General features: G+C 40.4%; 1 protein-coding gene, 1 long non-coding RNA gene and 1 other non-coding gene across 4 annotated transcripts; 2 read left to right on the forward strand and 1 right to left on the reverse strand.

Annotated features, from left to right (window-relative positions):
- Window positions 1–38320: 38320 nt before the first annotated feature.
- Window positions 38321–38483, reverse strand: LOC126356806 (U1 spliceosomal RNA). Its single transcript, XR_007565832.1, has one exon. It is a non-coding gene; the product is annotated as a U1 spliceosomal RNA (small nuclear RNA).
- A 347-nt stretch (window positions 38484–38830) lies between these two features.
- On the forward strand, window positions 38831–110351 carry LOC126354790 (uncharacterized). 2 transcript variants are annotated; one of them, XR_007565383.1, is made up of 4 exons: window positions 38831–38967; window positions 94872–94981; window positions 98709–98803; window positions 110173–110351. It is a non-coding gene; the product is annotated as an uncharacterized LOC126354790 (long non-coding RNA). The 2 variants fall into 2 exon arrangements; XR_007565384.1 differs by lacking the exon at window positions 98709–98803.
- Window positions 110352–126214: 15863 nt separating this feature from the next.
- On the forward strand, window positions 126215–129058 carry LOC126355288 (uncharacterized). The gene is made up of 3 exons (XM_050005577.1): window positions 126215–126607; window positions 126863–127112; window positions 127337–129058. Exons 1-3 carry the CDS (start codon window positions 126215–126217, stop codon window positions 127942–127944), a joined length of 1251 nt encoding a protein of 416 aa, XP_049861534.1. The 3' UTR covers window positions 127945–129058.
- The last annotated feature ends 15121 nt before the right edge of the window (window positions 129059–144179 follow it).

Raw genomic sequence — 144179 nt, forward strand, 5'->3', positions numbered from 1 at the left:
TCCACGTATCAAATGGTTTGTATCCTCATGTTTTACAGAAACTCAAGCCACTGCAGTGGTACAATACCTTAAAGTTCATCAAAACTTCTCTGGCTTTTGAGAGAGGTACCATTTATATATTACTTAACAAAATTTAAACTTTGATATTTCCATTAAAATTCAAAATGTGGGAAATCTAAGGAGATCACTCTGTTTGCCATCAATATTGTCAGAACAGAATTTTTAAATATTACAAGGTATAAAAATGGGTGGTACCTTGAAAATGTTTCTTAATTAGTAACTTCAGCATTATGGAAATATAAGCTAAATAACTGGAATACTCTCTTTCAAATTCTGAAGGTGGCAGGGATAAAATACAGGGAGCAAAAGGCTATTTACAATTTGTACAGAAACCAGATGGCAGGTATAAGAGTCGAGTGACATGAAAGGGAAGCAGTGGTTGGGAAGGGAGTGAGACAGGGTTGTAGTCTCTCCCCGATGTTATTTAATCTGTATATTGAGCAAGCAGTAAAGGAAACAAAAGAAAAATTTGGAGTAGGTATTAAAATTCATGGAAAAGAAGTAAAAACTTTGAGGTTCGCCGATGACATTGTAATTCTGTCAGAGACGGCAAAGGACTTGGAAGAGCAGTTGAACGGAATGGACAGTGTCTTGAAAAGAGCATATAAGATGAACACCAACAAAAGCAAAACGAGGATAATGGAATGTAGTCAAATTAAGTCAGGTGATGCTGAGGAAATTAGAATAGGAAATGAGACACTTAAAGTAGTAAAGGAGGTTTGCTATTTGGGGAGCAGAATAACATGATGGTCGAAGTAGAGAGGATATAAAATGTAGACTGGCAATGGCAAGGAAAGCGTTTCTGAAGAAGAGACATTTGTTAACATCGAATATAGATTTATGTATCAGGAAGTCGTTTCTGAAAGTATTTGTTTGGAGTGTAGCCATGTATGGAAGTGAAACATGGACGATAAATAGTTTGGACAAGAAGAGAATAGAAGCTTTCGAAATGTGGTGCTACAGAAGAATGCTGAAGATTAGATGGGTAGATCACGTAACTAATGAGAAGGTATGGAATAGGAAGAAGTTTGTGGCACAACTTGACTAGAAGAAGGGATTGGTTGGTAGGACATGTTTTGAGGCATCAAGGGATCACAAATTTAGCATTGGAGGGCAGCGTGGAGGGTAAAAATCGTAGAGGGAGACCAAGAGATGAATACACTAAGCAGGTTCAGAAGGTTGTAGGTTGCAGTAGGTACTGGGAGATGAAGCGGCTTGCACAGGATAGAGTAGCATGGAGAGCTGCATCAAACCAGTCTCAGGACTGAAGACAACAACAACAAAGCTAAATAAATCCCTTTCTTGTAATTAGAAACAACTGGTGTACAATACAGACTACATTGTTTATTTTTGCGTGCTATGGAATTATGATATCGTTAGATCCTGAAGTCTTTAGACGTAATTAATTTTTAGTAAAACAAACACAGTGTTCGTTTTTGGTGAGAGTATATCTCTGATGATAAGAACATGAAATCCTTTACCAAATGTAAAAGTTGATGGATTGATACACATTTATGGTGCAATCATTATTCTATATTTGCAATAAGAATATAATGATGGTGGCTGTAGCATGGTAAATGGTTTGGTTTGAACATGCTCTATTCCAGGATGTCCTCCTTGGTGGGATCTACAGATCAAAGTAAATGAGTGAATGAATGTAAGTCGATGCACAGGCTAGACCTGTGGGAGTTCGTTCAGGGGCACTTAGTTTTACATTGGTGAGCAATTGTAGTAGGTGCTCAAAGATTTTATGTGGTAGGTTTGCTTTTTCCTACAATTCATCTATGGTCTCAAACCTATGGTAAATAGAACATGACATTTCATGGACTTGAAATGAAAAACAATGCTGTGTGGAGTCTTAATCTAGTTTTAAAAACTCTCACCTACTGGAGCTAAAACTTTCTTAACCTTGACAAGGTGGAAACACCCCTCCCCCCCCCCCCCCCCTTTTTGGGGGCTCCACCTGTTGGTGAGTACATGCTTTGCTGCTGCGGACCCCCAGCCTGTGCAGTGCTACATCCCTTTCTGTGCTGCATGTATATCCTCCTCCTATTCTTTTCCCCTTTCTTTGGGATTGAGTCATATGCCTTCGTTGCAAAACCAAAGCTCTTGGTAAAAATGTATATGTATTCATCCTGTCCACCCATGTTTCTTTCCCTGCCCATCCTTTTCTTACCTCTCCTCTCCTGTGTGTCCGGCGGGTTAGAATATGCCAGAGGTATTCCTGCCTGTCGTAAGTGTCTAACATGTTTTGGTCTTTGTCATGGTCCCCTGTATGGTTTGACCTCCATTTTTCATGGTGCAGCGTGTCCATCATGCGCTGAGACCTATCGCATCCTACGTCAATGTGGATCTGCACTTCTGCTCATTGTCCAACTGTTGGGCGAGGTCACCCTCCTGGGTGCGTATTTTTCCGTCAACTGTACAGTATCGTTTTTTACACTGACGATGATAATGGACTTGTTTGCTTAATTGCACCTGATATCCAGCACGGTAGCCAGTCCTTTGTGGTGGGGCCACCATGTACCCTGTTGGTTGTAGCCCCCTGACCACAGAGGGATCGCTCTGCTGATGACTGCACTGTTAACTCCCCATGTATGCCCCCAGGGGCATCGGGACTCCCGGCAATGGCCATCCTGCCAGGTGGCTTTTGCTGTGGCTGGGTGGCGCCTTTGAGGAGGGCCCCTGGTCAGAGTGGGTGGCATCAGGGTGGATGACATGTGATGAAGCATAGTACGTCATCTCTTGCTGGTGGTCAAACACCAGCAGTTTCTAAGCAGTCATGAGCCCAATTCAATGTACAGATGTATGAACCCAAATTGTTTCCCTCCCTGGCCACACCATGGGAGGAACGTCAGGCTAAGGATGGGAGCGGCTCTTATTTTCCCTGGTACCTTGTATGTTCGAGAGCTGATGGGGAACCTTTCATGATGATGAAGCCTCAGTTTTTTGTTGAGCATTTAGATAACAAGTTTGGGGAGGTGGAGGGCTTGTCCAAAATGAGATCTGGGTCATTCTTGATCTAAACAGCATCCTCTGCCCAGTCATGGACGTTACTTGCTTGTGACAAGCTGGGAGATGTTTCTGTAACCACCACGCCCCATAAGAGCTTAAATATGATCCAGGGTCATATTTCAAAGGTACCTTCTTTTGCAGTCCGTCAAGGAGCTGCGTGCCAGTTTAGAACGGTGAAGTGTACATTTCATTCAGCATGTCCAATGTGGTCCTAAGGATAATCAGGTTGCCACCAGTGGCCTTATCTTGGCCTTCGATACATTACCCAAGAAGGTAAAGGTGATGGTCTACCGCTGGGATGTAAAACCCTATATCCCTCCTCCAATGTGGTTCTTTAAATATTGGAAGTTCGGTCATAAGTCTTCCCTCTGTACTTTCAGCATCACATGTCGAGAATGCGGATGCCCATCACATCCCTATACTCCATGTGCCCCGCCTCCCATCTGTGTCAACTGTCGAGAGTACCATTTGACTTGCTTTGCAGATTGCAGGATTCTCGAGAAAGAAAGGAACATCATGGAGTATAAAGACCCTGGTCTGACTGACCTACACTGAAGCTAAGAGGAAATTTGAACGCCTACATCCTGTACGGTTGACTTTGTCTTGCGCCACAGCTACAGCATTTCTAGCCCCATCAGCTCCGCCAACCCCAGTCACCTCTGAGCCACAAGACTCTACCTGCCCCCTTGATGGTGGGGGCACTTCCCTCCCTGTTGCTCCTGCATCACCTACTTCAGGAGCAATGCCCCCCCCCACCCCCCCTCCACCCCAACCATTGGGAATGTCCGTCCCCACATCTAAGCCGGAGAAGCGTACAACTTCTTCGGCTGCTTTCGCTAGGAAGGGGTCCTTTGGGTCACTCCCTACCCAGGTTTCTGCTATAGTGGGAAAGATGACACCTGCCAGTGGCTGAAGAGCCCAAAAGCAGCTGGTCGCAGGGCTTCATGCTCATCCTCAGTCGCGGGGACTCAATCAGTGAAGTCCTCCCAGCCAGGGAAACCCAAGAAGCAGCGAGAGAAATCCAACAAAAAGGTCTCAAAGACCAAAGGAATTGCAGTGCCACCCACACTACCGCTACCTCCAAGCTCTGCGTCTGCAGATGAGGTGAAGATTCTGGCATCTGCTGAGGACCTAGATCTTGCCAGACCCTCAGACAAAATGGATATAGACTGCTCAGGCAAAAAGTCGGTGGTAGCAGATGACCCTGAGGTGTAAACTGCCTCGTTGAATATTCCATGCCTTTCCAGTCTCATGATGACGTCATCCTCCAGTGGAATTGCGGCGGTTTTTTCCACCACCTGGCTGAGCTACGGCAACTGTTAAGCTTTACACCTGCTTTCTGAATTGCCCTCCAGGGAACCTAGTTCCTAGCCATGGGGACCCTGTCCTCCATGTCTATAAGGGATACTACAGGAACCATAGCGACTGTAATCAGGTGTCAGGTGGAGTTTGAATTTATGTCTAAAGTCAGTCTGTAGTGACACTGTACCCCTTCAAACCCCTCTTGAAGCTATGGCTGTCAGAATAAGGACAGTGCAGGAAATAACTGTCTGCAATGTATATCTTCCTCCAGATAGTGCAGTTCCTCTGGTTGTTTTAGCTGCACTGATTTATCAACTCACTAAATCTTTCCTACTTTTAGGAGGTTTTAACGCCCATAACCCCATGTGGGGTGGCACCGTGCTTACTGGCCGAGGCAGAGATGTCGAAACTTTACTGTATCAGTTTGACCTCTGTTTCTTAAATACTGGGGCCACCAAACATTTCAGTGTAGCTTGAGGTAGTTACTCAGCCATTGATTTATCAATTTGCAGCCCAGGACTTCTCCCATGTATCCACTGGAGAGCACTTGACAACGTGTGTGTTAGTGACCACTTCCCCATCTTCCTGTCGCTGCTGCGGCGTCGTCAAGCCCACGGACACCTGCCCAGATGAGCTTTAAACGAGGTGGACAAGAAAACATTCACCTCTGCTGTCACCGTTGAATCTCCCACACACGGGAACATCAATGTGATGGTGGAGCAGGTGACTACAACAACCATTTGTGGCAGAAAACATAATCCCTCGCTCTTTATCTCGCTGAAGCAATTAAGGAGCATCGGCGAGCTCTACAACAACATAAGCAGCACCCTTCCTGGAGCACCTCATAGCCTTTGAATGGCTCCGTTCTTGCGTTCGCCAACTTATCAAACGAAGGAATCAGGAGTGTTGGGAGAGATATGTCTTGACCGTTGGATGCCATATGTCACCTTCCGAAGTCTGTGCAAAGATTAAACGTGTTTTTGGGTAACAGGCCCCAACGGGTGTTCCCGGTGTTAACATAAATGACGTGTTATCTACCGATGCAAATGCAATTGCCGAGCACTTTGCTGAGCACTATGCTTGAGCCTCTGCATCAGAGAATTACCCCCCAGCCATTCGCACTCTCAAATGGCAGCTGGAATGGAAAGTCCTCTCGTTTACTATATGTCACAGTGATTCCTATAACGCCCCATTTACAGAGTGGGAGCTGATCAGTGCCCTTGAACATTGCCCTGACAGAGCCTCTGGACCAGATCGGATCCACAGTCAGATGATTAAACATCTCTCATCTGACTACAAGCGACATCTCCTTGTCATCTTCAACCGGATCTGATGCGATGGTGTCTTTCCATCGCAATGGCGGGAGAACACCATAATTTTGGTGCTCAAACCTGGTAAAAACCCACATGATGTGGACAGTTATTGGTCCATCAGCCTCACCAACATTCTTGTATGGTGTGTCGGCCATTGAGTTGGGTCGTGGAGTCACGTGGCCTACTGGCTCCATGTCAGGGCGGCTTCCGCCAGGGTCACTCTACCACTGATAATCTTGTGTCCCTAGAGTGCCATCTGAATAGCCTTATCCAGATGCCAACACCTGGTTGCCATCTTTATTGATTATGAAAAGCGTATGACGTAACCTGGTAACATAATATCCTTGCCACATTATACGAGTGGGGTCTCCGACACCCACTCCCAATTTTTATCCAGAATTTCCTGTCGCTTTGTACTTTCCATGTCCAAGTTGGTGCCTCCCATAGTTCCCCCTATATGGGGCTCCACAGGGCTCTGTATTGAGTGTCTCTCTATTTTTAGTGGCCATTAATGGTGTAGCAGCAGTGCAGCGCCGTCCGTCTCACCTTCTCTGCATGCAGACAACTTCTGCATTTCATACTGCTCCACCAGTACTGCTGTTGTTGAGCGGTGCCTACAGGGAGCCATCCACAAGGCGCAGCCATGGGCTCTAGCCCACAGTTTCCAGTTTCGGCCAGAACCAGAAATTTACTACAGTGAGTGGATCGTCATTAAGGTAGAGACATATCGATTCTTAGGACTGGTTTCAACACCCGATTAACTTGGCTTCCTCACCTTCGTCAGCTTAAGTGGAAGTTCTGACAGCACCTCAATACCCTCGGATGCCTGAGCAACACCAACTGGGGTGCAGATCGCTCTATGCTGCTGCAGCTGTACAGAGCCCTTGTTCAATCCCGCCTTGAATATGGGAGTCTGGTTTATGGTTCGAATCGCCATCAGCATTGTGTTTACTCAACCCAGTGCACCACTGGGGCGTTTTCCTAGCGACAGGAGTTTTATGACAAGTCCGATGACTAGCGTCCTTGTGGAAGCCGGAGTGCCTCCATTGTAGGTTAGGCGTGCACAACTGTTGGCCAGTTACGTAGCACACGTTGGTAGTTCTCCTGTGCATCTGAATCACCATATCCTTTTCCCCCCATGGCAGTTCATCTCCCACATTGGCGGCCCAGGTCAGGGCTTCCAATTGCAGTTTGCGTCCGATGCCTTCTTTCTGAACTTGAGTCCTTGCCTTTACCACCTATACTTGAGGTCCATTGACGTACATCTCCATGGTGTACACCTAAGTCGCAGCTTCGCCTGCACCTTTCACACAGCCCTAAGGACTCAGTTAATCCCGCGGCTCTCCGCTGCCAGTTCCTCTCTATTCTTGACAAGTACCAAGTCCATGAATTGGTTTACACTGACAGTTTGAGAGTTGATGCTCACATCGGCTTCACATATGTCCATGGAGGACATATTGAACTACATTCCTTGTCCGATGGCTGCAGTGTTTTCACTGCCAAGCTGGTGGCTATATCTCGTGCTCTTGAGCACATCCGTTCATGCCCCGGGGAGGCATTTCTTCTGTGTACTGACTCCTTGAGCAGACTACAAGCTCTCAACCAGTGCTACCCTCGTCATCCTTTGATAGTGACATCCAGGAGCTCATCTATGCCCTGAAACAGTCATTCAGTGGTGTTTATCTGGACCCCAGGTTACTTCGGAATCCCATGCAATGAGCTTGTCGACAGGCTGGCCAAAGAGGCTACGCAGAAACCGCTTATAGAGGTCGGCTTCGCTGCAACTGACCTTCGTTCAGTACTAAGCCGCAAGGTTTTGTGGCTTTGGGAGACGAAATGGCATAACCTCAGCACGCACAACAAACTGTGTGCCATTAACGAGACTATGAATGTGTGGCTGTCCTCCGTGCGGGCCTCTCACAGGGACTCTGTGATTCTCAGCTGGCTCCGCATTGGCCACACTTGGGTGACACACGGTTACCTCCTGCACCGTAATGACCCACCTCAGTGTCGGTGCAGTGCCCAGCTGGCAGTGGTCCATATCTTGGTGAGCTGCCCTTCTTTGGCTGCCTTGCGGTAGACTCTTCAGGTACTGTTCTTGTTGCCATTAATTTTAGCTGACAATGCCGCATCAGCTAATTTATTTTTACTTTTATACCTGATGGTGGGTTTTATCATTCTACATTCATGCTCATAAATTAAGGATAATTGCAGAATGTGGTGCCACACAACGTGGCACTATACAGAACTGGCGCTAATAGCATAGGCATGTAGGGAGCACACACGACGCAGATCTGTAAGTCCACGGTATTGGTGATAAGTTGAGAAAACCGTCCCAAAACATGTGCTACAAGACGCGTGTACCCCAACATCAATATGGGATATGATCACCTTACACACATACATAGGCCATGCAATAGGTTGGCATACTCTGGATCAGGTGGTTGAGCAGCTGCTGGGGTATAGCCTCCCATTCTTGCACCAGTGCCTGTCGGAGCTCCTGAAGTGTCGTAGGAGTTTGAAGACACGCAGCGATACGTCGACCGAGAGCATCCCAGATGTGCTTAATGGGGTTTAGATCTGGAGAACAGGCAGGCCACTCATTCACCTGATATCTTCTGTTTCAAGGTACTCCTCCACGATGCAGCTCAGTGGGGCCGTGCATTGTTATCCATCAGGAGGAAGGTGGGACCCACTGCACCCCTGAAAAGGCGGACATACTGGTGCAAAATCATGTCCTGATACACCTGAATCCTTACAGTTCAGTTCCTCTTTCAGAAACATGCAGAGGTGTACGTGCACCAATCATAACCCCACCCCACACCATCAAACCACAACCTCCATACAGGCCCCTTTCAAGGACATTAAGGGTTCAGTATCCGGTTCCTGGTTCACTCCAGATTAAAACCCAGCGAGAATCACTGTTCACACCATACCTGGACTCATCCGTGAACATAACCTGGAACCACTGTCCCAATAACCATGTACTGTGTTCTTGACACCAGGCTTTGCGGGCTCTCCTGTGACCAGTGGTCAGTGGAATGCACCTTGCAGGTCTCCAGGCAAATAAACCATGTCTGTTCAGTCATCTGTAGACTGTGTGTCTGGAGACAACTGTTCCAGTGGCTGCGGTAAGGTCCTGAGAAAGGCTACCTGCAATTCTCTGTGGCCGTGTGCGGGCACTGATGGTGAGATATCAGTCTTCTTGTGGAGTTGTACCCTGTGGTCATTCCGTACTGTAGTGCCTGGACATGTTTCCTGTCTGCTGGAATCATTGCCATAATCATGAGATCATAATTTGTGGCACACGGAGGGCCCGTGCTGCTACCTGCTGTGTTTGACCAGCCTCCAGTCACCCTAGTATTCTACCCCTCATAACGTCATCAATATGTGTTCTTTGAGCCATTTTCAACACACAGTCACCATTATCATGTCTGAAAACGTCTGCACACTTACTTGCTGCACTGTACTGTGACATACACCAACACACATCTGCATATGTGGACTGCTGCCAGCACCACCATGCGACGACTGCAGGTCAGATGCACCGTATGGTCATACCCCGAGGTGATTTAAACCCACAAACCGCCCACCAGAGCATTGTTTCACCATGTATCAGCATCATCCTTAATTTATGAGCATGCGTGTATATAAGTTTTAGCGCATGTCCTTTGTCCCTTTGTGTTCTCCACTCTAATGCTTTTAGGGTGGATGTTTTAATGTGTTGCAGAGTGGCTGGCATTTCTTTCTATTCTCATCTTCGGCCAGCCACAGTCATCTGCTCTCTTGTTTTTACCCCTTCTACCTGTTTCTTGCTTCCCTGTATGGTTTTCTTTTCCTGTTTTTGTCCATAGTAGTGCCGGTTGCCCTTCTGTAATTCTTCTGGGTCTTCCTTTCTTTTGTTATTGTGGTGTACGTCTCCTTTCTTTTCTTCTATCTGTTGCATAATTATTTTACTTCACTGGGAACAAGGGACCAATGACCTTGCAGTTTGATGTCCCCCCCCCCTCCCGCCCCCTCTTTTAAACCAACCAACCTTTTCTTAACCTTCCTCTGCCTTGGCATTTGAGGTCTCTCTCTAACCTATTCTTAACCTCCTCCTTCTGCATTCTTGAAGGCTGGCCCACACATTTTACACGTAAAAGGTGACTGGGTAATGTGTAATTCTCAGCCCTGAATCAACAAGTAGTGCTCGTATGTACCCCCTGGTAAAGGTCAGGCCCAGGGAGGAGTGATTGCCTGAGCTGGTACCTTCTTCTTTGCTGATATGCGTGGAGTACAGGAGATGTGACCTGAGGGGGGAAAGGGGGGGGGGGGGACTAGCAGGAAGGAGCACACCATCCAAGGTGCTGGTAATCATGGGGGTTTTCTCCGCGATGAGTTCCTCATCTCAAAAATCTAATTGGATTAAGATGAAAGAATTGACGCCTCTCCTTGTTGCACCCTGATACCTACTGGTTTCATTTATAGAAGATGGCCACAGTTTCACGACAGTTAATCCATTTGTCATTCAGAAGGGCGTAGATGCCATTGCCAGTCCTGTAAAGTGCCTGCTCTCAGCTGTTAAATGGAACTTGGCTTTTGGAGACAGATAGTTCTTTTCAAGCACAGAAACTTCTTAATACAACACTTGTCCACAGCCGTCCTGTTAAAGTAGAGGCCTACTGCACTGTGAATTCCTGCCATTATGTCATATACACTAGGCTGCTTGATGGCTTGACTGAGGCTGAAATCACAGCCTATCTCACTGACCAGGGAGTGACTGCAGTTCACCGGATCATGAAAAGAGTGAATAAAGAATTAGTCCTAATGTGCACTTTGTTCCTTACATTTGACCTTATGGTACTTCCATCAGAAATTAAGGCTGGCTAAAAAGCTGTTACTGTCAGACCATATATCTTGAATCCCACACAATGCTACAAATGTCAGCACTAAATCCACACCTGTGAGACTTGTACAAATGCATAACTTGTGTCAGGGACACTCATGTGGGTGGGTGTTCACCTCCTTCCACTAACAGTATCAACTGCAAGGGTGATCATGCTGCTTCCTCCTGTGACTGTCCAGTCTACCTCAATGAGAGAGCTGTTCAGGAGATCTGGGTGAAGGAAAAGATTCCTACTCACATTGCTTGGAAAATGTTGGCGAGCCGCAAATGCTGTAAACTACTTGGAAAATGTTGGTTAGCCACAAACCTTGTAAACTACCCTCTGGCTACACCACGACCTACGAAGGACTTTGCTACCCAGACTTGCGACTTCCAGTTTAGTGCCATGGTTGTGAAATTACCCAGCTCCAAGATCACACCCTCATCTTCACCTACTAGGGGTGCACACCATGCCAACAAACCTTTCGCTTGTGTCAGTGAAATCAGTTGTTTCGTGCCTCCAGGAAACAAAATTACACCCCACAATCGCTTTCATCTCCCACACTTCACTTCAGTCTGTTTTGCCCTTCCCCGTAAGGGGGGGACTCTGGTTCATGGGAGAGTCATGTTGCTCATTCGAGGTGATGTCTATAGCCAAACCATTTCCTTACATGCCCAGCTTTAAGCTGTTGCTGCCTGTCTTTCCCTTCCCATTTTCATCTTCTCTCTTTGCAAGCCTACTCACCCTCATATTTTGCCATCAGCAAAGCAGACGTTTTGCAGCTTATTGCTCCTCCATTTTTGCTGTTCAGCAGCTTCAGTGCCCACCATCCTCTTCAGGGTTCTCCATGCCCCTGCAAAAGACACTCTCCCCTAATAGATATTTGCAGCCAGCTCAATCTAATCTGTTTAAACATGGGTGCACCCGCATTTCTTTCTGATTCCGCACACTGCTTTTCCCATTTGGACTTTTTGTTCTGTACAGCTCACATTTTTTTTTCCAATTTCGCACACTCATTTTCCCGCTTGGGCCTTTTGATCTTAACTGCTCAGCTTGCTCGTCATCTTGAGTGATCCGTTCTCTCCAACACACACTCAAGTGACCATTTCCCTTGTATCATTCATTTGCTAATGCGTATCTCATCTGTGTGTCCAACCAGTTGGCAGCTTTCCAAAGCTGATGGGCAGCTTTACACCACATTGGCCACTTTTGTTGAACACCACTTCCCCTGCATTGATGACCAGGTAGAATACACTATCCTTACTGCCACAGAATGTTCCATACCTCCCACCGCTTCCTCACCATGATGTGCCCCATCTCCTGGTGGTCTGAGGCATGCCGTGACGCAATCCTTGCTAGAAAATGAGCTATCAATGTTTTTAAACACCATCCCATGATGGCAAACTGTATCCATTCTGAACAGCTATATTCACAGTGTGGTTGCATTTTTAGTGATAGCCAAAAAGCTTGTTGGCTTTCTTTCCAAAGATCTTTTAACAGGTCTACTCCCCCTTCTGTGTTGTTTTGGGTAATCTCTGTCGGCTTGCAGGAAGTACGGTTCATTTCCTGATTCCTGGTCTGACCACAGCGAACAATGTCATTGTAGACTCTCTTGCTATCTCCTGGGCCATTGTCTTGCAGAAATTCGAGTTCTGCCCATTATCATCCTGCCGCCCTCCCTCTGAAACAGGTGGCAGAGGCAGAGGTGATACCTTTCTCCTCCCAAAATCGTGAACATTACAGTATTGCTTTTACTATGAGGGACTTTAAACATGCACTCTCTTCGTCGCGGTCATCCTCTCTACAACCAGACAGGGTTCACATTCTGATGTTGCAACATCTCTCTCCTGAGGGCCTACACTTTCTCCTCCATATGTATAATTGCATTTGGACAGTGGCACATTTCCCAGACGTTGGTGTGAGGCCACTGTCATTGCTATACCTAAGTTTGTTAAGGACAAACACCTTCCTTCCAGCTATTACCCAATTTCCCTCACCAGTAGCACCGGCAAGATGATGGAATGTATGATTGATTGTCAGTGGTGTGGTGGCTTGAGTCTCTGAATCTCCTGACTAAAGCCCAATGTGGATCCCATAGTCACTGCTCTGCAATTGATCATCTCAATATCTTGTCAACTCATATTATGAACTATTTTTTGTGGAAGCGCTAAACTGTGGCGGTGTTGTTAGATCTGGAGAAGGCATATGACAGCTGCTGGAGGACCTGTGTTCTCCACATTATGTACGAGTGGGGCTTCGGGGTCGCACGATTCTTTTTATCCATGAATTTTCAAAACACCCTGTTTTAGGTACATGTGAGGTCGACCCTGTCAGGCACTTTATTCAAGAGAAGAGGGTGCATCAGGGTTCTGTGCTCAGCATTGTCTCATTTGCCATAGCCATTAACCGTGTTATGGATTGTCTCCCACCAGGCATCTCGGGCCTCTTTTCATTGAGGACTTTTTGATCTGTTGCAGCTCTCAACAAACCTGTTTACTTGAACAGCATCTTCAGCAGTGTCTTGAACACCTTTACTTCTGGAACATGAACACTGGCTTCTGCTTTTCCACTGCCAAAACTGTCTGTATGAGCTTCTGGTGGTGTCAGGAGTTGCTTTCTCCCATCCATCTGTCTCAGCCTATTCCTATTTCTGTTCGTTGACACAACAAAATTCTTGGGAGTCACGTTTGATAGGAAACCCTGTTGGTCTTCCCACATCCCTTACCTGGCACCTTGTACTCACACACTCTGTGTTCTCCATGTTTTATGCCGTACCTCGTGGGGTGCGGATTGGACCATTCTCCCCTGTTTATAACAGTCCCTCGTCCATTTGAAACTGGATTATGTTTGTATACTCATTTGCAATCTGTGTATCTTTCTTTGTCGTAACACCATCGACCATTGTGGGATATGTTTAGCCACTTGTGCCTTCTGTACCAGTCCCATTGAGAGTCTTTATGCTGAGCCTGCCGACTTACCGTAGTCCTACCGGCAGGGTGTTCTCCTCAGTCATTACGTGAGCAGTCTACATTGTATGCCCGGTCACCCATCCTATGTTCCCTTTTTTTAAGATTCCCTTGACCGCAGTGTGGGCTGCTTCCATCTTGTCTGTTGCCTCCCAGAGTTTGCTTTCATTTCATTTGCTGTTGCGATAGCTTTGCTTTATGCTCCACTCAGTTGGTGCAAGCTCTTCACTGCACTGACCTTGTGCCGAAGTATGTGTTCATTTTGGACTCCACTCGCTTCCTACTCCTGGCCTGACATATCACAGTGAATTTCTCGCACTTTGCATGTGCCTTGTGGACAGTGTCTTCGTTTGCACCAACACCAAGACAGTCCGTGGTGTTGAGTGTGCCTTTGTACTTGGCAATAATCCTATTCAGTATTGGCTTCTTTACCAGAGCTTGACTTTTTTGCTGCAGAGCTCTACGCCTTTTGTCAGGTCACCCAGTACATCTGGCGACACAGGCTTTCAATTTGTGTCATCTGCTCATATTCGCTCTGTGATCTTCAGAGCCTTCGCACACTGTACTCAGTCCATCCTTTAGTTCAACAGATCCAAGAATGCCTCCACTGGCTTACTGTGTAGGGAGCCAATGTGGTGTTCCTGTGGATTCCGGGTAACATCTGCCTGGCAGGGAATGAGCTGCTGATGCTAAGGCTCCTCTGCTGCAGCTGTCCTGTCTCGGCCTGCTAGTCATTCTGTTCCCTTGGATGATCTTTGTGTCGCTATCTATCGACATTTAGTATCACATTGGAGTGCTAAAATGTCTTCTCTTCAGGGGAACAAACTCCAGAACATAAACCTCTCTCAGTAGTGTGGTCGACTTTCTCTCGATTTTCATGTTATGAGGGTGTCATTCTAGCCTGGCCGCATATAGGACACTGTCGTTTTAGTCGACTGTGCCCCACTTTGTTCCTACAGCTCTCAACCCTCGATTGTGTGCCACTTACTGATCCGGTGCCCATTTTTTAACTGTTTACGTTTATGTCTATTTTCGCTGTCCGTTTTGTCAGATGTTTTAGCAGCAGATAAGTGTTCTGTCAATAGTGTCTTACTTTTTTATTCGCCACGGTGGCATGACGAAGCAAATTTGACCTCCCCCTACCCCCCTCCCTCCGCCCACCCCTGCTCTAACGTCCGCCATCTCAACAATGTTTTGAAAATTTTCCCTAGGGACATACTTGTCCTTAGCTACGCCTCTTTTAAAGTTGCTTGATTGAGTTTTTGACTTTCTTCATCTCAGGTTTTTATTTAGTAATTGTGTTTTCTTACATTACAATACAGGAGCTTGTGAACTTAGAGGTTTTGCACCCTAAAGCACCGAAAGTACCAATCAACAAAAAAAGGGGCGGAGGGTGTCAACACCACTCAGCAAGCAGAGCCAAAATAACAAAATACTGTAACACAATGCCAAGGCTGCTCAACAGCAAGTCCAACTGAGGACATGGGGATTGTCTAGTTTGGTCCTAGACTGTTAAAAGTGTTGTTCTAGCAGACTATTTTAGAGTGGTTTTAGGAGGTTTACCACATACAGATAAACAAAGACTATTGTTTGTTTATAATTGCACCAACTTCACAGAACACAAAGCTTTCCTTAATATTTATACAACTTTAACTACGGCAGTCAAAATGTAAAGAAAAAAAAACATGAAGAATTGGAAATAACATAATACATCCACCAATAAGATCAGATGTAAATTTTTAAGCATATATTTGATATACAGCATTTAAAAGAAAAACTTACACAAATTTTTTGGGACAAACTCCCCATACCAAAAGAAGAAAAAGAAATGGTTTAATTGTTGATATTCACAAATCACTTCATTGTAATTAATGAAAAAACATTCTTCAAATTCATAAGATCAGAAACTGATGGCAAATTTTCTCCCTTTTGAGAGGAATAAAAACAAACCCATTGAAAAAAAATGGGGCAATTTTGGGCATAGAAGAAAGCTAAGTTCACTGACAAATGCAAGACGGCTTAATGTGGTGCAACTTAATCTCAACAACTAACATAAATTAGAACTGTACAGTATAGTAGAAAGCTGATGAATATCAAAAGCTGAGTGTTCAGTCTACACAAAGAAGCAAGAACTAAAAGGGAAAAACTGTGTCGAAACAGAAAACACTGTGGGTTCAGTTGCACCATAATGTTCGATGGATACCATGAGGAGGGAAGTGAGAAAAGGATAAAGCCTCTGAGTGTGCCCAAAGAGCTCACACTGTTTTGTCTGTTTCTGTTTTATTTGATGAGATAGCATCATTAACTATGCCAAAAAAAGATTCCTACTAAATGCACTTAATAAGAAATGTAATATATCAATATTGGTAGAAAAATTACGTTGTGAAGGGTATCAGGTGAAGTAGGCCATTGAGGACAGAGACCCTTTGTTTGTTGGCACAGGCATAGAAAAGTCAAGATAGGGAGGCAGTGCCTTCATTGTCAGAGAACATACTGATTTGCTGAGCCTGCTGACTGTCTACATAGCTGATAATGGTGCGCCGGAAGGACCTGACACCAATATCTTCCTTATAAAATGTAGAAAAGGGTAACCAAGACACATTCAGTAGTTACCCCCTAACAATTAAAGCAGTCCGAAGAAGCCAAAAAAACATGTTATTTATTCCCGCCTTCAGTTGCTGATAATGTCACTGAAGTAGGAGTGAATCATTGTGCATTTGTACAGGGATGGCAGCTCCAAACATTTGAATGAAATTCATCTGCAACTTTTTCAGACTTGTTGTTGTTGTGGTCTTCAGCCCAGAGACTGATTTGATGCAGCTCTCCATGCTCCTCTATCCTGTGCAAGCTTCATCAACTCTGAGTAACTATTGCAACCTACATCCTTTTGAATCTGTTTAGTGTATTCATGCCTTGGTCTCCCTCTCTGATTTTTACCCTCCACACTGCCCTCCAATACTAAGTTTATGATCCCTTGATGCTACAGAATGTGTCCTGCCAACTGACACCTTCTTCTAGTCAAGTTGTGCCACAATTCCTCTTCTCCTCAATTCTATTCAGTACCTACTCATTAGTTATGTGATCTACCCATCTAATCTTCAGCAGTCTTCTGTAGCACTACATTTTGAAAGCTTCTATTCTCTTCTTGTCTAAACTATTTATCGTCCATGTTTCACTTGCAGACATGGCTACACTTCATACAAATACTTTCAGAAACGACTTCCTGACACTTAAATCTATACTCGATGTTAACAAATTTCTTTTCTTCTGAAACGCTTTCCATACCTTTGGCAGTCTACATTTTATATCTTCTCTATTTTGACCATCATCAGTTATTTTGATACTCAAATAGCAAAACTCATCTACTACTGTAAGTGTGTCATTTTGTAATCTAATTCCCTCAGCATCACCTGATTTAATTAGACTACATTCCATTATCCTAGTTTAGCTTTTGTTGATGTTCATCTTATATCCTCCTTTCAAGACACTGTCCATTCCGTTCAACTGCTATTCCAGGTTCTTTGCCGTCTCTGACAGAATTGTAGGCTTCATGGATTTTAATTCCAATTCCGAATTTTTCTTTACTGCTTGCCCACTATACAGATTGAATAACATCGGAGATAGGCTACAACCCCGTCTCGCCCCCTTCTCAACCACTGCTTCACTTTCATGCCCCTCAGCTCTTATAACTGCCATTTGGTTTCTGTGCTAATTGTAAATAGGCTTTTGCTGCCTGTATATCACCCCTGCCACATTCAGGATTTGAAAGAGAGTTTTCCCGTCAACATTGTCAAAAGCTTTCTCTAAGTCTACAAATGTTAGAAATGTATGTTTGCCTTTGCTTAATCTGCCTTCTAAGATAAGTTGGAGGGTCAGTATTGCCTCACATGTTCCAATATTTGTACGGAAACAAAACTGAACTTTTCTGAGGTCAGCTTCTACCAGTTTTTCCATTTGTCCGTGAAGAATTTGTGTTAGTATTTTGCAGCTGTGACTTATGAAACTGAGAGTTTGGTAATTTTCACACCTGTCAACACTTAGTTTCTTTGGAATTGTAATTGTCATATTCTTCTTGATGTCTGAGGGTATTATGCCTGTCTCATACGTCTTGCTCACCAGATGGTAGAGGTTTGTCAGAGGGTGACTCTCCCAAGTCTAACAGTAATTCTAATGGAATGTTGTCTACTCCCAGGGCCATGTTTCGACTAGGTCTTTCAGTGCTCTGTCACACTCTTCAGGCAGTATTATATCTCCCATTTCATCTTCATCTACATCCTCTTCCATTTCCATAATAATGTCCTCAAGTACATCGCCCTCGTATAGACCTTCTATATACTCCTTCCACCTTTCTGCATTCTCTTCTTCGCTTAGAACTGGTTTTCAACCTGAGCTCTTGATATTCATACAAGTGGTTCTCTTTTCTCCAAAGGTCTCTTTAATTCTCCTGTAGGCAGTATCTATCTTACCCCCTAGTGAGATATGCCTCTACATCCTTACATTTTCCCCCTAGCCATCCCTGCTTAGCCATTTTGCACTTCCTGTCAATCTCATTTTTGAGACATTTGTATTCCTTTTTGCCTGCCTCATTTACTGCATTTTTATGTTTTCTCATTTCATTAATTAAATTCAGTATCTGTTCTGTTACCCAAGGATTAGGTAATATCTTACAATTTAAAATTTGGTTCCTAAATCTCTGTCTTACCATTGTATAATCTATCTAAAACCATCCAGTGTCTCCAGTCCTCATCCCTGTATACAACCTTCTTTCATGATTCTTAAACCAAGTGTTAGCTATGATTTAGTTATGGTCTGTGCAAAATTCTGCCAGCTTTCTCTTTCATTCCTGAATAATTTATTTTATCTCATCATACATTTCATCAATCTCTTAGTCTTCTGCAAAGCTAGTTGACATATAAACTTGTATGAATGTGGTGGGCTTGGGTTTCGTGTCTATCTTTGCTACAATAATGAGTTTACTATGCTGTTTGTATTAGCTTACCCGGGCTCCGACTTTTTATTCATTATTAGACATACTCCTGCATTACCCCTAATTGATTTTGTATTTATAATCCTCTATTCACCTGACCAGAAGTCTTGTCACTAATTCCCACTATACCTAGCTTTAACATGTCCATTTCCCTTTTCAAATTTTCTGAACTACCTGCTCAATTAAGAGATCTGACATTCCATGTTCTCCTGATAGGTCACCGCCCGGAGTTCCGAATGGGGGACTATTTTACCTCCTGAATATATTATCCAAGAGGATGCCATCATCATTTAACCATGTAGTAAAGCTGCATCCCTCAGGAAAAATTACAGCTGTAGTTTCCCCTCGCTTTCAGCTGTTCACAGTACCAGCTTTCAGCTGTTCGCAGTACCAGCACAGCAAGGCCATTTTGGTTAGTGTTACAAGGCCAGATCAGTCAATCATCCAGACTGTTGCCCCTGCAACTACGGGAAAGGCTGCTGCCCCTCTTCAGGAACCACACATTTGTCTGGCCTTTACAACAGATACCCTCCATTGTGGTTGCACCTACAGTACGGCTATCTATATCGTTGAGCCACGCAAGCCTCCCCACCAAAGGCGGGATCAATGATTCATGGAAGGAGGCTTTTCCAGAGAAATTCTTCAAAAAAGTTCACTTTGGTATGTTCGCCTCGTACTGAAGCCACTGCTTGTGAGCAGTCCCACAGGATCAACTTGCAGGTTCAGATCTGGAGGAACAATGGACAGAATCCACTGAAATGGGGGTGAAGGACTACAGAAAATGGTCTGATCCCATTGAAGCCACCAGTGTCCCAGGAACAGCTCAACAAAATTTTTTGCATGTGCAAGAACGATGCCAAGCAGTTTGTTCCTACAGGAAAGCTTCTATAAAATGCTTTGCCACGTGCAACAATTGCACGAGGTTTTCAAGCTGCAACATTCTAACAGAAGACAAGATCTGCTGTGATTTGACACAAATCAACAATTGGGATCGGTATTATTGAGGATGAACTCGATTTAGATCCCTTGCTAGAAGAAGATGAAGAATTGGACAGTGATGTTCGCTCTTCAGGCCAATCTTCCCCCTAAAGTAACAAAACACCAAGAACATAAATTGGAAATGAATGTAATCACAAAACAATAATTGCTTAAAGAATGTTTCCAAAAAAATTATCTCTAAGTATTTTTCAGTTAACAAAGCCTTTAATTTGATAAGATTTTTTAATTTTTAAACTGGTTTATCATCAATTTGGACTGGCATGGTGTTTAATTAATTTTAATATGTAGAGGTAACCAGATAGTTAGGAACCTAATTAAATTGCCCTTAAGTTTGTTTGGACGAATATGGATAATTTGGGGTCCAAAATAATTTGCTTTAAAAAATTAGTCTTATCAGGAATTTTAACACTATGAATACTTTCATGTTTTTATTTGTATCTTTGCAAAAGAGTGAGTGAGTTATAAAATTTGGGAGTTGTTTCGCAGAATTTGGTGCTCTACAATTTTAATCAATGACATTCTTCATTTGGAGTAGCTGTTTTTGAGTTATCAGCATTGGAACATGAGCGTAACTCACTTTCCTGCCAAGCTGATAAAAATTGATGATCAATTGTGGCTAAACTGCTGTACCAATTTTAACTTTTAAGCAGGTCTTCTACGTGAAATTTTATGGTCTTTCATTTTGATATTTTAGAAATTTTCTGTTGGTTGTATCGTTTTTGAGTTATAAGAAACAAACTGAGAAAGGTCTAAAAATTTCATGGTTTTTCAGCACTCAGTAGTTTAACACAAGCCAGAAATCATCAGAAACACTTTGGGGTGCTTAATATTGATTAAAATTCTTTCCAACTTGTACATATTGGCCAGCAATAGTTAGTTTGCCTAAACTAATAGCAGTTCACCAGAGAATTTTCAACTGACTGTGCAGAGCTCACATTATGTGATGTGAGTAGTACAACTAAGTCAGGTAGACACTGATCTCTGGAGAGAACTCTCTTTGCCATAAAGTTCACTAAGCATATCACTTGCTTTGTTTAAATTAAGAATATGTGTGAAACTTCTTGCAGATCAAAACTGTGTGTCAGATCCAGACTCAAACCTGAGCTATCCAAGCATGACTCACAAGCCCTGTGAGGAGAACTGTGAAATTTGGAATGTAGGAGAGAGGTACTAATGGAAGAAAAGCTGTGAGGTTGGATTGTAAATTGCACTTGAATAAATCAGTCAATAGAGCAGTTGCCTGAGAAAGGCAAAGGTCCCACGTTTGAACCACAGTTCTGAACGCACTTTAAATCTGCCAGGAAGTATCAAATCAGCACACACTTCGCTGCAGAATGACAATTCATTCTGGAAAGAAGTTTTGTCACTTACACGTAGAAAGAGATCACTGCAGACAATAAATCAAACTTACTATCTCAGTTTCACAACTTAGGTGGAGCCTATTTCATACTTTGTTAAGATGATAAGGGATTATCAGTTGAATTTAGTAGTATTATTTGGTACCGCACCTTAAAATTGGTGCATTGTCAATCATTTCAGTAATGTTGCCCTGTTCTAAATACAGCAGAAGCAGAAGAATCCCTTCCCATAACCATAGCCTTAGCCATAGTTTTAGCTGATCTTGAGGGAGTCCATTTTTGCCCCTAAGCACCATTACATACCTGGGCACAGTAAGGAGGGCGCAGCCAACCTTTGATGTTATTCATGCTGTACATTGAGTGAGGAGCAGCAAAGGAAACCAAGGAGAAATTTGGAAAAGGAACTTAAGTTCAGGGGAAAGAAATAAAAACTTTGAGGTTTGTTGACAGCATTGTGTTTCTGTAAGATACAGTGAAGGACTTTGAAAAGAAGTTGATTGGAATGGATAGTGTTTTGTAAAGAGTTTATAAAGTGAACAATAAAAGTAAAACAATGATTAATGACTGTCATCAAGTTAAATCGGTCACTGCTGAGGGAATTAGTCTAGGAAATGAGACACTGAAAGTAGTAGATGGGTTCTGCTATTTTGGCAGCAAAATAACTGATGATGGCTGAAGTGGAGAGGCTGTGATGTGCACACTGGCAGTTATAAGAGAAGGCTTTATGAAGGAGAGACACTATCTAACACCAAATATGAACTTAAGTGTTAGAAAGTCTATTTTTATGTTTTTAGAATATGGTGCTGCAGAAGCATGATAAAGATTAGATGGGTATGTCCAGTAACTAATGGTGGGGTACTGGAGATGAAACATAGCAAGGTGGAATAGCTACACTCGCTGTAATACCACTCCTAGCATGAATATAATTTTTCGTGCTCTCTTTTCACGTGTATTACATGTACTGATTTAGGAACCAGATTCTAAATTGTAAGACATTTCCAGGGGCAGATGTGGACTCTGACCACAATATATTGGTTATGAACTGTAGATGAAAACTGAAGAAACTGCAAAAACGTGGAAATTTAAGGAGATGGGACCTGGATAAACTGACTAAACCAGAGGTTGTACAGAGTTTCATGGAGAGCATAAGGGAACAATTGACAGGAATGGGGGAAAGAAATACAGTAGAAGACGAATGGGTAGCTTTGAGGGATGAAATAGTGAAAGAAGCAGAGGATCAAGTAGGTAAAAAGACGAGAACTAGTAGAAATCCTTGAGTGACTGAAGAAAGATTGAATTTAATTGACGAAAGGAGAAAATATAAAAATGCAGTAAATGAAGCAGGCAAAAACGAATACAAACGTCTCAAACATGAGATTGACAAGAAATGCAAAATAGCTAAGCAGGCAAGGCTAGAGGACAAATGTAAGGATGTAGAGGCTTATCTCACTAGAGTTAAGATAGATACAGCCTACAGGAAAATTAAAGAGACCTTTGGAGAAAAGAGAACCACTTGTATGAATATCAAGAGCTCAGATGGAAACCCAGTTATAACCAAAGAAGGGAAAGCAGAAAGGTGGAAGGAGTATATAGAGGGTCTATACAAGGGCGATGTACTTGAGGACAATATTATGGAAATGGAAGAGAATGTAGATGAAGATGAAATGGGAGATACGATACTGTGTGAAGAGTTTGACAGAGCACTGAAAAACCTAAGTCGAAACAAGACCCTGGGAGTAGACAACATTCCATTAGAACTACTGACAGCCTTGGGAGAGCCAGTCCTGATAAATGTCTACCATCAAGTGAGCAAAATGTATGAGACAGGTGAAATACCCTCAGACTTCAAGATGAATATAACAATTCCAATCCCAAAAAAAGCAGGCGTTGACAGATGTGAAAATTACCGAACTATCAGTTTAATAAGTCATGGCTGCAAAATACTAACGCGGATTCTTTACAGATGAATGGAAAAACTGGTAGAAGCTGGCATTGGGGAAGATTTAGTTTGGATTCCATAGAAATACGGGAACACGTGAGGCAATACTGACCCTACGACTTATTTTAGAAGCTAGATTAAGAAAAGGCAAACCTACATTTCTAGCATTTGTAGACTTAGAGAAAGCTTTTGACAATGTTGACTGAAATACTGTCTTCCAAATTCTGAAGGGTCCAGGGGTAAAATACAGGGAGCGAAAGGCTATTTACAATTTGTAAAGAAACCAGATGGCAGTTATAAAAGTCGAGGGGCATGAAAGGGGAGCAGTGGTTGGGAAGGGAGTGAGACAGGGCTGTAGTCTATCCCCGATGTTATTCAATCTATATATTGAGCAAGCAGTAAAGGAAACAAAAGAAAAATTTGGAGTGGGAATTAAAATCCAAGGAGAAGAAATAAAAACTGTAAGGTTCACCGATGACATTGTAATTCTGTCAGAGACAGCAAAGGACTTGGAAGAGCAGTTGAATGGAATGGACAGTGTCTTGAAAGGAGGATATAAGATGAACATCAACAAAAGCAAAACTAGGATAATGGAATGTAGTCTAATTAAATCAGGTGATGCTGAGGGAATTAGATTACAAAATGGCACACTTACAGTAGTAGATGAGTTTTGCTATTTGAGTATCAAAATAACTGATGATGGTCAAAATAGAGAAGATATAAAATGTAGACTGGCAATGGCAAGGAAAGCGTTTCTGAGGAAGAGAAATTTGTTAACATCGAGTATAGATTTAAATGTCAGGAAGTTGTTTCTGAAAGTATATGTATGGAGTGTAGCCATGTATGGAGGTGAAACATGGACAATAACTAGTTTGGACAAGAAGAGAATAGAAGCTTTCAAAATGTGATGCTACAGAAGAATGTTGAAGATTAGATGGGTAGATCACATAACTAATGAGGAGGTATTGAATAAAATTGGGGAGAAGAGGAGTTTGTGGCACAACTTGACAAGAAGAAGGGACAGGTTGGTAGGACATGTTCTGAGGCATCAAAGGATCACAAATTTAGCATTGGAGGGCAGTGTGGAGGGTAAAAATCGTAGAGGGAGACCAAGAGATGAATACACTAAACAGATTCAGAAGGATGTAGGCTGCAGTGCGTACTGGGAGATGAAGAAGCTTGCACAGGATAGAGTAGCATGGAGAGCTGCATCAAACCAGTCTCAGGACTGAAGACCACAACAACAACAACAACATCAACAACAACAACAACAACAACAACAACAACAACAACAACATGTACTGTGAATACATGAACTCTCCAAATTCTTGTTCAAGTTTTATTTTTCAAAACTCTATTACTCAGTGCATAATTAACAGTCTGCTGATAACAGAAATGAAAGTAGTTCATGTTGAAATATTTTGCTTATAGTAATGTTCAATTTTACAATTCACGAAAACCACTTGTACTGACATAATTTGAACCACTATGTAATACTGTTTTAGGATGACATACCTTATGTTAAAGCCCTCATTATGTTTTCTGAAAACTGTGTAATTCAAATATTTTCTTTGTTCAAAATTGTCACTTTCCACTACTTGTATCTTAGAATGTCAAAATTTCAGTGATGTTGTCTCATAATCCTAATTTATATGTTTTCAAAAATTTATGCTTTTCCCCAGAATAACATGGTAGTTTAAGAAAAATTTCAATTGGACAGTTTGTAGAAAAATCTTGGTGAGGTTTGTAAATCCTAGTGCACACCAAACTTTCAGCTTATAAAATAGAGCCATTATTAATTGGACCAATGTAAGGACACACAGCTATTTTTAATCAAAACAACACCTTTTCCTAATGTCTATGCGTATTCTATTTTATTTCTACATTTTAAAAAAGTTTACACCTAAAATGTAATGGCCTCTTTTTTTTACATTTTGTAACATCTGTAATATGAGTGTCTTTTAAATAGGCACCACACAAAAAACTTGCTGTCAGTCAGTGATAAAAATTTGAAGAATGCACATATTATCTCAATCCATATCCAGCAGTCGACAAGTACAAACACTGTGTAACATTTTGTGTCAGTTGCTATTATTTTCAAGTCTGTTGCCATTCTGCATTAAGTATGTGAATTTCTGTGTGAATCTGCATATTTTAAGTGATATCATGCTACATAGTTATGATTATTGCCATTTGTACATATGTTTGCTGTTCTGTTGAATGAAACATAGAACACTAATGTACAGCTGATCATCATCATGAGTGGTAATATTAGTAAACATCTAAAAATGTGAAAATATAACCTGACAGTGTTGTGTGCACTTAAAACCAACTCAATACCTTTTTTCAGTCAATGATTTAATTTTAAAAAGATAAAAATGGCTGAACAACGTAAGTGGCAGGCCAGTAAGCGTACAGTGTGTTAACTGGAAGTTGGCCAGTCAGCTCCCTAGACGTGAGTCAGTAGAAGTTGGCAAGAATCGGAAGCCTTCAGCCAGTAGACATTTGGTTTTGGTTGCAATCAGTGTTAGGTAGTTGGTGGTACTGTGTTACCTAGTCAGCCATTGATGTCCACTGTGTTACATTGTTGTGCTTCACTCTGTCATATTGTTTCCTTCCACCGTGGTGGATAAGCTGAGCGGTCTAGGGCACTGCAGTCATAGACTGTGCGGCTGGTGCCAGCGGAGGTTCGAGTCCTCCCTCGGGCGTGGGTGTGTGTGTCTTTGTCATTAGAATAATTTAGGTTAAGTAGTGTGTAAGCTTAGGGACTGATCACCTTAGCAGTTAAGTCCCATAAGATTTCACACACATTTGAACATTTTTTGTATCCTTCCCTTGTGATAAATGTACATAATTATTGCGTTTAGGACCTCTACTAGACGTGTGTGGGGAGCAGGTCTTGTTTCCTCTGCCCCATTCAAACCCCCCTCTGGCATTATAAGAAAGGTGGCCTTTGAGAGTGATGACTGTTTTGCTGTTGCAGTTTGTGGCTCAACAAATAGCTTACTTTGATAATACAAGTGACAGACTCTGGGCACAGTGGACAGAAGTAATGGCAACAGAAGTCTTTTTCTGAATGCCACCTATTGAATGATTCATGATACAGAATTATGTGGGAAGCAGTAATTACAATCATCAGTCCAGGAGATGGTCAACTGATGAGAAGCTGTGGATGGGGTCATAATCTCTGAAAGATGCCAACAAACAGGAAACCTGTAGTATAAACACACTGATTTGAAGCTTCCCGTATGGGACGGAACATTATTGACAGTAACTGACACGAAGTTAGATAAGTGCGCACACGCACACACACACACACACACACACACACACACACACACACACACACACACACTTCCTGGACAATTCTTTGATGTCTCAGAAATGTGTCCTATCAACTCATTCTTTCTTTTATACAAGTTGTGCCATAAATCTCTTTTTCCCCAATTCAAACCATTATCTCCTCATTTGTTATTCAGTCTAGCCATCTGACCATCAGCATTCTGCTACAGCACCACATTTTGAAAGCTTCTTTTCTCTTGCTGTCTTAACTGCTTATCATCCATTTCCACATCAATACAAGATGAGACTCCTGACAAATATCTTCAAGAAAGACTTCCTTATGCTTAAATTTACATTAGATGACGATAACAAATTTCTTTTTTTCATAATACGCATTTCTTGCTACTACGAGTCTGCATTTTATACCCTTTCTACTTCAGCCATCAGCTATTTTGCTGTCCAAATACTACTTTTACTGTCTCATTTCTTACAATAATTCCCCTGACATTGCCTGATTTAATTCTCTACTTTCCATTACGCTTATTTTACTTTTGTTGTTCTTAGTCTTACAATCTTATTCTCGAAATTAGTAAAGTGCAGTGGCAAGAGAAACAGGACTTTTGGTCATGTCAGTATAGGATTACTAACATAAAATCAGATAAGGGTAATGCAGCAATAGTCCCAATGATGAATAATGAAATAGGCATGTGGGTAAGGTACTTTGAACAGCAAACTGAACGTGTAGCCAAGACAGACACAGATCCATCACTCACCACAGTAGTTCATGTCCATATACCAATTGATAAAGGAAATTATTCAAATAATTAAAGGAAAAATTCTTGAAGTGATTATTCTAGCGTTTTGTTCTGTGCAATAATGAGGTGTTGCTATTCTGTTTAGTTAATGTGGAGATAATCATTTGAATTCAGCACTATTTCCAGAACACTCAGAAACCAAGGGATTTCCAGCACCTGTTTCTCTTTTGTTTGTATCTGCTGTTTGGTGCAGCTTGGTAGTTCATGCCAAGACATCTTGATGTAATTACAATAAATTGACAGTAGTGCCATTCTGTACATTGTGTGTGTGTGTGTTTATTAAAGGTGGCGATGCGTGTTATATTTCAACCACCTATCCTCGTCCCTGTTTCAGTATGCCTCCCACACTTTAAAATTACAACAGCTTATGGGCCCAGTGCATGAGTGTAGTGAACTTGAGTTTAAGGAGATGAAGAATACCAAGCGCCAGAATTGACAAAGAGGATATATCTGACATTCTACAAAAGTCGACAATGAAGGAAGCAATGCAGAATGACGAAAACATCTACGAAGATTGATTGCCTGTGCAGCAATAACTGTTTTGGATGGTCAGTCCACGTTTGTTCATTCTAACACTGGTCGAAAATTGCTATCTAGAGACGATTGGAACTCTTAAACAAGCAAAGGAAGTGAGGGAAAATTTCAAGAAGATACTCTGCAACAATGACCTACTTAACACTATATCCAAGAAGAGAAAGTTGGTAAATATGAAGAAAGGAGACAGTGTGACTACAGATGGCAATGTAATAAAGTAAAGATACTGGCTGCCAGTGGATTAGTGAAGCAAGGCTGTTTCACCTTTGATGACAAAATAGTTGTAGGCTTCATGCTTATTGGGCTGCCTCTGGAGACATAGGAAGGCTTGATTGTAAGTTTAGAAAGGATATAAACAGACTGACCACAGATATTGTCATCAAGAGGTTAGAATTAGAAGAGAAGTACTTGGAACCAGATTGCAAGTCAACCAGAAGGTGCAAAGAAGCCTAAGCATATCCAGCACAAGGTGGAGCTCAGAAAGAACACAAGTTTTTCCGGGGCAATCATCATAAACAAAATCGAGAAGATGGAAAGAACACGTTCAGCAAAAACTCTGTTTCTCCTATGGTGAAGTAGACCACATCACTTAGTATTCCTCACATTCTCTGGAATACAAGCGGGGGCTGCATAGAGCAAGTAAGAATACTCTCGAGAAATCAGCATACAGGACATTTTTAGCACTTTTAAGTGCTAAAAATGATCCAAACAGCAAAACCCATCAAGTGCAAAAATGAAGCAACAGCCAGATGGCCAGAGTTTCTGTGGCACCAAAGACATGGACACTTATAAGCTTTACCCAAATGTGTGTGTGTGTGTGTGTGTGTGTGTGTGTGTGTGTGTGTGTGTGTGTGTGTCATGGACACTTATAAGCTTTACCCAAATATGTGTGTGTGTGTGTGTGTGTGTGTGTGTGTGTGTGAGTGAGAGAGAGAGAGAGAGAGAGAGAGAGAGAGAGAGAGAGAGAGAGAGAGAGAGAGAAATGAAAAGACAGCATTTCAAATCAAACCCAACTAGTCCTGAAATGTTGTAGAACCAGTACATAATGATGTAGGTTAGCTTAGACAGAGCTCTTTGGGTGGAGCACATTATTGTGCTACTTACCTGGATGAACACTCAAGAATTTCAGTAGCGAAAGTGCTGAAGCATAAAGGTGATTTGTTTGAGCCTTTTGTGCAGTTTAAGGGATGTGCAGAGTATGAGACAGGGAGGAAAGTGTAACGTTTCCAGTCAGACAATGGGACTGAGTACATCAGCAGAAAATTTGGAAAGCTGTTCAAGGAAGAGGGTGTATTACATCAAAAAAGTACAGTTCACTCTCCTCCATCCAACGGAAAAGCCGAGTGCCTGAATGAAATGCTTATCTATTGTGAGGTGTCTAGTATTCCAAAGTGATTTCTTTTGGGGGGTAGCTCTGATGTTGGTGTGCTACATTTGAAACAGATACCCAACAAGATCCCTTGGTGGAAAAATCCCACATCACGTCTGAAAGCAGAAATAGCTTGTTAAAGATGATTTGAAAACATTCAAAGTGCTTGGCTGCAGAGTCTGGACAAGCACATGGACTGCTGACAAACTGATGAGCAGAAAAAAAATGTATTTATCTTTTAGTGGAAGCAGGATCAAAAGGATATTGTCTGTGGAGACTTGGACACAGAAAAATCTTTGATGCCAGAGTATCTCCTCCAATGACTATGACAAACAAAGAACTGTGTCTCCAGAGAAAGTAAACACAACGCAAATTAAAACAGCGGATTTTCTGCTGACACCTCACTGCAGTGAGAGTCAAAGTATGGTGCTGATGAACTTGCTGAATCTATCAACAGATGGCAACAACAACACACCACCGTGGAATGCAGAACTAGTATCAGACAATGCAGTTGAGTCAACAGTTATTTGAGGACAGGGAGGGAGGGGGGAGAGGGGGAGGGGCAATTCGGAGTTAGAGGAGGAGGTAGATATGATACAGAAACAGTGAAGACAGTGATGTGTATGAGGAGTGCAATAAATTGTTGGAAAGTGATTTTTCCAGTGCAAATAGCAAAATAGAATTACAATGATTTTCACATCTGGTGAAACTGAAATAGAGTGGTCCATGTCCACGCCTTTTAGCTACCATGTGTCAAGTGAATCCATCTGTACCAACAGTCTCAGGGACAAATGTCGATCAGCCAAGGAGTCCGAGATGTGTAGTCTAAATCACTATTATACATGGCAACTTGTCGACAGATCCGAAGTTGATCATGTTATAGGAAATAAGCATAATAGAGAAGGTGGTGTCACTAAATTTAAAGTAAGGTTAGTGGCTCTGGCTTGTATCCACATATTTGGGATTGTTTATTGGGAAAGGAACACTCTGCTGATGAGATGAAGTAGCTTGAGGATTCTGATAGCAATAAACCAGTAATAAGTGGAAGGAAAATCGAACATATTGATGTAGAAACTGCTTAGCTGAATATCCCCATGAGTGGCATCATTTTTATGGAGCAGCCAAAATTGTTTAGTGTTGGGAATAATGTTTGTTTATTGAATAAGAGTTTGTATGGCCTTCACCATGCAGGTAAGGATTGGAATGAATTTTTTCTGCTGTGAGATGATATAGTTAGGTGTGAAACCATGTGAAAATAATTCTTGTGTATTTTCCTCTGATGATTTGATCATTGGGGTTTATGCTGTCAATGTTGTAAGGAAGGAAGGATTGTAATAACATCGGAGGATGTTTTGACATCCCACATTGAGACATCTTGTTTATTCTAGGACGTGAGATTGAACAGTCTCAAGGGCAGGTGAAATTAAACCAGACTAGCTACATTTGACAGATGCTAAGAGAATTTAAAATGCATGATTGCAGGGACATAGCTGCACTATGTGATAACAATCTTTTGGTGGAGATGAAAAGGAAAAGCCAACTGATCAAAAATTGTACCTAAAGACAGTGTGTTGTTTTCTGTACATTTACTCATGTACTCGACATGATATTGCCTTCATTACAGGGAGGTTGGATCCATTCAATTCTAAACCGTGTATTTCTCATTGGGCCAGAGTTAGAATTGTGTTTTGTTACCTGCAGCAAACTAAAGATTTGCATTTATGTTTCAGAGTTAATTGTCCTGATACTCTGATGCTAGTGCATTCAGTGATGCCGACTGAGAAAATGACCCAGCTGATAGTAAATCTGTAACATGGTACACGATTTTGTTAGTTGGAGCAGCAATCAGCTGGAAGAGTAAAAAAGCAGTCCATTATAGTGGCCTCCACAGTAGAAGCTGAGTACACTCCATGTTTTACATGTGTATGGAGTTGGAATGGTTTGTAGAATTTCTTAAGGGGATGAAGTGTTCTAAATTTGTTGGACTGCCTCTGCAGATTGCTGCTGACAACACAGGTTCAATTGAGATTACCATGAAAAAAGTTGTATCAGAAAGGTCCACACATTTCAGTTTGCATAATTGTGAAGTCTGGGAGACTGTCTTGGATGGTGTGAGTCTAAATGTGTGTCAATTCAGGACACTGTGACATAAATTTTAACTAATGGTCTCAGCGGTATTAAAACTGAGACATTCAGAAACGTTTTAGGATTAAAATAAGTATTAGGTCCTGTCAGACTACCTGCCAGTTAACTTTTGTCTCATTTGTGTTCTCATGTTTAACACTGTAATTTAATAATGTGAGACTATTAAGTTATTCTCTCATGATGTACACGAAGGGGGAGTGTTGCAATTCTGTTTAGTTAATGCGGTGACCATCACTTGAATTCAGTGCCATTTCCAGAGCATTCGGAAACAAAGGGATTTCCAGGTTGTTTCTATTTTCTGCATATGCCATTTGGTGCAGCTTGGTATTATGTGCCAAAACATCTTGGTGTAAAGACGATAGTGCCATTCTGTTCATTGTAGCAATACATTTATCCACAGTGACAACGTGTCTGTTATAATTCGATCATCCATCCTCATTCACGTCTCAGTATGCATCACGCACTTCAGAATTACAACATGAAGCCTTCCAAATACCACTTGAGTTTCTATATAATTATTACAAAAAGAGTTCATCTGCTCAATTACCTGCAACGATAGATAACATGTTCCAACTCATCATTATATCAGTAAAATAAAACAATTCTGAGGGGACTTGGTGTACTGGTAGGGCAAATAGGAGAACCTCAACAACTGAATTATTGATGTCTGAGGTCATATATAAAATATGCAAGTGACAAGACACAATCAATGCCTTCTCCGTGCAGTAGCAATGGAAATACTATCAATGACAATGCTGCCAAAGCAGAGTTACTAAACACAGCCTTCTGAAATTTCTTCACCAAAGAAGTAAAGTAAATATTCCAGAATTCAAATCAAGAACAGCTGCCGACATGAGCAATTTAGAAGTAGATATTCTCAGAGTAGTGAAGCAACTTAAATCACTCAATAAAAGCAAGTCTTCCAGTCCAGATTGCATACCAGTTAGGTTCCTTTCAGTCTATGCAGATGCAGTAGCTCCATACTTAACGATCATATACAACCACACATGTGTTGAAAAGATCCATTCTCAAAGACTGGAGAGTTGCACAGGTCTCACCAACATTCAAGAAAGACAGCAGGAATAGTCCTCTAAATTACAGGCTCATATGATTAATGTTGATATGCAGCAGGATTTTGGAACATATATTGTGTTCAAACATTATGAATTATCTCGACAAGAACAGTCTATTGACACATAGTCAACAAGTGTTTAGAAAAAATTGCTCTTGTGAAACACATCTAGCTCTTTACTCTGCTGCTATTGAAAAGGGATTTCAAATTTATTCTGTATTTCTAGATTTGCAGAAGGCTTTTGATGCTGTAACTCACAAGCGGCTTGTAGTCAAATTGCGTGCTTGTGGAATATTGTCTCAGTTATATGACTGGATTTGTGATTTCCTGTGAGAGAGGCACAAATCGTAATAACTGACAGAAAGTCTTAGAGTAAAATAGAGATGTCTTCTGGGGTTCGCCAAGGTAGTGTTATAGGTCCTCTGCTGTTGCTTATCTATATAAGCAATTTAGAAGACAATCTGAGCAGCCATCTTAGGCTGTTTGCAGATGATGCTGTCATTTATCATGATGTAAAGTCATCAGTAGATAAAAAACAAACAAATTACAAAATGATTTAGAAAAGATGGTGTGAAAATTGACAGTTGACCCTAAGTAATGAAAAGTATGAGGTCATCCATGCAAGTGCTAAAAGGAATCCATTACACTTCAGGTACAGGATAAAACTGTTAAATCTAAAGGCCATAAATTCTATTAAATACCTAGGAATAACAATTATGAACAACTTAAATGGGAAAGAACACTGAGAAAATGTTGTGGAGAAGACGAATAAAATACTCTGTTTTATTGGCAGAACACTTAGAAGATGCAACAGATGTACTGGCTACACTACACTCGTTCATCCTCTTTTGGAGTACTGCTTCATGGTGTGGGATCCTTAACAGATAGGATTAATGGAGTACCTCTAGAAAGTTCAAAGAAGAGCAGCACATTTTGTGTTATTGAGAAATAGGGGAGAGAGAGTGACTGTCATGATACAAGGTTTTGGGTGGATATCATTAAAACAAAGACGTTTCTTGTTGCGGTGGAATCGTCTTGGGAAGCTTCAATCATCAACTTTCTTCTCTGAGTGCAAAATTATTTTGTTGATGCCAGCCTACATAGGGAGAAACAATCATCTTAATAAAATAACGGAAATGAGAGCTCACACAGAAAGATATAGGTGATCATTTTTTCCACGTCTTGTTTGAGATTGGTACAATAAACAATTATTGTGAAGGTGATTTGATGAAGTCTCTGCCAAGCACTTAAGTGTGATTTGTAGAGGATCCTTCTATATGTAGATTTAGATGATGATGCATGCACATATGGTGATGATTTCTAATTACTTTGTAGTGTGGACCCTTCACATCTTCCCTAAATCCAGCCACATTTATTCCACAAACATTAACAAATCATGGGTGCTAAAAAGGGCACATTCAAATTAGTGCCCCCCCCCCGCCCCCCACACACACACACACACACACACACACACACACACACACACACACACACACACACAGAGAGAGAGAGAGAGAGAGAGAGAGAGAGAGAGAGAGAGAGAGAGAGAGAGAGAGAGAGAGAGAGAACTATGTAAATCTCCGATTCTTAAGGGAAGGGGGGGGGGGACTTCAAACACCTGAGTACTTTGAAGTGTTAGTAGCTGCTAAAGTAGCAAAGCAGGACCTGGCACTCCTCCACAAAAGATACCTAACAGCGTAGATTTTTACTTTGAAATAACAGCAGCATAAATGAAGTCCATGGGGGAGGGTGGTGGGGGGATGCCTTTTAATAGGAAGAGATCAGTCACCTAGCTTAAGCACTGAAAGCTTTTTATTGGAAGTTGATGTGGTAGTGCATAAAGTAATGAAGAAATAAATTTTTGTAATAATATTAATATGTTGAAAGACAGAGGCATTATGAATACTACAAAATATCCAGGTATGTATGGTACAGAAGTTTGGATAGTGTCCGAAACGGACCGCCACGCTTAAAAAACATTGATTTTTTAATCGTACTCCGATAACATACAACATACCCCAAAATCAAACCTATACTATCCTAGCTTTCGCACGATACGATATGTAATTGGTTGTCGAGCATAACGTATCCCCTTGCAGGACCACTGATCTAAAGCTCTCTTCATAGAGGGAAGTACACGGCAACAACAGCTAGTTGAAGCACTAATGGCCGTGATAACAGACGATTTTTAACCGCTTTCAATTGTCGAGGACACTGGTTTTCGACGTTTTGCTTCACTGTTGGACCCACAATACTCGATACCAAATCGAAAAAAAGTTGCACCTCATGATTGAGGACGATTACCATAAACAGAAAGAGACTGTAAACTTGGGCGTGGAAGACTCTACTTGCGTTTCCTTAACGACCTACACTCCTGGAAATTGAAATAAGAACACCGTGAATTCATTGTTCCAGGAAGGGGAAACTTTATTGACACATTCCTGGGGTCAGATACATCACATGATCACACTGACAGAACCACAGGCACATAGACACAGGCAACAGAGCATGCACAATGTCGGCACTAGTACAGTGTATATACACCTTTCGCAGCAATGCAGGCTGCTATTCTCCCATGGAGACGATCGTAGAGATGCTGGATGTAGTCCTGTGGAACGGCTTGCCATGCCATTTCCACCTGGCGCCTCAGTTGGACCAGCGTTCGTGCTGGACGTGCAGACCGCGTGAGACGACGCTTCATCCAGTCCCAAACATGCTCAATGAGGGACTGATCCGGAGATCTTGCTGGCCAGGGTAGTTGACTTACACCTTCTAGAGCACGTTGGGTGGCACGGGATACATGCGGACATGCATTGTCTTGTTGGAACAGCAAGTTCCCTTGCCTGTCTAGGAATGGTAGAACGATGGGTTCGATGACGGTTTGGATGTACCGTGCACTATTCAGTGTCCCATCGACGATCACCAGAGGTGTACGGCCAGTGTAGGAGATCGCTCCCCACACCATGATGCCGGGTGTTGGCCCTGTGTGCCTCGGTCATATGCAGTCCTGATTGTGGCGCTCACCTGCACGGCGCCAAACACGCATACGACCATCATTGGCACCAAGGCAGAAGCGACTCTCATCGCTGAAGAAGACACGTCTCCATTCGTCCCTCCATTCACGCCTGTCGCGACACCACTGGAGGCGGGCTGCACGATGTTGGGGCGTGAGCGGAAGACGGCCTAACGGTGTGCGGGACCGTAGCCCAGCTTCATGGAGACGGTTGCGAATGGTCCTCGCCGATACCCCAGGAGCAACAGTGTCCCTCATTTGCTGGGAAGTGGCGGTGCGGTCCCCTACGGCACTGCGTAGGATCCTACGGTCTTGGCGTGCATCCGTGCGTCGCTGCGGTCCGGTCCCAGGTCGACGGGCACGTGCAGCTTCCGCCGACCACTGGCGACAACATCGATGTACTTTGGAGACCTCACGCCCCACGTGTTGAGCAATTCGGCGGTACGTCCACCCGGCCTCCCGCATGCCCACTATTCGCCATCACTCAAAGTCCGTCAACTGCACATACGGTTCAGGTCCATGCTGTCGCGGCATGCTACCGGTGTTAAAGACTGCGATGGCGCTCCGTATGGCACGGCAACCTGGCTGACACTGACGGCGGCGGTGCACAAATGCTGCGCAGCTAGCGCCATTCGACGGCCAACACCGCGGTTCCTGGTGTGTCCGCTGTGCCGTGCGTGTGATCATTGCTTGTACAGCCCTCTCGCAGTGTCCGGAGCAAGTATGGTGTGTCTGCCACACCGGTGTCAGTGTGTTCTTTTTTCCATTTCCAGGAGTGTATATTTGGACCTCACTCAATAGTGAGGCATATATATAGATATGCAACATGTGCCTTGTTTAGCACACACCATCAATTTAGTTACAGTTAGCTCTGCATAATGCGGGAAAAGGCCAGAAAAATTGTTAGCTATTTTCAAACAAGTTGCAATGGTAATGAAAAACTGCATGAGATCGTCTAATGAAAAAACTGTTCATAAATTGATTCAGGAAACCGAAACCCAATGGAACAGCATATTTTATATGCTGCAACGTCTAGTGGAGCAAAAGGAATGCATTGCAGCCTATTTATCATCTTTGTATACAGGTGTAGAGAACCTCACAGCTGACGAGTAGCGAATTTTGAGCTAATGTTTATGTGTACTGGAGCCATTTGAAGTGGTAACAAGTGAAATCTCACCTGAAAACTATACCTCTCTTTCGAAACTAACTCCAATAATCAGACAGCTTATCCTAACCGTATGGCCGGCCTGTGTGACCGAGCGGTTCTAGGCACTTCAGTCTGGAATCTCACGACCGATGCGGTCGTAGGTTCGAATCCTGCCTCGGGCATGGTTGTGTGTGATGTCCTTAGGTTAGTTAGGTTTAAGTAGTTCTAAGTTCTAGGGGATTGATGACCTCAGACGTTAAGTCCCATAGCGCTCAGAGCCATTTGAACCTAACCGTATGCAATGGGAAGTGGGCTACCACAGTGCAAGAGCTACAGCAACATCTGCACTCACTAATAGCCTAATAGCCCGACTAGGATTAATAGAAACAAAGTACATGCCGTTGCCACAGTTCTCGACCTAAGATTCAAAACGTTACCATTTACGAATTCCATTCATTCAAAACATGCTGTTGCAAGCCTAATTGCAGAGCACAAAAACGTGGTAGAGACCGTATGATCTACTCATTCGGCTGCTAACGACACTAGCCACGGGTGCCATTTCGTACAAAATGCCAGTAGTCCATTACGGACATCTTTCGATGAAGAGGTTTCCTATAAAATCTAATGAAAAGCGGTTGTGATAGCATAGACCTGGAGGTACAACGATATTTGGAAGAACCGTACCTACAACGCACGGCTAATCCTTTACACTACTAGAAAAATAAATAAATAAAAACAGTTCCCCAGGTCTAGCTGCCGTGGCAAAAAAATATCATGCAATACCTACAACATCTTTTCCCAGTGAAAGAATATTTTCGAAAACAGGACTAGTTATAAACAAACAAAGAAGCAGACTAAAAGGCCAATTGGTTAATAAAATCATATTTCTAAACAAAAATCGGCGGCAGTGCAGCAATGGGATGTAAAAATCCCTTCTGCTGAACAACTATTGTTTCCTTTCTTTCTTCAGTAAGTAAAGGCAGTTCTGTATATAAAAGGCTATAGCACTTCTCTTTTACGTTTAAGCATGCATGCATACATGGAGAATGTACAAGGTAATTTATTTTGTAAGAATAAAGCTTCTATTTCATGCGAATTCTGTGCTTTGTTTTAAACAGCAATGCTATGATTTTTGTCTTATGAGACATATACTAATACTTCAGTACACATTAATAACAGTAGTACAGTTGATATCAATCATAGAATTTCAAAGTTTTCCGTGCACGTACGCACGACGAGTACGACTGCTGCGGCTCAGTGCTTCGTGTACTGAAGGTTTGCGCATTTTCTTAGAGAGCACAGCACTGTCAACTTCTCGAGCGTATCCGAGACATTTCTCGAGAAATTGCCTTCGCGTCGCGTGTTTCTCGAGCGCGATCACAGCCCATCCCTAGTTCGTTGCAGGTATTTTGATTTTTGTTAAACCACAAACTAATGAGTCAGTGAGGCAATTGATACAACATATCTGTAGCAAACCTTTTTTTTGTAATTATTGAATGATGAAGCAATTCTCTGTGCATTCAGAGAGTTACAACAGCTGTTTCTTAGAAGAAAGCTATCTATCTACATAGAGGACAGATGCTCATTACTAAGCATGCTTCCTCTGAACCACTCCTCTCTGTAGCGACACTTGCTTCATACACATCCTACATTCCCATTTAAAATCAATCAAATTAAAATATGTGCACTATGCTTGAAGGCCTACTATTTGTAAGTCAACATATTGCAAGTTTCAACATTTTGTTCATGTAGGGCCGAGCATAGCATCCATTTTGTTGCATGGAGTGTTGTTTGTTTACAAATCTGTCACAGCATATGTTTCGATGGCTAGTTTTGAACTGATTGGTTAATTCTCAAGTCTGACCGAATGAGGCAGCATTGAAAGTGCCTCATCTTAATGACAACCATCTAAAAGTGACAATGATGGTAGATGAATGTCACAATATACATATGCTCACAATACAAGTTAAGAGTCAAACTCAAGTTGGGAACCACTGTACTAAATGGTCTATGAAATGACTTTGGCAAATTTGAACTCTTGCATATGTTGTTACTCAGTTGATAGAAATAATAATCATCCAGTTAATGATGATAATTTCGCTTTTAGTGCTTAACATTTGCTTGATTGAAGAATCGACCGGGTCTGCGCGAACGCAGTCCCGACTACCAAAAATTATGCACCCGAGTTACCCACATTTGGGGTAATCGCAGGGGTCAGCCCAACCGAAGTGCAATGGAAGAGCCTCGTCCTGGAGGAACCGCCTTCGTGATCACGGTATCCCCTGTGCCAGGTAAGTATGCACTAATTGTTCAAACGTTCAACTTTATGTCACACAGGGTACATAATACGAATCGAGCGCGTATGACTATTCACATTGTGTGTGGCCACTCCTTCAATACATACAGCCAATAAATGTAGAGAATTATTTTTCTTTCCGAAAACGCTATTCCGTTTCATCGGGGATGGGGTAACAACTCTTAAAGGCGCCTTTTGATGAAAGCAAGTGTTCCTTCAACCCGTAGCTGTTCGGTCTAATTGGGCCGACTAGTTCTCTTCAGCGACAGCAGATGGCTTCCGAATGGCGGAAGGGGAGGGGGGAGGTAGGGGAAAGGGGTCAAATGCAGCTAGGCTGATCAGCTGTTATTACACGGGTGGGATTATTGTTTAGAAGTCTTGTGGGAAAGATGTATTTACAGATTCGTTATGCACTCTGTATGTGTTTGTACTTAAGTCAGACAGCTTTTATAGAATTTACGCGTACAAGCTTGACGATACAAGCCAGGTAAGCTGTAGTTCGGCGATTTAAGCCTGCGCGTATCTCAGTGCGGCGAAATTGGGGTACACGAAAAACAGCCTCAGGCAACCAGTGAAAAAACTTGACTGAATTCGGTCACAGGAGAAAAAGCGGAGAAATAGCTCACAGCACAATGTTAATCCGCGAGGAGCTGTAGGTCATACATTTAAGTTGTCCCTAACTATGGACTAATAACTAGGCACGAAAGATACAAAAACATAAAAATCATAAGTCAAAGAATAAGCAAAACAAAAATATGTGAAACGCTGTGCCTCTGATGTCTGTCGCGAAATGTTTGCCGCAGTAACGCAGTGTTTGCAAACTTATGCTATGCATAGGACGCGTACGACGCAACGCTACCTAACGGCAGACGTTCGCTACAAGCTTAAATACGAGTAAATAGTAGATTACTTCGTGGTGAAATCGATACGGTTTTGCAGTAAGCGCGATAGCAGTTGTGTGGTACGTATTTGACAGTCTGTATTTCATACAACAGACACTCAGGATCGGTGGCAGGTTGCGCTCGTTTCGGATGTGGGAACAGGAGTGAATGGGAATTTTTATTTATTTAGCATCATTATAAAATGGTATAGGATCATATATAGATAACGGGACATTAAAAATTACTACTACGTGTTGGCTAATAAAATATTCATGTGTATAACATGAAAACATTCACATAAGTCGTAATATACGAAATTAGAATAATAAATGAATATAATTTATTTTTCAAATGAGCATTGTGAATCACTGCCATGAACGAAATAAGCTGCCCTAATGTGCATGCTGATGATTCAAATATTACGTGACACTATAAAAACTCTACTAATTAGCATTTCTTTGAGTTCCTCTTTGAATATGTGAACTTTTGATAATTCTTTTAATTTCCTTTGTAGGAATTTTAGTGTGATAGAGCAATTTTTTATTAAATTGCTGTTGTATGAATCTCTCTATGAGAATCGTCTCTATTTCTCGCTTTGTAGTTGTGATCTTGACTGTGTAACACAGAATGTTCCTGGTGTACCTTCAGGCAACATATACTTTCATAACTATAAATAAACGGCAGGACCATGATTCCCCTCCCCCTTGAAAAAATTTTTTCCCTGCAATCCATGTGTCATCCCTTTTATTATTCTTATTGCTCTCTTTTGGAACATAAGCCCTCAAAATGTGATGCTGTATCTTAACGAGCTCTGTATGAGTGCAAACTACAAACATAACACTTATCAAAAACTACAGGAATTTTTTAGCATTCTAAAAACAACTTAATTTTTTGTTTAACATTTCTGTACCATTCTCCCACATTAAATTTTCGTCTAGCTATACTCTTAATGATTTAGTGTGGGTAGTTTGCTCTGTCTTACTCTGCCCAAGTTCTACTATTAGGTTGGTTCCTTGTTTGTTAAGTGTCTGAAGTTTATCCAACCTTTTTTTGTCATTTATAATTAATTTGCTGCCCCTAAGCCATATGTTTGATTCTTCATCAACTACTTTAACTCTCTCCTGTATATGAGCTTCATTCATAGCTGTACCAAACAGACTGGTGTCATAGGCAAACTATCCTATATCTGCTGCTGGTATGTGACTTGGCATGTCATTTATAATCATTAAGCACGGCAGTGGTCCCCAGGGGCACCCCATACGTGACTCTTTGATATGCTGCTGAGTAAGCTTTGCCTGAGTATTGTATCTCTACCATTTGGTACCTGTTAGAAAGATGTGATTTGAACCAATCATATGCTACCCCAAAGTCCTATAGCAATATAGTTTCTTGAGAAGTAAATTATGGCTAGTGATGTCAGGTGCCTTTGATAGATGCAAAGGCAGCCAACAGTTTGTCATAATCTGTGACCAGTTTAAAAAAGTTGTAGACTGCTGTGTCTGGTGACCCATTCTTCCTAAAACTGTACACTATATACTGCCAGACATTTAAAGAATCATATTCTGTTGATTTTCTATACATACTAAAATTGTTGGAAGGCAGAAAAATTTACCTTTTGCACAGTATATGGTTGTGATATTAATATTGCATATGGGGGAAGGTCCAATTTAAGTAAGCTTGTGAAGAGTGGTTAATAGGTAAGTTATATTAAATTGAAGGAAGATAACAAGAAACTCAGTACTTTTTTCGTCAAGTCTGGAAACGTTGACAATGACATAATTAGGGCCAGGTCTCTGTTTCGTTTCTTTTTGGTGGAACACACTGTGCCCGTAAGTCACAACTGATCATGCTGGTGCTTTATTTAAGATGATGTTTCCCACATCAGACGTTGTAAAGAAATATAGTGTGGTTGCACAAAAACAACATGCATTGTAAATAAAATGGCAAAAAATGGACAATCTGAAATTCTTAAGTGCCTTCAGAATGGTCTATTTTCTGCGGCAGCAGATGGAAGCAGTGATACAAATGCCATGTTGTATCCTGTTTTCTATGGTATCCTGTATTCTATGCTATGCTGTTACACAGGAAAAAGTAGTGAGCACTATGCTACCCATAACCAACATTAGATGGGGAATCATCAGGGCATAACACAGGTAACCTGATGCTATCACAGCTGAATTCTCATAACATACCAATTGAAAACTATGTAGTGGTTTGCTGAGACAATGCTCCTGTTATGATTATTCAGAACTGCTGAAAGCAGATTTTTGTGTACTAAGTTCAGCCAGGCATCCCCATTATAGGTTGCATTTGCCACCTGATTAATCTAGCATCTGAAAAACGTGCTGGAAAATTAAAATGGATGAGATTCTTGTTGTATATTTTATTTCTTGGAGAAGTTTGTCAAAAGAAAATGATGCTTTCGGACATTTCAGAACTTGCACAATAAAGGGGCAAAGAAAATTGTGAAGAATTTATGTACTGGGTGGTTATCTTTAGGCAGATGTTTGGATAGACACTGGACTGATGAGATCTGTTTCTTTTTTTTTTCTTCCAGGAGAAAGTAATGTTACATTTCCAAAACTTTGTTCAACTCTAGAATTCTCAAAGATGTCAAAGTGGATCAAAGAGTACCAGAAGAAGAGAATTCTTGCTACTATACATGCCCCTAAAAGAATGGTATATTCTTCCAAATGTGACAAACCCATCCTAACAAGAAAGACATCTGGTACAACATGTGAGGAAAAATTGTTTACGTTCCTATCCTCAAACTTGCACTTTCCTTCATGTGACTATTCCTATATTTGACAAATTGAATGTTGCTCTTCAGACTTCTTTCCCGCAAGTTCACTTATCATTAGAACTTCCAATGGATTTACTAAAACAGTCATTCACCATATTTGTTAAGCCCAAAAACTCCTCATTGCTTGATTCAAAAGAGTGATGATGAGTTACTTATTGGCATTCAGACATAGTGAATGATCTCCAGGATACAGATAAGTCACTTTTCTTTTCATCAGTGAGAAACTATGTTTGCACTGCCTGAGACTACATCATCAACAAGTTTCGACTCAAGGATGATGTGTTAAAGTGTGCTCAAGTTGCTAAGTTACACAAAATTGAAGAGGCACAGTTTTTTCCACTCATTTTTTCTTGGAAAAGTTTCAAAGAAGAGAATGAAACTACAGATGAGGTGGTGTATAAGCTTCAGAGGCAGTTCACAGTTCTTCAGATTAATGACATTTTGGGTGCAAATAAAGATACTGCAGGTGATTCCAGTTTGGCACAAATACCTAGAATTCATGAAGCCGATGGACCTCTTAAGTATTTCTAGAGTAATATGATCTATTTTCACCATGGCCCATAGCACTGCAATCTTTCCAGTCTTGTGGGGGAAAAAAAGCAACAGAATTCAGATCATCCATGTACAGTGAATCTCTGGAGTCAATTTCTATTTTGAAGACTAGGGGTTCTGGTCCCTGTTATGACAAAACATTTTCTCAAGACTCAATACTTCTTGCAGGAAGCTAAAAACGCCACAAGTATGACTTTAAAGTCGAAGCAGCATGTGATTTTCCGTGTGTATTATATTATTTCTTCTGCATGTTGCGTTGAACAAATTTTACTGTGTAAAGTCTTTTTTTCAATTATTGCATTTCTGTTTAATTTATCAAGGAAGTCCTGTTATGTATGCTCCAAACCAAAATTCACCACGCATGCTGCTGTTTAACATGGATTTCTTCTTGACTGTTACATTCATCTACAAATCATTGGTTGGTGATACAAGTAGATGTGATTTGATTGATGTATCCTGCTTAAAGAATGAAGTAGCATATTTTGTAGTCCAGAAGTTTTTTTTATTTTCGTCGCTTCGGAGTATGTCAAAAATCATTAGATTTTTTTGTTGCACTTAAGTTTTACTGTTAGCCCTTCACAAAAGTTGGTAGGGGTGGGTCTGGGCTCGGTTGGAATGCAACAGGTTTGTTGTGAGTTGGCGAAGCCAACAAATGTGAAAGCAGAAAATTTGGTTGTGGTGGCAGGCTGATCTATAGTATAGCCACAGGTCCAGGTCACTTTTGAAGCTAGCTACTTGTTTGTTTGTGGACAAAACCTCCTAATGTGAAAGCAAAAAATCCAAGTGTGGTGATAAAGTTATTTAGCTTGTGGCACAGCAGTGAAATGTGTAACTTATGTCATGAATAATCAGCTATTTTCATGATTATGTCGAGATTTCCGACAGCATGAATAGGCAGGAAAGTAAGAGCGTAACTTCAATTTATGTATGGAACTGTTCATTATAACATAAATTATAAATTTAATGGATCATAAAAGTGTTGATTTTTGACCAGACGTGTTGCGATTACTTCACAGTACATCTCTGGTGATTGCTCTGGAGCAGTGAAATGTCACATTTTCGTGCAAGCACTGTCGTTACCATATCGAGTAGTGTGTAGTATTATGAAATTTGATCTTATTTGAAGGCAACTATTAGTTGTCTAGTTACAGTTCAGGCAAGAAGGCATGTGAAGGCTGCCTTGTCAGTGAGGCTGCATTTTATGGAATGAGTAAAGGTGAACTATGATCATGGTTAGTGTATTGTAATGTGCTTTCACACTCATTAGAATGCCCAGAATGCAAGGTCCCTTGCAATTTCTTATTGAATGAGGATTCTTTTTGTTGCTGGCACCAATAGAAGGCCAGAAGAGTAGCTGCGTGGTCAGTGTGCAGTGCACATTCCAGTGCAATGGGTGGAACTGTGCTTGGTTCAGTGATTCGTGAATTACTGTCTGAAAAATCTCAGGTTCCTGCACCATGTGGGTCTCCATATGTTATCCGGAAACAGTGAGACTTGTCACAAATTTCGGCACGTCCACATGTACGGTGACTGGCAGTGATTCCTTCTGTCATGAAGTGTGTACTGAGTGGATGATAAACAATTCACAACAGTTTTGGGGACCAGGAGTCATCGTTGAAATAGACCAGGAGAAGTTTGGGAACGGAAAACACAACAAATGCCGTCAAATAGTAGGAAATTGGATGTTTAGTGGAATTCAGTGACGGTTGAAAAAATGCTTCCTTGAGCCCCTTGAATTTCAGAGCAAGGAAGTGCTGTTCAGAAAAATAAAATAAAAGGTCCTCCCTGGGATGACAATCATCAGTGACTGCTTCAGTTCATACAACATTATAGGTACTAAAGGTTTTCAGCACCATAGAGTAAACCATAGTCTGAACTTTGTAGATCCAAAAGATCATTCCATTCATACACAGAACATGGAGAGAAAGTGGGAGGACATCAGAAGCGTCATCCCACAACGTGCCAGAAAGTGCAAACATTTTGTGAGTTACTTGGCTGAGTACATGTTCTGTCGAGCACATTGCCAGATAGAAATATTACATCACTTTACCTGCTTCAGAAAAAAAGAAACTTTACCCGCACGGCGGAACTATGATGCAATAGTTCTTTTTAAGGATGTTGCAAGCACAACTAGTGACTACAATTCTGATTCTGTGTTCTGATTGGCTAAGGATGTCACGTGTCCTGTGCGGACTGTATAACAAAAGCACATCACACAGTGTACTCTAAAAAAACTGTAAAATATGGTATGATAGCTTCAGAAAGTGTGAAATCTATAGTTGCTTATTGTGCAAATATGTAGTTTCAATGCTTCAGTGCATTATAGATCTGTCCAAGAGATGTCCTTTTCTTCTCAGTTTGTTGTGCTACAGTGCCTGAAAATGCAATATCGATGTAGATAAGTGGTACCTCTGTGGATTATATCTCACAAAATATTTCCAACAATTGTCTCTGAAAATCTTATATCTATTAAATGAATAGCATGCAAATCTTTATGTGCATAACACTCTGAAGAAATATATTCACAAGGAACTCATTCCAAATCAAGATTTATGATGCAACTGATCCATGGAACATGAAATGAACTAACAAAATATTTCAGTTTCAATTGAACATCAACTTCTCTTCTGGTCTTCTAAAAGCAGTACGTTGTTGATACGCCTTACAGTGTCGGGGGCTAGAAAAGAGGTGATTAATAAGAGTCTTTTTATTTGGTCACAGTTTTACCCTGGTATTATGACTATTCTTTGGTCTTCTGAAGGTTTTAAATTTTTCCCCTCCCACACCTTTTGTGGCTACTTACATTGTGGTCTCCATTTTGGGTTTGACCTCCACTTTCCAAACTATACAGAAGTGTGGCCTGATTGGGGAAGAATACCTTACTGTGATGTACTACCTCTACACTGTGTGCTGTTTTTCTTTTGCACCTGCCAATCAAGTGGATCTACCTCTAAAATCCAGCACAGTAGCTAGTCCATTATGGTTGAGTTGTCATGTACCCTCTCGGTGGTAGCCCCTGACAGCGCAGGGATCTCACCACCTGTGTTACAATATTAAAAAAAGAACATATATGAATGGGAAAATTTAAAGGACAATATTACTGCATAATTAGAATTGTTCTGCTTGTACGAATTTAGGCCATTTGGACTTCCTCTCTTACATTTCAATTGCACATTCAGACAGACAACTTCAAGGACACCAATGGGTGTCAAAAAAATGAAGAAAATCCTCCTTATTTGGCTCTACTTCACTTCAGTAAAAAATATTTAATACTTTTATTAAATCTTCTCTTACTCATAAACACATATAATACATAACACACCTAATACTTTATAAGTAATACATCCTAACCATCCTTCCACATACAAGAGAGTGAAAAACAAAATCATGTACAAGGAAAAATCCAGAAGGGACGCAAGGATAATAGAGTGGATACTGGAGCTTTTATCATGGCCATGTTTTCCTCCTCTGATGAGATGTTTCAGGTGCCAGAGGTTTGGACACGTCTTCCCAGTGTTCTAATTAGACTATCTATTGGGCATGTGGACAGGCATCCCACGAGGGCAGCCCTTGTGGCTGACCATCTTAGTGTGTCAACTGTCTGGAACTGCATCCTTCTCGTTCACCTTTAAGCTCATTGTCCAAGAGGGAGAAGAAAATTCGAGAGTGTAAAACACTTGACTGCCTGTTGTATCAAGATTCAAAGAAAAATTTGAAAGACCTAACCCAACTGATATGGTCTCAAATTTTGTGACTGTTGTGTCACAGCCCATACCAAATGCGTTGACAAGGTTTTGCGTGACACCACCTGGCCCTGGTCATATTCCAGTGCCTGTCCAACAGTTTGGGGAGGGAGCATCAGCTTTCATGTCCCCTACCTTTATAGCACCAGTGGTACCCACACCATTGGTGCAGTAAGAGATGCCCACTCAATCTCTAGCATCATCAGGGGCAAGGACACCAGTCAGGGTGTCCACCTCTCAAGTCAAGGACCAGCAGTTATAGGCTGCAGGATGAAGAAAAGCACGGTCCTATTTGCACCCAGAAGATAAAATGGGAGAAATCTTCACAGTCATCAAAGTCTCATGAGGGTAAGAAGAATAAGCGGAAAGATAAATTACTTTCTGAGGCTTCAGATGTTCCCCTCGCCACCCTTGTGAAGGTCAAGACTATGCACCTTGATGACTGATCACACAATAAGCTGGATTGTGGCCTGGTAGTGAAGTAATCACACCCATATTTTTCATTTGCCACTTTCTCAAACCTGACTCAGTAACCATTGCAGTCACAACAGATATTCAGATATAGGTTATGACATGTCTGATATGCCTGCCTCCATTGGCAATGATGTAGCACAGATGAATAGCGAAATTCTGCATGACCTACAGAAGTGTCGGAACTTTGATGCTGTCAATGACCTCCTGAATGGCTGTTTTCAGCTCAGCAATGTTTTTGAGATTATTGCTATACACCTTGTCTTTATTATAGACACATAAAGACTTATGTGTTCAGATCCAGAGAATATGGCGACCAATTGAGGCCCATGCTAGAGTACCACAGAGCCAGAATGCTGTCCCCAAAGTGCTCCTCCAGGATATTATTCTCTTCTGCTTCGATGGTGTTGAGTTTCATATTGCGTGAACCATATCTTTTTAAAACCAGGGCCATTTTGGATAATGGGGATGAAATTGTCTTCCAGAACCTTCACATACCATTTGAACCATATCATGGTTGAATAAATCATAAAAAAGCAACTGGTTGCATATTTATTACCAGTTAAATGCCAGTTTAAATCACAGTCGCAGTTCGTCATCCACAATGGATATACTGAAAGAACAATATCTTGTCGAAATCAGGGTCATTTTTGATAATGGGGGTGAAATCATCTTCCAGAACCTTCACATACCATTCAGTAACCACCGTGCCATCAAGGAATATCGCACTGATTATTCCGTGACTGGACATTGCACACTACACAGCCACTCATTGAGAATGAAGAGAGTTCTCCACCATGAAATGCGGATGCTCAGTCCTCCAAATGCAACAATTTTGCTTATAGAAGAACTGATCCAAATGAAAGTGAGCTTTGTTGCTGAACCCAACAACAATGCGCATGCTAATTCCCATCATGCCCTGCAGCCAACCTACAGTTTGAATGTCCTAATGCAAACTGTTCAGAAGTTGTGATGATTTTATTTAATATAGTTCAATAATTGTCACCCTTTATCATTTCTGTGATCCCACACCCCATCGTCCCAAGTATAGACTAAACTCTGCTGCATTTGCAGTCATCTGCCACCCACGATGGTTACTGGCTTCCTCATCAGTGGTAACATCTGCACTGATCCCATGGTACTTGCCATATCTTTGCGACACATTTCGCTGAGGTGCAGTAATTGTAGTAATTACCATCCTCATTTCCTGACATGGAAACACCTCATTGGCAGTGCTCACTATCCTTCCATGCACATGGCTCTTCATCATACAGTGTCCCTTTTCATGAGTGGGAGTTGCACTGTGCTTTGGCTGTGTGTCGAGATACGGCTCATGGGTCCAAAAAAATCCGCAACCAAATGCTGACACATCTTTGTGCCAACAGCATGAAACATATTCTTGGGCTTTTTAATCATATTTGGCGGGAAGGAGAATTTCCCTCTCAATGGCAGGAAGGTGATACTACTCCTGTCCTGAAACTTGGAAAGTACTGACATATTTTAACTAAATACCAGGCAGTTTCTATTATGAATGGGCTGTGTAAGCTATTCGAATGAATGGTCAAGTGTTATCTTTGTTGGTGCCTTGAACCAGAGGCCGTATGTAACAATTCCAAAGTGGCTTTTGAGCTTTCCGTTCCATCACAGATTATCTGGTTCATCAGTTTTTTGCAGTGCGCAAGGCTTTCATGCATCACCAACATCTAATTGCTTTCGTGCATCGCAAACATCTGATTTCTGTGTTCTTTGATCTACAGAAGACATAAAATACCACCTTGTGACATCACATCCTACCTACACTGCACGAGTGAGGTTTCCAGGGCAGTTTACCCATTTTTATCCAGAATTTCCTATCTCTCCAGCTGTTTTGGGTCCACATAGGTTCGACTATCAACAACAAATATGTACAGGAAACTGGAGTTCCTCAGGGGTCGGTTCTGAGTGTAATACTGTTTGCTATTGCCATCATGGCATTGTAAATGCAGCAGGCCGTGCAGTCTCTCCGTGACTGTATGTGTGTGACCTTTTCCTGTACAATGCCTCTGCATCATTGCACACCACTGAGCACCAACTTCAGGGTGCTGTCTGGAGAGTACATGACTGGGCCCTGAATCACAGTTATCAATTTTGTCTTGCATTTTTGCCAACTCTGGACAGTGCACTTGCACCCAAAAATTTATCTTGGTGACCAGTTACTCAAAGTTGTTGAAACTTTTAAATTTTTAGATATTTTATTTGACAACACGCTAACTTGGCTGCCACATGTCTGCTGGCGCAAGGCAACTTGCAGAAGAAGCTAAATGCTTGCCATTTTCTTAGTAATTCCTTGTGGGGCACAGACTGCATAGTTCTTCTGAGATTTTAGAAAACACTGATTTTATCTCGCTTGGACTATGGATGTGCTGCCTATGGGTCAGCAGTGCCGTCCATACTGTGCTCACAGGTCCCTGTTCACCACACTGGCATGCATTTTGTATAGGGGCCTTCCATGCTGGCCCTGTTGACAGCCTCCTGGTGGAAGCCGGTGTCCCGCTGGTGCGGGTTGGACGACAGCAGCTTTTGGCTGATTATGCATCACAATCTGTCAGATGCCTACTGACCCATGTCACTCAACACTGCTCCACAGCCAACAGTTTAGACTGTTGGCGAACCACACAAACGTGGGTAGACCATCTGGGATTCGACTCAATACTCTACTGAAGGACCTACAACAGCCACCTTTAGTCTCTGTTCCTAGGGCTGCCTCTCAACACTGTGGTCTGTAGCCTGTCCTGTGATATGGATGGAGCTCTTTTGTGGTTCCAAGAAGGATGCTGTGTTTCTTCGCAATTATTCGGTATGCACCTACACAGATGGATAAAAGGTCAGCAGCAGGGTTGGTTACACTACACTGCAGTACACATGTATTTGTATACAAGCTGTCTGGGCAAGAGATACACATAAACAAATGCCCACAACAACATAGCTCAACATTTTATGTTGTCGGGTAAATACACAATCGATAGAGACCCTCTCCGGTATGTGATCCTCACCATTTCCTAAAACAACACTGAGTTACATAACGCAAGTGCACAAATGTTTACTGTGTACCAGGCAGACGTACTCCCGATAGTTAACATGTGGATACCACAATGAATGGCGCAAAGTGTGTTCTGGTTAGCAGAGTTAAAGTCTGTAAGACGTTTTCGGTGGCATGGAAGAAGAGAATGTTATGTGGATCCTCCAACATGTAAATCCATATGTCAGAGAGACAGGACTCTTAGAGAAACAGGAAGATTGATTTCAAATCCTGGAAAACATCCTAAAACACTTTTCGATTAATAGACCATTGAACGTGTGCTAGATGCTCACCTAAATCTACACTCCTGGAAATGGAAAAAAGAACCCATTGACACCGGTGTGTCAGACCCACCATACTTGCTCCGGACACTGCGAGAGGGCTGTACAAGCAATGATCACACGCACGGCACAGCGGACACACCAGGAACCGCGGTGTTGGCCGTCAAATGGCGCTAGGTGCGCAGCATTTGTGCACCGCCGCCGTCAGTGTCAGCCAGTTTGCCATGGCATACGGAGCTCCATCGCAGTCTTTAACACTGGTAGCATGCCGCGACAGCGTGGACGTGAACCGTATGTGCAGTTGACGGACTTTGAGCGAGGGCGTATAGTGGGCATGCGGGAGGCCGGGTGCACGTACCGCCGAATTGCTCGACACGTGGGGCGTGAGGTCTCCACAGTACATCGATGTTGTCGCCAGTGGTCGGCGGAAGGTGCACGTACCCGTCGACCTGGGACCGGACCGCAGCGACGCACGGATGCACACCAAGACCGTAGGATCCTACGCAGTGCCGTAGGGGACCGCACCGCCACTTCCCAGCAAATGAGGGACACTGTTGCACCTGGGGTATCGGCGAGGACCATTCGCAACCGTCTCCATGAAGCTGGGCTACGGTCCCGCACACCATTAGGCCGTCTTCCGCTCACGCCCCAACATCGTGCAGCCCGCCTCCAGTGGTGTCGCGACAGGCGTGAATGGAGGGACGAATGGAGATGTGTCGTCTTCAGCGATGAGTCGCTTCTGCCTTGGTGCCAATGATGGTCGTATGCGTGTTTGGCGCCGTGCAGGTGAGCGCCACAATCAGGACTGCCTACGACTGAGGCACACAGGGCCAACACCTGGCATCATGGTGTGGGGAGCGATCTCCTACACTGGCCGTACAGCTCTGGTGATTGCCGAGGGGACACTGAATAGTGCACGGTACATCCAAACCGTCATCGAACCCATCGTTCTACCATTCCTAGGGGAACTTGCTGTTCCAACAGGACAGTGCACATCCACATGTATCCCGTGCCACCCAACATGCTCTAGAAGGTGTAAGTCAACTACCCTGGCCAGCAAGATCTCCGGATCTGTCCCCCATTGAGCATGTTTGGGATTGGATGAAGCGTCGTCTCACGCGGTCTGCACGTCCAGCACGAACGCTGGTCCAACTGAGGCGCCAGGTGGAAATGGCATGGCAAGCCGTTCCACAGGACTACATCCAGCATCTCTACGATCGTCTCCATGGGAGAATAGCAGCCTGCATTGCTGCGAAAGGTGGCTATACACTGTACTAGAGCCGACATTGTGCATGCTCTGTTGCCTGTGTCTATGTGTTCTGTCAGTGTGATCATGTGATGTATCTGACCCCAGGAATGTGTCAGTAAAGTTTCCCCTTCCTGGGACAATGAATTCACGGTGTTCTTATTTCAATTTCCAGGAGTGTATTAGACTAGGTAGTGGGAAACTAACTATCCCTCCATTCATCATTGCTTGAATCACGCACAAAACATCTCCAGTTACATGCTTACAAATGCCAACTTGTGCATCACATTAAGCCAGAGGGTCACTGCAGGCGAAGTGGTTCCGCTCTTGAAATGTTACATTTTTTAGACAAAAAAGACAAAAACTACTACATCAGTGCAGTGCTGCTCAGTGATTAATCTACAGTCCCTGTCTGTGGCAAAGCTAATCGACAAAGCTGTTCAATATGGAGAAGTGAGGTTACAGGAGAAGAATTGATTGGATATGAAAGGGGAACACTAAAACTTAATGTGTGGTGCAATCGTTTATCTTGATATGTTTGAGAAATATGCAGAACCACAGATACCACCCATCATCAGTTTGCAGCAGGATGTTATCGTTTCCTATCGGATTGGAAGGAAGGAACCCCATTGCCAGGCCCTCTCAGTCTCCCAATCTGACTGCTGGTTTTCAACGTGTGATGGTTTATCGAGGACATTGTTTACAGAACAAATGTTCGACATCACGTAGACTTGAGATGACAGATTAACGTCGCAGTAGAGGCCAAACACCTATTGGCCTTAAGAACATATGACAAGGAAGGGAGCACCATTTTGATCTAACGAGTGACAAACTGTGCCCACATTGAACTGTACCAGTCTCCATAAACATATCAGAGTGTACAGTGTTGGACAGATAAAGTTATAAACCTTAATAGATACTGAAATAGGAACAAATGTTTAAGTATACTTCTAGCCTCGACACCGTGTATTTAGGGTCAAAAGTCTGTTTTTCAGAATAGTTAGAGCTACTTGATATATGTGTAATTTCATTCAACTGTACTTTAGATATGACTGGAACTATTTGTTCACACCTCCTTCCTTATTCACAGCTCATCCAGCTTATTTGACAGTATTTTGTGTTCCACTGTGTTGAATGCTTTAGCAACAGGTACACTCCCTGATCGAACTAGTTTCCTTTATGCATTGCTTTTAGGACATGTTTTGAGATATGCTGTTGCCAGATCAGTGCCTTTCCCTGATTAGAAACCGAACCGGTCTTTGGAAAGTGTTGTGTTTATAAACTATAATGAAGTATTTAAATATTGTTGCAAAGGACAAGACTAGTGAGAGTGGCCTATAGTTTTCTGTATTTTTAGTGTCACGCTTTCTGAAGAGAGTGTCACCTTTTTTAAAGAGAAAAAGCAATTTAGTATGTTTTAAGTAGCCAAGAAAGCAACCTGTTTGAATGATTGATTTGTAATGTCAACTAATGGTGACATTAGGCTTTCTATACAGTCCTTAATCAAACAAGTTGGCAATTCATCCAAAAATGGTGAAATTTTATTTTTCAGTTTGTAAACTGCTTTGTAGATTTCCTCCTTTTCTGTGCATACTAATAACATTGAGTGCACTACAAATTTATCTAGTTGTTCTGCATAAGGGGCAGTTTGAAATTTTTTTCACATAATTTTTGTTCCTATATTGCTGAAGTGTTTTTATATTTGTATAGTTTGACAGATATATTAGATTTTTTTATTAGAATCCCATTGTCTATGATATTTGTTTGATTGATTAATCCTTTTGTTATCTGATTCGTACTTTGCAACTTCCATACTGCTTTATTTTTGTTTTCAGCAGTGTGTGTCAGCTTACAGTCACATAGCGTGTGTCAGTTTTAAATTATGAGACCTCTTTGCTGCAGGCAACATTTTCTGTATGTTTCGCATACCAGTTACGAAAGTATGAGAAAGATGGATTAGTTCCTTAAAATGTTAGGTAGAATAGTATTATAGGAATGCTAAGAGGGTTGTCCACAAAGTAAGTTCTGTTTCTATTTCTGCCCGTGGCAGCACTATGATCGCAGTTCCGAGCATGCATGGCAGTTACTCTGACTCAAGGAGAAGACATGTATGCCATTTTCAGATTGCTGCTCCGGTATGTGCTTTGTAGTGCTTCTTTATAATGTCAGCCATAATTGAAAATGCCGCCATGCAGCACAATTTCTTAATGGTCACGCAGTAACCATCTGCATTGATTGATTGGCCTCATGGTATGAAATCAATAAGCAAAATACCTTTTCTGTCCCAAGAAAACAGTGCATATGACTTTTCGAGGTGCCAAGATTTGCTTAGGTTTAACCTTCTTTGGGGATGAAGTGTACCTCCATTCCATTGATTGCTGTTTTGTTTCAGGGGTGTCATACAATACCCAAGTTTCATCCCTTGTGTTTATCCGAGAAAGGAAACCATTACCTTCTTCATTGTAGTGTGTCAAAAACTGAAGTGCACTGCCCATCCATTGTTTTTTGTGTTGTTCAGTAAGAATTTTGGGTACCCAATGTGCGTAAAGTTTTCGAAGTTTCGGTAACAATTTCATGAATTACTGATCGAAGGACTTGCGGAATTTCCGTAGCAAGGTCACTAAGTGTAAACTTATGGTTGTGCTTAATCTTCTCTTCAGTTGTGTGAATAAGTTCATCAGTAATCACAGACGCGTGCCCACTTCGTTCTTCATTGTCCACTTGATCACATCCTTCATAGAATAGTCTGACCTGTCTTCTAACCATTGAATCACTCATAGCATTTTGTCCATAAACCTCGCAGATTTGCTGATGTATTTCCTTTGGTTTAAATTTCTTTGTATTTAGAAAACGAATCACAGATCTGATTTCACACGCAGCAGCATTTTCAATTATGGCTGATATTATAAAGAAGCACTACAAAGCACACGTTGGCAGCAGCTATCTGAAAATAGTGTACATGTCTTTTCCTTGGGTCAGAGTAACTGCTGCGCATGCTCGGAACTGCAATCATAGTACTGCTATGGATAGAAATAGAACTTACTTTGTGGATGACCCTCGTATCATGTACATACATACATACTACATACATACATACACTAATTTCAGATGTACCACAATACACTTTTATTTATAAAAAGACCAAAATACTCTAACTCTCAGAAAACCAAACAAGAACAGAAGAAAGAATGTCTGTACATACAGAAAGATGGTTCACTGATCACACTCAATTGATCGATTGTTTTACTGCCACACAGCACTGATCCCACCTTCCTGTCCACTCCCTCTTTTCCATGCGTGCCATGGTCGTTGCAGAGTTAAGGAGAGTTCCGAAATTATAATTCCCTCGTGGACATGCTGGATTTTGTCACTGATGGGGCATAATATATTATCCGCATCCTCCATGATGAGATCATAATGCTGCAAATCATGGAAAATAACCTGTCCACAGTAAAACTAGCTGAATACTTGAAATAGAAAAGGTGTTAGTGTCAAAATCATTGTTGTTGTTGTCAAAATCATAAATTTGAGGAAAATGCATATTAACTATACTAGGTAACTAGTGGTCATAGTTGCAGTATTAGTGTGTTTTATTTGGAAGCTAAGCACAGTATGAATATAATTTACAAAGGAAATTACAAATTTTATATTGTAATAGTATGAAAGTGCAAATGCAGTGAAAACTCTTTAAGTGCCACACTTAAGCACTCAGCAAAAAGATGCACAGACGATAAACAGAAGAAATATATTTTGTTCATACACTAAAAGTTCATTCCATAACAATTTTGTGAAACTGTATGTGGTCATTATTTGTTAGTTACTGCATTATTTGTCAAATCTGTCTTGTTTTCTTCAGAGATGTCGCTTGGGTCATCCTGGCCACATAGTTGCATTTTCTTGATGTCTTGTACTGATACATTTTTTCTCAAAATAGTGATACCTTCCCAGGCCTCTATTTCATTTAAGATTCTTTGACCTTAACTATGTGAGGCTTAACCTATCCGAGGTATACTGGCTATGGTTGGACAAAGATAAGTTTTGCTCTGTTTATATTATAATTTGCTGCCTTCTTGAAATTTAAGAAGTTAAACACGTTCATGTTACTGATCACAAATGGCTTTGTCTTGATTGGTATATCATGTACTTTACATCTACCCGAACAATACATGTAGTAACTATCTCTTTTCTCAACAAGGGCAAATTCCTTGCTGGAACTTAAGGAGTAACGACCTGATGCCAGGAACTTGTGATTTATATTTTCTTCAAAAACACCAGTTATAACCTGGTACATCCAGAGGAGGAGGGGGGAGAGGACTCTGGTTTTGTTTTGTTTTGTTTTGTTTAGAATGGCTATCACTCCAGATTATCAGTTTTTTATTTAAAGTTGTGCCATTTGCAAAGGTTTGAATCAAACATGAAGCAGTTTCATTAGCACCAAACACTGTCAGACTTTCATGCCACAGAGTCATATATGCATTATTGTCACTTGCCGTATGCACACCGAGTGTGAGAAATAAAATGCTTGACAATATCTCAAAATTGGAATGAACAGCACATGTTGCAAATCAGTGGATGCTGTATAGGTAACATTACAACATTTTTGGATTCATTCTGGTGCTGCTTCATCATAGCCGTAGCGTTTCTGGTCAGACAAGCTGTCATTTACTTTTTCTCATGTGCGTTAATAATAATCTTTGCGTGTATGAACAACTACAGTGAAAGAAGATCTTAGGGAAATGCTTCTTAAAAGTATCATTATAAAAAACAGTACGTCACTTGTGAATCACCATTGATGTTCTTGAAGGTGTTGAACATTTGATATACATTAAGATATGGGCTGAGATATTCCTTTTCATTTTTGCATAAGCTATAGTGACTTCGCTCTCTTTGAAAGATTGTTGAAATAGAACATAAGCTGGTACAGCATTTACACTGTATTTTCTGTATTGCATTTTAATACCCCTTGCCTCTTTGTATATGGTAAGGCATTTCTTCTTCTTTTCAGTTAGTACCTGGATTTTCTCCTGAGTTAACAAAAGGATCTCAGCAAATGTTCCTCTGCAAACTTGCACTAAGTCACCTTGCCTATATGGAACAGTGCAGTGAACAGTTGTTTGCCTCCTGCTCCGTGAAGGACCATTGGAGCTTCTGTGATGTATTATTTTAACATGCATCAACCTCATAAGTTAACTCCTCTGCCTTTCAATATCTTCTAGGGCATAAAAATTCTTCAAACAGATCAATTTCATTTTTTATAGCAGAGGTTATTGCATTTAAACTTGCATGCACACTGACTCTGTAAGCAAGGAGAACCCTGTGCACTATAAATTACGTTGACTGTTACAAAATAAAAAACAACTCTAAGGATAGTTAGGTCTTATTGTTCCTTGCATATAGAAAGAACAAGAATAAACATTCTGTCCAGGTATGGCACAGGTTTGCAAACAGTAATGAGGCTTACCTCCTGTGCTGCATGAGCTTTTACAGCAATATGTTTATTGCTTGAAGTTATGTATTCCTTCCCTACATATACAGCTTTTTTCTCATGGTAGCCACAGTATGTTCACTTTCAGTTTGTCACTTCTTTCCACTCAAACTCTTACGAACATACATGTGCCATCTCTGTAATTTTATTCAATATTGAGGATGAAGCAAGCGGAACATAGCACCTCCCATATTTTAACAGCAACGGCTGTTAAACCACATGCCATCTGTTGATTGTATTCAGAACAAAATTTTTATTTGTGGCAGTCTGAATCCATTATGTTATTGGGCTTGGCATGCAGATCCTATTTTACACACAACTTCAGAATTCTTTATTATGGCACTTAGAGGCATTTTTATTTCAAGTCTTCAGTTCTTCTTCACGACTGGCAATTAGTAGGAACACTGTCGTCTATATACGACCACATACACTAATTTCAGATGTATTGAAAATCAGTTTTATTTATCAAAGACCAAATACACAATGTGAACACTCAAAAAATCAAACAAGAATAGAACAAAAATAGTCCATATAAAAAGGTACTTCAGTAAGCACACTCAATAGATTGTTTTACTGACAGTGTCATAAAATTTAGAATTTTTTAATTTGCATCTATACTGCTGTATACAACTTTCCATGTCTGATTTGCTATTTATCTGACAAAAAATATTCATATGAAGACAGGCATTTTCTTTGTTTTTTTCTGTAACTACTTTTATTTTTACAATTTGACCAAAACGTTCAGATAATCCTAGATGTACTACACCCACCCTACAGTTTTCTTTGTCTAAATCTGTTAACAAATGATCAGTAGCTGTTAGTGATTGGTTTGTTATTCTTTTTACATTGTTAACCACTAAATTGAAACTTTGAGTAATGCTTAAGAATAAGTCACAGGTAGCACTGCGATTCAGTGTGTTTATATTTAGGTCTCCACATGTCAGAATGTTGCCCTTTGGAGTGAATATCATATCAGGTCCTGGTTTAATTTAGACAAAAAGATATGAGTATCTTCACTAGGAGATCTGTATGGACATAAAATAGTCTAAAATAGTCGATTTTTACACACTTATGTGGCTCCCTTAATTCTATTGTTGCCAATAGAAAATGTTGCTCTTCACTGCACATAGATCACTTCTTTTACTGTAATTGATGCATACAATAATAATAAAACACATTTAGCAAAACAAAGAAATATATATAATTTCACATGTTCATTTTTATGTATAGTACACAAGTTTTAAAACGGTTCAGACTACACTCGGATGTTGATGGATTCGATCCAGCGGAGTGCCTCATGGGGTGCTTGATGGAGCTTCTCAATGCCACCAGGGAAACGTCTGATTGGACAGTCATTCACAATGTGGCTCATTGTTTGGGAGTCACCACAGATCATTTCTGAAATTAATGGACAATTTAGTTTCACTTAAGTACAGAAACCTCCACAGTTCATATATTTTCCACTGTACTGTAGTGACCTGGCCTATGCAGGACTGCTACATATCAGGATGGGTGAGAGAAATGGTGCAACAGAGGGCTGATTTACTTTGGGGCACACAGTGAAACAGTAGTAACATCAAATAGGTATTCATTTCCAGCAGCAATGTACAGTGCAACGGCCATTGTCTAGGCCACCCAGCATGCGTGTCAATGCAGCTGTTTGGTGTAGTGTGGTCCTCGAGCAAGCAAAGAAACGGGCATGGTCTACTCAGGGCCTTTGTAGTTTCACTGGCTTTGCACCCACGCAGTTACTTGTGGTCCCCATGTCATGCATTTGGATGCTATAGCTGAACTACATGTTCTATGCTGAGCAGCAGTGACACCTGTCACCCACCAGGGATCAACAAAGACGGTGGCCATTGACAGATAGGCGCCCGTGAAAGTGGGTGTCCCCCCAGCCACATTGTAGAAAACTTGGGAGTCCGTCGGCCAACATCTCTGAGGTTGGAAACTTTACCAATGTGAGGGGCAGGTGTGTGACCAGCTTCCAAGTCTGGCAGCCAATGGTGTGGCATACCTTGGGCCAGAACTTGACAGATCGATCTTCATCAGCAAAATGTTGGTCACGGTGTGTCTGAAACTCAACAGACTGTGTCAACCCAAGACATATTTTGCATATTTCCACTCAATGATGTCATGTGGTGCTCAATAACATAGAATATCTGACAGGTAGCAAAGCAAGTTTTAAATCTAATTTAAAATCATTTCTCCTGAACAGCTCCTACTCAACTGATGAAGTCCTGCTTAAAAACTAGTTTTTTTCTATCATTTAAGTGTAGTTGCAAAAGTTGAAATAAAATGATATTGTGTTCATTAATATTGACACTAATAATGTATACAAATCTTGTAAACTGAATTGTTCCACATCATTTCAATAAAAGAAATATTCAGATGATCTCTGGGACATATAACTGACTCCCTCTCCGATTTAAGACACAGATAGAATGACGGCATGACTATATGCCCTGGGAATCAATGCTCAATTATTTATACCGTTGTTGCTACGCTTCTGATGTATTCTTACTAGGTGGGACAAGAGGAGTTGTTCCTCATTACTCACTCCATCAGCTTCTCCTGGCTCATTCCCAGGCTCTGCACTAATCATCGGTTGCTAGTCATGGTCATATTTGCAGTGTGTGAGTTTTTGGCAGCACACAAGTGCTCAGAGTTACAAAATGATATTTTGCTCATGGTCACACTGTGTTGAGGCGTTAGTTGTTCTATGTGCTTCATCTGTGAATGGAGTCACGAACCTGTCTAGCCATAGTGTTTGACGTGATATCAGCAGTACTCTCCAGTGGCCTACCTGATGAGTACATTCGACTCATCAGGCCCTGTTGCCAGGCAAGAGCTGAAATACAACTTTTTAAGAAATTTTACAATTTATGCACCAAACTTTTTTTGGGGCATGGTATGTCACCTCTCTATTCACAGATTTGTGCTGAATCTTCCAAGACAAGTCTTCCACACAATGTTAACCATAGAACTGCCTTCTATGCTGATAGCTGCTAAACCTGTGTGTTGCCATGTGTCCTGCATTGGTTTCTCCCTTATCCGCTGTTAACATGAGCTTCTTTTGAAAAGCAGTTTCGAGAACCTTATTACAATGCAATCCTTATTCTAATGCTTATACTACTCAAATACAGTGGTTTTGCTTCCATTGATCGTTCCCCCAGCCTATGCTGGCTAGCCACTTGACTGGCAGATGGTGCGTTGGTGAATTTGTAGACTGTACATGTCTGTGTTTATTACAGAAATAAAATGTGCAGATACCTACTAAAAGCACACCACAACTGGTAGCTGAAATGATCAAATCTATAAAATCTTAGGCAGACATGCGATGTGAGTATGTTTGCACGTCAGTCTGTACTGGTCTGTCTGGTTCAGCTCCCTTGAGTGCATTCTGCAAATCTGCCAATCACATAGTTGCATGAGCTGCTTTATTATCTGAAATCAACAGTACCCCCTACATACTTATACATCCCATTTCATCACATACGGGTGAATGGTGTAACACTGAAATTTCACATTAACCCCACTATAGGTAAGTGAGCTGCTGTACCTACCCTTGCACATTATTACTATTATCCTGGCTATATGGAAAAACAATGCTAAATTACTTTATTAATTCTGCTACATGTTTTCATTCTGGCGGGAGCTGTTTCTCTTTGAGGCATAATCATAATATAAACTCCCATGGTGGAATCAAAACTGGACTGAGCCGCTCATGTACTGTGTCATACATTGCTTCCTGCAATACAGTCATCTCACTCCTTGAATCACCAAACTGATCTTCCAGGACATGGAGTAATCGTGCAGTGGCCAATTTGTTATCTAGTTAAGTTAATTGCCTCTCTATCTTCTCCAGATTGTTATTCAACACCTTTTTCATATCACTGATATATCAAGTTAGTGCCATCGCTAACTCGCTTACTTACCTTGCATTGTTCAATACTCTCTGCTTCAAAACAGACAAGTGTGTTGCATGCCAGTTTAAGACACTTTCATACAATGTGCCATTTGCTGGGCACGACCAAATGTATGATCTAATTTCCGATCATCATCCTCATCCAGCACCCTGAACACTGTGTTTAGTAATTCCCCTCCCATGTTGAACCACCTGTCTCCTTCAGAGTTACAGTCTGTGACAACCATGCTCTTAACTTACTGTAGGTAAGCTGTGACTCATGCTACTTCCCTGTGCAGTTTTATATAATTTTGAGAAAAAAAACTTTCCAATCTCTGAATATCAATTGTAATGTTCCAAATCAGATTTTAGAAAATGTCCTACCCACTGAACCCACCTTAGTTGTGAAGTAATCATTCAACACGTCTTACTTAGTTACCTTGTTTCTCATTTCATCCGAGGGAACACCTTCGGAACCCAACATGGGCAATGTGTTTTCCATTCCAAAATTATCTTCATATGAAATTGTACAAAACTACATGAGCTTTCACTATATCTGTAGCATAGTAAAGATCCACGTTAATTGCACCATGTAAGATTCTCCATTTGGACTAAGTATTCCAAAAGTACCTTCCACATACTTGCGTCCCGGTCGGCCAGCAACAGCTGTGACTCCTGAAAACATTGATGCTGTGAGGAAAATGATCAAAGAAGATCCACATCTTGCATTTTGTGACATTGAAGGGACCCTAAATGTTGGATCAACAGCAGCACGGACCGTTGTTCGTATTCACTTAGGTCTTACTAAGAGATGTGCCCGTTGGGTGCCACATTCCCTGACAGAAAGCCAAAAGGAGGAGAGAGTGGACTGGTCTTGGGACTTCCCTCCATTGAATTTTTCAAGCATGAAACAATACACCTACAATATCGTCACCGGTGATGAAACATGGGTCTACCATTATGACCCTGAAACGAAGAGACAGTCTTCTGTGTGGTGCTTTCCAGGGGAGGAACCATCCACAAAAGTTTGACAAAGTTGGAGCTCTGGAAAAAATATAGTGGCAACTTTTTTCGCAAAGATCGGGCATCTCACCTTTGTGACCTTTGGATGCTTGACTTCCATGTGGCGATGACTTTTGGAAGACAATCGTTCATGAAACATTCAGCATTGACTGTACGACGTGTCTACAAAGTCTAAGAGTGGGTACCTTCTGCTGCATCACAACAATGCATCTGCGCACAGGGCTGTCAGAACAGTGGACTTTCTGGAGAAGGGAAAACGTGTGAGTGTTACCCCATCCCCCATATTCACCTGACCTGGCCCCCTGTGACTTCTTTCTGTTCCTTAAGACTAAGGAAAAAATTCAAGATCAGCGATTTTAATCAGATGAAGAGGCCATTGTAGCGTATGAGAGTGCGCTAACAAGGGAATGGTCAGACTTGTCATGCCGAAACATGTATTGCTTTTTTTAGCACTGTTATTTAACTGTGCAAAAGGTCCGTATGCAAAATTGTAGCTGCTGACATGAACTGTAAGTCACCTAAAAAAAAAAAAACACACACGAACATGGCTGTGTTTCCTACTTGACGCTTGCAGTGACGGTTGGCCAACCCTGGAAATGGCGAGTAGCGAGCGTTGTGCACACGGTCAGGAAGTGCGGCCGTCTTATTGCAGCATTCACTAAAGAGGAATATCGCTGCACGGTTTTGGTGGAAAGGGGAAACGAATATTCGTTTCTGTGGCATGTACGTACGTATTTTGAAACATACCGTCCTGGAACTGGTTAGAGATGTGAAAGATGTTCTGTACATATTCATCTATACTCTGCAAGCCACTTTACGGTGAACATTCAGTCTCCCCTCACAGGTGATGGTGAACCCTGTAAATCTTTAGCAGCTTGCGATGGAGATATACCACAGACGCCAAATGAAGCAATCAACAGAAAACACGCATGAAGACTATGTGTTGTGTGACATGGTTGTTAAACTTCTAGATGAGCATGTAAATGGCGCAGACATGTGGCTAAAAACAACTGAAACACTCGATATTGCAGACTGTGAATCTACAGACAGTGAAGACACCGACGAAAGTTGCACCCATGAAGACTCTTCGACTGATAGTGCTGCGTACCATTATCAATTATCTCCAAAAGTAACATCAGCAACTACAATTACCTTATCAGACAAAGAAAAAGCAGTGACATGTTGGTTGAACGAAAGTGGTAAGAAACGCCTACATGTCAGTACTGTTCAAAATAAGTATCGCTTATTCTGAACATGAATTGTATAGATGGAAAAAAGGAAGTCGCTGGATGACGTAAGAGTCAACTGGAAATTGCGACGGAAATAAATGTGCGACTTTTTGAGCTATTTACCGATGCCAGACAACAGTCATTTAGTGTCAGTGATACAACGTTGTGTGATTGGGCGTTACAGATTGAGAAGCTGCCAATGTGATAGGCGCTAAAGAATTTACAAAGTTGGATTAGTCACTTCAAAAGATCACATAAAATTGTGGCAAGAAAAATAACAAAATCTGTATTGAGAAACAGGTCGGAAAATAAATTGACACAAATAGAAATGATAGAAGCATTTCTTACGAATGCAAAAAATAAGATCACTAGTTTTAGTGAATCATATGTGTACAATGCAGGTTTTCAAAAAGAAATGTGTGTGAGAACAACACTGTCCTTCAAAGGGGAAAAACATATAGAGGCAATTGCACAGTCCATGACTGCACTCACCCATTCATACACTACATAATTAGTCTGGATGGTTCATTGCTGCCTAAACTATATGTGTGTCTTCAAGAACCAACTGGACGTTTTGGACCACGTGTCAAAAGAACAATGTTCTATGCAAACAATCTTGTGGTAGACGCATCGAAGTCTGGAAAAATGGGAAATGAAAATGTTACACTTTTCAGGCGTCATGTTTTTCTTCCGTTCTGCAGGAACAAATCTCTTCTCCTTCTAGATTCGTGGTCAGGTCATAAAAGGTCTGATTCATTAAAAGCTGTATTTCAAGCCCACCCTGAGAAAGAAGTAGAGATACTTCAGATTCCACCCGGCAAGACGAACGTAATTCAACCTTTAGACAGAGAATTTTTCCGTCAGTGGAAGGTATTTTACAGAAAACTAACAGAGAAAATTATTGTGTGCAAATCACTGCAATTTCCTGTCTATCACCATGACAATATTCTCAAGCTGCAATCAGTAGTACATTATCAATTTTCCTCCCCACGGTTTCAGAATTTGATTAAATATGTGTGGCACTCCTCGAAATATACTGATACTAGGTGTGATTACTTCCTAACACCAGCCCAGTTCTGTCTACGGAGATCTAAAAACGTCTGTGATTAGCAGGGCTGTCATATGTCATCTTTGCTTGTATGTTCTTGGTGCACAGAAAACCTATTTTTGAACATTGTATCAATATTTCACATTTTTGCGGTAATTACAAGAAACAAAATTTGGATGTGTTCTAAACCTTATATTTATTTGTGTCTATTTCATAGTTATTTGGAATGAATGTTGTAGATAACATATCAGCCATATTTATCAACGAATGTTTAATTATCATATGCTTTCACTGGGGGAATCAGCTCTCACACTGCTGTGGCAAGAGAGCGGCATGTTGCTAGCACCACCTTGTCCCTAGATGGCGTTGGTATAATGTAGCCAGAGAGGTCAGGTTGTACTAGAGGCAGTTATAAGTGCGGAAACCATGCGACAATAATGTCTTACTTCATAAAATTGTTTACAGACTTCCAGGTTATGTCAGCAGCTAAAATTATGCATACAGACTTCTTGCAATGTTAACTCACAGTGGTAAAAAAGCAACACAGGTTTTGACATGACAAGTCTGATCATTCCCTTGTAAGTGACATCCCAAAAGAAGCTTGGACTGACATTTTCTAAGTGGTTTCAGAGAATGGAAAAATGTATAAATGCTAATGGAGAGTATTTTGAAAAGTTGTAAATGTTTTTTCGCAAATAAATATTTTTTCACACATTCTGTTAAAAACTTTTGGCATAGCCCTCGTATGGCTGTCCATCTAGTACTTACCGATAGCCTTTCCATTGGTACTTCACAGATAGCTCCTCATCAATACGTAGTGTCAACTGAATCTGCAGTACAGTGTGTCAGCCTACCAGAAGCTGATGCAGTCAAAAGTGTCCGCCATTCAATTCTACAAGGACACATACAATCTCAGCCTGAACTGTCTCCACAGTTCTCCCAGTGAGAGCTCAGAATATGATTTTCACAATTTGTAAAACATCATTTAACTTCACTTTTCCTACACTTACTCTGACCTATTATTTGTAAACCTGCATTATATAACTTATTTATCAAAATCTAAATAAAAATATTCCTTAAAAAATTGTGTTGATTGTATTGTCTTACCTCAGTTAAAGCCAACCTCTGAATCGGTTGAATACATTTCCTCATAATTGTATCTGGTCCTTTAGCTGCCCCGTAATTCATGAAATGATTTTGTTATACTGAAGTAATTAAAAGATTTGTCCTCCTGCAGCTTCAGGAAAATAGGTTAGGTTGCTCCAAATTCTTGCTGTAAAGTGATGAGAGGGTGCTCCCAATGAGACACTGTACGGAAGAAAACACAAAACCTATGATGAACTGTGTATGTGTGAAAGGGTTTCATTCATTTTTGGTTGTAACTGAAAACAAACCAAACCAAATGGAACCGAATATGTGAGAAACAGGTCTTACTGGTACTAATTATCAGGTCTACCATTACTCTTAAATAAGTCCACAGGTTCACATGGCTTCACAAACTTAACTTTAAACATAATCTATCCAGTAACCTCACAAATTAAATCTAGCATCTGAGAACAGATACAGAATCAAACATAAACAAAGTGAAACTCACTACACCACATTGTGCTGAGCTGATACTGCGAAAAGAGCTGTACGTGAATATGAAAAAATTCTGAACTGTCAGGTATTGATGCAGGTGGAAATACAAGGAGAATCATATGGAGTGGATGCTGTGGTTATACCTAATTTCAAAAGGAAGCCATTATTGGCTCCAATTAGTTGACAGAGCATAATGCAGAGACAGATTACCAGAGAAGTGAATGAAGTTTTACAACGGAGAAAAGAAGAAAACAGTAAAATTTAATGACAAAATGACAGTAGATAGAATACAAGGTTTTTCCTGTATACACTGAATGGCAGCTTGTTAAGACAAAGTAGAAGAAAATATTTAGTAGATCCTAATTGAAGTTGTATATATCAGAGTTGTGATGAAGCATCAAATGAGCTTCCAGGGGAAAAAATCGACAGCAAAATAAATGGTATTTCTAGTATAGGAAGTGTAGCAGCTGGACAGCTAAACCTGTTAATTGGAAGTTTCAGGAATGTTCTTATCCCAATCAAAATGGCAGAATAGTAGTAGTGGAAAAAGAACTACATAAAATGCTTAATACAAGGGAAACAGAGAGGGCTCAAAGTCAATACAGAAGCCCGTTGGTCATTGAGGCAAACAAAAATGGAAATGTGTGTTGGACATGTGACAAGGCATTTGAACCAGAAAGGGATCAGCCAGTAAGTGTAGATGAGATACTTGAAAATTAAAGGGTGCAAGAATATTTACAAATCTTGATTTCATATCTGGATATTGTCAAATTCTGCTAGTCCCAAAACTGAGGCCATATGCAACATTTTTAAATGAAAGGAGATGTTACCATTACAAAATGCTACCTTTTGAATTGAACATCTTGGTATCAGCTTTTATCAGGACACTAAACCAAGTGATAGGGGAAGAGTTGTTGAAAAAATTACCATTTATGTGGATGATATAGTGATGGTCAGCAAATGATGGAGCACACAAAGACATTAGAAAACTGTGCTCTTGCAGGAGCAAGGCTTAATTTTTAAAAAATCTGCCCTACATGTTACTGTCCAAGACTATGTATTGTTTTCTGCTATAGTCTATGCTGCACCTCGCTATTGAAAGATCGTTCACCAGCGAGCTGATGATAGAGCCACAGAGAGATAGAAAAAAACTTTTTCTGATAATGAGAAATAGTAAGCAGTTAAAATTTCTTATTGCTGCCAGCTTTTCTGGTTCACGTTTTATGCCTTCTGTGTCCTAGGAAAGGAATCTTCAGTCTTTCAAATTTTGATTTCTGAAAATTAATAAGTCTTACTCCAGCAAGTGTATGATTTTGAATGTTTCTTCTAAGTGTTCCATGTTTCATTGACTATGAATGTATCACCCACATAAAAAGTAATTTCTTTCAACATTTGTGTCTCCCACACCCTGCTAGTGTCCTGATAATAGCTGATACTGATAAGTCCAATAAAAATGATAGCACTCTGTATTGATAACATCTTCCTTCATGTGAAAATGCTGTCTATGAGCTCGATTCCAGGTCGAGCCGAATTCGACGGTATCCACATGCGAAATGGACTCATAAATATTCTCACTTGAATTTTTGTAGAAGTCTGTCTTACTGTTCGATTCCTTGTTGGTTCAAATACTTTGTTAGCCTACCATGCATCCAAATCGAGCGCTACATTTCTGTTACTCTTTATCACAATGACTAAATGGCTGTTGTATTGACTCTGAGCTCTCTCTATTGCTCCTGTATTCAGCATTTTTTGCAATTCTTTTTCTACTGCTTCTTTCGCGGTCTGTGGAATTAGACATGGCATCTTAAAATATGGTTTATGAGGGTTTATTTTTGCACATTATGGCAGATCTTTTATTATTCCCAGTCTTTCCAAAAACCTACATGTACCTTCCAATTAATATGAGTAGCTGTCCAGCTGCTACACTTCCTGTATTTGAAATCCCATTTATTTTGCTGTTGATTTCTCCATGTAAGCTCATTTGCTTCTTCCTCGCTATTTAGAGATACTCCACTTCAGTTATGATCTACTAAATTTTCCTCTTCTTTTTTATTATCACAAGCTGCTAATGCATATGCGGTAAGAATCTTGTGTTCTGTCTATCGTCATTTTTTCATTAAATTCTGCTTTTTCCTCCTTTTCACCACCATAAAACCTCATTTCATTACTCCCATAATCTGTCTCTGCTTTGTGCTCCATCAAGCATTGAGAGTCTATAATGACTTCCTCTTCCAAATCAGGCACAACTGCAGTGTCCATTCAATATGATTATCCTATTTCCATCTGCAGCATTGTCTGATGGTTAATTGTTTTCTCATATTCATCTACCCCTCCTTTTATTTTAAATCCATTGTCCAGTAAACTCAGAATTTCATCTCTTGATTTCAATAATTCATTATACACAATTGCTATTGCCCACAGCTGGCTTCACAAGTCGACTAAAATATGCGGCGTGTGACTAAATCATTAAACTCGATTATAGGGATGATTACTGTCCTATTTTTCAGTATAACGTCTTCTTCTAATAGGCCTTCTTGTTGCTCACTTAATTTTTCTCCTTTTACTGCATACTTTTTTTTTCTCTTCTTCACTAGCTATTTGAGGCTCATTCTCTGCTAGTTGGGCCCCTCTTTTGACCTCCATCCTTCGTATCTATCTTTGACAAGCCATGCTATTCTTCCTCTCGTCTCCCTGTCCCTGTCTTCGTGGGATCTGAAAGATTAACTGCTCCATCCTGAGCCTCTTCTGTTTCTCTGTTCCTTTCTCCACTCTTGTTCATGGCACGTCCTGCACTGTGGTGCTGCATTACTGTAGTAATCTGCTTACACTTATGGCTGTCTATCCTCACATTCTAATTGTGCAAATGTAGTCCTAGCTTACTCCATTGAGTCAGTAATTGTTATTAAATGGCTATGTACTTCACATGGTAATCTTTGTGTATCAACTATCGCACCACATTTCTTATTGTTGTAGGGTGTGTCAAGAGACTGGTTTCTTTCTGGTTCTTTTCCAAGATTATGGTATATTGATAATTTTTATTTATGGACCGTCTGACAGCTGAACTTAGCATAAGTTTCGTCCATTCTCCTATTATACGGACAGTTACATATACAAATTAGATGATCATCTTGTTTGTTCTTGGATCATAATTTATTTAGCAACAGTTTTTCAAATTCTCCATGCTTTACGTGTTCTAACCGTGTGCCCCAGTCACGTGCTTCGTCATCTATTTCATTTATGATGTTACTAATTTTTGTTTTGTTATTCCATATTTCCGGCAATAACGTAAGGAAATTTCTTATGCATGCCACAGAATGCAACTTGCCATTGGGATAGAATTTACTGAATTTGCAAATATGTGTAAATTACACTTGGGGTTTGCCTTGGCCACTTGAACCAATTGGCAGATGTACAGGAAGTACATCAAACTGTTGAACAGCAGGTTGAATAGGTGTTCAATAGCAAACTACGCAGGGAAGATAAGTCAGCAAAACTTTTGTGTTCTGCTTGCTCTCATTTATGCGTTTCCTAATTCCTTCTTGCCTTTGCGCAGTCATTTTTGCCAGTACAGTTATCACGCCTACTTCTGTCATTATGTTCTCATGCTGCTGTCCTTAATCTTCCTTTATTTTCTTAATTGCTGTTTGCTGTTTCCCTAATTGTGATTTTACTTCGTTTTTTCCATCCACCTTGTCTATCCAGTTTATTTTCTCTGTTATTGATGACTTGATTACTTTGTTTGATGCTTCAATTTCGTTAATATCTTACTTTTGTTCCCTCTTTTTGTTCCATTGCACCCATTAATTGTTGAGACTGATACTGGTTCCTACATTTGTTTTTGGCATTTCTGTGACATCATACGTAGTTATCTTTTTCTGGTACTACTGCTTTTCCACCTTCCTGTTCTGGGTGCACTCATGTTTCCTGCACTTATTGTTCAAGGTGTGGATAAGTTTCCCATGCTTTCTTGTGCTATGTTATTCTCAAAGGAGAATGTAGTCTAGTCACCACTCAAATATTCCTCCCTATTTTGCCTTTTTAATTTCAATTTCTGATAATAGTTGTTCTTCTTCTTCATTCAACTGCTATTCATTGTTATCCAATACACACTCCTTTTTTTATCTTATCTATCTACAATTTTGGTTCACTTTTTGCAATTTTAAGTGTACTGTTAAGTGTACTATTACGTTCCTTGAATATTATACTATTTCTATCAATATTTAAAATTCCTAAATATCACTTTTCATCACGTGCAGCTGTCATCACTTCATAACCTATACTGCACTATTCAACTATGTCTACACCAATTATTTTTGTTAATACTCTACATTAATCTGCAACATGTACAGTCTAAATATTCGGCTGCTGCTATTTGCCGTACTGCTGGCTGCTGTTCGTTGTGATGTGACATCTGCTTGCTCACTTGTCTCATTCTGTGGTACAGCTCCTTCTTTCTCATGACAGTTATTCTGTTATATCCAAATGTTGAAAACGGTTTTTAACTCATTGCCTCCAAAGATTTAAGCTGTTTGTATAGTCATACATTTCCAAATGTAACACACCATTCCATATTATTTGTTTATTTATACTTTATTATTACTTGCTATAGGTTGGCTGGTTCGATAATTACGTGCCAGACATACTAAGAAACTAATCCTTTGCTTCAAAATTGTTATTTTTGATCACAATTCCTTTTCTGACATACATAAGTGTTCTCCTCATTGATGGCAATGATGCAACTGACTCACTCCTTTGTGCTAAGCAATCTCCAGACACCAACCTGTTTGTTTTAGAGCAGTGGGACATCCCCATCAGCAATGCCACTGCACAGTCGCAAAGAAGTGTAAGGGTAGACTTGATCTGTCAAGTATAGGATTGATAACTGTACCCTTCCAGTTGAACCTGTAGAGCACACAACCCAGCAAGCCTGGCCCTGCTTCCAGGTCTGGTATGATACGCTATGGAGTTGTGCGAGGTTCGTGGACAGTGTTGGTACCAAAGGGTGATGGGGGCAGCATGGGTCAGGCAGGTCCAGAGTTCACACAGCACCATCCCCCCCCCCCCCCCCCCCCCGGTATGGTCTTAAATATATAAACATAGTGCAAACAGAAACATCCAAACTTAAAGCAATTATTGAAACTGGAGGTACAGAATTCCTGATGTTAATCGCTTACTCACATACTGTTTCTTGTAAGTGTCCATACTGCTAAAAGTGATCCCACACCACTAAGTGAATAATAGCTTGGGGAAACACATTAAGTAGGTCAGGAGACTGGCATCCATTGTGTAAAGACAGGCATGCACCCCAGGGGGAACAAACACATTTTGTCCTAGAACTGGTACAGAGTGGGAGGGGGTGACCTCTCTCTTTGTTCCAGGGCCTGTAAGGAAAACAAACTTCCTTAGTCTAAGGGGAAAACCCAGAAAATCTGACAAAAAAGCAGGCTGTGCTCATATCCAGGCTAGCCATCAAGGATTCTGATGTCACAGGGCTGCACCGGTATTCGAGGCCAGCAACCTTGATTTCTATAGTTAGCACAAGTGACCTACTTCCACCAGCATAACAGTGCACCATCTTGGATTTCTTAAATTTCCCATTACTTTATACTTACAACAACAGTCCCCTACTTCCACAGTCATAGGACTAGGCAGAAACCCTGGATGAAATATGGCCAACCCTGATAAAAGGTGACCAACACAAGATGGGTGATTTGGAATACCGGGACAGTCTTAGTATGATATCATAATCCAAGACTTAGAATACTGGGGCAGGCTCTGTGACATCAGAATACAAGATCGCGAAGCAAGATGGCTGACCTGAAATACTGGCTCAGAGCAGGAATACTAGCCCCGATCCTGTGACATTGCAATCTGTCTCAGACCTGTTGTGCTGTTTATAACAGTGTAGAATTCCAGGATACTGGCACAGACTTCAGATATTGGGACCAGTACTATGTTTTCAGAATCCCGTGTTCCAGAATACTGGCACTATGACATCTGAGTCAAAGGATGTTTGTGGAGGTCCAGTCCTGTCTGCTAATATGTTTTCATTGGCTATTATTCTCTCAGAGGTGTGAGATCACTGCTCCTCCCAACTGTTTTAAGTTCAACTCTCTTCACAAGCATCTTTATTTAAACAAATGCTGGGACACACCCCCTGCGTAGACTTATCCCCCTGAGCTTAAGTTCAAACTAAATAATACCTTGCCAGGGACAGTTAACTTACAGAACAACTGCTGTTTGGTGTATAACAACATCCTGCCAGTTGTGTACTAGGGTAATAAGAATACTCATAAATTGACTGGTGTACAAGTCAGTCTTCCAGACACTCAAGCTTATCAGATATGTTCTGTATAATACTTATATGTCTTTGTTAGTCAGTGTTAAGAACTTCTACATAGTTTATAGGTAGATAATTACAACTGAACAGAAGTGTTATATCAAAGCAGGAGAAAAATACTTTTCTCAGTCTAAGACATTATGCGATGGTATTGTGAAGAATATAGGTATTCCTGAGTTAGACCTGGTTCCCACGAACAGTGTTATTCCACAAGTCTTGAGCAAAAGAACCAATGTGTCAAACTGACTTATGCGACTTCCCGTTGAGGAAATTACACCTGTAAGTACAGTTAATGTGTTATGTGCACAAAGAGAGTTCAAAGTCAAGAAATGAAAACTGGAGTATATGACAAAATTGGCTACCAAGGCAGAATATAAACTACAATTGCAAAAAAGAAGAAACTATTGCAGGTGTGCAAGCAAAGTTTACATATTAAACACAGTATATAGACAGATCTGACTGCGACTGGGGAATGTAAAATACCTGCTTTTACTGTAGACAGTGCTGGAGATTGGTTACCGGTCAGATAACTGGCCAAAATCATTTGGAATCGAGAACATATACTATTTTAAAGGTCCGCCCCCGGTAGCTGAGTGGTCAGCACAACAGAATGTCAATCCTAAGGGCCCAGGTTCGATTCCTGATTGGGTTGGAGATTTTCTCTGCTCAGGGACTGGGTGTTGTGTTGTCCTAATCATCATTATTTCATTCCCGGGCATGTTGCAAAGTGGCATAAAATCGAAAGACATGCACCCGGTGAACGGTCTACCTGACGGGAGACCCTATTCACACTATGACTTCTTTAAAGGATACATGGAAAACCCATTTATAAAATTCCATTCCCAATTGAATTGGTTTAAAAAGGGTCATTATATTCTAACTAAATGTGCTCGGCTAGCCATTGTCCAACTAGCAACAGAACAGGTGTTTGAAAGTTTAAAACTGACACAATAACTACCTTTAACATTTTGAACACCTTGCTGCATACGGTTGTTGGATATGTGGGACCTAACACTGAAATCCCTTTTTTAGTTTCAACTGATTATTTGTTATCACATGTGATATCCTTTGTTATTCTGACCATGTCATATTATGCTTTTTTATGTATTTGTTTACATATCCACATGACGGCCTTGGGAGAGCCAGTCCTGACAAAACTCTACCATCTGGTGAGCAAGATGTATGAAACAGGCGAAATACCTTCAGACTTCAAGAAGAATATAATGATTCCAATCCTAAAGAAAGCACGTGTTGACAGATGTGAAAATTACCAAACAATCTGTTTAATAAGCCACAGCTGCAAAATACTAACATGAATTCTTTACAGACGAATGGAAAAACTAGTAGAAGCCGACCTCAGGGAAGAGCAGTTTGGATTCCGTAGAAATAATGGAACACGTGAGGCAATACTGACCTTACGACTTATCTTAGAAGAAAGATTAAGGAAAGGCAAACCTACGTTTCTAGCATTTGTAGACTTAGAGAAAGCTTTTCACAATGTTGACTGGAATACTCTCTTTCATATTCTAAAAGTGGCAGGGGTGAAATACAGGGAGCGAAAGGCTATTTACAATTTGTACAGAAACCAGATGGCAGTTATATGGGTTGAGGGGCATGAAAGGGAAGCAGTTGTTGGGAAGGGAGTAAGACAGGGTTGTAGCCTCTCCCCGATGTTATTTAATCTGTATATTGAGCAAGCAGTAAAGGAAACAAAAGAAAAATTTGGAGTAGGTATTAAAATCCATGGAGAAGAAATAAAAGCTTTGAGGATTGCCGATGACATTGTAATTCTGTCAGAGACAGCAAAGGACTTGGAAGAGCAGTTGAATGGAATGGATAGCGTCTTGAAAGGAGGATATAAGATGAACTTCAACTAAATTCGACTACATTCCATTATCCTCGTTTTGCTTAAGTCGGGTGATGCTGAGGGAATTAGATTAGGAAATGAGACACTTCACTTCAAGTAGTAAAGGTGGTTTGCTATTTGGGGAGCAAAATAACTGATGATGGTCGAAGTAGGGAGGATATAAAATGTAGACTGGCAATGGCAAGGAAAGCGTTTCTGAAGAAGAGAAATCTATACTCAATGTTAACAAATTTAAGTGTCAGGAAGTTGTTTCTGAAAGTATTCGTATGGAGTGTAGCCATGTATGGAAGTGGAACATGGACAATAAATAGTTTGGACAAGAGGGGAATAGAAGCTTTCAAAATGTGGTGCTACAAAAGAATGCTGAAGATTAGATGGGTAGATCACATAACTAATGAGGACGTACTGAATAGGATTGGGGAGAAGAGAAGTTTGTGGAACAACTTGTCCTACCAACCGATCCCTTCTTCTTGTCATGTTCTGTGGCATCTAGGGATCACCAATTTTGTATTGAAGAGCACTGTGGAGGGTAAAAATCATAGAGGGAGACCAAGAGATGAATAGACTAAGCAGATTCAAAAGGATGTAGGTTGCAGTAGGTACTGGGAGATGAAGGGGCTTGCACAGGATAGAGTGACATGGAGAGCTGCATCAAACCAGTCTCAGGACTGAAGACCGCAACAACAACATCCACATGTGGTCATGTGGTCCATGGATGTAGTTTCACATTGTGGAACCAAATGATCAGCCTTGGGCATTTTATTCAGATTTCATTTCGATTGAGGTTTTGAATAAATTGTCCAGCAGATGTCTCTTCAATGCAGAAATCACTGAAACACTGGCTAATCTTTCCGATGATTCTGTTGAAGACCCAAATATTTCACCTGATGACGTGTCCATTTCCAGTTTGTGGATGTGATGATACTGAAAATAATACAGGATCAATCAACTGGGAGCCTAATCATGGCTACTCTTGCGAATCTTTCAAACTAGAAGAAATGGGAGTGTGTAGCATGGGCACAATTAATTTTACTTTCTTCTCTCTAAACATTGGTGTTCATCCAAATGTAGCCCAGAGGCGTGAAAGATTACCTCCTATCTCTTATTTTGAAAACTTCATTGACAATAATATAATATTGCTATTACTTGAAGAGACCAACAGATTGCTGTGCAAAATATTGCTGCAACTGGAACTTCAAAGCAAAGGCACATTTATGTCAAATGTGAGATTAAGGTTTATCAAGCATTTTGTTAGTGGAGGTTATACTTGGTCACTTAAAGTCTACATTGGCAAATAAAGAGCAAAACAATGTATGTGTTGCTGAAAGGACGGTAACAGACTTAATAAATGTGGTAGATTAATAGTGGTAGGACAATGTATATTGAGAACTGGAACACTGATGTTGCACTATCTAAAATGCTAATCCAGGGAGGGGAGGGGGGGGGGGGGAGGGTGGATAGTTGGGTTAGCTTTAAAAATAGTTGAGACTAGGTAGTCGAAAGCATGGCGAACCCCACTTCTTAATTATAAGAATGGTTTGACACCTTCTGCTGTTCCACATGCATATGGAGCAGTGGAAGAATGAAAGTTACTTTACAGAGGCAAATTTTAAGTGTTCAGTTGCAGTGAACCTGTGTGACTTGTACTTTGCAATATAGATCACTGTGGATAGAGCCAATCTATGGTGGACATATCTTAAAATTACTGTCCAGATACGTTTAAAATATTTTTTTGGAACACAAAGTTAACATTCCTGGTGTCCAGTTGGTGTTAAATTCACTGTGTGCTGTGGTCTGGTGGCTGTTTTTCATGTTGAAATGTGGTGTGGTCTAGCAACAGTGAGTGTTCCTCATGCTGAAATGCCACAGTAAGAAGGAAACAGACTGTTACGCTTGTAAGACATCACTGTTTCGTCACATACATTTACTGTCACTGACAATCATTTTCAGGGGATGATGTGAACATACCAAAATTTCTGAACTGTAATTGGATATGATTTTCATAAATGGTTGATTCTGCTTCACACAGCCCACTTATAGGTTTCCGAAGGTGAATAACAGCAATGTTGTGTTTGGTGTCCAAGGCAGTAATTTCACCTTTTAAAGTTTGCGACCGTGGTGTGTGGAATTTGCTAGCTGGATATATGTTCGAGGACTGTTGAACAGCGTTAAATCACCATCAGCATTTTCGCATTGTGCGTGCATATGTGTGATTCTTAAGAAAGACGAAAAAGTGGTCTCCAGATTCAAAAATTGCATTGCCCATCAGAAGTGTGTCTGGAACACTCAGCTTCCAGGTTGTGTGGTTTTGTCTATGGTAGAAATGAGAATACCTTGATGTAATAATTCCATAGGTTGTATTGCTGTAAGTCAGAAATACACCTGTTCTGAGAGTTTAAAGTTATAGTAGAAATGTAAAATTTATTGTGCAATGTATCATCGAGTTGATGTATACAACCAAAGGTCTAGGTGGCTACTCAATTTAGAAAATGCTGTGTCATTTCTGGAGATAGAATAACAAAATTTATTCCATCCGTTTCAACGTATCAAGAGCCTTTGATTTCACCATTGTGTAACACAGAATGTACCCTGTAAAGTATACTGACATGCTGTTCAATAGCCGTTCCCACTTGTCCTCATTCAAAATGCGAAAAAAATTTAATGTGCTTATGTATGTATATCACCTGACACCATTTAGAAAATCATGTGAGATCTGATGTTAAAAGTCCTCAGTTTCCATGGAAAAGTAATTATTTTGTGGAGCTGTTCCCAGTTTTCAAGAACTGACAGTAAATCTCATATGACTTGTAGATACATTACTACTCTGCTCACAATATTTCAACGTCTGACTAAGAAATTCAGTGGAGTCCCACACCTCATCAAATGCAAAGTTCTCTTATTTTGTAAAGTGCAGCTCTTATTGTAAAGGAATACACATTAAAAGATAGATTCTACATTTGGCTTGATGAATTACAAATGCGTCAATGCCATCAGGAACATTCTCTTCTTGTGCAGCACAGAATCGATCCTGTAATGTATACCAACAGTAAAATTCGTTTGCCTCTGCGCAGCTACCAGTTTATAATGGACTTGCGTACAGGATGACACTAGCCACTGCCAATGAAGTGTGACTGACTCATATAACTGTGCACTGCTTATGGAAGCACAGAGCTTCCACCTCATACTGGGAGGGAGTGTGGGAAGCCCTTTACATATTACACCCAGTACATGGCAAAGGACTCTGGTGGTGATAGCAGTTCAGTTTTTCATCTTGAAATAACACTGGCAAGTGTGACATTGATTGCCATTTTCATAGAAAATTTCGTTTTTCCAGTCATACATATTTGCCACATTTCGGGGGTTATGATTTCAGTTGTTATTAAGTATAGACATTTTTCATTCTCAATTGTCGATGCTACATGGCTTCCACATATAAGTTTGCATGTTTGATAGCCCTTTACAGTACCAACTGACTAGAACTCTCCGCCTCTAGTTTTTGTTTGTTGCTAGTCTTGTTTAGCATAGGCTGGTAGTGGCCACTCCCCTATGCTTTGTGTTTGTGTCTGTTTATCTATATAGTTTGCTTGTGTCATCGAAACTATCTTCTGTGTTTTGATACATCAACTTTGTGTACGTCATCATTTTCTTGTAACCGTCACCATTCAGCCGTCTTCTCATCGTCGCAGCCAACGCCACAGCAGTCATTTCTCCGCTCATTTGGTTGCCATTGCTGTCACCGTCATTGTCACCGCTGCTGCTGCCATCATCTGCTGTCGTCACATTACTCTGGACATTGCTGCCATCATCCCCCACCATCCCAATGATGGTCTGCTTCAAGTAATTACCATCAACCTTCTGTCCCCACTTTACTTTGACCCGTTATGGCCATTCTAGTCACCTCTGTCATTTACACCACCACCCCTCCTGCACCCACATTACTATGTGGAGCTCTTCCTCTCATCCACCACTTGTCCACCCACCCCTCCTCAAAGTTTTTTAGCCATCTGCAGTCACATCAGCCACCTACCCTCCCCTCCCCACACCATCTTCCCTACCCTCCAAGTTTTCTTTGCCTATCCTCCATTCCCAACGTTTCCCCAGTCACTATGTCTCTGCTATACCTGCCTCCACCACACTGATAACCACTGCTCTCTGGCCAGAGGTGGTGTATCTGTTGGCCCTCACAGAAACATCCTCACTTGACCACAACCCTTACTTAACAATCCCACCAAACACTTCATTGTTAAACTATTCATCAAAAACCTCACTGTTACCTGTGCTATCATCTACATCTTAGGTACAGCCTATGTGGGTGAGAAAATCATAGGGGATAGTATTATTAGCTATTTCACCTATGTTATTGCCACTGACCTCAACAAACACAGTAGGTCCCCTGCAGAACTATGGTGGTGGTGTAAGTTTACCAAATCCCTCCTATGTGACATTGTCCCCATCTCACAACACATATGTTCCGAAAGCAGCACCATCCCCAATGTCAACCTAGCATCTTCCAACCTCCTTGGATGCTTCTCCATCCCTGATGACCATCACTTTGACTACTCCCAATTCCCTACTGTCAATGAACACACAGATACTTCAGTCCGAGCCCTGGCTCCCAACTTCCAGTACTCGTACAACATGCCAGAAACAGAATTAAACACCGTAATTACAGCACAGGATGCAAAACAAGTACTCCATAGAAAAAGCAACACATATTCTGGTCGCTGCACTATTACCTATCACCACCTCAAAGAATGCCCTATCTCCTTTCCCATAATCCTTTCAACTCTGTATACCACTATCCTCTCCACCTTGACCTGTGGAAATCCTCCAACCAACCAAACAAACTCCCAGCTGATATTTCATATAGTCCCACCTACCTCATCTCCCCTGACATATCCACCACCATCTACTTTCTGTTATTCAGTGTGGCTTCCATACCTTCTTCTTTGCTGATGATCAACTCCTGATCCTCATCTGTCTCCTCTCCCAACAGCTCAACAACTGTAAATCTGCCTTCTTTGTCTCCCTTGATCTAGAGAACACTTACATCTGCATATAGCATTCCAGTCTCCTTTTCAAACTCCAGACTTGGGCACTTCCAGTTAACTATGTCCACCTTATTGCATCCTTCCTCTCCAATTGCCCATCCTATGTCATTCGTACCAACACCAATTCCCATTCTTTGCAACCCACTGCAGAAGTGCCCCAAAATTCCGTTCTCTACCTGTCCTTTACCTCTTATACGGAGCTGATATTCCCAAACCACCTCCTTCAGTATGCTGATGACACCACTTTCCTCGCCCCCTGTCCTATTCACCATCCAAATCCACCTCAGTCAGTTTACCTCCTCGTGTAACCAATGGCGCCTTAATATTAACCTCTACAAAACCCAGGCAATAATTACAGGATGCACCAGCTGCACCTTCTGTCTCCATACCAAGTGACCTAGTGCAGTGGTTAGTACACTGGACTCATGTTCAGGAGGACCACGATTCAAATGTGTGTCCGGACATCCAGATATAGGTTTTCCTTGATTTTCCTAAATTGCTCCAGGCAAATGCTGGGATGTTTGCTTTGAAAGACCATGGCAAGTTTGCTTCCCCATCCTTGTGGTCCATCTCTAATGATGATGATGGAACATGAAACCCAATCTTTCTTCCATCTATCTCCATGACTTCTACCTCACCATCTAGCTGACAAACTAAAGTATCTTGGACTAACCGTTGACTGGCATCTAATGTAGAAACCTACCTACACATCCCATCAATCATTCACCTGTACACCACCCAAATCCTCTCCAAAAGAAATCCAAACCATCTCCTTCTGCCGGACCACGAACAGCACCCCGACATATACCTGTCCCTACCAACTTTGAATCCATTCTACACTATCCTCCCCTCGCCAAAAGGCTCTCTCCTCCTCTCCCAATACCACACCACCACCTTTTCCTCTTCCCTCTCACTCCCCACCATTCCCTTTTCCTTTTGAGTCTACAGATCCCAATACCAGCTATCTCTCTCTTCTTGTGCCCCACAGCCACCCCAGTCCCATCACCTCTTACCAGTCCTCAGTCCTTATCACCACTACTGTACTATCTCCCTCCATACTCACTCTTCTTTTCATCTACAACCTACCATCCCAGGGCAGGTCCTTTTCCAGTTTTAGTGAAAGTGCACAGTGCTCCATTTTTAATTGTCAGTTTCTCTTCTGTTGTGTTTAGTTTTTTCAATTTTTTAAAAAGTGTTTAGTGTTCTTCCAGTCTTTCTCAAATACTTTTAACTGTGCTGCCTGACACACTTTTATCACTGTTTTTAAACAATTCATGAAGACAGCATTATATTATTTATATTTCTCCCAGTCACATCACCTTTACAAATAATTTTAAATTTGTAGTACATATGTCTCTTTGTTTTGTTTTAGTATCTAAGTTAGCAGTAAGTCCTACAGGCAGGTTATTTGTACCACTGCCAGCCAACCCTCCCTGCCACGTGGGGTGAGTGGGGATGAAATAATAATAATAAAGAAAAAAAAAATTTAAAAAGCCAGCTCAGTAGTGTCTGATTACATTACTATCGCCATCCGCTCCATACACAGTCTATTTTTGTGATGAATTTTACAAGCATACGATCTTAACATATGATATATTATTTGCTTTTGGCTTCAGAGCGATTGCACAAGCATCCACTGAAATAAGTATGGAATCGGTAGTATGTGTGCGGTTTCCCTATCTGTTTAGAGCTGTCACTAATGAACTCTTTCTCTTGGCCAATACAGCGACTATGGTGGTTGATAGCTCTGCCCAACCTTCTGGAGGCAAGAGGGGTATGCAGGGGTGGACTTCTTGATTGTGGAAAGGGAGTTCTCCCTGGAAAGATATTGTTTAGTTTAAACTTTATCCCAATGGAATAAGCAGAGACAGTGCCCATACATGGAAGGGGTCTCCCTCTCAGTATTTGTTTAAATAAATACTCTTGTGGAGACACTTAGACAAGAGTTGGGAGAAGGAGTGATCACACACCTCAGAGAATAGTAGCCAATGAAAACATGTCAAATAAGTTAGCAGACAGTGTTGGAGCTGCACAAACATCCTTTTTCTGAGATGTCGTAGTCCCAGTATTCCAGAACTTTGATATTGTAGAATCTGTCCTTGTATCTCCAGAGTCCGTCTGGGTCAGTATGCTGGAATTTTACACTTTTATAAATATCACAACAGGTCTGAGCAGAACTGTGATGTCATAGGACCAGGGCTAATATTTCTGCTCTGGGCCAATATTCCAGGTCAGCCATCTCACTTTGCCTTCTTGTTTCTGATGCTATAGAGCCTACCCTAGTGTTCCAAGTCTTGGGTTGTGACGTCATACTAAGATTGTCCTGTAGTCCAATCAGCCATCTTGTATCAGCCTTGTTGTATCCAGGTCAGCCATCTTGTATCAACCATATTTTATCAAGGTCCACCATCTTGTATTCTGATATCATAGCAAGACTGTGCTAGTATTCTAAATCTTGGATTGTGCAGTCATAGAGCTTGTTCCAGTATTCAATGTCAGCCATCTCGTGTTGGTCATGTTATATCCAGGTCGGCCATCTTGCATCAGCATCTTGGATTCTTATGTCACAGAACCTGTCTCAGTAATCCAAGTCTGGCACAAAATTCAAAATGGTTATCAGGCTTGCAATTTACACTCAGGACAGTGGCCCTGCTCCCATACTAATGCAACTGGACTATTTTTTGAATTTCCCACCAAAATTTAGATTCCCGCCATTTATATACAGGGCAATTGCCCTTTGTTAGAGGGGGAGTGGTAGGGAGAGGGGGGAGGGAAGGGAAGAGGAAAAGCCCATGACTCATCAATGACATCATCTGTGACACATTCTGGGACAGAACACACCCAGCATTCATACTGGCTTAGAATATCCCATCAGTTTGCATGATGGGCACAATGACTTGTCACTGCGTCCAGAGCGCTTAGTCCCACAGAATGGTTCTCCAAGCAGAAGATAACACTGAGGAATTAGTAGAGATACAGTCTGCTCTATGGAAACCTCCAGCAATGTCTCAGGGTGGGAATGTGATTTCTTAGACTGAGCCTCAGCATCTCCTTCAACCAGTGTCCCTGTTTGAAGGAGTATATTGATTTAAATACTAAACAGATGGCTCTTGCAATGTGTTATTTTGAAAAAGAGCTTTATAAATTAATGAATATTTCAGTTTTTAGCAAAACTGCAGAGAATGTTAGAAACTGTCATGATATTCATTTAGTTTACTGTTGGGATGGACATCATGATGCAGGAGATTACATGACTAGGCCAACTTTTAAACAGGCCACAATCTTTAATGAAGGACAAGTTACTGTGGAGATGGCTAAGGTTGCACTGGAGTTCAAGAAGCCTATCTCTATCAGTATGCGTGTTCTAAACCTCTCCAAACTCCACATGTATTGATTCCAGTACAGGTTTACAAAACCAAACTTCATTGGTGTCTAGTTACTTTTTACATATACAGACAGTTTCATCTACTGGATGAGAGGCAGCAATCCATATGAAGTAATTAGGTGCACTCCCAAGGAATGCAACACATCTGGATTTACAGCCGATAATTCTTATGGCATAACACCTCAGAATGAGGTTATCAGCCTGATGAAAGATGAGGTAAATGGTTCACAGATTGTGAAGTTTGTAGTGCTTCGATCAAAGATGTAGATGTAGATGCAGATGCCACCCAGAGGCAGGCTAAGGGTGTGCATCGTGTGGCCTCATAGGCACTCACAATTGATGCTTGTGATTAGGAATCTCCTCAAATGGTGCAGCAAGTAGTCTTTAGAACCACTGGCAGTTACACTGTATGTCTTAGCAAATAACAACACTGTTGTGGGACATGGCTGCTGTGGTTGTGCTATGGCATAGGCAGATGACAACAGGACCAAAAGATCTGAAAGACATCCTGCAGGCTGCGACAGAATGTCCTTATTCGGCACTGGATCAGGTACTTGATGCAGCTGTTCTGTTCATGCCACACCATAGTCTAACAATGATAGGCATCCTGTGGGCTGCAGCTGATGCTGTGCATTTGTAAATATTATACTGAAGAAACTAATGAAGCATAAAAATTAAAGATGAATTGACATAATACATATGAATATTTTTCTTCTCCATCACAGCTGACAGCTGCTGCTGGCAGCACTTCATTATGGATAGCAAATGATGATGTGCACACAACACATTTTTACATAAAGCATCTCAAGGGGTGGGGAGTTGAGCTGATGCTCCTTTAGCTACAGAGGAGAGGAGTGAGCTGCTGAAGGCAGGGGTGCTTCATGCAAAATTTTCAGAAGTGCAGGGGGTGGGGGGGGCTCATCTCTCTTCCCATTCCTTGACCTCAATGCATGGCTGGATGTCACGATTCCTGGAATGGCCTTGGAGATAAAGAAGTGCTGATGCTACTGTCAGGGAAATATGGCATGCATAATTTTCTCAGCTCTAATATGACACCACAGATAAAAAAGTGCTGATGCAGCACATTCTCTCCAAGAACTCTCCTCACCACTCTACTTACTGCAAGAAATGTACGGTAATCATGAATATGTATCTAGATATTGTACAGTTTGACAAATGCGGTGCATATGGAATCATTGAGGCTCTTAAAAGCTGTATTTCTAAAAGTCAGAAGAATTTGAATAAGCTTCATGCTATAGGCACAGAAAATGCATTTATTATGGAATGGCTTAACGATCGGTTTATGCTAAACTGAAATTCCACATCTACAATTAATTTGTGTGTGTGTGTCCCATTCTTTGCAACTTATGGTTTCACATGCTGCTAGTGACTACTGCCACAGAATTTAGAAATTCTTAATTTAAGAAACATACAACCAGTCCACTGTGAGGCAAATTACACATAAGGAACTATTTGCTATAATAAATTACAGTGATTTGTCATTAAAACTACTTCAGATGAGATGATTACCCATTGAAAGTGTATAGTAATCCAAATATTACAGCAATGGTTGGAGCTTGAAACTCATTTTCAAAACTCAAGACTGAAAGATTACTGTTATAGAGATGAGCTTTTGTTTTTTGTGTACAACGGCGAATCTACCTACTAGTATTTTACTTTTCTTACACCTAGTCTACAGGAAGTGCAGAATGTGAATAGAAAATTTGAATCCAAAAAGTCATGATCCCACAAAGCTACTGAATGAGCTAATCCTTCTCATCAAGTCACTGTGTTCAAAAATTACTATTCCTGGATTACAGTTAACGAACGACATCAAACAACAAATGCAACAAATACTGGAACAAAATAATGTGCAATCAGAAGAAGAAGGAAATACAGTAACGAACTCAAACATCCCAGAGCAAACAAACAAAGAACAACATGCATCAGTCAAACAAACATCCCAGAGCAAACAAACAAAGAACAACATGCACCAGTCAAACAATCAGAGGAAAACGACATCTTGAGACAGCCACCAGAGCAAGCACAAATAGAACACGAAGTAACACACATATTACATATACAGTAGAACCCCTCTAATCCGTCACCTTCGGGACTGGGACTATGGTCGGAACGAAAAAAAGGTTGGATTATCCGATAAATCTAATATTTATTGCAAAAAGTATAGAAAAACATTCAGTACAAAAAATTAAACGATTTAAGAATTAAAAGATGTCTACAGTAATATAAAGAGATGTTTTTAAACAGTGTTAAACAACATATTAACTAAAAAAGTCTACACACACTGTAATATGTATTGGTTTTAAAAGGAAAAACGACAAACAAATTACAGTACTTTACTGTACTTAATAACGTATAAACAATATATACTGTAAACTAAAAATGTTTATACCACTGTATACAAAAAGAATTTTTTTTACGAAGAAATAAACTACTGTATGTATAAACTAAGAAATGATTATACTGTATGCATTGTTTTTACAGTAAAAATGGAAACAAATTACTTGGGAAAAAAGTCAGTGATACATTTTTGTTTAGCAGATGTTGTTCTAGATTTATCTTCAGTGTCCCTCAATTTTTTTATCCGCAAAACGTCCATTGGAGTTGGATTCTGCTCGATGTATTGAAGGATGATGTCAAAAGCGTTTTTTTGCATCGTTTTGTGAAAATCGCGTGGGGGGTTTGGCTTCGCCGTCTGAGTCCTCGTTCACAGTTTCCTGGCTAACAGCGGCAACAGTCTGGTCATCATTGAGCTCTTCAAAAGTGTCACAGTCTTTGTCACATTCATTGATCTACTCTTCAACTTCATTAGCAGGGACATTCGGCTCCAGAGTTTGTAGGTCTTTAACGATTTCCAGTGCGTCGTCATTTTGCTCATCTTCGGTATGCTCATTTGCAGTCATAACTTGTGGCCAAAGCTTACGCCACGATTTCCGCAGCGTGTCAGGTTTCAGTTCATCCCATGCTGCAGCGATTGTGTAGATGGCATCTTTGATGTTCAGGGATTTCATTGCCTCAAATAAGTTATGACTTCCTTCAGATTTTTCCAAGATTGAGCTGATGTACCTTCTGCGATTTCGCCTTTTTAACCATTCGATAACGCCCTGATCCATTGGTTGGATGACTGTGGTCACATTAGGAGGCAGAAACAGAGCCTTTGTGTCCCCTTTCACCAAATATTCCTAGATGGATGTGATGGTGCGTTATCCAAAAGCAGTAGAACACGAACAGGCAGATTTTTTTGCTTCAAGTCTTTTTCGACCGATGGCACAAAGTCGTTGAAAAACCAGGATTTAAAAAGGTTGCAGTCCATCCAAGCAGATTTTTGATTGCGGTAATAAACCGGCAAGGAAGATAAGTTTATATTTTTGAATGCCCTTGGCTTCTTAGATTTGCCAATGATGAACAAGGGGAGCTTGTGGGTACCATCTGCGCTGCTACAAGGAATGACTGTTATTCTAACTTTTATAAGTTTCATTCCTACCACGGATTCATTTGAAGCAGCGAGCGTTTTTGTTGGCAACATTTTAAAGTTCAGCCCCGTCTCGTCGATGTTATACACACTTGGCAGGGTAACAGTTCATTTTCTTCTACAATTTCTGAAAACTTAAGAAAAAACTCCTTAGCAGCTGCGGCATCGGTAGTTAGTTTTTCACTGAAAATAGATAGACCCCCAAATAACCCAGAAGCCGAAACAACAATAACAACTATCAACACAATCATACACAACAAAATAAATGAAAATACAACTATGGAAGAGTGACAACTACTGGTTTATACAGGAGCACTCACTACACTAAAGATACACACTAGGCAGAGATCAGAACCAACCAACACAGGAGAAACCTACTAAACCAGCATGGCAACACAGGCTACAGATCAGAATAGAAAAACTGAGAAAAGACATTGGACAGCTAACACAATTTATAAGAAATGAAATATCAGACAAAAAAAAAGGTTAGGTAAAATCTCACAACAAGAAGCGATAGAGCAATTAGACGAAAAGAAGCAGAAATTACAAGCATTGGCCAAACAACTTAGAAGATCCAAAAAAGTGAAAATAGAAGGAAACATTCAGCACAAACCAAAAGAAATTTTATCAGACAATAGATAACACACACATTAAAATAGACAATCCACCAAACATCTCAGGGAACACTTCTGGAGCAACATATGGTCAGACCAGGTACAACATAACAGACATGCACGGTGGATACAAGCAGAAACAGACACATACAAGATGATACCCCAAATCCCTGAAGTGATAATTTTGCAACATGAAGTCACCCAAGCAATTAATTCTAGTCACAATTGGAAAGCCCCTGGAAAAGATAAGATGGCAAATTTCTGGCTAAATAAGTTCACCTCAACACATTCACATCTAACTAAATTATTTAACAGTTACACTGCAGACCCATACACATTCCCTGACACACTTACCCATGGGATAACTTATATGAAACCTAAAGATCAAGCAGACACAGCAAACCCAGCTAAATACCGCCCCATAACATGCCTACCAACAATATACAAAATATTAACTTCAGTCATTACACAGAAATTAATGACACATACAACACAGAACAAAATTATAAATGAATAACAAAAAGGCTGCTGCAAAGGAGCACGAGGATGTAAAGAGCAACTGATAATAGATGCAGAGGTGACATATCAAGCTAAAACTAAACAAAGGTCGCTACACTACGCATACAATGATTACCAAAAAGCTTTTGATAGTGTACCCCACTCATGGTTACTATAGATATTGGAAATATACAAAGTAGATCCTAAACTGATACAGTTCCTAAACATGGTAATGAAAACCTGGAAAACACTTATTCTGTATTGGCTATGATGTGATATTATTTGAATTTGTTTGGATATTAAGCGTGTAATATACCAAGAAGACTCATTAAGTCCTTTCTGGCTCTGCCTTGCCCTGATCCCACTATCCAACATGCTAAATAATACAAATTATGAATATAATATTACTGGAACATACCAACATATAATCACACATTTGCTATACATGGATGATCTAAAACTACTGGCAGCAACATATCAACAACTAAACCAATTACTAAAGATAACAGAAGTATTCAGCAATTACATTTGTCTGTTCCGAAAGCCACATTTATATAAGAAAAACAGCATAGTCAAGGGGAAACACACTAAATAAGAATATTACTTATTGGATAACCACAGTGACTGCATAGAAGCGATGGAAAAAACAGGTGCCTATAAATATCTAGAATACAGGCAGAAAATATAAACAGATAATACAAATATTAAAGAAGAACTAAAAGAAAAATGTAGACAAAGACTAACAAAAATACTGAAAACAGAATTGACAGCAAGAAACAAGACAAAAGCTATAAATACTTATGCTATACCAATATTGACCTATTCATGTGGAATAGTGAAATGGAGTAACACAGAACTAGAAGCACTCAACACACTTACACGATCACAATGCCACAAATATAGAATACATCACATACATTCAGCAACAGAAAGATTCACATTAAGCAGAAAGGAAGTAGGAAGGGGATATATAGACATAAAAAAAACCTACATTATGGACAGGTAGACAATTTAAGAAAATTTTTTTGTAGGACGAGCAGAAACTAGCAAAATACACAAAGCAATCACTCATATAAATACATCGGCTACACCACTGCAGTTTCATAACCACTTCTACAATCCTTTAGATCACATAACATCAACAGATACAAAGAAAGTAAATTGGAAAAAGAAAACACTACACGGCAAGCACCCGTATCATCTAACACAGCCACACATCGATCAAGATGCATCCAACACATGGCTAAGAAAAGGCAATACATACAGTGAGACAGAAGAATTCATGATTGCAATACAGGATCAAACAATAAACACCAGATATTACAGCAAGCATATTATTAAAGATCCCAATACCACAACAGATAAATGCAGACTTTGCAAACAACAAATAGAAACAATAGATCACATCACAAGCTGGCAAATACAGAATACACCAGAAGGCATGACAATGTAGCAAAAATAATACATCAACAACTTTCCATACAACATAAACTAATAAAACAACACGTTCGCACATACAAGTGTGCACCACAAAATGTACTGGAGAATGATGAATACAAATTATACTGGAACAGAACCATTATAACAGATAAAACACCACCACATAACAAACCTGACATCATACTCACCAATAAAAAGAAGAAATAGACACAACTAATCGAAATACCCATACCCAATACAACAAATATACAGAAGAAAACAGGAGAAAAAATTGATAAATACATCAAACTGCCTGAGGAAGTCAAGGACATGTGGCATCAGGATAAAGTTGACATTATACCAATTATACTATCAACTATAGGAGTCATACCACACAATATCCACCAGTACATTAACACAATACAGGTACATCCAAACGCATATATACAACTACACAAATCTGTAATTATTGATACATGTTCAATTACCCAAAAGTTCCTAAATGCAATGTAACATTTACCGTACAGTTAAAAGGAAGTCACGCTTGATCAAGGTCCATGTCACTTTCCATATTTAACCAGACATAACGTCTGAGAAAGGAAAGAAATAATAATAATACTGTGTAGAGCACTATAGTGGCTCCTGCTTCAAAGTGAGTAATGAAGCAATTTCTGGACAGCTGCAGTTACTTGGAGGTGACATTTTCTTATGATATTTGTTAAGTGTTACGTATGTGTATCACTTTTATCAAGAGTAATGCATAGCACAAAGCAGAATCTCCATCACATTAATGCTACTAATTGAGAAAAAGTAATTGAATGATATTGATTATATAAGTTATCAGTACTTATAAAATTGTGGTAATAGTAGTGATCTTATGAAAATAATTTAGTTTCATAACTGAAAGAGAATCAAATTGTTTAGTTTTTACCCCTCGTGGGTTAATTACCCCTGGTTGGAAGCCATTGCAGTAGACCTATCAACAGCATGTCACCATTTAGTCTTTAAGCCAGGGATAGTCAACCTTTTTTTACCCACCGCACACTTTTGTATCTCTGTTAGCAGCTAACTTTTCTAACAGCTCACTGGTTCTACAGTAAAGATGATTTATAAAATGCAGAAACAACATTACTTTTTAAAATTTATAAAGCCGAATCACAGCAAGTTAAACAACATATTAATAGTTGCTTACCAATTACTTTATGTCAACATTCTTTTGAAAACATTTTTTTAAACCCATACCACTTACTGTCTACCATGAAAGCTGGAGCACACACTAGTGGGGTGTAGAACCAGGTTGACAATCACTGCTTTAAAAGATGATGAATCTGAGCAGCAGATACTTTTACAGCACATAAAAATTCGATAACAGCACGTCGTTTTAACTAACTAGAACACATCTCCACACTTCCGCTGCTCAAAATACACTGGATGCACATGTATAGGGGTGGAAGATACCTTCCACATGGTGCGAGGTGTTTGTCAAGGTCATTTATGTTGCATTGTTCAAGCGTGTGTACACAGCAAATACTATGACAGGCCAATACTTACCTTAAGAAAGTAAAATTCCGATTCTGCCAATACATACACTTAAAAGTGCAAACACTAATCCTACCTTTCGGATTAATTGCTTCCACTGGTTGAGACAGAGAGATTGAGTCTATGTGACCTGCTGCTCGTGTCTAATTTTGACCAACCAATGATGAGACAGGTGCACCCTGATGAAGGAGCTGGTAGTTCCAAAATACAAAGAATACTGGTTTCATTTTTTAAATGTGTGAATCAGCAGTACTGGACTTTCACGTCAAACAAAATGCTGGTGAGCCACTGCAATTTTATAGTTTTGTTATGTGAATTTTCCATTTGTTAAAATATCTTGCTGCATCATTAATAAAATCTTTTCGTATTTACCTATGTTCACTTGTAACATTTTTTTACATCTACCACAAGATGAGGTAGCATAAAAGGTAGTCAAGTAGACTCAATGTAATTACAACACATATTTTCCAATATGGCCTAGGCAGGTACGGTACAATGCCTAAGTACTAATTGTACCAGTGCCTGCAGTATTTCTAAATCCTGCAATTAGGTTAAAAAAGGTTTTTTTATATAACAGAGAAAACACAACTCAGCTAAGCAAAAGCATTCCACATCTTGTCTGTATATTCTTGTACTACAAGAATTCGGCAGTGCTTGGTAATTCCTCATAAGCAGCATTCGTGTTTAAGAAAGAACACAAAGCAATTTTTGTTTTATTCCACTTTTGTGATTTATTAAGAAACAAATGATAATTTTATAGTGCATACTAAATTGTACAGTACATATATTCCAAGACACAATTGCTCAAATGAAGAACACACTCTCACACACACACACACACACACACACACACACACACACACACAGTCTGGATATTCAAGCTATTTGCTTTACAACATTCTCTGGACATTAAGTTAATTTCATTTATCAGTATTTAATATTGAGTTCACTCTTGTCACTTGATGTATACACAATGTCAAATACTTACTTAACTTATTCCTTTCTTTATACTATGAAAACTAGCAAAAAATTGAGTTACAAAAACAAATGTTTCTAAAGACTACAAACAAAACATATTATTAGCCTGCTCAAAGAGGTTTGCAATGTAGAACAAATGGACAGGCCTTTTCAAAAAACTCATCAACTGGCAATCATATGTAATAAAGTTAAAACAAAACAATTCCAACCTGATCTCAAAGTTTATCACCGTACAATACATAGGACAATGGGAAAATCTGGAGCTCATGAAAATATACATGTAAGTCCAGTATTTGACAGTGGATAGGAAATTAACACTACGGTTATTTCAATTTATTCAACAAACATGCTCACAATTTGGAATGTTAGATGTAGCAAATGTGAAGTCACTGTCTGAAACTACCAATCAAGTTCTATTTTGGCTGGGGAATAATTACCAGTTACCCCTTGCCACAATCTGAAGATCTTGAGGAACAAGGCATCCAGCTCGTCTAAGATGACATCAGTTGCTGGGGTGGAAAATCTGACCTGAAAATCTGTCTTCCCAAGAAAGTGGGTTCCTATAAACTGTATTATCATATACTCGGAACTGTTGAGGACCCGACAATCTTAATCTAGATTCACTAGAGTACAGAGGACCTTGTTCCATTAATCTACCTTCTCTGGAGTGCATCTGATCTGAAACCATGAACCTCATCTCATGAACCTCCGAAAGATCTTGGTCCTTGTAGCCTGTGACATGAAGCTGTTGGTGATCCAAGGTGGAGTACCTGTATTCCTGGGATCGATTCAATGTGTACCAAGGCTCTGTATGTTGCGTTCTGTCCGGTACAATGTAACTGGCTTCTCGTGACTGTGACCATTCCGACATGCCGAACCTATGCCCATGAGGTTGTTCTGAAACGAGGAATCTAGGCTCGATATTCTGCAGTACAGCAGATTCTCTGAACATGCCCTCTTGTGCCAAGAGTCGTTCTGAAGTCATGAATTGTGTCTGACAGAACTGAGGAGGGCCTGTATTGTCAAATTTATGTTCACGATGATGAGTCTGACCCTGATGTTCAAATCTGGAAAATTGAAGACAACGATTAGGACCCGAGAACATAGGTGCCTGAGACTGGGACACACCTGAAGGCCCCAAACCAGGTACCAGAGAACGCAGTTTGTAAGTGCGCCTTGTCGAACCGCAACTCTCCACCACTTTCTTCCATTCCGATGCCAGCATGAGTTTTACCTGATCCAAACCGAGGTATAATTTAAAACCACGTGCCTTCAAATCCTTGTAAGATTTGTTATCAACCCAAAGTGTCAACCTTTCTCTTTTATCTGCCTCTGCCACCCTCTCGAGGGCTTTCCATTCAAAGGTGGGGATGTCCGATTTGTTGTCAACCCAAAGACTCAGTCCTGTCTTTTTGTTTCCCTCTGCCACCCTTCTCAGGACTTTCCACTCTGCAGTACAGATGCCTTTATTTTGCTTCTGAAACAAGTCCAAAATCTGCTGATTACTTCTCTTCATCACCGTCAATACCCACAGTATGAACTTTGTACCCTTCAACATAAGATCTGCCTGGCCGAGTGCCAGCCTTGCTCCTGACCATGGAATGATGTGACGAACAGTGTCCTTCAGCCACTTTTTGGTCACCTCATTGACACAGGTCAACACCAAACCCCCACACTCAAACTGCACCCCAGAAAACTGGATAGATTCCCCCTCATCAGACAGATTAATCCACTCAACGAGTGCTGTCGCCACCATCTCTGCCTGCTCCTCCGTCATCTTAACATCTGGAAAACCCTCAAGCACAACAGCCTGCCTCATCCAGTTAAACATTTCCTCCTTTACTTCCAATTCTCGACCCAAAACATAAGCTTCATTTTTGCTAACTCCTTCAGTTACAGAGTCGTTAGTGTTAGTAATATCACCAGATTTCACTTTTTTCAGTTTGCATTTCGGAGGCCCAGAACTGGATGCAACAAACTTTAGAGACACCGGTTGACATGGTTTGTAATTTGCATGAGATTGTCGTCCCAGGTTGTGAAGTAGAGGCTGCGGATTATGCCACTCTGCTGAACTGCAGCTGTTCATCATTTTCTTCCATTCTGATGCCAGCATGAAATCAGCTTGATCCAAACCAAGGAATAATTTGAAATTGTGTGCCTGCAAATCCTCAAGAGATTTGTCATCAACCCAAACAGTCAGCCTCTCTCTTTTATCTGCCTCTTCCACCCTCCTTAGGACTTTCCACTCAGCAGTGGAGATGTCTCTATTTTGCTTCTGAAACAAGTCCAGAATCTGCTGGTTACTTCTCTTCTTCATTGTCCTAGTCATCCACAGTATGCACTTGGTACCCTTCAATATGAACTCTGCTTGCCCGACCTGCAGCTCGGCTCCCAGCCATGGAGCAATTTTATAAACAGTCTTGAACAGCCATGCTTTGGTTGCATTGTTGACACAAGTCAATGCCAAGGCCCCATTCTCGTACTGCGTCGCAGAAAACTGGATAGGTTGCCTCCGGTCACTTGGGTGAATCCGCTCCATGAGTGCTGTCAGCACCTTGTCAGCTTGTTCCTCTGTCATCTTAACATCTGGGAAACCATCGAGCATGATAGCATACCTCATTGGGCCAACAATCTCTCCCTCTCCTTCCACTTCTTGACCTGAAACACCAGTTACCTTTTTGTCCACCATTTCAATTGCAGAATCATTGCTGTTAGTTATATAACCCAACTTCACTTTTTTCAACACACAATTCTGCTGCTTTTTCTCCAAAATATTCAGAGATTTATCTGCTGAAGCCACATCTGCATTCTTTGTCATGGAGAAGACTCGCACAGAGTCATCTGAGAGGTTTGAGCACTCTCCCTCTGCATCACTGTCGCCATTTCCCACATCGGCTCTTTCAGAGTTGTTTTTGGATGTATAGGTTTCCCCAGTGCCACATACGGCAACTGAGGTCCCTCCTATTGCGAGTTTAGAACAGTCTCCCTCTGCAACACTACTTTTATCATCAATAAGGTCCGAGGTCACCTCACCTCGAGGTCCCCTCGTGCCAAGTTTGTACCTGGTCCATTCTGAATCCTGGGTCGCCTCACAGAGAGGTCCCCTGGAATTCTCAGTATCTGCTCGTTTGGAGCTTATTTCAGGATTTTTATCTATGATCCCACGAGATGCTGAGGAAAGTGTGGACCACCCGGGCAGAGCCCCGCATGCCCGAGCTAGGCTAGATACTCTGGGGGAGCACCTGGTACCCCAGAGGCCCCGTTTGAAGCACAGATCCCCTGTGCCATGCACCCCTCGGCACGGGTCGCACTACACCTTGGGTTGGGGGGCAGTTTAATGTCATACCCAGGACAACACTGCCAATGGTGTGCCTGTCTTGAAAAATTTCTTACAATCTGCATAATTTGGATAGATCCTGCCCCCTCTCCCCCATAAGTAAACTACAACTGCACACAGAAAATGAAAAAAAGGAAGGAAATGGAATTCCAAAACTGCATGTTTCCTTACTAAGCAGTAATGCTGTCCTTAAGGCAAGAGGCATTATCTGATTAGAAGAATCAGTCTGAAGGTGAGAGGAAGGCATGGCCATACAACTCAGTTACAGGAGGCCTACATTTTAACGTGCCGTCTGACCCACAGTGCAAATTGCATATTTTTGAAACGAATGGAGATTGAATCCCAGACATCAGGACTCTTAATTCAACTTAAGTTACTAAGCTACAACAATACACTCCACACTACAAGTCACAAACAAGAGGCCATTTAATTATGCATCAGAATTCTAAGTTTGCACCTGTTTAACCTTTTCCACTTCAATAACACATCTCATCCAACAATGATTTTATGCTTCTGCTATGATGTTGGATGTGGTCTGAAATACTGTTTCTGTTTTTTATAGCCCGTTCTGCTCTCCCAGGCAACCCGACACCATCTTGTAGTACTGTGTCTGGTCAACAGGTAAACAAGTTGTCTGTCGTCCTTCAAAGAAGGCCATGTGCTTTAATATATGTAAGTGACTGCGTGTTTTCCACATGATTTTTGCTTGTATGAAGATGCATGTAGAAGGTGTGTATGTGATGATGATGGTGTGAGTTTGGCTTTAGAAGATACTGAAGATGAAGCAAGTTCAGTGGTAAGAGCTGAAACAGAGCAATGTGAAATCTCCCATCTGCTCTTATTGCATTTCTGCCAATAACTGTTTTTTTTTTCTTTTTTTCTTATTTCTTATTTTTAGTATATTTTGTGAGTAACATTTATGTGACAGATGTTGAAATATGTCGAAACCTGAATTAAGCTTTTCCCAACTTCATCATTCAAGGCAACATCATCAATGTACTGATTCCAATGCTGTATTTGGTTTTACTGGAAAATCTGTTAATCAAAAAATATGGCTAACTGTACTTTTTACTGCAATATGATTTGGCAAATTTTGTGTGGGCTAATGTGTACCAATCATCAGAGGCACTGTTATTCTGACTTTCCAGTAACACATTTCAATATATGTGAAAGAAATTAATTTACTATATAATTATCATTAAAGATTATGACCATGTTATATTTTACATGGCAGATTGTGCCTCTGTACGTGTTACATTCCAACCTTTGTCATTATACATTTGTTGACCTAATTTTTATGTACTGACTGACATACTTCATTAATTGAGTAAGCCATTAAGATTTTCACATAATTTACCCCAACTGTCAGTGTGGTGTATGTACCTGTAAATGGTGTATTCCTAATGTGGAGGTTTCATTAACTTTTCTAATATCCTACACCACACATATTTAATAAACAAAATTATTATTAATATTGAGTAGCAAAATTTAACATAGCAGTTTTACAAATGATTATGTAGTTTCCAAAGTAACAATTTGTTAACGTGCCAGTCTCTACAGAGAATGGATAGAGAATTTTGGGCAGTATCGAGCTATTTAATCACTCACATAACGTCTATGCGCAACCTATCTGTAAATGTCTGCAGGAGTGATTCACTATGCTATTTCCACAAGTATATGTAACGGAATCAGCAAAAACTTAGTAATGTTGGTGCTTAAGAGCCCACAAGTAAATTCCCTAATTCATATTTTTGATTACTTAAGACTGAATTGTGTTGTAAATAACAGAAAAGTTGCACCATTATTTTTCATTGGAACAATTAAATATTGTCCCATTATGACTTAAGCTGAGGGCTGGACCGAGTTATTTTTCATTGGAACAATTAAATATTGTCCCATTATGACTTAAGCTGAGGGCTGGACCGAGTGAGATATCAATGTGTTATTTTCTTGAATAGATTTCTACAAGTCACTGTGTTTACTGTGATGATGTTTGGCACAAACACAGTTTACATTTACATCAAACTCAATATTTTGTTCTGAACAGTTTCATAACAACAATTGATCCACTGATAGTGTTTCTAAAAACTGTGGCTTCAACCGTCATAATTTCACTGATAAATTCTGGCACTGCACTGTTGTTAGATGAGAGAGCTAACCTGATTTATGCATTACTTGTGTTGCAAAGTTAAAGAACTGGTCGTTGTCTCAAAATATGTCATCAAGATAAAAAAGTGTGAAAAAAAAGTGAATCCCTGACTATGGAGTAGTGTACATTATTAAGTAAAAACCATGTACTATTCATTAAGGTTCAAACAACACACAGGTACACTACCAAGAGGCAAAGAAGGAAGAGACTATAGAAATCAGCTTGGTTATCTTGCAGAGTGAATAGGAAGAATCATTTCCTGTGTGCAGTGATGTAAGTGCTAGTTGATCTGAAACTATTGATTAAGAAGAAAGTGGCTATAATATGCAGTCTGTCACATGTGACTAGTAGGTTTATCATGACAGTGATATTCTCAACTTCACATATTCTGTTATAAAACAGAGGTTCCCTTTTTCTCGAAATGCATGCCCAACAGCAGAACTTCAACATTCTCAGTTTAAATAATGATTTTATCAGTAAAACTGTGACTGCAACAAATGTATACTCAGCAGAAAAAACACAGAAAATGGCTACACTGACAAAAAATTCAATTTGGCACTCGTGGTAAAACGTTTCAGCACAACAAATAATAGCATTCCAAGGTGTTACATTGAACATCGTTCTGAATTTGAAGGCAGAATTAGGTGACTATTTTACTGAAGAATAGCTAGACTGAACTTCAATTTTCAAGGATGTTTTCTCTTGCTTCCAATTTTTCCAGTCATTTTGGATACTACAATTAGTTTCTCACATCACAGCTCAAGAGACAGTGCCTACTGGAAAGAGCAAAGTGAACTTTTTGAGCAAATATACAGGGTGTTTTACAATTCCTATTATAGGCTTCTAGGGATTGTAGACATGACGTGCCATTTGGAAATAAAATATGTTTGAAGAACAGATAACTTTCAAATCTCCCGATAAGCGCTCCAACTGAGAAGAGGCCATTATTGTAAATCCCTGTTGTAAATATGATATCAAGCATTATTTTCGACTAACTACAACAGCTAAGAGAATCTTGTGATTTGGTAACTACAAGGGATGAAGTGTGGTGTTCCACAAAAGCGATGCTCTTACAACTTTGAGAAGGATGTCCTACATCACCTAGAAGAGAACCCTACAATAAGTGCTTGAAACATTGCTCATGCCAGGGGCTCCCGTCGAGCACACAGGTCAGGGCTCATTGGCTCCACTGTGTACCTACCATGAAGCCTGTAATGTAACCAAGCCTAAGACATATAATGAATCCTCCGATACCATCAGTAATTTCATTCTGTAAATTAAGACTTGGGGGGGGGGGGGGGGGGGGGGAATGATGAATGTCACTGTCCATCAAAATATTGTTTATGCTTCTGTTATACCAGCAGACAATATAGACTTCAATGTGTCTATTTGTTTTCTCGAAAAGTAACAAGTATCAGCAGTTAGCAACAAATTTAGAATCATAGGATGATTGTGCAGTGTTTTGCAAAGAAATGATTAATGTTTTGCATAGGCATTCTAATTATGTTCTGAAAGATACACTCACAAGAAACAATGTTCATTAAGAAAAATCTCAACATGTACAACACAAACAGCCTAATACATGACCATAAAACAAGAGCTTGTCACCACCTCCATCTAGATAGAAAGAACAAGGCAAAGACGCAAAAAAGTATATTTTACAATGGGATAAAACTGTATAACAAATTAGCACAAGAAATTAAAGAAATAAATGAGCCCCTCACTTTCAGACAAAAGCTTAAAACCTTTTTAGAAAGTAAAAGTTGTTATACTGTAGATGTAGATTATTAGCAACATATGACATTATCACCAAAATACTATGTAATTTTAAATGTGTGTATGGCTAGTTATAAAAACTCCACAAAATATGAGAAACCTGTTTCATTCTTAATGTAAATGTGTGCTCATGTGTTGTAAACTGACGACATCCATACAATATTTATTGTTCCATGGATGAATAAATAAATAAATAAATAAAAATATCTGTTTGAAATACAAACATGAAACTGATTTTAATAATACTCAATGTTAGTAGTGCTGGATATCAGTTTAAAGTATTTCCACTGTTGTTTGGATGAATTATTACTCTAATTCTTTAAAATGATAATACGTTCGAGAGCCACACGGATTAAGTTAGTATTCTTGAAAAGACTCATAGTGACAAGGAATTTTTTAATTTTTGTTTTTGTTAGTGAGAAGGTGTTATTATTTCAATTTCTACAATGGATCCAAATGTAAATGCTGCTCCAGACTGGAAAGTTAATCCAAAGAAAAGGCAGAAGTATGGACGAGTACTGGATGCTACTAAGAAGTTGAGAAACCACGTGCATGAAACTGAAAAAACTGTGAGTCTAGTAGATTAAAATGTTTTGAGAAAATTAATGAAAGTGAAAGGCAGATTATCATAAATCACTTCTTTGAAAATACATCATTATTAAACAACTTCTATAGTATTTTTAGAGCTACATCTATGAAAATTAGTATTTGACTTCTCGGTTACAAGTAACAAGATAAGTGTTTCAGTGTTTTTTTTCCCCAACCTCTAAGCTGGTTTTATGAAAATATTTTGTTATGAGAGCATTTTAGCCTCCTAACTGATTACCACGGCTGGGTTACACTGTCTTGCTGAGAAATATTATCATGTTGTTGTTGTTGTTGTCTTCAGTCCTGAGACTGGTTTGATGCAGCTCTCCATGCTACTCTATCCTGTGCAAGCTGCTTCATCTCCCAGTACCTACTGCAACCTACATCCTTCTGAATCTGCTTAGTGTACTCATCTCTCGGTCTCCCTCTACGATTTGTGATCCCTTGATGCCTCAAAACATGTCCTACCAACCGATCCCTTCTTCTAGTCAAGTTGTGCCACAAACTTCTCTTCTCCCCAATCCTATTCAATACCTCCTCATTAGTTACGTGATCTATCCACCTTATCTTCAGTATTCTTCTGTAGCACCACATTTCGAAAGCTTCTATTCTCTTCTTGTCCAAACTAGTTATCGTCCATGTTTCACTTCCATACATGGCTACACTCCAAACAAATACTTTCAGAAACGACTTCCTAATACATAAATCTATATTCGATGTTAACAAATTTCTCTTCTTCAGAAACGCTTTCCTTGCCATTGCCAGTCTACATTTTATATCCTCTCTACTTCGACCATCATCAGTTATTTTACTTCCTAAATAGCAAAACTCCTTTACTACTTGAAGTGTCTCATTTCCTAATCTAATTCCCTCAGCATCACCCGATTTAATTTGACTACATTCCATTATCCTCATTTTGCTTTTGTTAATGTTCATCTTATATCCTCCTTTCAAGACACTGTCCATTCCATTCAACTACTCTTCCAAGTCCTTTGCCGTCTCTGAGGTTCGCCGATGACATTGTAATTCTGTCAAAGTTTTTACTTCGTCTCCATGAATTTTAATACCTACTCCAAATTTTTCTTTTGTTTCCTTTACTGCTTGCTCAATATACAGATTGAATAACATCGGTGAGAGGCTACAACCCTGTCTCACTCCTTTCCCAACCACTGCTTCCCTTTCATGCCCCTCGACTCTTATGACTGCCATCTGGTTTCTGTACAAATTATAAATAGCCTTTCGCTCCCTGTATTTTACCCCTGCCACCTTTAGAATTTTAAAAAGAGTATTCCAGTCAACATTGTCAAAAGCTTTCTCTAAGTCTACAAATGCTAGAAACGTAGGTTTGCATTTTTAAAATTAAATCTTTGAGAATTGGTATTTTCCTTCTTGGTTAGAAATGAAAGACATGTGCTTCACTGTTTTTGGAAATTCAACCCCTAAGGGGCTGAACTAGGGACAAAAATTTTCAAGAAAATAAAAAAAAAATTAATGTAAGAAAATAAAGCTAAACCTATGAGAATTGGTAATTAATTCTCAGTTTTAAATATAAAGAAGTATGTGACAGGGGATTATAAAAAACTGTGCAGACGAACAGTCAAAGCGAGCACAGCAGCGGGCACTAAACTAGAAGACATTTCTGATTTTCAAGCTAAGAGGTGTAAGTCATTGTCAGAGTATTTCTGTTTGCTATATTTCTTTAGCAACTCTATTTGACACTCATTTGATAAAATCAATGATGTCCTTTGTGCAGATGGAACAAATAGCTACAATTTTCAGCTGCGTACATTACTAGTGGTTGAGTTAAGGGAAAGCTTCTCATGTGTCTTCATGATAACCGACAGGGGAGACATGGTAGTCATGCAGATTTTATTTTCCTACCATATCACTTTACATCCCTACCCTCAGATCGTGAGGGTTTGGTATGACTCTATACTTTTTTTTTCTTTGGGCTTGAATGTAATTGCAGATCAAACAATTGTGAGGGTTACTCTAGTTCATATGGACATAAAAGCAAATATATTATAAGGAAAAGATAGTCATATCAGATAACAAAATAAGACTATATGGGATATAGTATATATGGGATATAGTAAAGGAGGAGACCAGTAGAACCAGACATGAAGAAGGACAAATAGCATTAAGATTAAATGACACATTGGTGACAGACATGTGTAGTGTTGCAGAACTTTTTAACAAACATTTTATAACTGTTACTGACACGATGGGGTTGTCAGGTTCTGTAGATGCTGCCATGGAATACCTCAGACCAGACATTTCAAGTAACTTCCATAATATAAATTCGACCCTCACTACCCCAGCAGAAATAATATCCATCATAAAATCAAAAACATCTAGTGGGTATGATGAAATATCAACATAGTTAGCTTAATATGTGACTTAACTCAGAATCACATTCTATTTGTGTAACCAGTAATTTATCAGTGGAATATTTCCTGAACAGTTGAAATATGCTGAAGTTAAGCCACTGCTTAAGAAAGGAGATAAAGAAATACCATCAAATTTGCATCCAATTTCACTTTTGCCAGCATTCTCAAAAATTTTAGAAAAAGTAATGTACAATCGGCTTTATAACCATCTTATCTCAAATAACATACTGTCAAAGATCTCAAATAACATACTGTCAAAGTCACAGTTCGGATTTCTAAAGGGTTCTAATATTGAGAAGGCTATCTACACTTACAGTGAAAATGTGCTTAATTCATTGGACAAAAAATTGCAGGCAACTGGTATATTTTGTGATCTGTCAAAGGTATCTGACCGTGTAAATCACAATACCCTTTTAAGTAAATTAGAATATTATAGTGTAACAGGAAATGCTGGAAAATGGTTCAAATCTTATATCTCTGGCAGGAAACAAAGGGTGTTATTAGGAAAGAGACATTTATCAAGCTATCAGGTATCATCCAACTGGGAACTAATTACATGTAGAGTTCCACAAGGTTCCATTTTAGGGCCCTTACTTTTTCTTGTGTATATCAATGACCTTTCATCAGTAACATTACCAGAAGCCAAGTTCGTTTTGTTTGCTGATGATACAAACATTGCAATAAATAGCAAATCAAGTGTAGTCTTAGAAAGGTCAGCTAATAAAATATTTGTGGACATTACTCACTGGTTCCTAGCCAATTCTTTGTCGCTAAACTTTGAAAAAACACACTACATGCAGTTCAGAACTTGTAAGGGGTGTCCCATGAGTATATGCCTAACATACGATGATAAGCAGATAGAAGTAGACAGTGTTAAATTCTTGGGATTACAGCTTGATAATAAATTAAACTGGGAGGAGCACACCACAGAACTGCTGAAGCATCTTAAAAAATCTCTATTTGCAATGCAAATTGTGTCAGACATAGGGAATATAAAAACTAAAAAGCTGGCATACTACTTACTTTCATTCCATAATGTCATATGGGATTATTTTTTGGGGAAATTCATCAAGCCAAACAAAAAGTTTTCCAGGCACAAAAACGTGCAGTAAGAGTTATATGTGGTGTGAATTCAAGAACATCTTGCAGAAGCCTGTTTAGGGAACTAGGGATACTAACTACTGCTTCCCAATATATTTATTGCTTAATGAAATTTGTCATTAAAAATATATCACTTTTTCAAACCAACATCTCAATTAATGGAATCAATACTAGAAATAAGAATAATCTTCACAAGATTTAAAGTCACTTAGTCCTGTACAAAAAGGTGTGCATTATTCAGGAACACACATTTTCAATAACTTGCCAGCAGCCATACAAAGCTTAACAACCAATGAAATTCAGTTTAAGAGAAGCCTAAAGGATTTATTGGTGGCCAACTCCTTCTACTCCATTGATGAATTTCTCAGTAGAACCAACTGATTTGTATGTGTGTATATATATGTAAGTACAACGTAACTTCAGCACAATTTCAGTGCAGTAATGTGTTCATTGTAAATAAGTGTGTGTGTGTGTGTGTGTGTGTGTGTGTGTGTGTGTGTAAGTACAATCTAACTTCAGCACCAGTTCAGTGCAGTAATGTGTTTATTGTAACTAAGTATTTAGTAGTTGTATTACACATTTATTACCTTATAAAGAAATAGAAAACTTTTTTTATTTTAAATTCATTGCATTAGTATTTGTAAAATGATTTTTTCATATAGCGTTCATTAAAAAATGGTGACCATACCACTTGGGGCCTGTAGAATGGTACATTAGCTTATTTGTTCGAGTTGTAAATATTTGTCATGTATTGTTGTTATTCTGACATGTTCTACATCCTGGAGGGCCTCCTCACTACGAATCAATTGGAATGAAAGTAAATCTAACCTAATCATCTAGTACTACAGGATGCCAATAGATTACAACTTCATCCACATTGCGGGTGTTGTTATGCTTGTTTGTCTTCTAGTGTTGTTGCACGAGATGTAGTGGCTTCGTCTTATCTGTAGGAGTTGTGTTAGTGCACGACACCGAAAAACTGCTGGGATTCAATTTTTATCTGGATATCCATAAGTATCTGTATATTACCAATTTTTTGGCATGGTTATTGCATCTTTGGTGCTTGAAGGTGTCTTCACCGTACATCCTTGAGACTTAGGCATTGCAGCATTCTTCATCTATTGACGTTAGTTTTGCTCAACTACATTTCTTTTGCACCCTTGAATGCCAATTAGCGCAATATTATAATCTTGTAAGGAAAAATTTGAATGTACTTTCAAATACAGTTAATTAAACACCACTGTCCCGTTCAAAATTTTCATCCAATACAAGGCACACTGAAGTGTACTGTCCGAGTATACCCAAGTTGACAAACATGATTTTTGTCAGAGTTTGTGAAAAAATATGACAAAGGTGTCCTTTGTGGAGATGGTACACATGGAACAAATAGCTACAGTTTTCAGCTACATACGAGGGAAATTCAAAAAGTAACAGCAAATTATTAGTATTAAATGCAATTAATACATCAGGCAGTGAAGATGCATGCTTTGAGAAAGTTCCAGCATATGCTGACAGATGGCATGATAAACTACTTCAGAAAGGCAGTTGAAACAACATGGCCGTGTCCCTAGCTTCATGTACCATATAAGAATACTGAACAGTAATATGATTTTTATGGTCATAGGGCATAAAACCTTGACAAATTCATATAAGGATGTTGAAAAGGTATGGAGATAACAGCGTTAGTGACAGAAGGTTGTACAAGTGGGTAAATGCCTTTCGGACATATGTCAGTCACAGATGAGCAATGCTTTTGTAGTCCCAAATCAGTTATTACTGATGAGTGTGTGGGACGCACTGATGCTATTATTAAAGAGAACCGGTGTATTTCTGTAAAGCTTAAGCCAGGGAACAGAATATCAGTTCAGTTCCATTCATTCTATTATTAGTGAGGTTCTCCAGTGCCACTCTTTGGGTGCACAATGGTTGCCTAGGATGCTCACTGGTGAAAAAAAAGATGGTGTGTGTTCAGGCTGCCACATCGTCTCTGGCATGGTATAACAGTGAAGAACACAACTTTCTGACACGTGTCATCACAGGAGACGAAACCAGGGTACATCACTGTGAATCAGAAAGCAAAAGACAGTCTTCAGAATGGCAATACACATGATCTCCAGCCACGGTACACATGATCTTCAGCCAAGAAGAAATTCAAGTCTCAACCCTATACCAGAAAGGTCCTTTTCATCGTCTTCTGGGATATGAAAGGGTCAATTTTGAAGCACTATCAGCAAAGGGCTAAAACAGTGAACAGTGCTCGGTACAGCACCATGTTGGAGAATGAGCTAAAGCCACAGAGCCATCGCAGAGGACTTCTGTCTAGAGGTGTTCTTGTGCTTCATGACAACACTACCACTGCAGTGATTCGGAGACTGAGATTTCAGGTCTCATTGCATCTCCCATACAGCCCTGATCTCGCTCCTTCAGTTTACCATGACGATTTGAAAGTGTTGATGAATGAAGTTAAAGAAGCGGTGCACTATTGGTTGCGGCACATCCAAGAAGCTATTATTCGAATGGAATAGAAAAGTTGGTGCAACCGTATGAGAAGTGTATTGAAAAGGATGATAGTTATATTGAAAAATATCATGTTGTTAGCATCTGTAAGTGAAATATATGATTCACAAAAAATAGTTTACTGTTACTTTTTGAGTCACCCTTGTACATCACTAGTGCTCGATTTAAGGGAAGGCTTCTCAAAAGCTGACAAGGGAGACAGAAAATGGTAGGAAAATAAATCTGCACAATTACCATTTACTTTAGGTGGCAAAACAATAGGGCCACATATAAAACAGATGACTGTTTTTATGTGTGGTTCGTTGTGTATGGTCCTGCAACTAACCAGTTATACTGCTTCTGGAAGGAGGCAGCATACTAATAAAATTCAAGACCAAGAAAAGCAAAGTGAAACTTACCAAAAATCAAAGTTTTCTTGTTCAAAACAGGCATTGCTGCATGTCTGCTTGTGTGTGTGTGTGTGTGTGTGTGTGTGTGTGTGTGTGTGTGTGTGTGTGTGTGTGCGTGTGTGTGTGCGTGTGTGTGTGTGTGCGTGTGTGTGTGTGTGTGTGTGCGTGTGCGCGCGCGGTAAGTCTTTCCGCTCCCGGGATTGGAATGACTCCTTACCCTCTCCCTTAAAACCCACATCCTTTCATCTTTCCCTCTCCTTCCCTCTTTCCTGATGAAGTGAAAGCTTGAATTTTATGTGTATGTTTGTGTATCTAGCAACCTGCCAGTGCTTTCGTTTGGTAAGTGACATCATATATATTCCTACTGACCTACACTCGTAGTCTCTGCTGGAAATATCACTTTGCCATGAGGAAAAATAATCCTGATCCCACTCCTAATGATCCAACTCCCCAAGACTCTACCCAAATTGAACCCTGCCTGGAACAGATCCGTCCTCCATCACAGCGGGACCCACCTCCTCTTCCTCAAAATCACCCTCTCCAAACCTTCCAGGAATTTCTCACTTCCAGCCTTGCCTCTCAATCTTTCTTGAAAAACCTTAATCCTACTCCCAACATCACCACAGCCGAAGCCCAGGCTATCCGTGATCTGAAAGCTGACCGCTCCATCATCATTCTTCCGGCTGACAAAGGTTCCATGACCGTGGTACTTGATCATTGGGAGTATGTGGCCTAGGGACTGCATCAGCTTTCAGACAACTCTACATACAAAGTTTGCCAAGGTAATCCCATTCCTGATGTCCAGGTGGAGCTTCAAGGAATCCTCAGGTGAAAGGTTTTGTAGGGGGCCTAAGGTTCTGACTCCATCAACCTCCTGACCCCACTGACACCTTGCACTCCTACCTTCTACCTACTTCCTAAAATTCGCAAACCCAAACATCCCAGCCGCCCGATTGTAGCTCGTTACCAAGCCCCCACAGAACTTATCTCTGCCTACATAGATCAACACCTTCAACCCATTACATGCAGTCTCCCATCCTTCATCAAACACACCAACCACTTTCTCGAATGCCTGGAATCCTTACCCAGTCTGTTACCCCCGGAAACCATCCATGTAACCATTGATGTCACTTCCCTACACACAAATATCCCGCACGTCCAGGGCCTCACTGCAATGGAGCACTTCCTTTCATGCCGATCACCTGCCACCCTACCTAAAACCTCTTTCCTCATCACCTTAGCCAGCTTCATCCTGACCCACAACTACTTCACTTTTGAAGGCCAGACATACCAACAATTAAAGGGAACAGCCATGGGTACCAGGATGGCCCCCTCGTATGCCAACCTATTTATGAGTCGCTTAGAGGAAGCCTTCTGGTTACCCAAGCCTGCCAACCCGAAGTTTGGTACAGATTGTAAGTAAGCTGTTTAGGTTTTTTTATTGGGAACACCACCGCCACGTAGCGCTCTGTATAAAAATCACTGGCTGTGCCGTGTGCAGTCTGTGGCTGGTTTGCATTGTTGCTTGCCATTGTAGTGTTGGGCAGCGGCAGCTGGATGCTAACAGCGCGTAGCGTTGCGCAGTTGGAGGTGAACCGCCAGCAGTGGTGGACGTGGGTAGAGAGATGGCGGAGTTTTGAAATTTGTAAGAATTGATGTCATGAACTGATATATATACATATATCTCCAGATAACTCGGACGGTGTAACACTGTGCCAAGATGTGCTGGCCGTGCACCAAGGCATATTTAGCCACAGGGTGATCCTCATTACCAACAAACACTGTCTGCCTGTGTCCATTCATGCGAATGGACAGTTTGTGACGCTTTCTATGTGGGAATGACCAGCAATAAACTGTCCATTCGCATGAATGGACACAGGCAGACAGTGTTTGTTGGTAATGAGGATCACCCTTTGCCTAAACATGCCTTGGTGCACGGCCAGCACATTGTGGCACAGTGTTACACTGTCCGAGTTATCTGGATACTTCCCACCAACACCAACCTATCCGAACTCCAGAGATGGGAACTCGCCCTTCAGTATATCCTCTAATTTCAAGTTGCCGCCGCTCATACCTCACCTGTCTTTCAACAACTTCTTTGCCTCTGTACTTCCGCCTCGACTGACATCTCTGCCCGTACTCTTTGCCTTTAAATATGTCTGCTTGTGTTTGTGTATGTGCGGATGGGTGTGTGTGTGTGTGTGTGTGTGTGTGTGTGTGTGTGTGTGTGTGTGCGAGAGAGAGTGTACACCTGTCCTTTTTTCCCCCTAAGGGTAGTCTTTCCGCTCCCGGGATTGGAATGACTCCTTACCCTCTCCCTTAAAACTCACATCCTTTCGTCTTTCCCTCTTTCCTGAAGAAGCAACCATCGGTTGCGAAAGCTAGTAATTCTGTGTGTGTGTGTGTGTGTGTGTGTGTGTGTGTGTGTGTGTGTGTGTGTGTGTGTATAATGTAAATAAAATAGAAAGAAACTTCCACATGGGAAAAATGTGCGGATGGATATGTGTGTGTGTGTGTGTGTGTGTGTGTGTGTGTGTGTGTGTGTGTGTGTGTGTGTGCGCGCGCGAGTGTACATCTGTCCTTTTCCCCCCCTAAGGTAAGTCTTTCCGCTCCCGGGATTGGAATGACTCCTTACCCTCTCCCTTAAAACCCACATCCTTTCATCTTTCCCTCTTTCCTGAAGAAGCAACCGTCGGTTGCGAAAGCTAGAAATTCCAGCAGATGGCGTTTCCTGATGTGAGCAAAAATCTCAAGCATCAACATCAACATTTTTGTAATGAACAGTTTTTTGATAGAAAGCAAGCCAAATGGTATGCGTGTTTCATTAAGGCCACTGATGTTATTTCAATTCAGTAAAACTAAACATGTTTGGTGACAAAAATATGCATTTCCTTGGAGTCGCAAGATAGATTAAAAATATCTTCACCGATTTCAGAAATAACCCCAGAAAACTGTTGCCGTCTTGAAAGAAGTGTGTAAGGCAAGGAAGAAATGTGTAAACTAACACTAGGTAACTGCCAATAAAATGTTGTTTCTACTATGTTCGTTATTGTCGGTTATTTCCACTGTGTTATATCTACTATTTTACAGGTGTTGTGGTATTTTTCTTTTGAGACATATACGAGAACATATCGAACAAACTGCCAGTGACTAACACAATATTCTTCTTCTTATTGTCCATACTTTTTGACACAGAAACCACTTTTGAAGTGCCAAAATATACTAGAATAAATAAAATGTCTCTAAAACACCACACTGTACAACGTACTTGTCATGAGACAGTCACAATTTCTGAAATCCATCACCCGTGGCTTCTGGCCTGCTGAGGAGCACCGCAGTCCTGGGTTCATGGAAATCTGTTGCATTACACCACACAGAAACAGACACGTCCTGCGGGCAAATCGGTGAGACTAGATCCAATGGGCTGGGATTGCACATACTGGGAACTGAATGGCTTCACATCGGCAGGCCCAATCCATTACAGATACCCGCAGTAACGGCCTCCGGTTTTTGTCTATTGCAGAAATCCACTCGTGTGGTCAGCTAAAAATAACTCGTTCAACTACTCTGAGAATCAATAATAATGAGGATAGGTAGCAACTAATCATAAAGATGATTGCTCAGCCACAGACAGGAATGTAGAAATGACAATCATGCTCTCACCACTAAATAGCAATAGCTTTTGCCAGAAAATGAGAGCACATACACACAATCATTCCGATACAACTCATACATACATGACCAACACCTCTGGCTACTGCATCTACAGTATCTGAGAATCAGATCCAAATAAACCACTCCTCATGCCTCCCGTTGACAGCTGCTGAGGTTAGCGGCAAGAAGTGATGGCAGCACTGGCTACAAGCTGAGGGGAGTGATCAGAAGTGGAGCAGTAGGAATGAGGGAGCAGAGAAGCTGTGCATGTACTCAGCTGCACCCAGCCAGCAATGATGCATTACCTCTCAGTAAACAAACCATTTCATCTACTGCGACAAAAAATGAGATTTTTTCCAATTCCAGTTCAAATTTCTGTGATGTGTTTGAAATTCCCCGATTTCCAGAACCTTTGGCAACCTTGTGAACTAACAGACATGAATGAGTAATATAACACTAATTGCATACAGGGAAGCATTTTCTTGTTACAATGAAAAGCTAGGCAACATGCGGTACTGTTTGTTTGAGTAAATCATGACACAAACTGGAAAGTTAACTGAAAGAGTAATATTTTCATGAAGTACTAGTTATATACTGCAGCCCAGTTGGTTTTACATACTACTGGAAGTTGCTATTTGTGTTCAGGGTAATGGTTGGCTTAATGTAATGATGATACAATAAAGGAAAAATATTTTTGCTGGTTAATAGTAACTCAGAAATAATCTGAATATTCTGTCAAGAGTGGATAATTTGGTAACATTTTGGGAATTTCATTTTCTGCAAAGTAGCAATCCAGTTTGACTGAAGTAACATAATGATTTGAAACAGCTTCCATTTCCTTATTTGATTTAACCAGTAATTATGTAATGGTACTGCAATCACAGTTTTATCTTCTTTGTGGAACAGATTCCATTCTGTTTATAATATCTTTGTAAGTGAGCTATTGCGACATTTGGAGGAATATGTTGTATATGTATGTAATATTATGTAATGAAAGGGTTCTTACAATATTTACAAAATAAAAATTACGGACTTTTCAGCAGCTTTTCTTTACTGACAATTTTTAAATTTGAAGCCAATTGTCAAGATAAAAATAAGGTCTTATAAGGACCATAATTTTAAAGACGGACAAAATAAGAACTTATACAGACTTTTATTTACAATACAAAAACTAAATACTTTTCTTAAAAGTACGAAACCTGAATGAATATGTCTTTCAAAAATGAAACATTTTCTTGTAGGTTTTGTTGTGCTAGTTATCTGTATACTAAAAGTATGATATTTTGTTTGCTTTTCAAGTAAAATGACGGAGGATAACTATGTACCAGGACACTGGTGAAACTGGAGGATATAGGGCAACCATTTGGATCTGTAAAAGATGTGGACTCCGCTTCATCTAAGTGGAACAGTGACAAATGTTAACTGTGTAAGATGCTATCAGTGAAATAAATGGAAGATGATGAATTCCTTCCTTTTGTAAAATGAGAAAAGTGTTAAATTACTCTTTTTCTCTTCATGTTGTGCAACTTCTGATTTTCAGGGGCAAACTTTTGGATATTAAAATATGTTTTTCTTTGTAATACTCGATTTTGTATTTGAGTATGGTTTGAACAGTTTGTAATTCTCTGTGTTAGAAGTTTATGGCAAATTTAGGTAAACAAAACTCTGAACCTTTATACGTTAACTATTTTTTACATAAAAAAATTGAGTTGTTGTTTGATCATATAGTAAGCTATGTGGCAAATATCTCTGCTATACAGGGTGTTACAAAAAGGTACGGCCAAACTTTCCTGAAACAGTCCTCACACACAAATAAAGAAAAGATGTTATGTGAACATGTGTCCAGAAACGCTTAATTTCCATGTTAGAGCTCATTTTAGTTTCGTCAGTATGTACTGTACTTCCTCGATTCACCGCCAGTTGGCCCAACTGAAGGAAGGTAATGTTGACTTCGGTGCTTGTGTTGACATGCGACTCATTACTCTACAGTACTAGCATCAAGCACATCAGTATCTAGCATCAACAGGTTAGTGTTCATCACAAACGTGGATTTGCAGTCAGTGCAATGTTTAGAAATGCGGAGTTGGCAGATGCCCATTTGATGTATGTATTAGCACGGGCAATAGCCGTGGTGCGGTACGTTTGTATCGAGACAGATTTCCAGAACGAAGGTGTCCCGACAGGAAGACGTTCGAAGCAATTGATCAGCATCTTAGGGAGCATGGAACATTCCAGCCTATAATTCACGACTGAAGAAGACCTAGGACGATGAGGACACCTGCAACGGACGAGGCAATTCTTCGTGCAGTTGACAATAACCCTAATGTCAGCGTCAGAGAAGTTGCTGCTGTACAAGGTAACGTTGACCACGTCGCTGTATGGAGAGTGCTATGGGAGAACCACTTGTTTCCGTAACATGTACAGTGTGTGCAGGCACTATCAGCAGCTGATTGGCCTCCAGGGGTACACTTCTGCGAATGGTTCATCCAACAATGTGTCAATCCTCATTTCAGTGTAAATGTTCTCTTTACGGATGGGGCTTCATTCCAACTTGATCAAATGAAAAATTTTCACAATCAACATGTGTGGGCTGACGAGAATCCGCACGCAATTGTGCAATCACGTCACCAACACTGATTTTCTGTGAACGTTTGGGCAGGCATTGTTGGTGATGTCTTGATTGGGCCCCATGTTCTTCCACCTACGCTCAATGGAGCATGTTATCATCATTTCATACGGGAAATGCTAGAACATGTACCTTTACAAGTACGACACAACATGTGGTTCATGCACGATGGAGCTCCTGCACATTTTAGTCGAAGTGTTCGTACGCTTCTCAACAACAGATTCGGTGACCGGTGGATTGGTAGAGGCGGACCAATTCCATGGCCTCCATGCTATCCTGACCTCAACCCTCTTGACTTTCATTTATGGGGGCATTTAAAAGCTCTTGTCTAAGCAACCCTGGGACCAAATGGAGAGAGCCTTCGTGCTCGTATTGTGGACGGCTGTGATACAATACGCCATTCTCCAGGGCTGCATCGCACATCAGGGATTCCATGTGACTGAGGGTGGATGCATGTATCCTCACTAACGGAGGACATTTTGAATATTTCCTGTAACAAAGTGTTTGAAGTCACGCTGGTATATTCTGTTGCTGTGAGTTTCCATTCCATGATTAATGTGATTTGAAAAGAAGTAATAAAATGAGCTCCAACATGGAAAGTAAGCGTTTCTGGACACATGTCCTCATAACATATTTTCTTTCTTTGTGTGGGAGGAATGTTTCCTGAATGTTTGGCTGTACCTTTTTGTAACACCCTGTATAACCCAATATGGGGATGTGTAACATTGCAGGTGGATAAATTAGAAAATAAATTTTCTAATTTATTTTGACTATGCCTAGTTAGTATCTTTTTTTATAGGGCAAAATCAGTAACTGTTTTGTAACTTAAAATTCTGTTGTTGACAGATAAACAAATATAAATTCTGTACTAATTATAAACATTTGGAAGACGAAATACTAGTAATCTTAAAGTATGTGTTTGGCTCTATTCGAAAATATGTTAGCAAAACCAGCCCTTCATTAATTCCAAAGTAATTAACTGTTAGGCCGAATTATTTGTTTCAATAATGAAATTAACAACTATAGTTATGCAAACAACACTTTTGACAAAAGTCTTGCATTAGAAGAAATTGTTTAAAAGTATCAATTTTTCGATGTAATCAGTTAATTTAATGAGTTAAGTTTTAATTTTAATTTCTGTAAATTTAACTTTAAACAATGAGTAAGTTCAGTACCTACTACTGTGATGATATATAAGAGCCCAATTTTTGGTCACGAGACCATCAGACCACGGCCGAGTTTCAGACGAGGAGCCTGTGTTGATTAGAATGACAACAATGCTTCAACTATTAACTGTGGAATAAGAATTAAACAAATAGGCCGTGTTTTAAAGCAAAGGCAGTGTCTGTTCCATACGTACCTGATTATTTTTCAAGAACTGTAAACTTTGTGATTAGGTTTTACTGCTCATAGATGTTCAACAGTAAACTATTGTACAGCATGTGGGGGTTCACCAGCTAACTATTAATGAGGCTTATGGAAAGTAGACAACAGTGCACTGCCCATACACATATACGTGTGTATATGGAGGGCTGTGTAAAAGTGAAATTAAAGTACTGTGAAATGCAACTCTGCATCTGTCTGCTACATTATTTACAGCAGTCACTCTCCAAATTACAACCCCTTATTTCAGCCAGTACATCGACACCAAGGACAACAAACTAAGAGATAAAAAGCAGGTGGAACCGCTACATGTGGTGCTCTTGCAGGCGAGGATTATTGCATGTAGCCACAATAAAACAAGGACTCGCGAACTTTGGAAAGTGAAATGAACAGCGGTTTAAATGGAAGAGGTGATACAGCCAACCAGCCTTTGGCTGCTGCACCTTCTTCGTTATGAAACCCAATCAGCGAGCGGGGGTCTATGGAAGCAGCCATTGAGTACAGGAGCAGCCAAGCAGCACACAGGTGAACACAGCTGACTGGAGATAAAGAAAGACTGCAGCAGCCGTACAGACGATGGGCCAAGAGGACAACAACAGCAGCAGAGCAGCAGAAGAAGGGTGAATGAAAATACGGTAATTTATAGCAAAAGCTGTTTTGTATTAAGTGATAAATAATGAGTGACCTTAATGAACAAGACAGTGTGACTGAGGAGAAAGCTGTAGAGGTTAAGTAGTTAAATGAACAGAAGGACTCAAGTGCAACTGGTTCTGTAGATGCTAGTAGTTATAAATCCGACATGAATGTAACTTTGAAGGATGGGGACAAAAGTCCTATTGTAGATGAAATGACAGAAACATCATCTACAGTGTATGTGGCGAGGAGAGCGGAATGGATGGAAACAGTACGAAGTGCATGAGATTGTTAAGGTTAAGAAGAAGAAATCTAGTAGCGAAAATCATCTAGGGCAAAAGATTATGACATATGGAGAAGTGGACGCAATGTTACGGCAAATTTTGAGTACTACCAATAGGATGGAAAGTAGTATGAAGAGGTGGGAAAACAGGCTAAAGAAAGATTGTGATAATACTAATAAGAAAGTAACATTGAGTAGCAAAGGTGTAGGGGGGAGGGAGGGAGGGAGGGAGGGAGGGAGGGAGGGAGGGAGGGAGGGAGGGAGGGAGAGAGAGAGAGAGAGAGAGAGAGAGAGAGAGAGAGAGAGAGAGAGAGAGAGAGAAACTATGTGATGACAACAGTATGAAGGTGGAGGTTTTTGATAAACAATGTGCTGAAAATAGGGTTAAACTTGAAAACCACATTGATCAGATTAAAAATGATTCAGAAACTGAGGTAGAAACCAACTGTACAGTAGTGATAGAGAAAAAACTGTAGAAAGTAAATGAAATCAAATTCAAAATTGTCTGAAATAGAGAAAAAAGTGGAAGAGGTACCCAATCTAGAGCACAGTGTAAGTGAAAGTGTGTCTAATTCTGACTCTAAGTGTAATGATGATAGCAATGATGAATCCAGTCGTAATAAGGATGAGGTGTTTGAATTTATAATTGATAATGATGGCCAGAGAAAGAATAGGAGGAGGATAATGTTAGGTTTAATGAAGAGTTGAGAGTGGTAATAAGGAAGAGGAACATGCTACTTGTCATTTGACTGTATTTGATAATCTTTCCCTGGAAAAACTTATCATCCTGCTTACCGAAATGATTAAGGAAGAGTAGTTGTATGGACGAGATCACATGGTAAGCAAAAAGGAAGTGTGTCACCCTGTAATAACAGCAAGTGTACAAGGTATTCATGTTAAGTGTTTACTGGACAATGGTAGTGACTTGAATCACACAAGCATTTTTTTTCCATCTATTAACCCTTCCTTTACCAGCGTAGCTTATAAGAAACATCGTCTTTCCATGCATGTATTTAGCATCAAACCAATTTTAACTACTCTTTGCCACTGTTTACTTGAAGCTCCATGCCAGTAGTGACTGTTCCTGATAACAAATGGCAGGGACTAGCACGCAGGAAGAAGGAAACAATTGTTGAGCGTGACTAGTTGCTGCAGTCTTCATTGTGGTGAATTGATGTTAAAATCATGTAAAATACATAAGTTTTGCACTTTCGTTTACACCGAAATAATTATCGTGTGTCGTGACAATCCTTCTTGCATAAGTGCATCATACATTTGACTTGCATAATGATTTCCAGATAAGATAAACTGCTTCAAAGCAACACTGGAATTGAGTGGAAATTCCGTAATATAATGCCTCGCTTTACAAATCTATTGATGTAGGTGTTTTTATACCTGCAAAGCAAAATTTCAATCACATTCTAGACACTTTTTAAGTATTGCGTCAGTATGCCTGGCTTTTTGACTGGCGCTGACCTAGAATATATTATGAATTTACCCAATAATGAGTTCAATGCATACATTGATGTCCCTGATGGGGATATATCAGAAGTTGGGGACGAAGATAAATATGAAACTGTCGAAACTGATCGAAGTTGCCAAGCTATTTCCAAAGCAGCTGTCATGAATTTCATTCATATGGTGGAAAAGGAGGATGGAGCTGAAATTTCAGCAATTAGAGAGGAGCAAGAGACAGAATATGAATTTCCAAAGGTAGGGATCACTAACTGTAGTAAGAATATTGAGAAAGTACATAAGTATAATTATGTATTTTAGATGTCAATATCTTTACCACTCCTGACTGCATCAGCCTGATACTTAAAGTTATTGATTCCCAGCCAAAATCAGATTTAAGCGACAACAATACAAATGAAGGAGCAGCATCTACATGTGAGCAGCAGCAGCAGCATCAAGTAAAACATAAATGTAAGCATGGTGATTATAAATTTAGAAAAACTGATTTTTTGGTACAAGACACAGAATGGAAAGGATCACTTCAGTCACCACCGGTAGAGGAAAAGACACCTTTGCAATATTATAAAATATTTATGAATGATGACGCATTTGAACTTATTGCTGAGCAGTCCAATACCTATTCTTTGCACAAAGATTCAGTTTCTTTGCAGACGATCAAAAATGAAATGGAACAGTTTGTTGGTCTTTTACTGCACATGGGCATATTCAAAATGCCTTCCATTCATTTATATTGGTCGAATGAGTGTAGGTATTCACCAATAGCTGATGTGATGAGCAGAACTCGCTTCTTCCAGCTACTGCGGTATTTTCATGTTGTCAATAATCGAGACTTCCCTGAAGCTAATAGTAATCATGACAAACTCTTCAAGATTTGCCCACTTTGATCTGCATTCCAGTAATCATTGAAGATACTCCCTCCAGAAGAATACTAAGCTGTTGATGAACAGATAATACCATTTAAGGGTAGAAGTGGTTTGAAACAGTACGTAAGAAATAAGCCTCACAAGTGGGGCTACAAATCTTTTACGAGAGCTGGTGCTTCAGGCATGATGTATGTTTTTGAAGTTTATGTTGGCAAAAACACATGCAGCGATAAGAGGATTAGGTTTGTCTGCTGATATTGTTTTAGCATTGACGGAAACATTGCCAGAGAAACAGCATTTCAAAGTGTTTGCTGATAGTTAGTGCCACAGAATTCAATGCCCCTTTCTTTCAGGGCAATTGCTAATGGTATAGATGAAAACCAACAGAACAGACAGGATGGGAAAATGTCCCTTGAAAACTGAAGTGGAGCTCAAGAAAACTGGACGTGGCTTCTGTGGCGGAAGAGTGGAGACAACAAACAATGTAGCTTTAGTACGCTGGTTTGACAGAAAATGCATAAATTTCGTGTCAACATATGCTTGTGTTGAGCCCATGGCAACATGTAGACGCTATTCTGCATCTGAAAAGAAATTTACTGATGTACATAGACCTTACATAGTGGAAAAGTACAACAAACATATGGGGGGTGTGGACCTTGCTGACATGTTGATAGAACTCGTATCAACTTGAGGTCACTGAAGTGGTATATGCGCATTATGTACTGATGTTTGTCTGTAGCAGTTGTCAATGGACGGGTACTCCACTGACGTCATATGGTCCAACGTGGCAAAACCTCAAAAATGTAACTCCTGCAGTTCCAAGCTAATATTGCTGCAGGTCTACTGTTTGCAGGGAAATCAGCTTCGCAAAAGAAGAGAGGAAGACCAAGTTCTGAAATGTTGGCAAGGACTCCTGCAGCAAAAAGAACTGTATGTGCAGCTCCAGTTATGGATGTGCATTTTGATGGGTTTGAACACTTTGCAGATATGGTAGAGAAGAAAGGTCGATCTAAAGTTTCCATTAAGTCCACTACACAAATTTTTTGCACCAAGTGTAAAGTGCATATGTGTCTCACAGTAAATAAGAAGCATTTCCACAGCTTTCATGGAATATAATAACTTCATAAGGAAAAGATGCAACACACACTGATGTCTGACAAGAGTCGTGAAAGTAAAACAGTAAAAATTTGAAATTTTTGTACTGCAAACATTTCACTAATACACAGAGTTGAATTTGTTAATTACTCTACATCTACATCTACATCCATACTCCGCAAGCCACCTGACGGTGTGTGGCGGAGGGTACCCTGAGTACCTCTATCGGTTCTCCCTTCTATTCCAGTCTCGTATTGTACGTGGAAAGAAGGATTGTCTGTATGCTTCTGTGTGGGCTCTAATCTCTCTGATTTTATCCTCATGGTCTCTTCGCGTGATATACGTAGGAGGGAGCAATATACTGCTTGACTCTTCGGTGAAGGTATGTTCTCAAAACTTTAACAAAAGCCCGTACCGAGCTACTGAGTGTCTCTCCTGCAGAGTCTTCCACTGGAGTTTATCTATCATCTCCGTAACACTTTCGCAATTACTAAATGATCCTGTAACGAAGCGAGCTGCTCTCCGTTGGATCTTTTCTATCTCTTCTATCAACCCTACCTGGTGCGGATCCCACACTGCTGAGCAGTATTCAAGCATTGGGCGAACAAGCGTGGTGTAACCTACTTCCTTTGTTGTCGGATTGCATTTCCTTAGGATTCTTCCAATTAATCTCAGTCTGGCATCTGCTTTACCGACGATCAACTTTATATGATCTTCCATTTTAAATCACTCCTAATGAGTACTCCCAGATAATTTATGGAATTAACTGCTTCCAGTTGCTGACCTGCTATTTTGTAGCTAAATGATAAGGGACCTATCTTTCTATGTATTCGCAGCACATTACACTTGTCTACATTGAGATTCAATTGCCATTCCGTGCACCATGCGTGAATTCGCTGCAGATCCTCCTGCATTTCAGTACAATTTTCCATTGTTGCAACCTCTCGATACACCACAGCATCATCTGCAAAAAGCCTCAGTGAACTTCCAATGTCATCCACCAGGTCATTTATGTATATTGTGAATAGCAACGGTCCTATGACACTCCCCTGTGGCACACCTGAAATCACTCTTACTTCGGAAGAATTCTCTCCATTGAGAATGACATGCTGCGTTCTGTCATCTAGGAACTCCTCAATCCAATCACACAACTGATCTGATAGTCCGTATGCTCTTTCTTTGTTCATTAAACGACTGTGGGGAACTGTATCGAAAGCCTTGCGGAAGTCAAGAAACACGGCATCTACCTGTGAACCCGTGTCTAAGGCCCTCTGAGTCTCGTGGACAAATAGCGCGAGCTGGGTTTCACACGACCGTCTTTTTCTAAACCCATGCTGATTCCTACAGAGTAGATTTCTAGTCTCCAGAAAAGACATTATACTCGAACATAATACGTGTTCCAAAATTCTACAACTGATCAACGTTAGAGATAAAGGTCTATAGTTCTGCACATCTGTTCGACGTCCCTTCTTGAAAACGGGGATGACCTGTGCCCTTTTCCAATCCTTTGGAACGCTTCGCTCTTCTAGAGACCTACGGTACACCGCTGCAAGAAGGGGGCAAGTTCCTTCGCGTACTCTGTGTAAAATCGAACTGGTATTCCATCAGGACCAGCGGCCTTTCCTCTTTTGAGCGATTTTAATTGTTTCTCTATCCCTCTGTCGTCTACTTCGATATCTACCATTTTGTCAACTGTGCGACAATCTAGAGAAGGAAGCACAGTGCACTCTTCCTCTGTGAAACAGCTTTGGAAGAAGACATTTAGTAATTCGGCCTTTAGTCTGTCATCCTCTGTTTCAGTACCATTTTGGTCACAGAGTGTCTGGACATTTTGTTTTGATCCACCTACCGCTTTGACATACGACCAAAATTTCTTAGGATTTTCTGCCAAGTCATTACATAGAACTTTACTTTCGAATTCATTGAAAGCCTCTCGCATAGCCCTCCTCACACTGCATTTCGCTTCGCGTAATTTTTGTTTGTCTGCAAGGCTTTGGCTATGTTTATGTTTGCTGTGCAGTTCCCTTTGCTTCCGCAGCAGTTTTCTAATTCGGTTGTTGTACCACGGTGGCTCTTTCCCATCTCTTACGATCTTGCTTGGCACATACTCATCTAACGCATATTGTACCATGGTTTTGAACTTGGTCCACTGATCGTCAACACTGTCTGTACTTGAGACAAAACTTTTGTGTTGAGCCACGAAGTACTCTAGCAAAAGTGACAAAAAGCAGATTTCAAACAGAAAAATCTTCCTACCTTTTTTAATATTTCTATTTACGGCTGAAATCATCGATGCAGTAACTGCTTTATGATCGATAATTTCACTGGATTCTTTGTCCCTGCCACCCGTTATGAACGTTTGAGTCTCCCAGTCTATATCCGGCAAATTAAAATCTCCACCCAGAACTATAACATGGTGGGGAAATCTACTCGAAATATTTTCCAAATTATTATTCAGCTGCTGAGCCACAACAGCTGCTGAGCCCGGGGGCCTATAGAGACATCCAATTACCATGTCTGAGCCTTCTTTAACCGTGACCTTCACCCAAATCATTTCACAATTCGAATCTCCGTCAATTTCCTTCGATACTATTGCACTTCTTATCGCTATAAACACGCCTCCCCCTTCACTGTCCAGCCTATCTCTGCGGTATACATTCCAATCCGAGTTTAGGATTTCATTACTGTTTACGTCTGGTTTCAGCCAACTTTCTGTTCCTAGTACTATATGGGCGTTGTGACCGTTTATTAATGAGAGCAGTTCTGGGACCTTTCTATAGACGCTCCTGCAGTTTACTATAAGCACATTAATATTGTTATTCCTTGTTGCATTTTGCCTACTCCTGCCTTGCCGCGTCTCAGGAGGCGTCTTGTCGGGCCTAGGGAGGGAATTCTCTAACCTAAAAAAACCCCATGTGCACTCCACACGTACTCCGCTACCCTCGTAGCCGCTTCCGGCGTGTAGTGCACGCCTGACCTATTCAGGGGGACCCTACATTTCTCCACCCGATAGCGGAGGTCGAGAAATTTGCACCCCAGCTCTCCACAGAATCGTCTGAGCCTCTGGTTTAAGCCTTCCACTCGGCTCCAAACCAGAGGACCGCGATCGGTTCTGGGAACGATACTACAAATAGTTAGCTCTGATTCCACCCCGCGAGCGAGGCTTTCCGCCTTCACCAACTCCGCCAACCGCCTGTACAAACTGAGGATGACCTCTGAACCCAGACGGCAGGAGTCATTGGTGCCGACATGAGCAACAATTTGCAGTCGGGTGCACCCAGTGCTCTCTATCGCCGCCGCTAGGGCCTCCTCCACATCTCGGATGAGACCCCCCGGCAAGCAGACAGAGTGAACACTGGCCTTCTTCCCCGACCTTTCCGCTATTTCCCTAAGGGGCTCCATCACCCGCCTAACGTTGGAGCTCCCAATAACTAATAAACCCCTCCCCCCATGTGCCTGCTCGGACCTTGCTGAAGGAGCAGCCACATGTCCACTCACAGGCAGAGCGGGCGATGCCACATGGCCAGCCTCCACATTGACCCTCCGCCTCGTGCGCCGCGAACGCCGCTGAACCCGCCACTCCCCTTGGGGAGAGGGTGGCCCAACCGCGCCCGGTACCCGCGAAGATGTCTCGACAGCAGGGACAGTGGGTGAAGCATGTAACACCTGGGGTGTACCTTGCGACGCACCAGACTCCCCACTGCCGCTACACTCCGAGGCAGCAGCCTGAAGACGGCTGACCGCGGCCATCAACACGCTCAGCTGTTCGCGAAGAGTGGCCAGCTCCTCCTGCGTCCATCATCACCACATTGTCAATAATAAAAATGCTGTGCATAGACTTCTAAGCTGTAAAATGTGACGTATAAACCAATATTTTGCTTAAATGAACCCATATTTATTGAATTTTGTTTCTACGATGTCACTACATGTTGTCACTAGTGAGCTATCACAGAGTGTGAAACAAGAAGTAATGTTAACTGTGGAATTGGCAGGGCAGCTGTTGGACTCCTTACTTGCTAATTGCACAAGAAATTAGTCTCAAATATTACTTCAGTGCTGGGATTTTAAATCACCAACAGATTGTACTCCAACATTCTATGTGGGATTCATTATGTGGCCATAATGCTTACCCCAGCTGTCTGAGTGCCTAAGAAAACATGAAAAATTAGACAAACTCTTTTCCTATCCTATCTGTAGTTTATAAGTGAATCAGAATTATTCTATTTTTGACTTTCATATAATTTTGTGCAGTAGAATACTTAGAAAAAGTTTCTCCAGTGTGTGTGTGTGTGTGTGTGTGTGTGTGTGTGTGTGTGTGTGTGTGTGAGAGAGAGAGAGAGAGAGAGAGAGAGAGAGAGAGAGAGAGAGAGAGAGAGATATTTTCTTTGCAAGATGTAACAACCCTGCTGGCTTGCATAGGCACAATATCTTTGACCTTGGCGTGTAAGCTGCTTCTAGTCCAAACGGCACATCGATGAAACTGCTCAGTCGCGAGTTGTGCTGTAATAAGTTAACATGTGTTTGTGTCTCTCGTCACAGAAATGGAACCGCATAATAATGCGCAACTGAATGCCATTTCTTTTTGTGTTAAATTGGGTGAAAACATGACGACAACTTACGGTACGCTTCAGAAGGCTTTTGGAGAGGAGGTTATGACATGAGCTCAAGTTTTTCGTTGGCATAAAATATTTAGTGAAGGCAAAACGAATGTTGAAGACTGCAGTGGATGACCATCACCCTCACGGACAGATGTCAACTTGGCCAGGGTGTGTGAACTCATACGATCTGACTGAAGATTATCCATGAAAATGATTGCAGAAGAACTTAACATCAATCGAGAAACAGTTCGTCTAATAATAACTGAATATTCTGCATCACGATAATGCACCATCCCATACTGCTCTGTCAGTACAGCAATTTTTAACCTCAAAACAAATTTCAGTACTACCACAGCCACCTTATTCACCAGATATCGCTCCGTGCGACTTTTTTCTATTTCCAAGAGTCAAAACGGCGGTCAAGGGACACCATTTTTAAACAACACTAGGTGTCCAAAAAGCTGTGACGACGGTCTGGGAGGACATTACAGAAAATGAGTTCCAGAAATGTTACCATCAATGGCAGAAGTGCTGGAAAAAGTGTGTGCAATCAGAAGAGAACTACTTTGAAGGAGACAACACTAAGCTTAACTAAAATACCTTTTCTTTTCATATGCAGAGAATAAGTACCATCTGAAGTAATCAGCTCATGGTTGCAACAGCAGAGGCAATACACAGTAAGAACCATCTTGAATACTAGATCTTATTATTAATTGTGGTGTAATATAAGTGTTTGTGCTCAATGCAATCAGTATATGGAGATAACTATCTACCCATAGAAGTGTGCCATGGTACAGCCTTTTCTAACATCAAGGAATTACAACTTCAAACATAGTTGCCTGGAGTAATATGTGTGGAATGTATCAGCAAGACTTGTATGTATATCGGCCTTCAGGCTAGAATACAGTGAAACAATAGTTTTTCTGAGTGATAATGTTGTGTGATCAGTAATTAGAGTTAAGTTAGCCTTGGCATAAGGATCTGTTACTGTGTAGCATTTTTCAGTAGAATCAATTGTGCATTTGATAAGCAGCGCAGATTATAAAATAATGAATAATGTTAGGGTCTTAATGGTTAGGGAGCCTGTCTCTGCAGTAGGGATATTTTTGGAGAATGCACTCCATTAGCTAATGAAGTGAGAAAGGTAAGTAAAATAATGGTGCTGACAGACATGATTGAGTAATGAAAAGGATTACTGTACACAAACTAATGTAGTGTAACTGTACTGATGGTCTAATTGCGAGCTAAGCAATATTGGGTACTGTTTATATTGTGCAATCATGACACTGCAGCTGGAAATGAGAACTTAACATAAAGAGCAATATTTTAGTGAGGTACAAGTAATATAATGCTGCATCACCAGACCTATATGTTATCAGCAAACTTCCTTTTCTTCATCCCAGCATTACAACCTCAAGTTCATAATTTCTCAAAATACAAATAGAAGTTTTTCAGATTAACTGAGAACTGTGGTGCAAGAATTCTGACAGGTCAACTGTTTGCTAACATTTAGTGATTTTCCGAGGATTTATTTTTCCGGTTGAATGAGAGTAGGCCTACTGCTTAGAGCTGAGTAGGGGAGAGTTAGGTCTTCCAGCAGATGGCTCGAGTAACTACTCAGGTCAAAGATCTTCAGCTACTAGTAACAGTTGAAAAGCAATAAACAACTGTTTTGTGTGGCTTTCTTTGTTTCCGAGATCCCACATTTTTTTCCTGCTCATATTGTTTGTTGTTTATTTGTGACTTCAGGAAGAGTTTTGGAGAAGTCAAATACACCATAGCAATTGTAAGTGTTAACCGTTTACAGCAGATGGTTCTGTTTTTGACTAACATTAGTTTAGCAGTAGTTTTAGCGACATTAACAGAAAAATGTGTGGTTTGGTTAACTGGACCACCAAGGCAGTTAGGTTATGTGGACCGCTCCAGTTAATCCCAACATAAATATTTACTTTTGTAACTTACACAGCTTTTAATTTCAAAATATTTAACGTAATATTTAGTTAGAATAGTGATGAACTGTAGTTAAGGCCTGTTTTAGCTGAGGTATAAGTTTTTCTTTCAGATGCCACGAGTTAGTATTCATACAACTAATCATCAGTCGTATTCAGCTGAAGATCTTAAACTAGCAGTGACAGCTATCAAAGCAGGAACTAGTATTCGTGCAGCATCTAATCGGTTTCAGATTCCTCGAACAACGCTAAAACGTTATGTCTGCAAATTTGCTGATGACCGTGAAGTAAACTTCAGGCCGTCAAATGAGCACAAAAGGGTGCTTACACCAGCAGAGGAGCTTTTTTTGTGTTCCCACTTGAAAGAAATTGCTGGTATGCATTATGGTTTATCATTCACAGATACGAGGCAGTCAGCATATGAATTTGCTGCAGCTAACAAGAAGGAACTTCTGGCAAAAACAAAATATGGCTGGGAAGGAGTGGCTTCGTTCTTTTATGAAGAGGCATCAGCTCTCTCTTAGACAACCTGAAGCTACTAGTCCAAGTCATGCTACTAGTTTCAGTAAGTCAAATGTTGGTACATTTTATACCAATTTGAAGGAAGCTTACAGAAACTTCAAATTTGGTACAGAAGACGTCTACAACCTTAATGAGACTGGCCTCACAACAGTACGGAAGCCTGGAAAGGTAGTGTCTCCATGTGGCCAGAGGCAAGTGGGGAAGATAATTTCTGCAGAGAGAGAGACGCTTGTAACCATGTGTGGCATAATTGGGAGCACTGGAAAAGCTGTTCCACCTTTTTTTGTGTTCCCACATGTCCATTTTCATGATCACATGCTCCGCAATCCACCACCTGTGCAGGGGTGGCTCACACATTCAGGATGAATGACCGAGGACATATTTATGGACGTACTGGCACATTTTGTCAAACATGAACGTCCAAGCAAAGAAAAGCCAAAACTTCTTATCATTGACAATCATGAAAGCCACATGTCCCTAAAGGCAATAACATTTGCCAAAGAAAATGGTATAGTTTTGTTAATAATATCACCACACTGCAGCCATAAGCTGCAGCCTCTGGATGTTGCCGTTTTTGGGTCTTTCAAGTCCTTTTACAACAAAGCTTGTGACAGATAGCTACTAAATCATCCTGGTCAGACACGTAGTGTCTATGATGTGGCAGGACTAGTAGGAATGTAGCAGGGCTAGTAGGTGAAACGTTTCCATCTGATTTCACTCCGTCTAATATCAGAAAAGGTTTCTAAGCTACAGGAATAATGCCTTTCAATGATGAAACATTCAGTGACGCAGATTTTTTGTGTTCATCTGTGACAGACCGACCATTTGAGCCAACTGAGAATGAAGTTGTTTCAGAAAGTAATGTTCCTAATACAGTTCCAGGTTCAGTTCCTCCACCTCCTCCTGCATCTGCTTCTCATCCAGTTCCTTCAACTTCTGCTGATAATCTCATTCCTCATTGTCCTCATGAACAAGAATTCAAAGCAGAACTGCCTGGAAATGGAAGCAAGGCTTCTGGAGCCACAAAGTGTTGTCCCCGAAAAAGAGATAATCGTGGCCAAAAGAAAGGAGAATCTCTTATTCTTACAAGTTCACCAGTGAAGGCTTGCCTGGAAGAAGCAGCTTTTGCCAGAGATGAAAAGAAGAATTAAAAAAAAAAAATGAAACCTACTCCACAAGAACCAGATTCATCATCAGAAGACAGCACTCACTTGGTTTTAAAAGAATCCAATTGTTCATGGGATGAAGACATTGAAGCAGATGAGGATATTTCAGAAATTAAAGCTGGTGACTTCTGAATTGTTAAAGTCCATGGAATTAAAAAATACTCAGGTAGCAATTACGTAGCTGTTGTGAAAAAATCTTAGTTCTGGGACTGAAGCGATTTTCTATAAGCGGCACAAACCGTCTAACAGATTTTCCATAACAGATGAAAATGCATTTGTTGCCATTGCAGACATTATTATGAAACCACCTCATACCTCAGACCCTTAAAGACTTTCGTCAAAGATTTGAAAACATGATTTATTTCAATGTCGATTTATATGAATACAGCCTTCGCTTTAATTTAAAATTTCAAAAAGTACATTTGACATGTGATGTAATAAAAACTAAATGTTGGGGAAATATACTTTAAAACATTGTAAAACTCAAAAATAAAATGTATTTATACAGTATTTCTATGTATTTTACTACCTCGACCAGTTAACCATACCACCTCAGACCAGTTAACCTTAACGGTTAGGTTAAGTGGTCATTTTGCGAAGAAGTTTATTACCTCAGATTTCACACAAACTGGAAGTAATACTTTTGTCCAGGGAAGTCGAGTGCTGAATGCCTATTTGCTCGCACGCTTGGCTACCTTTATCCTGTACAATTAAGTGCTCAAAGCACAGTCACTTACATCCAACATCATGGCTGATGACGGAAAGAAGCGAAAGGAAGACAGTTCTTCCGACTCATCTTCGCTTCAGAAAGTACCTCGACTAGAACCCTCTGAAGGACCTAGTAAGAGCGAAGTCATTAAGACACCCGTCCCAGCTAAACCAGACGCTACCGAGACTCCCATCTCAAAACCTGTTCTTGGAAAGAATCCAAAAGAGACCAAAGTGTCTATGACTATTAAGAACTCTGATTTACTAAAACCTTACTCTCATGCCGCTGCAAAACCCCGACAACCTCGTGAACCTAAGCCCGCTGGATCTGCAACTAACTGGTTCAAAGAGCTGTGTGTTCCTGATCGCATCGAGTATGATGATGGTGGCCAATGGATAATCGATGTGCAACCAGACCTTCTGGATACTTGTGTACTATGTTGTACCATATGTAAGCAAATGGGAATCGAATTTGACGTGAAAGGACACCCTATGGTATCTACAATGTCATTAATTGCACATTGCCAGATCCTAGTGGCCTGCCATCACTACTTCTTAGACCAATACTACCGGCCCGTAACCTAATATCATTGCAATACATTCCACAGTGATCTTTCATCTCATGAATATGCAGATAGACTTTTCCAGTGCCGTGTGCCCTCTCACATGGAAACACTCCTTCTTCAGGTTGCTGCAGTGCAAGACGCAGCTAGGCACAGCTTTGCCTATATCCCCAGCTTTGCTGGATACTCATGGAACCATGACTTTGGCAGATCTCTGCCTCCAGCTATCTTCATTGCTGCCCACGACCGCCTTGCCCGTACATGCGCGAACGCAGAAGTTGAAACAGTGATGCGGGAAATTTATAATACGTCAATTGTAAACGCTGATGATTTTGATTACCGTGTGACTCACTTCCTGGGAGGACCATACCAAGGTACAGTTGGCTCTGCACAATATAGAAATTGGCTTAGTGACAAGTTTGAAACGCTTGTTAACCCAGTGATTAACCGTGTGCTTTCGCAACGTCCCACGCTTGCTCGCATTAACCTGCTTACCCCTATATGGGAATCCGAAACGCTTAATCCCTATGTGCTTTGCTAATGTGCTACCATGATGATAAACTCAAGCATTACCGTGGAATTATCTCTGCTCTTTCAGCTTATATTCAAGAGTCGGAGCCTGACAGCAAAACTGTGAGCAAAGTTCTAACCAACACATGTGGCCTCACTGCGCTAACTCACTCAATTGAGAGTGCAACTCTCACCAACGTTGAGGCGGTGCCAGGTTGGCAAACAGACGCCGTAACTAACATTACCGTAACAGTCTTCGCTAACAAGATCCACTTCCTAACCAGCCCAGGCGCTTATAGCGGAAAGTTTGAAGTACCTGCCACCGGATCATATGAAGAGAATCTTTACCTAGTCCGCGAAGACAAGGTGACACCTGCGACGAGAGTTGTCAAATATGTAGAATTTGACAAGAAATGGCATGTTAAACCAGTTTCATTCTGGATGCAGCCTTACTCCCGTCTTCCTAGCGTGATTGACTACTCCCTCAGCCTCGGCTACAAAATTGAAGTTGAAGACATCGATGGAGTGTGCATCGCGCCTCACTGCGGGACAACAACTCACAGTTCATCCAAGGCTCAGCCCCCCTCCGAGAAGTATTCGCCGTCAAAAACACCGGCAACGACCACGACCAGACTCGTGTCATCAGAAGAGCTACTCATGAGGAATCAAGCTGCGGTCTTGCGCTTAGAGACATGAGCCGCAACGCCCTTCCAGTGTTCGGAAACGAACAAATTCGACAAGAAGTGCTCCGCGGTTTTCAGCGAGAATTGCACCACGACGATCCTCGTGTTGCAGCGACCTACATCGGATGGCGCCATGGAGATGCCGTTCCTCTACTTGAGGAGAGCCTCTACTTATGGTCATCCTACCGATATGTGTCCCAGTCCAACCAACGGAGAAGAGCAGTACACATGTACTTTACTCTTCGCTCAACATATGGACTTGCTTCTCCACTATCCAGAACAATGAACCTAGTGGTTCTACTTCCAGGATAAATTCCTATTTTATCATTTGTATTAATTAATTGGTTATTTTTCATCCATTAGTTTATATTTTACGATAAGACCACAGGCAACCTGTGAAATACTTGTATCTCACTAGCTTTTGTGATTATTAATATTTAATGCTAATTAACTTAGTTTCTTTTTATTTGATATTTTACAGACTTTTAAGAAAATTAATAAACAATACAGTGTCCTTGAACACTACATTGCAAAGAAAACATGTATCCTAGGCTTCCCATAAAATTAAACACTGATAAGCTGTACAGAAAATAATTCAGACCAATTTTTAAAAATGTGGCCCAGTTAACCTAACTCTACCCTATAGAAGTGGGGCTATGATTTGGTACAACTTGCATCCCCTTAATTTTGATTTGAATAGTAACTGAGCTATGTAATGGTGACTCTTTTTCATAATGATTTGTAAATCTACGCTTATGCACATCTTGAGTTTTTACTAGAGGTAATGCACATCTTGAGTTTTTGCTATTTTGCAAATGGAAAAAAAGACCCAAATCTTTCAAGTTCAACCAGTTTCAGGCAGTTATGACTTAGAGTAAGGTTGTGTAGTGTAATGTGCACTTGATTTTAAATTTTTACCAGTCCACATCTTTCATACTATATTTAATTTTAGTTCTCATAACATTGCAATGATCAGCACTATGTAATGTATACATTTATGATGTAATGACTATCATTTGCCATTAGTGGTAAACATTCTTTTTTTTTTTTTTAGACTTAAGTGAGAAGTATGAGTGTACTAAAGTAGGGTATTATGTCCAATTTTTTCATATACTGTGGCAGAGGAAAACCACCTCTAAGGGACTTGATCACAGTGCATTCCCTTACTAACTGCCACCTGTTGAAGGTGTGGACAGCTTGGTCAGAAAATGTGTTAAAGATCATTAAAAGCATGAAAGTGCTTGTGAAACCTTTTACAACCCATGAGGATTTATTTTGTTTAGCAAGACAGGACTTGTACAAAGTGATATATCCTTTTTGAGTAATCGAAGATTACATTTAAAGATACATCACTTATGATGAAGATGTGCTTAATTTTTGTTAAAAGTATATCTTGTAGATATTTTGTGATATTGCACAACAATACACTGTATGTAATTATTTTGCATGGGGATTTTTGTATGGACCGTTCATGTAAGTATAAATTTGGAAAAAAAAAAAAAAAAAAAAAACCGTAAGTCCTGTAGTCTTTGATAAGATTTATTACGTAATATTTTTAGTGTGTAGATTTTAAACCTAATTTCTGGTGTCACTTGTGGTCATTGAACTGCCCAGTTACCTATTTGCAATGTCTATCTGGTCCATTCAATGAAGGGGTGATGTGACAAAGAAAGCTAGGATATTTTTTCTTCCCCTCGATTGGCCATCTGCCTCCTTAAATCAGTTTTTCTTTTCTTTCAATTTTAACTAATTACCATTAATATATGTGAATATAATCTGCATTTTCATAGAAGAGAAATATTGGCCCTCAAGTTTAAATAATATAACACCAGATCTAGTTTTGTGCTTAGATTTACATATGTAATTGATTTTCTTATTTATTTTGACTATGCCTAGTTGGAGGGTCCTATGCAAGAGTGAACCAACTACAAATTTTATAATTTTCTGCACCATTATCGATAGCTAACCTAAAATGTCAAAGATTCATATGGCAAAACAACCAGGACTCTTGACGGACACTGAGCGATTTTTTTTTTTTTTTTATGTTGGCTCTTCTGGAGTGTCTCAGATCTACATTTATCTCTTGTGCCAGAGTGAACTAAATCCAGTAACAAGATGGCAGACGAAGTCGCATACAGGAGCTCAGAAGAGTCAAATGACAGTAATGCTGACACTGAGTGTGGTTCCAGCGATGAATATGTGCCATCCTCGCATCAATCAAGTAGTGAATGTATGTTTTATACTTAAAACTGCATAAATTTGGGTAAGAATTGTGTACAACATTACTTCATTGCACGTGATTATTGAAGGCTACTGTCATATGCAAAAGTGAACTAACTACATGATGATGTGCTGTGCAACCATCTAGGGAGTAAACTGTGTTTACGTAGTGGAATACTCACAACTACCGATAGGGACATGTTCCTGATCGATTATTACAGTCGCTGAAGATCGAGAATGCCATCAGCGTTAGGTACATAGTTGGTACACTTTGGCAAATGAAATATACGAAAACGCATCGTTTTGACTGCACATCTGTTATCAACTTTTATTTAACTATTTTATTTGCTAAATTGTATTCGTAATGATGTAAGTGGAGAACATGTGCGCCATAGTTTTACATTAAGAAACATTATTATTTTTTGCAGAATCCAAAGAACCAATTAGGGTGAAGCGCAAGAAAAGCAATCCAGGTAACTGGAAGACGAATGTTCGGAAGACTCACAAAAACAGCGGAAACGCATTTACATCATCGACGGGACAAACAGTAATGGAAAAAACGGACTATCGCTATACATGGCGTCGCAAATGTTATGAAATAGTCTCACTGCAGGATTGACATTTTTTTGATATGTATTACTGTGATGGATGGTATGAAACACAAACAGCTTTGATTGCACGGTCTGTAAAGTCCTTCATTGTGAATGACAGAAGATCAAATGCTGAAGATCCCCTAAGAACATTTACTCGACATCACTTTATTCCTACCACATCAGGTGATGTGAAGGTTTGCAAAAATATGTTACTAAACACACTCTGTGTTAACAGTGCAAAGATTCACAGAGCTCTTCTGAAACTGAAGTCTGGTCAACTACAAGACAGAAGAGGAAAACACGAGCCGCATAATGAATTAATATGTGGTCTGATGCGACGAATTCTTTCTTCAGGAAATTCATTTCCATGCTATAGGAGCCACTATTGTCGGAAGGATAGTCCTGATAGGAAGTATCTTCCTGTCACCTCAATTTCAGCTTGATGTACAGGCTGTATAAAGAGCAACTGATACCAGAAAATGCAGAGTCTGACATTGTGTCACAATCGTTGTATGAAAAAGTTTTCAAAACTAAGTTCAACCTCTCACTTAAATTGCCACACAAAGACACATGCAAGAAATGTGATATCTTTCACATTAAAACCAACTCTCTAAAAGCACTAAAGAAAACTTCTGACAATGTGAAATCTCTTGAAGATATAAGCATGGAAAGAGAGCTACGTCATCGGCTGGTTGACCTTGCAAGGGCACCACTACGAAAAGACAAAGAGAAACCAATAAATGGTGAATGAACAGTCCTTGCGTTTGATCTGTAAAAGACAATTTCACTCCCAAAAGTTCCCACTGGTGTTGTGTATTACAAATGTCAACTTTCTTGCTTCAACTTGGGTAGCCATGATATAGGTACAACCAAAGGAACTATGCTGAGGTAATAGCAGGTCGAAGACCAGATGAGATAGGATCATGTCTTATGGAACACCTAAACGCTAATCCTATGAAAGAAACTGTTGTGTTTTGGTCAGACTCATGTGGTGGCCAAAATAGAAATTTCAAACTGGTAACAATACTAATGCGTATCGTTCAACATCCTGCTCAACATGTCAAAGAAATCATATAAAAATTTTTAATCCCAGGCCACAGTTATCTGCCCAATGACAGCGATTTCAGTCATATTGCGAACAAGATGAGATGCAACCAAAACATTTACCATACGCATGAAATCCAGAACACAATGAAAACATGCAGAGTCAAGAAACAAAAGTTCGGTGTGGTGGAAATGAAACATGATGATTTCTTTAGCTCTGACAGCTTAACATCAGTTTTAAGAAACAGGAAAAAAAGTTGATGGACTAACTGTAGCTTGGATGAAAATAAGATGCATCACAATAAGCAAAGAGAAGCCCAACGCAATGCAGTTCAAGTACACACACAATGATGATGTGGAGTACTATGAAGTTAGTTTCTCTAAACGAGCTAGAGGTCGGACACCCAGTCTTCACCACATAGCACTGAATCTCAAGTATCCCAAGAAACACCACTTACAAGTGCAAAGAAGAAAGATCTTGAGTCAATGATGAACTTCATTCCCCCTATCTACCATGATTTTTACAAGAACTTGCGAAGTGCTGCAGAGATAGCTGGAAATTCCAGTGAAGATGGGTTATCAGAAGATGAATGAGATTCCCGAAAATTCTGTATAAAATGTACCAGACACAGTTTCCTTATAGTATATGACATTTTCTGTTGAAGAATGAAACAAGACTGCTGTAAACATAACATGTGTGATGAAACAAAAGTGCTTTAATAGTTACATCTGTACTTATTGAAACTTTATTTCACTTCCTTATAATCATCATTTTTTCAGACCTGTAATAGGTGCATTTTGATTGAAAAGCCAATAAACAAGATTCAGTATATGTTAGAAATATGTTGAAGATCATTTACTGCCCTCAATATCTCATCAGATTTTTTTTCTGTAGTTGAACTTTACCCGGTCCAAGATATTCAGCTCTAATTTGTAGTTGGTTTACTCGAGCATAGGATCCTCCAGTTAGCATCTTCTGTTATAGGTGAAAATCAGTAATTGTTTTGTAACTTAAATTCTATTGTTGACTTATAAACAAATATAAATTCTGTACTAATTATAAACACTTGGAAGACGAAATCCTAGTAATCTTAAAGTATCTACTTGGCTCTATTCGAAAACATGTTAGCAAAATCAGCCCTTCATTAATTCCAAAATAATTAACAGTTTTGTGAAAAGTATTGTTTGCATAACGATAGTTATTAATTTCATCATTTAAACAAATAATTCAGCCTAACTATTGCAGTAGAAGAAACTGTTTAAAAGTACCAATTTTTCGATGTATTCAGTTAATTTGATAAGTTAAGTTTTAACAGTAATTTCTGAAATTTTAACTTCAAATAATGTGTAATTTCAGTACCTGCTGTTGTGATGATATATAAGAGACCAGTTTTTGGTCACGAGGCAGTCAGTCCACAGCCGAGTTTCAGATGAGGAACCTGTGTTGGTTAGAATGACAACAATGCTTCAACTGTAACTGTGGAATTGGTGTTAAGAAAGTAGGCCATGTGTTAAAGGAATGACAGTTCTGTTCCACACGTACCTGATTATTTTTCAAGAACTGCGAAATTTGTGATTAGGTTTTACTGCTTACAGACATTCAATAGTAAACTATTGTAGCAGTATGTGGAGGTTCGCCTGCTAACTATTAATGAGGCTTATGGAAAGTTTAAATATGCACTGGCCATACACATATAAATGTCTATATGGAGGGTTGCGAAAAAGTGGAATTGAAGTACTGTGAAACACAACATGAGCATCTGTTGGCTACGTTACTTACAGTAATCAGTGTCCAAATTGCAACCCCATATTTCAGCCTGTGCGTTGACACCAAGGACAAATGAAGAGGTAAAAAGCAGGTGAAACCGCTACAAGATGGTTTAGGAATAGTATGTTTTCCTGCTCTTATGTCATTCCTTTTCTTCAGGTTCTTAATGAGAGTTATTCGCCTTGATGATGTTACATCTAGGCCAGAGAGAAAAAGAAGGTGACAGATTTCAAATTTTGTAGAGCACTGTCAACAAGCATCATTGCTTAGAAGAATTTTCCACACGTCATAAATGCTTTTAGCCTTCAGAGGTTGATGTGGATTCAAAGTTTACATGCCATCTAAGCCTGCAAAATATGGGATACAAGTGTTTTCATTAGCTGATGCCAAAACTTGCTACACGTGTAATCCGGAAATATAATGTAGAAAGCAGCCAACAGGGCTGTTTGAAAACACCAATTTCAAACCTGATGATGCTGTTGAAAGGATGTACGAAGACATTTTTGGTTCAAACAGGAATATAACAGTGGATAATTGGTTCATGTAACATCCTCTGAAAATGACTGAATGTAAGCTAAATTTGGTTGGAACAGGAACAGATACGAGGGGGGAGGGGGGGGGGGGGGGGGAAGGGAAGGGAGAGAGAACTTCTAACAGAGTTTATATTCCCAAAAAATTTAAATGTCCATTCCAGTTTGTCCGTTTCCAAGAGGGCTTTAAACTCATGATTCTTCTACGCACTTCAGTGGTAAGATTGTGTGTTTCTTTTGGTCTCCACTCTCTACATCAATCATAGCATGGAGGATTGCCACATGTTTCCCCAAATGAAATTACCTGATTTTTGGACAAGTTTTACCGTTTTTCCCTGACAATTTTTGAGATCTCAAGAGCGAGTTAAGATGTAAGTTGACAACATGTCTTTGCAGCTACGATAGAAGAAACAATTGTGCAAAAGTAGAAATATCTGAAAAAACTTGGAAGCAGATGGCATTTCCTGACATGAGCTAAAATCTTGAGTACTAACATCAACATCTTTTGTAATGAACTGTTTTCTGATGGATAAGGCAAGTCAAATGGGATGTGTGTTTCATTCAGACCACTGATGTTATTTTATTTCAATAAACTGAAACACATTTGATGACAAAAATATTCATTTCCTTGGAGTCGCAAGACGGATATACCTTCACTGATTTAAGAAATAACCTCAGAACAAAGTAGGTCTCTTGAAAGAAGTGTACAAGGCGGGGAAGAATTGTGTGAACCAACACTGTAGGTAGCTGCCAGTAAAATGTTGGTTCTACTATTTCCGTTATAGTTAGTTATTACGCACTGTGTTATATCTCATTTTACAGGTGCTGCGTGACTTTTCTTTCACGACATATATGAGTACATAGCGTACAAACCGCCAGCAACTAACACAATTTTCTTCTTCTTATCATCAATAATTTCTGACACAGAAACGATCTGTGGTGCTCCTCAGGAGGCCAGAAACAATGGTCAATTATCTCACCGCAAGTACGTTGTACAGTGTGGCGTTTTATAGACATTTTATTTGTTCTAGTACATTTTTGCACTTCACAGTCCTGGGTCCATGAAAAAAACCATGAAAACCTGCTGCATTATGCCACACACAAACAGACCCAGTCTGCAGGCAGTTCGGTGAGACTACATCCGATGGCCAGGGCCTGCACATTAGCGGGAATCGAATGGCTTCAGATCGGCAGGCCCAATCCAATACAGATACATGCAGAAACTGCCTCTGGTTTTGGCCCGTCATGGAAATCCAGTCATGTGGCCAGCAGTTCATTAGCCATATACAGCATGTTGATGAAATGAGACCACGTGATCAATCCATGCAACAGACAACTTGTTCAAATACTCTGTGAATCAATAATAATGAGGATAGGTAGCAACTCACTATGAAGATGATTGCTGAGCCATAGACAGGCATGTACAGAAGACACCCACACTGTTACAATTAATTTTCAGCCATAGCTTTAGTCAGAAAATAAAAGCACACACACAATCACTCTGACACAACGCATGCACACATGACCACCATCTCCAGCCCCTGCGCCTAGTCTCTGAGAATCAGTTGCAAACAAACCACTCCTCATGCCTCCCAGCCTTTCATCGACAGGTGCTAGGCTAGCTGCAAGAAGTAGTAGCAGCACTGACTGGAAGCTGAGGGGAGTTGTAGGAAGGGGAGAAGTAGTAGGAGTGAGGGAGTACGGAAGAGGCGCACATACTCAGCTGCACCCAGCCAGTGACAATGCATGACACCTCAGTAAGCAAACAATTTCATCTACTGAGACAAAAACGAGATTTTTCCAATTTTTGTTCTCCAAATTTCCCTGATGTCCAGAACCTGTGGCAACCCTGCTGCTACAATGCAACAAAAGCTGGAGTAGACTGTGTTGATGAATTATCACCACTCTACAATGTGGCTAGGAATACGAGACAATGGCCTTTGGTAAACTCTACTCATTAATGAATATTGCTGCCATTAATGCTTTCATCATTTTTTAAATTTTTGCAGTGAAAGATAAAAAGAGATGTAATTTAATAAAACAACTTGCATTCAAACTCATAAGACAACTTCTCAAAGATAGGGCATATTCTCAGTAGCTTTCAAGAGATACAAAAACTCTGGCATTGAGGATGCTTGGGAAGGGAAAAGAACAACAAAATACTTGCAGTGGAAGGAAAACCAGGAAGGTGCTCTAAGTGAAAAATACATAAAGACTTGCTATTTCTGTGTTTCATGCAAAACATATCTTTGCCTCAAGCACTCTTATAGCATGTGAAGACTGTAAAACATTAACAATGATAAGCACTGAATATCTTCATTATATGTATTAATAATTTTCTTCATATTTTTAATAATGTCTTCTTATTTTGGAGAAAGTAATTTTGCACTTAGGTACATTATCTTGCTAAATAGTGTAAATAGTACACACATTCATATTACATTTTATTTGCCATGCTTAGATCAAGCAAGTATTCTAGTTATTAATTAAAGTGTTCACTTAAGTACTCTCCCAGGAGCACCGCCTTATCATAGCACTGTCCGTGCGGGCGGGAGAGTTTGCATGCTCCGGGGAAGCTGAGAGCTATGCTGGCGGTAACGTAGCTACCAGCAGGTCTAATCTAGCCAGACAGATCCCAGCAGAGGAGCCAGACGAGGTGTGCCTCACAACGACCCATCTTATATCCTACATATTCCCTACCCCACTCTTTTCTCAGTTACCACTCCCTTTCTCATCTAATTGTCTTACATACCACTGCCTTGGCGTTTAGTCTTAGGAGGGATGAAGGCTGAGAGAGAAAAACTTGAAAAAAATCTGGAGTCCCAAATGTGGTTGGAAGGCGTACAACATACCCTCCCGGCAGCTCCTGCAACCGAAGTGATACCAGATGTATTGGCTTGCCTTTCCTCTGGACACTATCATTTAGGTCAAGAGGGAGACTGTGATGCATGGGTGACTCGTGTCTTCATATTTATATACCAGGCACGTAGCATCCTGGAGAGGACATTTCAGCGACATCCAGACATCGGAACAACACAGGAAGAGGCAGACACCAATTATAAGCTCTGTCTGACTGGCTAAGAGTGCCAGAGGCCACTTCTGACAGTGGGAGAGATCGCATCTCATTGGACAGCTACCACCTGCCTCAAGCTGGGCAGCCTGCAGCCAATAAGGTGCTGTCCCGCCACTACCTGCTGTTTCATAGGGTGTGTGGAGCTTGGAAGAGATCTTCAACAAGCGGTTAGATAAAGTACACCTAAGAAAAACAAAAGGGAAATAATAAAGAAACTGCCATTTCATACTGCCACTTGGAATATCAGGATCATGTGTCCAACCTCTTGGGTATCAACAATGTATCTTGATTTCATTTGTAAGACTACAGTTATTGATATGGAGCTCCATCGCTTGAATTTGGACAGGGAACATATTTAATGTGTATGCTCCCACCTTACATCCAGTGTAGAAGAGAGGAATCTGCTTCATAATTTACTCAGCAACAGAATAGCCGAAGTACATGGCTCAGAGTCACTATACATCCTAGGCAACTTTAATGCTTGAGTTGGGTCAGATAATGACATGGCTGCCTTGCCTGGGCCATCATGGAGTGGGAAAAACATATGATAATGGCCAGAGACTACTAGAAGAATGCTGCTTTCATGGCCTGTGTATCACAGACACATATTTCCAACTTCAAGATCGACACCAGATGACCTGGAGACACCCCCGCTCTCATCAATGGCACCAACTTGATTTTGTCATAGCTAGGTGTACAGATCTAAAAAATGTCCTACTGACACAAAGCTATCATAGTGCTAACTGTAACACTGACCACACTTTGGTGGTGAGCAGACTGAGGCTCATCCCTAACAAATATCACCATGCTAAACAGAGAGGTCAATCACAGATCAACACATCATGTTCATAGCTCACAATGAAAACAATAAAGCACTATCAAACTACTGGCAAATTCTTAAGGAACACACAAACAGAAATGAATATTGATAACAAATGGGCACAACTTTCTGACACCACCTATAACTCAGCAATATTGGCCTATGGTATGAAAGAGAATAGAAACAAGGACTGGTACCAGCAAAATTCGGAGGAGATGGAACCAGTCATTGAGGAAAAACAGAAAGCCCTGCTTACTCATAAAAGAAACCCAAATGGAATAACTCGGGATGATTGTCGAGAAGCAAAGAACAGGGCATATCAAACATCCAGGAGACGCACAAGTAACTACTGGTGAAATTTATGTGCAGATATACAGAAAGCTACTGATTCTGGGGACATTAAGGCAATGTACGATAGTATTAAGAAAGAAGTTGGTCCAACTGTCAAAAAACAGCTCCTCTGAAGTCAAAGACAGAAGTAGTTATTACTGATTAAGGCAAGCAAATGCAATGCTGGATTGAACACTACCTTGAGCTGCATGCATCTGAAAATGAAGTAAGCAAGGAGCAGAGCAATAGATTGCCTAGCTAATGGAAAGGCTCCAGGTGAAGATGGGATCCCTGCAGAGATTATTTAGTATAGCATGCCTGTTGTCCTACAGCACCCACATTCACATCTCAGTCTGGGAAGGAGGCTACGTCCCACTGAGTATGCGAAATTCAAAGGTTGTTGCAATCACTTCTGTCTGCTTTCTGCTTATACAAAGTAACAATTACCGAGGCATTTCACTGCTGAGTGTAGCTGGAAAGGCTAATGCAAGAGTTATCCGAATGTGACTGCAATTCCTAGCATCTACAATCTACCCAGGATCTCAATGCGGCTTCAGACCTGGCCGATCAACCATGGACATGATTTTTTCTCTATGACATCTGCAAGAGAAGTACTGCGAGCAACAGAGACCACTGTATATTGCTTTTGTTGACCTCGTCAAAGCATTTGATTTTTGAGCAGAATTGGGATCTTCAAGTTACTGTAGAAGATTGGATGCCATCCAAACTACTACAAATAATTGTCTCTTTCCATGAGAAAATGCAAGCAAGTTGTTTCAACGACAAAACATCTGAATCGTTACCTGTAAATAGCGGTGTAAAGCAGGGGTGTGTGTTAGCTCCTACTCTGTTTGGCATTTTCTATTTCCTTCTGCTGAGATTTGCTTTTGAAGACTGTGAGGAGGGAACATATTTACATACAAGGTCTGATGGAAACCTCTTTAACATTGCCCATCTCAAGGCCAAGATCAAAGTCAATACAATTGTTATTAGCAAATTGTTATATGCAGACGATGCAGCTCTGGTAGCAAAATCAGAGGATGAGCTGCAGTATCTATTCAACAAGTTATCACATGCACGTGTAAAATTTGGTCTTACCATCAGCCTCCTACAGACTAAGATCACGGCGCAGGGAACCACCCACCTTCCATCCCTCAGCACTGACAGCAATCTTCTCCAGGTAGCTGATGATTTCACATACTTGGGATCTACAATATGTAGCAACTTGTCTGTGGACACTGAGATTACCAACAGAATTGCAAAAGCATCGGCTGTCATGGGTACATTGAAAATCAGAGTGTGGAAGAATGGACTACACACATTAAAAACTAAATTGCAATTATACAATACTTGTGTTATCAGCATCCTTTTGTATAGCTGTGAGACATGGACAACTCTTGCTAAACATGAATCCTGACTGAACAGCTTCCATCTCCGTTGTCTCCAGAGAATCCTTCCGATCTCTTGAAAGGATAGAGTACTCAACACCAAACTATTACAGCTCGCAAGCACTGGGACATGTCAGTCGTATGGACTCTGAGTGAATACCGAAAAAAGTACTGTATGGAGAACTTCGGGAGAGTGTGAAGCCAGTAGGAAGACCGCACCTTCACTCCAAGGATGTCAGACAGATATCTGACCAAGGCCAGCATCGATCCAAGTCAGTGGGAAAATCCAGCTGGTGACTGTCAAGTGGCAACAAGCTGTGCGCAATGGGGTTGAGCTTGCAGAGAATGAGGGCATGCAAGATGACATCAGGAAGAGGGCAAGACGGAAGAAGAGAGCGGCCTCTGATGGAAGTACTTCACATTGAGTGCCAAACTGCAGTAGAGACTGCCCATCTTGAGTGGGACTTCTCGGCCGTAGCAGACGTTGCAGAGTCTGAACCAACTATGCTGTATCATCATCCTTCGAGGATGGATGGATGCCGTTTTACTTAAAGCTTTGGTAACCGAGCCCAAGCATATGTTGGGCCACAGAACTGCTTCTAAACGACCGCACCTGAGTATAGGTTGGGCGGCTGTTGCATGCCGCTCACAGCCTACTAACTGTCCGGAAGCAGGCCTGCTACTGTGGAAGGCCTGCATGGAACTCCTGCCTGTATGTCCCTTGACTGCTGCTCCCCTCTGTGTTATGGTTTAACAACTACGTCAAAAGAAATGGCAAGACATGCATAGCAGCTTCCATGACACGCTGTGCCATTGTGCATGGGTGTGACCATGAGTTTCATAAATTCTCGTTACTGTTTGCCATTTAGTGTTAATTTCTCTCTCAAATATGTCAAGTTTTCTGAATGAGAAAGAACCAGAATCGTCCAATTATTCTTCTAAGGCTTCTAAAATTTCTGAGTGGGAAATATCTGATGTGAAGAGAATAAAGAGGATTCAGATACAGGTAAGGAGCTGTCTAGTGCAGTTTTTATTCAGTAGTATTATTATGACTTATATTGCTCTAGTTGCTTCAGAATTTTCTGCTGAAACTTTATTTCTGTTCGTCTCGTCTATCTTGCAGAGGAATCTGATGAACCTGCATATGTGTAGCCGATGTTTACTGAACAAAGTTCATCCTCTGCAACACAGGCGTCGGCTGCAACACAGCTATCTCTACCTCCAACAAAGAGGCAATGAATTTCGAAGGAAAAACCCACTGTTGCCAAATTAGGCTGGAAATTGCTGACGATCAGCCTACCTCGCCACAATTTGTAGAGAAAAGTGGAGTAATGGCAGCTGCTCATGGGAATTCCACTTCTCTAGATGTGTTTTCAATCTTTTTCCTTGATTCCATAATAAAACACATAAAATCCGAAACAAACAGATATGCAAAGCCTGTTTATGACAAAATTAAAGCATCTTCCAGTGTAAAGCCTCACAGTTTTTGTAATTTGTGGGTGGGAGTAAAGCTGCATGAAACGTATTAGTTTTTGTTTTTTCACAAGACACTTCTGCATAAATATGCCAAAAAACAGACAGATTACTGGTCTACCAACAATTTTATTCAACCCCTTTTCCTAGTTCTGTCTGGCCAGGAACAGATTCAAGGCAATATTATCAAACCTGCATTTGAATGACAATGCAACTTACGTTTCAAAAAGTCAACCTCGCAGCATGACCCCGTGCATAAAATCACGCCAATCCTGGATCATTTCTTATTAGAATCGCAAAAATCATTTTACCCATCAGAAAACCTCACTATTGACGAAAGCATGTGTGGTTTTCGTGGAAGAGTGGTATTTCAGGTTTACATAAAAAATAAACCTGACAAGTATGAAATCAAGAGGTTATGTTCTTGGATTAGAGGTATATACTGAGAAAGAAACACAAGACAACTCCATAATACCATTATTTGTGAGGTTGCTAGCAGATTACCTGGGAGACGGCCACACTGTTTACGTGGACAGATTTTATAGTTCACCAGCAGAGTTCGATTTTCTGTGGCAAACATAAAACGAAAGCAGTAGGTACATGCATGACAAGCTGAAAAGAACTACCAAACGAAATTGTTTCTAAAGAACTGAAAAGGTATGAGTCTGTGTCAATTAGGAGGAATCATCCGCTTGCTTAGAAGTGGACAGACACAAGAGATGTACAATGCCTGTCCACTGTGCACAAAATGACCAGCTCTGAAACGTCTGTTCATACAAAGGAAGGTACCAAAAGTAAAATCAAAACCAGATGCCATTCTTGAGTATAGTATTTACAAAACGGGGGTCGATAGGAGTGATCAAATGATTTGTTACTATGTATTTAGGAGGAAAGTGATGAAAGAAATTGATCATCCACATGCTTATAATGGCTGCAACAAATGCATTTGTCTTATACAGGGAAACCAGGACTCCTGCTCAAAAAATGAGCTGCCACTTTTCTACAACAAATTGGCGAAGGACTAATTCACAAATGTACAAATTTGGCACTAGACAAAGTTCCTAGTGAAACTCACACCAACAGACGTCTAGGATGACACTTTGCAGAAAAAATTCCAGCCACTGAGAAGAGAGAGCATCGAACTAGTGCGTGTAAAGTTTTCTCGGAGAAAACAAAAAAAAATCTAGTGGTAATGCAGGTAGGAAGGATGCCAGCTGGTGCAGTCCAGACTGCAATGTACCACTCTGCATGCTAGAATGCTTCAAAATCTTCCACACTGAATTTACACAAAACAAACAGAAAATATATGAAAGACCTGTCTTTAAGGTTTATTTTAATTATTTTGATTGATGACAAAATTAACAACAACAAATGTAATATATATGATTTTGGGTTCACAAAAAGTGTATTTTTTTTTTTAAGGATATCTTAAACAGAAACATGCCAGTGACATTTAAAAATGCTAAAAATGGCCAGTCCACTGGACCAAAAGTGTGTGTAAGGTCCCGGGCCTCAAAATGTTAAGTATCATTCTCACATATTAAGTGGATAAATGTATTCCAAAATCGCAAAATATATCATTCTACATTTTAATTAAATTCTGGTCTCTCAGACCCAACTTGTGCCTGTCTCCATAAATGTACCATATGGATGCAAAGTAAGTGTAACCCTCCAATGGGTGGGTTAGAAAATTTAACAGGAGTGGACCTTATAATGTTATCTACAAAGTCACCTCTACTACACCTAAAAGGCTGCGATAGGAATTGTGAAATGCTCTGTATTATTAATACAGTGTGTTTCAAAAGTTGCTGTGTGCTGGACTATGGATGTAGATTATTCTGGAAGTTCTAAACAAAGTTGGAAAACACAAGATGGCATAACTGTTTTTTCGTAGATACACCATTCTGTTTTAATCTGTGCTACTGCTGTGTATCATTTATCTATTGTATTCCATTGATGAAAGCTATATAATGTGATATGCTGTGTTTAGATATTCCATTTGTTCTTGAATTATGGTGCTTTCTTTCAACTGAAGAACATTTTTTCTCGCTGAACATGTTTCGGCAAGGCAATAAATACACAGATTTAGTGCAGGAGGCATTTGCTGAAAAATTTCTGAAAACAGCTGTACCTCATCATAAAGCTGTTCGTCAACTTAATGAGAAATCTTGAAAGACAGGCTAAGTATTACATGGTGGATGAACTGAAAGACCACCTTAACTAAACAAACCTAAGTTTTTGGATATTTCTGACTATGCAGCAGATCCCATCAAAATCATTGCACAAGTTGGCACAAGAAAAAGATATTGGGCTTGGCATCATGAATAAAGCAGTTAGGCAAACACTGAAATTGTTCCTGTGTAAAGCAAGAGCAATGCAAGAATTGAAAAATGCAGATCATGAAAAGTAAATCAGTTACTGCAAACAGTATTTTATTGAGATAAATACAAATGATGTTCCTGATGTCACCTTCTATACAGAAGACACAAAATACATCATTGTGATCAACAGAGAATTCTCATGCTGAGCTTGAAACACCATGCACAGGCAGAAAATTTGAGCGTGGGTAGCAAGATTCAGACAGCACATTATTGGACCTTTGTTCATGGTTTTGTCATTGGTAATTGCAATAATGCAACACTGCTTTCCCTTCCACTTGTGACAATGTGACTCATGACTGTGAGAGCATGCTTTGTCTGTTTTGTGGTATTGTGTGTGCATGCATGTTTATTGTGGTGGCTTGTTTTATTTTATTTCACTATGGACACATGGATGAAAACAGGATAGTGCCATAAAAGACAGACTTCATGTAATTATGACAAATCTACCATATCCAGTACCAGTGCATCATGTAATACACCTACAGGTGACTGTGTTAGTGAATTGAACTCTTTCCAGAAGAAAACAAAATTTTCGCTTTCATAACTACAATGATGATTATTTGAAATATGGATTTGTGTTTTCTGGCACAGATCAAGAGCCGCTTCCTCAGTGTGTTGTGTGCTTTGA

The sequence above is a fragment of the Schistocerca gregaria genome, chromosome 3 (assembly GCF_023897955.1).
Source record: "Schistocerca gregaria isolate iqSchGreg1 chromosome 3, iqSchGreg1.2, whole genome shotgun sequence".
NCBI classification, from domain to species: Eukaryota; Metazoa; Arthropoda; class Insecta; order Orthoptera; family Acrididae; genus Schistocerca; species Schistocerca gregaria.

Coding starts and splice junctions, on each gene's coding strand:
- LOC126355288 (XM_050005577.1), top strand. CDS start 126,215: ATGGCTGATGACGGAAAGAAGCGAAAGGAAGACAGTTCTTCCGACTCA. Junction 126,608..126,862: donor CAGACCTTCTGGATACTTGT/GTACTATGTTGT, acceptor CTCCTTCTTCAG/GTTGCTGCAGTGCAAGACGC. Junction 127,113..127,336: donor CCTGGGAGGACCATACCAAG/GTACAGTTGGCT, acceptor CTGCTCTTTCAG/CTTATATTCAAGAGTCGGAG.